This window comes from Falco cherrug, chromosome 4, assembly GCF_023634085.1.
Source record: "Falco cherrug isolate bFalChe1 chromosome 4, bFalChe1.pri, whole genome shotgun sequence".
Lineage (NCBI taxonomy): Eukaryota > Metazoa > Chordata > Aves > Falconiformes > Falconidae > Falco > Falco cherrug.
Genome location: NC_073700.1, coordinates 46,715,018 through 46,853,049, shown reverse-complemented (window position 1 = coordinate 46,853,049; position 138,032 = coordinate 46,715,018). Strand labels below are relative to the sequence as shown.

At 54.8% G+C, this 138,032-nt stretch overlaps 6 protein-coding genes across 14 annotated transcripts; 3 read left to right on the top strand and 3 right to left on the bottom strand.

Moving 5' to 3' along the window:
• The first annotated feature begins 20,055 nt into the window (after positions 1-20,055).
• On the top strand, positions 20,056-29,163 carry ANGPTL4 (angiopoietin like 4). The gene is made up of 7 exons (XM_055709556.1): positions 20,056-20,598; positions 21,205-21,315; positions 21,796-21,925; positions 26,216-26,329; positions 26,418-26,513; positions 26,791-27,066; positions 27,633-29,163. The coding sequence occupies exons 1-7, from the start codon at positions 20,059-20,061 to the stop codon at positions 27,812-27,814; spliced, it is 1,449 nt and encodes a 482-aa protein (XP_055565531.1). The 5' UTR covers positions 20,056-20,058; the 3' UTR covers positions 27,815-29,163.
• A 3,469-nt stretch (positions 29,164-32,632) lies between these two features.
• CNN2 (calponin 2) lies at positions 32,633-38,057 on the bottom strand. Of its 2 annotated transcripts, XM_005433941.3 has the most exons (7): positions 37,855-38,013; positions 34,550-34,671; positions 34,107-34,173; positions 33,860-33,997; positions 33,590-33,706; positions 33,136-33,282; positions 32,633-33,058 (listed from the first exon to the last, which is right to left on the bottom strand). In XM_005433941.3, exons 1-7 carry the CDS (start codon positions 37,915-37,917, stop codon positions 32,795-32,797), a joined length of 918 nt encoding a protein of 305 aa, XP_005433998.3. In that variant the 5' UTR covers positions 37,918-38,013; the 3' UTR covers positions 32,633-32,794. The 2 variants fall into 2 exon arrangements, with proteins under 2 accessions (XP_005433998.3, XP_055565739.1); XM_055709764.1 differs by lacking the exons at positions 32,633-33,058; positions 33,136-33,282; positions 33,590-33,706; ... (1 more) ...; positions 34,107-34,173; positions 34,550-34,671 and adding an exon at positions 34,678-37,390 and having other exon boundaries at positions 37,855-38,057.
• A 1,143-nt stretch (positions 38,058-39,200) lies between these two features.
• On the top strand, positions 39,201-59,748 carry ARHGAP45 (Rho GTPase activating protein 45). Of its 2 annotated transcripts, none has more exons than XM_055708090.1 (23): positions 39,201-39,433; positions 41,601-41,931; positions 43,566-43,709; positions 44,782-44,866; positions 45,273-45,345; positions 45,833-45,911; positions 46,298-46,435; positions 46,672-46,736; positions 47,257-47,367; positions 47,970-48,050; positions 48,257-48,436; positions 48,654-48,791; positions 49,048-49,238; positions 49,558-49,718; positions 50,138-50,215; positions 50,627-50,728; positions 51,297-51,460; positions 51,977-52,165; positions 52,542-52,679; positions 54,847-55,085; positions 55,368-55,629; positions 56,070-56,172; positions 57,025-59,748. In XM_055708090.1, the coding sequence occupies exons 1-23, from the start codon at positions 39,344-39,346 to the stop codon at positions 57,384-57,386; spliced, it is 3,504 nt and encodes a 1,167-aa protein (XP_055564065.1). In that variant the 5' UTR covers positions 39,201-39,343; the 3' UTR covers positions 57,387-59,748. The 2 variants fall into 2 exon arrangements, with proteins under 2 accessions (XP_055564065.1, XP_014142708.2); XM_014287233.3 differs by lacking the exon at positions 39,201-39,433 and adding an exon at positions 39,932-40,229.
• A 440-nt stretch (positions 59,749-60,188) lies between these two features.
• POLR2E (RNA polymerase II, I and III subunit E) lies at positions 60,189-62,889 on the bottom strand. 2 transcript variants are annotated; one of them, XM_055708097.1, is made up of 7 exons: positions 62,588-62,889; positions 62,363-62,478; positions 61,860-61,940; positions 61,588-61,646; positions 61,337-61,415; positions 60,831-60,909; positions 60,189-60,347 (listed from the first exon to the last, which is right to left on the bottom strand). In XM_055708097.1, the coding sequence occupies exons 1-6, from the start codon at positions 62,817-62,819 to the stop codon at positions 60,844-60,846; spliced, it is 633 nt and encodes a 210-aa protein (XP_055564072.1). In that variant the 5' UTR covers positions 62,820-62,889; the 3' UTR covers positions 60,189-60,347; positions 60,831-60,843. The 2 variants fall into 2 exon arrangements, with proteins under 2 accessions (XP_055564072.1, XP_055564071.1); XM_055708096.1 differs by having other exon boundaries at positions 60,189-60,504; positions 62,588-62,887.
• A 385-nt stretch (positions 62,890-63,274) lies between these two features.
• Positions 63,275-65,571, top strand: GPX4 (glutathione peroxidase 4). Its single transcript, XM_055708098.1, has 7 exons — positions 63,275-63,417; positions 63,666-63,760; positions 63,897-64,041; positions 64,118-64,269; positions 64,457-64,481; positions 64,880-64,939; positions 65,289-65,571. Exons 1-7 carry the CDS (start codon positions 63,343-63,345, stop codon positions 65,319-65,321), a joined length of 585 nt encoding a protein of 194 aa, XP_055564073.1. The 5' UTR covers positions 63,275-63,342; the 3' UTR covers positions 65,322-65,571.
• Positions 65,572-66,948: 1,377 nt separating this feature from the next.
• On the bottom strand, positions 66,949-132,932 carry SBNO2 (strawberry notch homolog 2). 6 transcript variants are annotated; one of them, XM_055708088.1, is made up of 33 exons: positions 131,917-132,932; positions 118,711-118,934; positions 117,500-117,579; positions 110,490-110,613; positions 93,041-93,202; positions 87,136-87,228; positions 86,464-86,560; positions 85,942-86,102; positions 85,360-85,493; positions 84,749-84,839; positions 83,246-83,389; positions 82,610-82,727; positions 82,078-82,183; positions 81,723-81,876; positions 81,134-81,310; positions 80,473-80,570; positions 77,891-77,973; positions 76,651-76,851; positions 75,917-76,092; positions 75,591-75,722; positions 75,169-75,304; positions 74,386-74,498; positions 73,807-73,878; positions 73,289-73,397; positions 72,905-72,979; positions 72,405-72,548; positions 72,109-72,203; positions 71,779-71,871; positions 71,429-71,560; positions 71,126-71,202; positions 70,776-70,966; positions 70,105-70,383; positions 66,949-69,939 (listed from the first exon to the last, which is right to left on the bottom strand). In XM_055708088.1, the coding sequence occupies exons 2-33, from the start codon at positions 118,834-118,836 to the stop codon at positions 69,767-69,769; spliced, it is 4,146 nt and encodes a 1,381-aa protein (XP_055564063.1). In that variant the 5' UTR covers positions 118,837-118,934; positions 131,917-132,932; the 3' UTR covers positions 66,949-69,766. The 6 variants fall into 6 exon arrangements, with proteins under 6 accessions (XP_055564063.1, XP_055564061.1, XP_005433985.2 ...); XM_055708089.1 differs by having other exon boundaries at positions 69,837-70,034; positions 131,917-132,931; XM_055708086.1 differs by having other exon boundaries at positions 66,949-70,383; positions 131,917-132,931.
• Positions 132,933-138,032: the final 5,100 nt, after the last annotated feature.

Sequence of the window (138,032 nt, the reverse complement as noted above, 5' to 3'; positions counted from 1 at the left end):
ATGCAGAGCTGGGAAAGACAGTGCACAAATGGGTCAAAAACGAAACTTTTTTGTGGCGCAACAGCTGGGACACTGGTGCCTTGTGCACTAGTGCTGGTTCACTTGTTTGCTGTTTTTCAGGGACAGGGATAGGAGCTTGTGTAAGCCACAAAGAGCTGGTCTCGCCTGTGTTTTTTCTTTCCGTGTGTTCCCCATGTGCGGGGGGGCTGGTGCTTGGTTGGCACGGCACAGCACGAAGCAGAGCCATGAACATCTGGAACACTTTTTAGATAGAAGAACCTAATGTGCCTGGCCTGGTTTTTTGGCTGCTAGCTCATTGGTGAGCCCAGGCTTCAGCTCCTGAGGGATTTCCATTCCCGGCATTGCCACGGGATGCTGCCTTAGCAAACAGCCGGTGCAGTTGCCTCTTGTCTCTCTGCTGATGGTCCCCTCCGGCATGCGGCTCCAGGTCAGCTCCAAGCACACTGCAGCTGGTCCCAATCTGGCAGTTCATTTATACATGTGCTTGATGCAAACTAAAGCTCTGATGTCCGTGCAGGGCTTGAACTGCCCTGTCTTGGGCCCTACATGCCCCATTTTCCTTTAGGAAATGCATGCTTTTCAAATGCGTGCTTGTCTGGAGTTGCCTATTTTCAAGACCAAATCTAAGTCAGCCCCTGCCTTTTCTTCCCAGGGGGCAGAGGAGGGGTTTTGCCTGGTTTGAGGTGCCTGTAGGAGTTTATCGCTGTTAATGTGAAGTCTGGCGTGCTTCACCGTGGCCACTGGCACAGAAAATCCGCTCCCCCCCCCCCCCCCAGCGGGTGCATGCTTGCTCTCCGCTCACTTGGCTCTGCTCCACACCAGCCCACCGTCATCTTGCTCGGTCACTGGCCACTCCACATCATGCGAAAGACCTGTCAAATCATTTAGTTGCTGCTACTGTTACGAAATCCCATGGAGTTGCCACAGGGGAGGCTCGGCAGGGGCTGCAGACAGGCTGTCAGCAGTGATGGTGATGGGGGGGATGCAGACACAGCAAAAAACAGCCCACTAGCACAGTGTGCAGCCCATTTTCCTCGCCCTCCCCAAGCCAGGCTTTGCTTCACGAGTGGTTGTGGAGAGATCAAAACAGCAGGAACCTCCTTCACGCCAGGGGAGCACCGAGATGCTGTGGGATACGGGGGCAGCCAGGAGCGATGGGAGCTGCTGGTCCAGGATGATGCCAGGACATGTGAGCAGGACCAAGTGGTCAGGGTCTCATGCAGGATTTTGTAGGGACCAGCAGCAAACTCTGGGCTAAAGAGGGATCTGTGCTGAGACTGGGAATGTGAGGAGGGGGAGGGGAAAGCAAAGCAGCTGCCACCCTGGGGGTGGGCAGCGGGATTAGTGATGCCAGGGAGGCAGGAGGGCTGTGGTTTGAAGACATGGCTGGTTTTCCCCAATGCCTGTGGCTGCTCACAGTGATGGGGAGCTCAGCTGGAGCTGAGGGGCCCGGGGGACCCCTGTGCTGCACCCCGAGGAGCACAGCCTCCAGCCTCGTGGCCCCAGCACGCTGGAGCCCAGCCACGGGGGCTACCTGGCACGGCAGCCACTCCGCAGCGTGGCTTCTAGAGCTCCATCGCTACTGACATGGGTACTAATGGAGCTGGGATGCTAACGAGGTTCCTGGCTGCTTGCTCACCCTCTTCTTGCCAGGACTCAGTGGAGACGCCACGGTGCAGCCTCCCAAATGTCCCAAAGCCCTTGGGAAGAGGAGCCCCCAGTGTCCCAGGGCGCCCTGGCCGGGTGAGGGTAGGTTGGGTTTGCACGAGCTGGGGCCATCTGCCTCCTCTCTGCCCTTGCACTGACAGGGTGATGCCGATGGCACGAGGAGCATTGTCTCACCAGGGGACAGAGGGACACCGCACCCCACCCCCTGTGCTCCACCTGCCACATGACCAGAGCACAGCCAAGGGGGACACCCCCAAATTCACACCTTTCTCCCCCAGATCTCCTAGCTGGGGAGAGGATCTGAGGGAGAGGATCCTGGAGGGGGGATGGATGCATCCATGGTGCAGAGCCCTGTCCCAGGGCAGGGGGTGAGGGATGCCCCAGGGACTCAGCTCCCCTCGCTTGGGGGCCACACTCGCTCCTAGCCCCCTGCCGAGGCCAAGCCCCAGGGCTGAGGGTCCTCCAGGTAGGAAGCCCCACCAGCTGCCTCCTGCCGGATTTCTGCTCCCTGCTGGGGCAGCGGAGGTAGCTGCAAAGCCTCCTGCATGCTGCAAGCAGCCTTCAGGTGGAACCAGCACACCCGCAGTCTTGCCCTCCACTCAAACCGGGAAGCCAGCCTTCCTTCTTGGGTTGATTGCTCTTGACGTCAAGCTCTTGAAGCTGTCCCTTGCCTTCCAGCAAGTTCCACTCATATTAAACCAGGACAGATGTGTGTCCGGGTGAAGCTGGAAGAAAGGCAACATGCAGAACCCAAAATACAGTGGGAAATAGCCTAAAAATTCCTGGTAATTAAGCAGGGAAGTGGTGTTGGCCTGGTTTATTGGACCTTCTTGCAGTGGAGGCATTGCACTTGCCCCACTGCCCTGGGGAGTGTCTGATGCTGGGGACAACAGCCTTAAACCTCTGTTTCTGTGGGGTTCGTATGCCGCAGCGGGGCAGAGGCTGAGCCCTGTGCTAGGGGAGGGTAACCCCGGGGGCACAGCTGAACCCAAGGTGTTTGATACCCCCTTAAACAAAGCCCATGTTGGTCTTGGATGGTAAAAGCCCTTCCCAGTGTTCTGGCCACAGCCCCAACAGATGCTCTGTGCTTGGAGTAGGGATGGAGCTGGGCAGCAAAGACCCCCCGGCCAGGCTGCTTTTGGCCTTTCCCCCTTAAGGTGGGCAGAGCTGTGCCTTTATTCCCCGCCCTGCCCCCGGGCAAGTGGCTCCTGGGTGATGTGATGATGGTGCCCAGGACCCTGCTGGTGTGGGGGTTTTGCAGGCACTGTCCATGCTGGAGCAGGGCTCGGCCGGGGGTCTCTGCAGCAAGGGGAGCAAAGGATGGGGCTGCAAAAGCTGCTTAAGGGATTTGAATTCTTAATCCCCATTAGAAATTAATGTCCAAATCCCTGGAATGGTGGCAAATCCCACTCCAGAAGTTCATTTTTCTTCAAAGCAAAAAGAAACACAAGCTGCAGCGTGCGGTACTGGCAGCCCGGGAGTGGGGCTGGCCAGAGCAGCTTGGGGCCACCTGCTGCAGGGCACCCATGGGTGCCATTTGGGGACAGCCACCCTCATTTCCCCTTGGACCCTGGGACATTTCCTCCCAAACTGGCTGAGTATTTCAAAGCCTGGGGACATGTCTCAGGATCTCATCCCAGTGACCGCTCTCCCCTCCGCAGCCCAGCCATCAGTGAGTCCCCATCACCCTCCTCCCTTATTTTAGGAAATATTTTCCTCTTCTGCAAAACAGAAGGGTGGAAAATGGCTGAGCTCTGGGGAATCCGTGCAGGTTGTATCACTTCGAAAGCAATTCCCATCTGACTTAGCAAAGGGCTAAGCTAATTTTACACATGACTGACTTTCACACCTTTAACAAGAAGCAGTTTCTTTCTCAAGGAGCAATGCATATGGCACTTAAATTGATTGTTCATTGAACACACACAGCACAAACTGTGGTGGACACCCAAGGCATTGGAAAAGGGCTACAGAAACACATGGAAAAGTGGGTTTTCACCCCATGGAAATATGTGAATAGATCCAGACATGCTGAGGCTCACTGACAAGGACCACAGCTTGTGCTAAAGCTAGTGAAAAAATCAAGGTATAAATCAATCAGTTTTAACATCTGGCTCTAGCTGGCCTTTTCCTGGCATTTCTGCCCCTCGAAAGCTTCAGCAGCAGTGTTTCATCCACCAGCGTGTCTGCAGCCGTGGTGACGTGCTGCATGGGTGCTGGCCCAGGGAGCACCTGGCTGCAGGCTGAGCAGCACTGGGATGAACCCTGGGCAGAATCCTGGATCTGGGATGGCGCTTTGCCTTTTCCTCTTTTCGCCTCCGATCAACAACCCCCCCATGGGCCATGGGGACTTATATTAACACCCTCCTAACGCTGCTCCTGGGCTGGGGGGGCCTGCAGGGGCTCCTGCTTGGAGGAGGATGAGCTGCAGGACCTTTGCGTGCTGCAGGACCTTCTGCCTTTTGGTCACTAATAGGTGCAAAAAACTCAGCGCAGCGTTTGAGGCAGACCCTGCCACGCTAGTCGTCATCGTCTCCCTCTGTACGGTAAGGATGTCTGTGCACTTCCACCCACCTCTAAGAAAAGCCGCACCTGGGGCAGGAGACAGCGAGCGGTGGGAGAAGGAAGGGTTTGTCACAGCCCCACAAGCCCAGGGGCCACGGGATGTCTCTGCCCATCAGAGCAGGGCCAGCCCCAGCACCAGGTCAGGGTGGCTACAGCATTGGGTAATTTTTGGGCAACCACAAGCCAAAAAAATTGGGCAACCACAGGCAAGGAGGGAGGCAGCCCACGGCTCTGGCAACCCATCCCAGGGCTGCATCTCCTCTGGGGAAGGAGCTTTCTGGTGGGTCCCACCCAAACCCCACGAACAGCAGCTGCTGCTGCTGGGAGCTTGTCCCCAAGGGTGGACAGCGACTAAATCCCCCCCAGCGAAGCCCCCTGCTCCCAGAGGCTCGAGGGTTTTTTGCATCTGCCCCTGCTTCCAGCGAGCTGCATGGGAATGGGCTCTTCACCGTTATCCCAGCCCCATCCCAGGGCCGAGGCTCCTGCTGGCAGAGCACCCCCGGACCTTGGCAGCACCAGAATTTTGCTGTCATTTCCTTGCACAGGCAGTAATCGTAATTAACATCCTCACGGGAGCACAGAGGGAGCCAGGCACTGTCAATTTGAATGATGTTTTAATTCAGGTTAATTAAAGGGTTCAGGCAAGAACAAACAAGCAGACAGTCTCCTCGAAGCAGGCAACAGGAGATCTGAACCCAAGCTGACAGCCGCCCACGGGAGACGGCCGGTCCCTGGGTGCTGAAGGGGGGAACGAGCTGCTTGCAGCTGCACGGGGCACAAACCCAGCTTCTCCCAGGCAGGTATCCAGGGCATCACCCCAAGACCCCAAACCACCTCGCAGCAGGAAGGGAAAGGTCCCAGGTCAGCCCAGGACCTGGCAGGGGCCCAAACCACTGAGTCAGGGAGGTGTTTCTTCAGGTCTCTGCAGGGTATCCCCCAGCCACTGGGTGCTGTGTGGGTGCCCCCCACCTCCACTGCATCATGTCTGGGGTGGGTGCCTGGGATGAACCCCACATTTTTAGTGAGGCAGGATGTAGATTTGCTCTGACAGGCCAGCAGCTGGAGCTTAGGACCAGAAGAGCTTTCCAAGCTGAGCCAACCTCCGTGGAGGTTGGCTTTCCGTGTGCTCGGCTCCCAGCATCTGCCTCGACAGGGATGGCTTGTGCCAACCTGCCTGTTGGCACGCCTTCATCTAAAGCTGAAGTTGACAAACCCTAAAGTATTGTCCTAAATTTTAGGAGGAGGCAGGATCAAGCACTTGTGCAGGGTTTTCTGGTGCACAGCACAGGGGACAGGCTGTGGTGGAGGATGCCTGGGGCCATGCGTCATCTACGTGGGCTCTGTGCCTGGAGCGTGAATTATTTCTTCTTTTCACTGTAAAAATGTGCTTCTCAGGGACGTGTTCATGAAATATAAATGTGAGGCTTGCTTTAAGCGGGCAGAGACCAGAGATGAATGGCGGGTCTGTGCAGGCAGCAGCACGCAGACTTTCACTTCCCAGCTGCAATTAATAATTTATGATTTTCATAACATAAGCTGTAATCTGGGAGCCTGAAATGCCCTGGGGGCTGGCAGAGGTCCCCCACAGCATGCTGCCACCGGCACTTCACCCACACTGACAGGCACTGTCCCCATAGCTACCCTCACAGCCCTGTGCAGGATCCAGCCACAGCTCACCATCCCTGCGGGGAACTGGGTCCCCAGTGAGGGTGGGTGGTCACGGGTTAGTGGTGGGCTGGTGGATGGTGACGGTTGGTGATGAACTGGTGGTGGGTGGTGAGGGATTAGTGATGGGTGGGTGGTGGGTGGCAATGGATCAGCAGATGGGTTGGGGATGGGTGGCAGCTGGTGGTGAGGGGTTGAGGATGGGGGGCAATAGGCTGGTGTTGGCTCCTGATGGTACCATAAAACTTCCCAGTTTGGGGACAGAAGGGTCAAGAAGAGGGGTGATAGCCTGCTGGAGGGTTGGGTAAATCCGGATGAAAACTTCTTTTCATCACCATCCCTGGGTGAGAACCTGAGTCTCTGCTACACCCGGGTCTTCCATGAGGAAAATGACCCAGAACAGTTCGTTTTGAGTGAGCTGACGCTAAGCCCAGGCCCAGGACATGCCAGGTGCTGGGCCAAGGTTCAGAGGGTTGGGGACCCGATTGTGCCCGTGCAAGGGACAGCACCGAGCCAAGTTAGAGCCAGATCAGGGATGTACAACTGGGATTGTAACACAAGTGTGACCCCCGAGACACAGCTCCAGGCAAGTTGCCCAAAAAGGCTGAGCAGGGGTACAGTCAGGGTGCTGTCCTACAGGCATCCCCATCGTTTCCGCACCAGAGCCCTGCAGCCCAGTTAAGCATCCTTCACTGCCCTTGAGACGAGGGTGATGCCAGAGCCACCATCACCCACCGTGAGTGGGGACACTGCCCTGGGCACATGTCCCCAGGCAGAGGCTGGCTCTAGGGCAGGGGGAGGGTCCCCAGCGGGTGTGGGGTGGCACTGGGGCTGGGTGAGGTGTCCCAGCTCCCACCTGCCTCTGTCTGGGCTGAACTTCCCCCTGCCAGCTTCAGCTCTGTTTTCAGCACAGATAGAAAACAAACCCTTTGGGGCTGTTGGTTTTTTCTTCCTTTCCTAATTTAGATGGTCCCAAGGCCCCACAGGCAGATAAAGGCAAGTTTATTCCTTCCCCGTGTTTATGACGCTGCTGGAACATGCTGCTCCCACAAATGTTACACCAAGAGAGCATGGGGAAGGCTCAGCTTCCCCAGCACGGCTTAACTTTCACCGACAGCTGCCCATCGCTGCTCCCCACCTCCTCCCGCGCCCCAGCATCACACCCCAGCATCGCACCCCAGCATCGCACCCCAGCCATGACACTACTGCCTCTGGCTTGGCTTGGCAGTGGGGGCTCTGGCTGTGCCAGTCCCTGCATCACCCCTCCCGGAGCAGCTGGTGCCCTCAGCTCCTGCTCCGAATCGTGCTGGTGCCTCAGCTCATCCCATGGGCCAGGAGAGTCCCAGCGCTGCATGAACCCATGGCTTCACGTCAGCCTCAGCCCCTCCTGTGTCCCCACGTGTGAGCACAGGGGCAGCACAGAAATGCCCATGGAGGACCAACTAATGCCCCCCTGTGTCCCCAGCAGCCCTGCTGTGCCATGGGGGGCAGAGGAGGCAACAGGGCAGAGTGAATGCAGAGCTGGGCAAGGATGCAGAGGCACCATGGCACCCTGGCTGGGCTTGACACGGGGCTCCTGCCACACTAGTAGGGATAGGGGCTGTTTGGGATGCAGGTCCCTTGCATCCTGGGCTGCATCAGGAGAGTTGGGAGAGCTCAGCCCTCCTTTGTCCGTCTTGGTGGCTGCCCCCAACCCTGCCAGGAAGGGTCTCAGGGGGATGCCAGGGCAGCTCTTGCAGCAGAGCAGCTGCCACCGTGGAGCCCTGGCTGCTGAGGATGCAGGCATGGGCTGTGTCTGGCTGTGAGTGCCGGGCTGTGCAGGCTGTCACAACGCTACACGAGGCACCGAGCTGTGTTTGCTTGGCTGGGACAGCATGTCACCACCGGCAGAGTCCGGGTTGCATCACGTCAACAGAGAGGGGAGAGCAGTGCCCAGCCTCCATCTGTGGCCCTGGCCAGGGGCAGCCACTGGCTTGCAGGGGACAGGGGCAGGGGGCGGGCAGGGAAGGGGAGAGGATGGCTGCAGGAGTGGTGGCAGGGACAGCAGAGAAGACAGAGGGCTCGTTGCCTGGGGGGAAGAAGCTGAGGGTGAGGAGCACCCGGAGGTGCCGGAGGGAAGAGCTCAGGGCTGGGGGCTGGTGTTAGTGGCTGCTCATTAATACAGCAGTAGTGGGTGAGGGGTGCCAGTGAGACCACCCCCCAGCCACAAAAGCCCGGAGGAAATGCCACTGGGGATGCCAGCGTCTTCCACATGAGCCCCAGACCCTGCACTGTGAGCATCCCTCCTGGGCTGCTCTGGGATGCTTCCAGTGTCCCGCCTATTCCTAGGGTTCGGCAGAAAAATGAACTCAGAAATCCCCCTTGTGGGACAGTCAGACAGCCGGAGGTCTCCAGGGGGATGCTGTTGACGGGGACCATTCCCTCTCTGCTGAGATCCCAAGAGGTGGAGGCTGCAGTGTGAAGCTGGTGGAGCTGGTTCCCCTGTGGTGGCTGGCACCCGGCGCACACCCTGCTGCTCACCACCGAGGTCCAACTGCAACGCAAACACCAACTCGCCTGGCCCAGCTTCCCAAAGCTGTCCCAAACCCCAGGCCAAGGGCTTGCCACCTCCTCCCGGCCAAGGGTGAGCCACCAGCCCAGTGCTGCCTTCAGTGAGCCATGGTGGTGATGCTGGGCACAGCACTGACCCCAACCTGTGCCTGGTGGCCAGTGACAGGGTGCTGGGGTGAACTTGGGGTTGTCCATCACCACTGGTGGGGAGAGGGAGCTCCGTCCCCACCGATGCCCTGGCTTTGTGGGAAGGGACATCACCATCCTCTGAAATCAGCCCGGAGGTTGGGGAACGAGCCGATCCCTGGGCAGCAGTGGGGTCAGGGATACCTGGAGGGGAGCTGGACCTTGGGGAGGAGTAGGGTGAGGACAGTGAAGGAAATCAGAGATAGGGGCAGGAAATAACAAATGTGAGTCAGCCAAGAAGCACGTGGGCAAGGACAGTTTGTTATCTGCAGGAGATAACGCTGGCAGGATGGAGGAGCCTCGGAGACGGGTTTGTAGAAAGGGAAAATCAAGGCACAGAGGTGTCTGAAACTCCAGCAGCCAACGCAGTCCTTTGTGTCACACTCAGCTATGGCACCCCTGGGTGCTGAGGGGACTGTGTGGCTCAGCACCCAGCCTTGGGTGCTCTGGACAGCATGTACATACACTTTGGGATGCATTTCATAGCCTCCAAAGGTTTCCCTGAAATCCTGCACCGGGTGTTTATCCCCTGGCAGACAGGACTAGCTGCAGCGCAGCCTGTCTGCTTTTAGTCTGGTGGAGATTAAGCTCTCCAGGGCCTAATGGCAATTCTTTTGGCAAGCGTTCAGCGGGCTTTAATCCATCTTATCTCCACTCTGAAAGGATGAATTAGGCGCCTCTCCAAGCGCTCAATGGGGAGCAGGAGCGGCGGGAGCTCTGGCAGCACACAAGCTGCTGTGGGCGCCCCGGGGATGCCCTACATACGGCAACGAGCCCAGGAGCCAGAGGCATGCTTCCCTCTGCACAGCGGGACCCTCTCCCCCTTCTCCCCCTGAGCACCCAGGTGTTGGGATCACCAGGAGTCTTGGCCTGAGTAACGAAGGTCCCAGTTCCCTTGGGATTTGCCTGGGCATGAGCCAAGGACGGCTTCTTGGCTTGCAGGGGAAGACTAAGGACACCGCTGCCCCGCTCATCCCGGTGCAAAGGCTCCCGTGCCAGCACCATCCAGTCCATCCAACCCACCTGGTACCCAGGGATGTCCCTGCTCCCATGGTGCGGATGCAGTCAGGACCCCCAAGTAACACAGAGGACATCCCGGTCATGTGGGATGGTCCCATCGTCCCACTCGCTGCCCTGAGGTCAGGCGCAGGGACTCTGAACTCGCCTTTTGCAAACCTGTCCTGACGTCTCTAATGATAACTGTGTTTGTTAATTAGGGAGTTCTCCCAGCCCTGCATGATTTGTTTGGTCAGTTGTGAGGGATATTGTCAGGGTAATGTAAATGAGGGGTGGCATTCACCTCCCCAGCAGCTGTCTGGAGTGCTGGAGTCATGTCTGAGACCTGAGGCACTCGTTGCACACCAGGGAGACCCGGTCGGTGCAGGTGCCACAGGCAAGGACGCCGCTTGGCTCAGCCACACATAGGTATTTGGCCCCAGGAACCGTGGCTCAGGTACCTGCCCAGCACGGTGGCTGCTCGCGCTCATCCCCCCCGCAGGCACCCAAAGACTGTGTCCCAGCCAGGCTGTCTTTTAGATGAGTGCCCATCACCATGGCATCCTGCCTTCTCCAAGGGTCTTCCATGTGAGATCAGAGAGGAAAGCAAACCTGTCTGTGGGCTTTGCAGAGCCTGACGTTTCCCACTTTCCTGCATCAAAGCCCTGCTGGCGGTGGGCGGCTGGGGGCTTAATTTCTTTTCGGCTGTGGTATCCCTTGGGTGACAGATGGCCCGGTGGCTCACTGGCTCACCCGCCCACCCAGCGGGGGTCAGGGCCATGGTGTGGCACCGGCACAGGGTCTCCCTGCATCTGCCGGAGGGGACCGGGTTGACCTGAGATCAGTCAGGGCCAATTTGCAGGGCAGTGGCAGAGCCCCCCGAGGCACCAGCCGGTGCAAACCCCCCTCAGCTGGGAAACACCTTTAGGGGGGAGGCTTCCTGCTTTGCCATGGCACAGCAGAGGCGGTGATGGGCTCACTGCAGGGATGCTGCCAGCCAGCACCCATGGGTGCTGCCGAGGGGCCCGTCGCTGTCAGATTGCCCTCCTGGGGGGAGGCGAGGTGTGGGTGGTTCCATGGCTCAGCATCGCTGCTGTCCTTGCTCCTGGCCTCAGGCCTGTTTGCTCTGTGCCAAGCCATGCCACCCGTGAGTCAGCATCTGGGGGGTGGCCAAAAGGCTTGTGGAAACTCTGGGTGCTGGGTGACACCCTGGCCAGTGAACCTGTCCCACCACACTGGCCCCCAGCCCACCCCCGTGTTGCATCACGGTGGCTCTGGGGGGACCCCAGACACCCCTCCTTAGCTGGTGAATCTTTGCTGGAAGGTTTAAGCTGTGTCTTGCTTCTCTCCTTGGTCCCCAATGCTCCTTTTCCCCCTTTGGAAGAAGAAAAGAATTAACTAAGCAAGAATTAATCAAGAAGCAGAAAACAAAGCTGCCGATTTGCAAATGAGACATCAAGTATTGCAGGACCTGCCCATGTCTTTCTGCTCGACGTGTGTACTTTGGTCCCAACCCAGGCTCGTCCGGCTCCGGCCACCGGCCGCCCGGGTGTCTATTCCTGGTCCGAAAGCCCCGCACTGGCAGAAACCCTCTCTCCACGTTGCATCACCAGCTGAACTCCAGTGCATGCTGTCTCCAAAGCAACAAGCAGCTAAAAATGGTAGCAAGTTTGATCTGAGCCTGAGCCAAGCTTAATTTTTAATTGCTTCTAATTTCACTCTCTGGGCTGGGTTTACCAAGCCGGCCAGAAAGGTCGTGGGGCAGGTGCAGGCTCGGTTACCCGCAGGCACCAGCACCCTGCGGTGCCCCCGGCCCTGCTGGCTGCCTCGCTTCCCTCCCTCAGCTCCCCTGGGGGCCCCGTTTGTCCCCTCTGTGGCAGAAGGGACTGAGCACCTTGCTGAAGCCCCTGAAGGCAGGGGGCCAATTTTTAAGCTCTTGGGTTTGTGCGTTCAAAAGGCCAGCATGGTGTGAGGATTTGCCGGTAAATCCCAAACACATTGTGGCATTCCTGAGTCCATTCCCACCCCTGTGGCCTTCACTTTCCCAGCCCATGCATACAGCCTCCCTTTTCCCATGATGTTCCAGCCCAGCCCAGCCCAGCCCACCCTGCAACCTCCACCATCCCAGCCCAGCCAATCTCAGGCCATCCTGTCCCATCCCATCCTGTCCCATCCCATCCTGTCCCTTCCCATCCCATCCCTGCAGCATATCCATTCCCTTCCTTTCCCATCCCATCCCATCCCATCCCATCCCATCCCATCCCATCCCATCCTTGCAGCATATCCATTCCCTTCCTTTCCCATGCCATCCCATTCCTTCAGCCTCCTTCTTCCCATCCCATGGTCAGGGCAACAAGTCAGCGGAGTGTTTCTGGCAGGGAGACACATGGGGAAGACAGCACTCCACACTCCCTAGAAGTATCTCCTCTCCCGAATCTCTCCCGGAGCAGGGATTAGGAGGCCACATTCCTGGTGCGGTTCACGGCTGCCAGCAGAGAGTGAAAACTGGCCCTGGCTCAGAGCCGCTGGAACCTTCCACAAAATCCCCAAACACACTGTGCTTGCGCTGACAAAGCAAACAGTTATTCAAATGACAAAGGTCACCTCTCCCCTTTCTGACGGCTATTTTTGCACTGCATACTGAAGTCCAAGGGTAAAGAAACTGCAGAGCCAGGCATGGCTCCATCCTTTGCACCAGCTTAGGGTGTTAAAAGGATTTGGGAAATATGAAGAAACCATCCCCGGGGCAGAAGCTGGGAAGACAGGGTCCCTCCCACCTGGTTTTCCCACTGATGTCCCCCAAAATCATCCCAACGAGCTCCAAGCAGGGGTTGCAAACATTTGCAGGATGTGGTTGCTTAGGGGTTGTGCAAACGAGCATCTCCCCAGGTGTCACCAAAGCCCCGAGGCTGCAGTGATGGGCTTCCCCAGAAAGCATGGGGCATGGCCATGAGCATCCCAGTGAGACTCAGCACCGTCGGGAAAGCAGCAAGTAAGTGCCAGCTCCATCCTTGCCCAGGGGTGCGGGTGCCTGCAAGGCTGGGACCCCCTCACTGCTTCCCTCTGCACCCTGGCCGGGATCAGAGGGTTGCCTGGCTGACCGTATTGATTGGGGTGGTTTTGGGAAATGATCTGTTAGCAGGAGCAAACCCCAAAGCTGCTATTTTAAAATGATATTTGCCCACACAAACCCTAGTTTGCAGCTGCAATAGAGGAGTCGCAGTGCCTGGGGAGTCACCACCAGCCGCGATGCTCATGGTGCCCTCAGCCACTTTGTTTGATGGGAAACATCCATTTTGGATTCCTGTTTTTGAGGTGGGGGGATTTTCTCAGATCGTGTTCAGGATTTACCTTTACTCGGCACTTTGCAATGGGGAAGCAATTTGTAGGCATCCCTGAGCTGCTCAGACGGGTTCTTGGCAGTGGGATTTTTTTCTCTAGGTATCTGCTTTTCCTTGTGGTGGGAGGATTCCCAGAGGCCAAATCTGAGCAGCTCCAAGGGCACACGCTCAGCACCAGGTGGATGAGGTGGTCTGATGTGAGCATCTGAACTCAAAGCTCAGATGCAGAATTGGACCCGCTTCAGCTTTGCTATCGTCTGCCGAACAAAGTCCCACAAATCGAAACATCCGCCTGCACTGGGTAAAATCCCCACAACATTTGTTTTTTGAAGAGATTTAAACTACACAGAGGTTGCTCTGTCCCAGCCCTGCCTGAGCAGAACCACTTCACACCCACATGCTCCTTCTCTGGGCTGTGCAAGAGGACGTAAGGCAAAGCTGGGTGCGGGATGCTCCAGGCGAGGGACCTGCGGGTGCTGGGTGGTGGGGATAGGATGCCCCAGGCAAGGGACCTGGGGGTGCTGGGCAGCTCCCACTTGGGAGACCAAACCACAGCAGAGCTGGGGCTGCTGTGTGCTGGGGAGAGCATGGATCCACCCCACAGGCAGTGAAATTCTCAGTTTACAGCTAAGGAAACCAAGAAGCAGTCGCTTCTTTTTGGCCTACAGGTGTTGGAAGCCAGCAGGTCTCTTCCCAGGGGGAAAAGCAGCTATGGCCCCCTGGGGGTGCAGGGACCAGCAGGAACCCCGAGGAGCCCTTGACTACAGTGGCTACCGCTGACCATGGGTGCAGCACAGCTGAGCCCAGCAGCAGCATCACCCCAGCCCTGGGGCCAGCCCGGTGCTGCCAGCCCGGCTCCAAGCAGTGCACGGTGCCCCTCACTGCAGGGGTGTCCTGATGGGATGGGGACCTGCCCCCCACCAAAGGAGAAGGAAACAGTGGGAAACAACCCCATGAGCAAAGTGAGAGATGAACACAGCATGTGGCAGAGCTCAGGAAGCCAAGCGGCACTTCCCCAGCACTCACCCAGCAAGGTGTCAGGCAGGAGTGCAAGCCCCCGAGGGCCAGTGTGGCCACCCATCCTGCGCATCCTGGTGTGCCAAAAAACCTTCCTGGGCAGCAGGAGTGACCCTGAGGTTTATCACACAGCACAGCCGAAAGAGCCACTTGTGCTGCATCAGGAGATCCAGCCTGCGAGGAGTTGTGCCAGCGGGATGGGGGGGTCATGGCCACCAGCAGATGCCAGCTGGTAAGTGCTGAGTGGTACCAGAACTGCCTCCATCCTCATCGCAGAGGAGGGGACGGGTGGCTAAGAGTGACGACAGGACCATGGATGCGCTCGCGGTGGGCTCCCTCCTTCCAGTGGCTGTGGGCATCTCCTTCCAGAAACGGTGAAGGAAATGAAAGACTGTTCAGAAAACATCTGGAGAAATCCCCCGTCACCCCTGTGCCCACGAAAGGCTGTTCCAAAGCCACCGTCTGTCACTAGCTGGAGGGTGCTAATAAAAGGGAAGCCACCGTTGTCTTGTTGGGAAAGGAGAGCCCAGCCCTGGTTTCGGTGGCCTGGTCTTTCCCATCTGAGCTCGGGAGCCAACGGAGCGTGCCAAGGGGCAACCTCATCCCCTGGGGACCTGGAGCTCCCTGCACCGATGAGCTGCAAGGGCCAGCCAGCCAGAGCCCCTAATTCGAAACACATGTTGTTTAAATCAAGAGATGACTGTAAAAATAAGGGTCGGATTTCTCTAGCTGCCAAGTCTCCCATGTTAACCCAAGCCTTGCTGTTTCCTGCCTTCTGGCATGTTTGACCTTTCGCATAGTAACCCTGACGCTTTCCACGGAGCCCCGGGATGGCAGGAAGAAGAATAAAGGGTAGTGAGTGAAGACTTGCGTAACCTTCATCCATCCCTAACAGTAAAATAAGGCTGCTTGGACTGAGTGTCACGGACCTTTTATGTCGGCTCTTTAAGGTTTCCCTGCTCTGGGCTAATGATGCCTGAGATCCTCCCTGGGCCAGAGGAACCCCAGAGTGGCTCCAACCCTCGCCCCGTCCTCTGGATCCCGTAGGGGACATTGCAGCCCGCGTACCAACATCTTCTCCCCTCCTGGGCTGCCAGCAGTTTACCCAGGGCTACCCTGGAAAGCTGTTGGAGAGAGGATGGGAATGGAGCCTGGGCAGCATGGCTGAGCTCCTGGCAGCTGGTCCTCGTTGGGGGTGGACGGCTGCAACTGATTTTCCATGTTTCTGACTCACGCTGCTTGGAAATTCGTCTCTGCTCAAGAAGCAGCACCGTCAAGAGCTTTTGTGAACTTGCTGACGGTGGCGGGGGGGTGTCCCTGGCCCTGGGGAAGGACGAGGCTGGTGCTCGGGCAGCCTGTGCCACCACACTGTCACCAGTCCCCTTGGGATGGTGGGGGACAGGGTACAACCCAGGTGGCCACCGAGCAGGTCTGGGCAAGCTGAAGGAGCCGGGCTGGTCCCTCGCTGCCGTGTGCTGAGGCCAGGAGCCACGCAGCCCCTCTCTGGAGCAGGGATCTGGTCCGGCAAAGCTCGTGCTGGGGAAGAGGGGCAGTAAGAGACCCCAGTGCGGGAGGGTTTAGCAGGCAGAACTGTTTCGCTAGCAGGGCTGAGCCCCACGGATGTGTGACAGATAAATCATTGCCAGGACCAGGTTTGAGCAGAGACCAAGGCAGATGGGGTGCCTGCTCCAGCCGGGAATGCTGCCAGCGCCTGTCTGGGTGAGACGTGCTGCTGTGCTTAGCCAGGGGCCGGTAGGAAATCCCTGTTGGATGTCTCCGACCTTCGCTGAATCAGAATAACTGTTCCTCTGGAAAATCTAAATTTATCCCTGAAGCAGTGACGGCGTAATTCACATATGCCCTATTCCCCTCTCGTTGGAGTCTCCTTTAAATTTGTCATTTTCAACAATAAAGCAACACTGTGAGCAACCTTCCTATAAATCAGCATCTTTCCCGTCCCTCCTGGTGACGTGAGCCCAGGGCTGAGCAGCTGCAGGAATTCAGGCAAGTTCAGACCGGGCTGAACTTTTGCACAGTGACCCGCAGGGTCAGCACGGGTAGGAGTGGAATGGGGAAAGGCAGAGAACAAAGACTCCCATCGCAGCCCGCCTGCTCACAGCCTGCTGTGCACAGGGCAGCAGGATGGGGACGGGGACGGGATGGGGACAGGGATGGGGATGGGCTGCCAGGTGCATGGGGGCTGTTTGGAGGAGCTACTTGCTGTGAGTGCAGGATATAATGCCTTTCCTGGTCGGCTGAGGTGGGAGAATTACATGGAAGAGGAGATGGGGAAGGCAACGGGGATGGGGCTGGTGATGAGGATGGCGATGAGGAATGCGCATGGTGACTGGGATAAGGATAGGAATGGGGATGGGAGTGACCCCTCTTCCCACAGAGAGACCTTCACAAAAAATAACTTCTTCTGGAGTCTGCTGTTCCCTCCCCAGGGGGTGACCCCAGCTGGGGGGACCCCGATGAAGCACGCAGAGAGCCAGGGCGCAGCCCTGAGGGCCACGGTACCCTGCTGCTCCCTGGGCTGCTCCAGAGTCTCAAAGGCCACCAGATCTGCTAGGCAGGGGCAGGGTCCTTGTGGGGTCCCCCCTGGGGGTATGCTCTGCTGTGCAGGACAGAAGGTCCCTCATCCCCCTGGGAGCAAACCTCGGCCCCTCCCCAGCCCCAAACCCAGCTGGGCGGTTGGGACCCCACAGGGATTTTGGCCACAGCTCTTCTCCATGCAGGACAGACCAGGGCTCCCTCCTGGCATGGAGAAATGCCCGGAGAGACCAGTCCCTGCTGGCCAGGCCAGCTGAAGCTTTATTTAAACCTGAGTGCATCCAGCACCTTCCCAGTGACCTGTGGTCACTCGCAGCCCAGGGTAGGTCAGGCCCTCAGGGAACTTCTTGCTCGTGGATGTGAAAAATTTCTATTTCTCAGGGCAAATTGGAGCTGTCCCAACAGGAAAATACAGCTAAAGCAAAATGCATAAATCATGTGGCTCCTCAACAAGCTTCAGCTTCTTACATCACCTCTCTCCTGCCTCAGCACAAACACTGCAAATGCAGAAAATAACCAGTGGGAACACGTCGGCTTCGACACCCGGCATAACCCCGTCATTTCCCAGGACAAGCTCCGGGGTTGGGTAACGGCAGGGCAGGGAGCAGAGCCGTACACAGGATTCATTTCGCCTGATGTCATTAACCCAGAGCAATAGTCAACACATGAAACTGTGCTTCCCAGTTTGCCCCAGTGACTGGGGGGGAGTTGGTGATTCCCAGTCCGGAGGGCTCACAGGAGCTGGGTGCTCCAGCTTCAGGCTCAGCAGGCACAGACGCTGCCAGCTCACTCTCTCCTGGCGTGCCAAAATCCAGCAGGACCAAGATGAAAAGAAGAATTTTCATGGGTTTTTTTGGGGGGACAACCCCATCTGGGAATTTTTGGTGGAGCTGTGGCTGTCTGCATTCAGGGTGGTGGGTATGGGCAGAACTGCTCCTCGCCGGGGGGGGGGGGGCACAGATGTACAACATCTGGCATGATCTGGGTGTGCAAGGGGCACAGGCCAGCCAGGTGCACCCCAAGGTGCCACGCAGGGGCCCCAGGCCCTGCAGAGAAGCCTGATGCTCTTTCTTTGCCAGGGGTGACCCCTCCCCATGACGCCCCCCCACCATGTCCCCAGCTCCTCTTCAGCAACTGCAGCAGGGCGAGCACAGAGGGGCCCCCAAACCTCAAATGTTTGGACAAAGCAACAAACATGCTTCACATTTTTTGTTGTTTCTTTTTCTCCTGCAGTGTTTCCTAGCTCGTTTGGGTTTTTTTCTCCTTCTTTTCCTTTTTCCTCCTTTGAAAAATTCCTTCTGACCATGAAATAAGTGAGAAAGCCCCCACTGGCGGAGGGGGCTGGGAGCTCTCTGGACTCTGCTGAAATTTCCCAAATTCCTCCTTCCCCAGCTCCTACCTCTGTGATTTCTCCTTGTGCTGTGCTGCTATTGCTTGCCCTGAGGCTATTGCTCACCCTTTCCCTTTACGCTTGGAGCCAAGCCCAGGGCCAGAATGAGAACAAGAAACAGGGATGACCAAAGGAAAAAAAGTGAAATCCTGAATATTAATCGGGCACGGGAAAAGAAGTTTGGCCGATGGAAGCAGCGGGCGCACACACATCATCGCTTTGATTTGACAAGGCTGAGTGGCGTGAGAGAGGCTGGGCTTCAAAATCAGCTCTGCAAAATGGAGTGGCAGATCTCAAATGCAGGCTCTTGGCAAAAAATCCTCAGGGAAAAGCTGTGCAGGGTGGGAAAGCCGCCCCCAATGGCCACTGCCCTTGGGAAGCTCCCGTGCCACCATGCTGCTTGCACCCCTGGGTGACACGGGGGCTCCCAAGTGGGTAAAACCTGCTGCCAGGTGGTTTGGGACAAGAGGAAAATTAGCTTCTCCCACCCCCCCAGGGACCGACGGGCCATGCCCAAGCTGCAGGCTGGGAGCAGCAGTGGTGGGATGGAGACAGAACTGCTGGGGGCTTCTGTGGGGCCGAGGGGAGGCGAGCAGGGACCCCCCTGGTCCCACGGGGGCTCCGCCAGCCAGGCACCCAGGCAGGGCCCAGCAGGCGGTGGCAAGGGGGTATTCAGCCCCTAAAGGTGGTGCGGGTGGGAAGGCAGCTCCCTGCTCTAGGATGCGCGTTGCAGAGGAGGGACTGAGCGCTGGGGTGGCAGGAGGAGATGCTCGATGGAGCGGGAGCAGAAGGCCTCCATCTGCTCCGATCCGAAAAGAGCTGAGGGTGGCTCCACCACAGTGTGTGAATTCCATCGTGGGGAGAAAACAGAGTGAAAATCCCTTTAAACTGGCAGAAAAAGGCAGGACAAGAGGGAAGAACTGGTAACCAGAGTCTCAAGGATAATTGCAAATAAGATGCACATTTTCCACAGGGTGATGACTGGAGCCATAGAGGGGGGTGGAATTCATCCTTGGCACTCTCGGAGCCCATGAGCGTTTAGAGGAGCAAACACCTTGCTCCCCCCAGGTGTGCTGAGGAGCTGACCCCAAGCGTGCACCTTCCCCAGGGCTGGCAGCACCCTGCGAGGCATCAGCGGGGAGCCCTACACCTGCACCGTGCACCCGTACCGGGGCCAGGGCCACCCTGCACCCACAGTGGGCACCCAGCCCAGGACCACAGCACCCATTCGGGCATGGCCTGGGAGCCCTGTCCCTGCAGCGTACGCCCACTCCAAGGCCAGCAGCTCCCAGCGGGGCATGTCCAGGGGACGGGCACAGGTGCAGGCACATGGTGGGGCAGCACCCATGGCTGGGGGGCTCTGCGGAGGGGAGACCAAGTGGCAGCGACATGGATCCCCAGTGCAGGATGAGGGGCAGGACAGTTGGCAGGATGGGATGGGAGTGGGGATGGGGGTAGTATTGGGATGGGAATGGAGACAGAGATTGGGATGGGGATGGGGGTGGGATTGGGATGGGGGTGGGGGTGGGATCGGGAATCGGGAATCGGGACAGGGATTGGGATGGGAATCGAGACAGAGATTGGGATGGGGATGGGGATGGGGGTGGGATTGGGATGGGGACAGAGATTGGGATGGGGATGGGAGTCGGGACAGAGATTGGGATGGGGATGGGGGTGGGATTGGGATGGGGATGGGGACAGAGATTGGGATCAGAATGGGGATGGGGATTGGGATGGGGACAGAGATTGGGATTGGGGATGGGGGTGGGATTGGGATGGAAACGGGGACAGAGATTGGGTTGGGGATGGGGATTGGGATGGGGGTAGGCTTGGGAGGGGTATGGGGGCAGGCATGGGAATGGGGACAGGGAGGGGGATGGGACTGGGGACAGGGATGAGACAGGATCCGAGGGCAGGCGCGGGCAGGGCTCAGCGGCAGGGACCGAGGCTCCCCCGGGCGCGGCGGCCGGAGCCCGGGGCCGGCGGGGGCGGGCGAACAAAGCGGCGGGGCCGGGCGGCGGGGCGGGGCCTGGGCGGGTCCCTCCCCCCGCGGTGCGATATAAGCGGGGGCGCGGCGGCGGGGCGCGCACTGGGAGCGGCCGGGCAGCCATGCAGCTCGCCGGGGCAGCGCTGGTGCTGTGCGCCGCCGCCGCGGGGGTGGCCGCGGCTCCGGGACCGGCGGCGGGGCAGGGACCGGCACCGGGGCGGGCGGGGGCCGAGCGGCGGGCGGCGGCGGGCAGCAAGGAGCGGCGGGCGCAGTTCGCCTCCTGGGACGAGGTGAACGTGATCGCGCACGGGCTCCTGCAGCTGGGCCACGGGCTCAAGGAGCACGTGGACCGCACCAAGGGGCAGATGCGGGAGCTGGGCAGCCGCCTGAGCGCCCACAACAGCTCCATGGGGCGGCTGCTGCGGCAGGCGCGGGAGGCGCAGGAGCGGGGCGAGCGGCTGCGGGCCAGCGTGCGGGAGCTGGAGGGCCGCGGCCGGCAGCTCCTCAACCTCTCCGAGGCCCTGCGGCAGCGCCTGGAGGAGGTGGCGGCCGACAAAGCCGCCATCCAGGGCCGGCTGGAGCAGCTGGAGGGGCGCGTCCGGCAGGCGCTGCAGGCGCGGCCGCCCGGCAACCAGAGCGCCAAGGACCTGGGAGCGCTGCAGGTGAGGGGGAGCGGGGGTCCCGCATCCCCGCGGGGAGAGCGACGGGAGCGGCTGGGAGGGGGAGAGAGCTTGCGGCACCCGGAGGGGTGGGTGGGGGTCGGCTTCAGGAAAGCGCTGCAGGGACCCGGTGGTCCAGGGGGCGCCGGGCGCACTCGCTGCCCCGGTCCCGCATCCCCGCAGCGGCCGCGGGGAGAGCGACGGAGGTCCCGACCGTCCCGGGGCGACGGGAGGGGGCGAGAGCTTGCGGCACCCGGAGGGGTGCGTGGGGGTCGGCCTCAGGAAGGCGGTGGAGGGACCCGGTGGTTCGGGGGGCGCCCTCGCTGCCCCAGCCCCGCCGAGGGTCCCGCAGCGGCTGCGGGGAGAACGAGGCGGGTCCCGACCGTCCTGGGGCGACGGGAGCGGCTGGGGGGCGGTGGACACCTGGAGGGATAGGGGGACACTCGGAGCAGTGGGTGGGGGTCGGCCTTGGGAAGGCGCTGGAGGGACCCGGTGGTTCGGGGGGCTTTGGGAGCACTCACTGCCCCAGCCCCGCCGAGGGTCCCGGTCCCCCCGGCTCTGCCCACTGCAGCGAGGTTCACCGGGCTCCCCCCCCCTCCCCGCCCGCAGTCCCTGATGGATGCACAGAACCTGAGGATCGAGGAGCTCCTGCAGAAGATCAAGCAGCAGCAGTACAAGCTGGACAAGCAGAATCTGCAGATCAAAAGCCTGCAGAGCAAGGTGAGCTCTCCTCCTGCCCTGTGGCTGGGAGGCACAGCCCGGTCCCCCGTGCTGTGGGGACCCCAGTGTGAACCTTCCCGCAGCCCAGCACTCTGGTGACAGAAGTGGCTTTGCTGCTGCTGCTTGGCCTTGGGGACCCTATGGAGCCCATGGCCCCGGTCCCTGTGCTGCAGCATTGGTGTGAGGGTAGCAAATGGCAAAGCTTCCCAAAGATTTGCACAGAGGAGTAAGAACTGGTGTGTGGGAGCAGAGCCTCCCTGGCTCTTTCCTTTGAGTTTATCTGCAGACTAAACTCGTTAGCATGGGTGTGAAAAGCCGCAATCACTTCTGGCTTTGCCAGCCTCACATATTTCCTGCTCCTCGAGGTTTCGGGGGAAGTTCAGCCCCAGCTCTGGTCATGGGGGAGCGAGCAGCAGCTTGGCTGACCAGCTCCCCTCGTAACAGCACTGAAAATGAGCCAAGATAAAACTGTTCTTTCAGGTCAATCTACTGATCCCCTTGCACCTGAAGGACAACAAAACACAGTCTCCAAAGTGGAAGATAAACCTGAAGAGTCACAGCCTCACCAACCAGAGTCGGAATGCTAGCGGGGAACCTGTGTCGATGCAGAGTGAGTATCAAGCCGTGCTGCCCCATGCCTCTGTGCCAGAGCAAACCTGTAGCAGCTGCAAGTGCTTGAAAACAAAAGATACAGTTGTCCTGAGTCAGGATGTGAGATTTGCTTGCAGAACTGGAGCTTAGGAGTTTGGCCAGACTGAGGGTATCTGGAGCACGGGTGGGATACTCAGCAGGAATTCAAGGATTTAAGAAGAATTTTTCTGCCTGACATTAAGAATGCAGTCAGGAGCGGACAAACACTGCTGACAGGTATTAGTCAAAGAGGATTGGCAAGTGGGGGGGTGAATCCAGGCAGGAAAGGAGGATCTGTGCTCCTCGGAGTTACTCTGTTCACCTGCTCTCGCTTCACCAGTCAGGGTCTGCTGTCTGCTGGTGGAGGGGAGGGTTAGGGAGCCCTGGATCATGAGAGGAGAGCTGGATCCTTGTGCATCCATCTCCCTTGGCTCATATTTAAGGCTCTTACATGAAAGACAAGTGCCTCAGCTCATGCTATCCTTAGCAGAAGGTGCTGAGCTGCACGAATGCCTGGGCAGCAGAGGCACCGGGCACTCACAGCCCTGGGAAATGTGCACTGGAGTGGGTGAGTGGACCCTGCATCTGGAGCTCCTGGCTCTGCCTGGAGCATCCTCTCTGCTGGCAAGGGGGCTGGAGGAGCTCCTGCAGAGCGAAGGGCAGCAGAGCAGGGGTCCCCAGCTGTGCTGCATCATGCAGCCTCCCTCCTCAACAGGAACTGGTGTCCCAGCAGGATTTGCTGGCTGGGAGCAGCTGCTCTCATGTCAACTGAATTGTGGTGCTGGCTCTGTCTGTGCAGCTGTCTGAGGATGTCTGCTGTGAGCCAAACAGAAACCAGGCAGGGTGAGGATGCATGGGGGAATCCTGCCCAGGGCTTAATGCAGGGATAGCTGTAGGAAAACACATGGTAATTTGTATGTGGAGCCTGGAAGCTGTCACTGGTGTGCCTGAAAGCTGGGTGGGCAGAACAAAGAGCTGCAGAAATTGGTGTGGACAAGGAGAGAGATGGGATGCAGGGCTCTAAACTACCCTTCTTGTGCACTGGTCAGCCCACAGTGGGGCTACGTGAAGTCTCCCTTGGTCAGAGCAGCACTAGCCAGCCAGAAAACTCTTGGAATCTTTCCCCCACGTTTTTTCCCAGCTCTTTGTGACTTGCCCTCAGCAGTGTGTTATAGAATCTTAGAATCATTTGGGTCGGAAGGGACCTTCAAAGGTCCTCTAGTCCAAGGCCCCTGCTTAGCTCTCGGGCTGTGCTGAAACTGGAGTGCAGGGTTCAGGTCTCTGCTACTTACTGGTGGCAGAGGTAGGGTGTGCTGTTGGCTCTCTGCTGGCTGATGAGTGCTGGGTGCAGCAACCCTTGTGAAGCACGGTGGGAGGCAACAAGGGCCCACAGCCCCTGGCATGCTGTGATGTAGGGTGTGTGAGAGCTCAGCACCTTCTTGTGCCATGCTGTCCCTGATGGAGAGACCCTGAGCATCCCTGGCATCCTGACTCCCTCCCACCTGGCTGAGCCATGAGCCCCCCCTTCTCTTGCCTGATCCCTGATGTTGATATCACTGACAGAAAACAAATTGGCTTCCTCTCATTAGCAAGTCGAGTGAGTTTTCTGGCAAATCTTAACAGCATGTTGTAGCTGGTGGGCCAGCCCTGTGCCCTCTGCCTGGGGAGGCTTGTGGCTGCTTCCGAGCGCGGGGAAGGCTTGTGCCGGCGGCTCCCTGTGTATTGTCGGGCAGAGCCAGAGTGCTGGCACAGCCCCAGGGAAGAGCTATGAACTCCACCAGCAGCCCTTTCAGAAAGACCCTTTTATTTGCATCCAGTGAACACAAGTGGGGTTTTTTTTTTAAGGCTGGAGATGGCACGAGGCCAAGCATGTGAAAGTTGAAGGCTTGAAGCAGCCTGGAGAGTGAAAGGTTTAATCGCTTGCAGAAAGAGGATCACGTCTTTAGGCAGAGCCTGTGCTTTCTGGCAGCTGGCCGAGTAGGGGAAAGGTAGAGCCCTGCTTGCTCTCTCCCTGTAGCGCTGGGACTCCAAAATAATTGGGTTGGGGAGGGTGAGGGGGAGGCGATGCAAACAGCTCCAGGCATGCCCTGCTCTCTGCAGGGAAGGGTGTTTATCCCAGGTTGGTGACCTACCCTCATGCCTGGAGATCCTGTTGGGTAAATACGATGCCATGCCCGGGGCAGCTCCAGCCAGCCTTGTTGATTCTTCTGTCTTGTTTGGCTAAATAAAGGGGGAGGGAAAGAAAAACATCCAGAACAGCCAGGAGGTCTTGTTGTTCTGGTGCCATACGGATGTGCAACATTAACTGGAACTAACAAGCCTGTTCCTCAAAGACAAAGATTGAGCTGAGGCTGTTCAAGCAGCTGCATCTCATCCAGCTGCTTGAAAGTCCCTGTTGCACCAGGGAAAACAGAAGAGATCTGGGTGCAATGAGTGTGGCCAGGGCCCAGAAAAAAACAAAACAAAAAACAAAAACAAAAGCAAAAAAGACAGGGATGGGGTTGACTTGTGCACACTGGGGCCACTGGGCATCTCCCTATGCTGATGCTGGGAGATAGTGGGAGAGGAGGTGGGGGGCTCTGCCGGGTCAGGCAAGCCCAGCAGCCTGTGGCACCTCCGGGGGGCTGGTGCTGGGGCTTTTCCTTCCCCTGAGCCCCATTTGGCTTCCCTGGCTGTGTTCACCTAGGAAGTGGGGATATCAGGGATACACTTGACCTCCCCGCCACGCTGGGCGGCTTTGTGTGCTTCTGATGGTGGGGCTGTCCCACTGCAGGCAGTGGGGGAGAGGCTGCCTGTGCTGAGGAGGGGGAGCAGGTGAAAGGTGGTGGCAGGTGTCACTTTGCCATCCTCTCGGTCTCCCTATGCTGACCTTTCCTCCAGTTGTGGCTCTGCTCTGCCCTAACACAGCATCGGGGCTATCCAGGCACCCAGCAAGGATGGGGACAATGCCCCGTGGGGGCTGCTCTTGCCCTCAGCAGCTCAAAAGCCCCATTTTCCCCCTCCTGTCCCAACATGAAGTCCCGTGGCTGTGGGGGAGGCCCCTCTCCCCGCTGCCACCCCGGATCATGGTGCCAGCCCTGACCCTGGGGATGGCTATGGCAGGGGTGACCCCATGGGGGGCTGCATGGGCAGCCAGCACCCCAGCACAGCCTGGGGCTTGTCTTCAGGTTTCTTTTCCTGTCTGTCTTGGGGTCATGCTGGCAGCAGCTGTGAGCCACCAAAATCCATCCCACCCTCGTGTGGGGAGAACAGACCCTCTTTGTCTGGGGGTGACGGGGGCACCTGTCCTGGCTGACAAAGAGCCCCTTGACTGTGCCGACAGCCTGGGGGCTGCAGTCCCTGCACATCCCCCTGCAGCCTTTTGACTTGGGTTTTGTAACAGGTTCCCCCCTGCCACCCCCCCCCCCACCCCACCCAGTCTCTTCTTGGCTGCTGCGGGTGGTGGTTCCTGGATGGACTTTTATCAGCGCTGTTGAAATGGTGCTTTGCTGGCAGCTCCGGGCAAAGTCCTTGCAGGGGCAGAAGGAGAGGTGGGAGCCTGGCCAGCATGGGGATGGAGGGGGACAAGCTGGGGGGGCGGCCTCACCCCTGGCAATCCACTTGTGCAATGAGCTGAGTCTCCCTGGGGTCCACCCACCCCTTCCCTGCCCCGGTTGGTGCACCTTGGGCAAAAGGGTCACCCCAGGCTGGCCCAGTGCCTGCTGGTGGCAGGTTGCCCAGCAGGCTGGTGTCTGGCTGGGGCCACCACAGTTGCCAGGAGCAGGAGTAGTGTGCTGGATGCTCAGGCATCTTTCTGACATTGGGACCTGGGGGGGTTCTTTCTGCCCGTGAGAGGCCCTTTGAGGCTGCTTCAGCCTCGGGGTGGGGTGGGGATGCTTCGCCCTGCCTTGCCTCTGGCGTTATCCCACACCAAACGGGCTGCTCCTGCCTGCTGTGGACATGGAGTGAGCTAGGAACTCCCTGGGTCTCCTCAATGAGGAGCCATGCTCTCCAGCCTAGGTCATCCCAGCCTGGCCCAGCGCCTGGCTTCTGCCTTGGATGGAAGCCCAAGGAGCTGTGTTTGGATAAATGGGAAGATACGGGGTCACAGTGTTTAAAGATGCTGAAGTTGGAGGCTGTCATCTCTAGCGTGTGGCCAGAGCCACGGCCACTGCTGTGCACAGCTGGCTGGGCTTGTGGCCAGGGCTGCAAGTGCTGTGGTAGGAGCAACCTGCCGAGAAAGTGGGACTCGGGGCCATCCTCAATCCAGCGCTGTTTCCTTCCCCTGCAGAGCTCCCAGAGGATTGCCACCAGCTCTTCCTGGCCGGGCAGCAAAGCAGTGGCGTTTTCCAGGTGCAGCCTGTGGGGTCTCGGCCCTTCAAAGTCTACTGTGACATGACGGCAGGTAAAGCAGTGGAGATGTCCTGCAGCACTTTGCGTGGTGGTCTTGCAGATGGTAATTCCCCCATAACTGTGTTTTTCCCTGCCCGCAGAAGGTGGCTGGACAGTGATCCAGAGGCGCATGGATGGCTCTGTGGACTTTGACCAGCTTTGGGATGCTTACAGGGATGGCTTTGGAGACCTTAGAGGTAGGTGGATGACAGTGTCTATCTTATCATGGGGTAAGTGATACCTTTGCATAAGTTATTCCACCTTGCTGGCTCCTGGAGGCCTCTGCTGAGGGGAGGGGGGGGCATTCCTTGCAGAGGAAGAGTCCTTGTTCTTCCTGACTTGTCCCGCAGGTGCCAGTGATCCAAATGCAGTGGTGTCCTGGGTTGTCCCTGTTTGTCTCTGGAGCCTGTTCACATGTTTGTTTTGCACAGCGTGTTTGTGTCCCTGCAGCCAAAGCAATGTGTCCTGTTTCAGGTGACTTCTGGCTGGGCCTGGACAAGATACATCACCTCGTCCAAGAGGGAAGATACAACCTCCTGATTGAGCTGGAAGACTGGGAGGGAAATTCCCAGGTGGTTCAGTTTGTCTTCAGCCTTGGCGGTGAGAGCACAGCCTACACGCTCAACCTGCTGGGACCCCTGTCCGGAGAGCTGGAAAATGCCATCGGGGATTTCAGGCAGCTGCCCTTCTCCACTCGGGATCGTGACCACGATCTCAAAGCTGACACAAACTGTGCCAAACACCTCTCAGGTTGGTATGAGCTCTTCCTTCCCAGTGGCGTGCACTCTCCATTCAGGCTTCTGCTCTCCGGTGATGGGCGTGAGCGGGATGCTGACCCTGTGGGATTAGACCCCTGTGGTCTTTAGCCTGGCTTGTCCTCTGCTTTCCTGGGAAAGGTGAGTCCTTGGGAGGAGTGGTGTGGGGGATGGGAAGCTGAAAGCAGGAGGGGCTCATGATTCAGGTCTTTGCCCCAAACATCTGTCTTTCTAACAGCTTTGCTGGCTGCCACCTTGCTTGGAAACCTTTCCAGCAAAGCAGAGGCTGGTCCCCAGGCCTGGGATGGGGCTGCTGAAGGGTTTAGGGGGTTTTGAACACAAGAAAGCAGCAGGGATTTGCAGATGCATCTTGAAGTCAGATGGGATCTGTGCCAAGGTTTCCCAGTGCGTGGGACCCCTCGGGTGTGTATGAGGTGGTCTTGTAAGGTGCCAAAGCCCTGGAAGACTGGGGGAAATGAGGGGCAGCAGCTGCCTTGAACCTGGGTTTGTTTTCTGTTGGGAAGTGCTGTGGGCTAACCCTGCCTCTCATTGCCTTGCTAGGTGGCTGGTGGTTCAGCACCTGTGGCCATGCCAACCTCAATGGGAAGTACTTTCGCTCTATCCCCCGGCAGAGGCACGAGCGCAAGCAGGGCATCTTCTGGAAGACATGGAAAGGCAGGTATTACCCGCTGAAGTCAACCACCATGAAAATTCAACCCGCAGCACTGGAAGCAGAGCCCTAAAGCTTCCACTTGAGACTTGACCTTCTCTGTGGAGTGCAGACCTGAGCTCCCTCAATTTGTGTTTACAGAAAAAACAAACCCACCCTCCCTGGGAAGTCCCTGGAGGAGAGTTTCCCTTGGTTAGCAGCCCTTTAGTGGCATGACACAGCTCTTCCCTATAAGTAAAAACAGCTCCTTATTGCTGAAACCCTTGGATGGGGAGCTCCTGAACCAGAAGAGGAGCCACCACCAGGGAGATCTAGCTCCCGAGCATGCACAAGGGTCTTCCAACCTGCCACGTGCTGCTGTGGCAAGTTCAAGTTGTCTGGTGCTTTCTGTCCTGTCTGAACACTTCTGTGCTGGTTTTGATGGGCTGGGGGGGGAAGGGGAGCCTTGCTGTATCCTGTCTTTCACTGTTCCCAAATGATGTCCTGTGTACCCTTCCCCTGCTGGGGCTGTGGAGCAGCGAGCCTCGGGCAGCTCCATCTGTGCAGCCCCTGCTCTGGTGACTTCAACCCACTGAGAACGGAGGTTTTGGTGGGAAAGCTGAAGGACACCCTGTGCAGGCGGGGACCTCGGACTTACTTGGCTTCCCTGGCCCCCACGGCTTCGAAGCCCTTCCTGGCTGTACTGGAATTTGCCAGGAGCTGGGGAAACCACTGCCAGCTCCAGGAGATGATGGGTGGGTGGGATCCTGCAGGGTGGCACAAGGGCCAGATCCTGGAGGGCTGCTGGGTCTCAAGCTCCACCTGGAGCCTACCAGGGTGGTTGGGATGAGCACTAGGACAGCACAGGTACAGAGCAGTGACTGTCCCTGGGCAGGACCAGCCCTGCTATAAATCCCCCTCCGGCCTGGGGGCTGCCGCCTTCCAGCAGACTCCACATACTTGGCAGTGGGAATGGTACCATCCTGCACATTTGCCCCAAAACTTGCTCTGAAGGGCCAGGGGACAACAGGGTTTCTCTGCCAGAGCCACACCGCCTTGTCAGGTACATACCCCGATGTACAGCATTGCCTCTGCCTTTGGGGTGGGTGGCTGGGGAAAGGTGGGCAAAGCAGGTCCCCAAAAACTGTTACGGGCCAAGCTGCCGTCTTGGGGCTTCCCAAGCATCCTGCCCTATTGAAGTCATATTGACTACTGTGCTAAATATTGTAAATAGTCATTTGTAGGATGTTGGATCTTGTCAGTGAATTTTCTGGTTTAATTTGTTCCCATATTTAAATGCAGTGTTAATAACAATGTGGTGTAATTTATAAATGTTGATGCTGGAAAAAAAAAGCAACTGTAGTTTGTGTATTTTAAACTTTTTTTTGTACTAAAATATCTTTTCTGAAGAAGTCTTTTAATAAAAACAAGCCTGTAACTGTCCTGCCTGGATTATTTGCCTGATGGTTTACCAGTAAATGTGTGGGAAATGTGTGAGGACTATGGATTCAGAAGCTTCACTTGTTGGGAGTTGGACCTGAGCACGCTGCTTCCTTCTGTCCTCAGTTTTCAACTGCAGTCTTACAGAGCTCTCTGGGATAAATCCCTGCTATAGCCCCCAGCAGTAGTTTTTAGTCTGAAATTTATGTACCTCCAAATTTGTTTTCCCTCTGGCAATAAGGCCCTGGGGCAGCAAGTTTCCAAGTGCTGATGAGCTGGCTTTTCTTGCTCCCTGACAGCAAACCTTTACACCAGGGAGGTGTTCCTTGTAGCTGGCTGGAAAACCTGGTGCCGATGCCTTGAACAAAGGCTGAGGTCTGAATTATTGGGGTGGATTAAAGTCAGACCCACTCAGGGCAAGCCCTTTTACCTGCTCATACCATACATGCACAGCTATCTCCCAAAAGCATTTATTGTGACTTCTGGGGATTAATTGAATTAAACTGGGGATGGAGCAGGAGCCTTGAAGATGAGGAGGGGTAAACTCCAGCTGTGCTCATGATTAGAGACATGTGGCCTGGTACCGGAGGTGAGAAAAAGAGGAAGTGCTAAGAGCTTCTTCAGCTGGTCAAGGAAAGGGGACAAAATTGCTCATTGCAGAAAGATGAGACTGCCCTAGTCCCCTAGAGTAGCTGTATAAATACCTGATGCACCTGACTAGCCCTGGCTCCTGCATCTTCCCTGTGGAAAAGCCTGGGGTCAGCCCATTATACCCGTCTCTGAGCTATCTGTCCGCTCACCCTTGTGTTCAGAAATACATTTTTAATGTTCCATTTGATTAATTCAAAGCTTGATTAGTCCCTGGGTGTGCCAGCAGTTGCTGGAGTGCCATGTTTTGGTCGATGCTGAGGTGATCCAAGTGGATGTTGTGCCTCGGAAAGCAGCCGGTGAAGGAACTGTGGCCCCAGCACCTCCAGGGTGCCCGGTGGGCGCCCAGCACCGGCCGGGGGTGTGCTGGAGCCCTGGACCCGGACCCTACCCCGGACATGGACCTGGAGCCAGCCCCGGACCCTGGCCGGGACCCCTGCCCCGGACCTCTGCCCTGGATCTGGACCCTGCCCGGGACCCCGGACCCGGACACTGCCCCGGACCTCTGCCCTGGACCCGGACCCCGCCCGGGACCCCTGCCCTGGACCCAGACCCTGCCCCGGACCCCTGCCCTGGACCCTGCCCCTGCCCCGGACCCTGCCCGGGACCCCTGCCCCGGATCCGGACCCTGCCCCGGCCCCGCGGCTGCAGCCGCCGCTTCCCCCGGTAGCTCGGTCCTGCCGTGCAGGTCCCCGCGTCCCAGCAGCGCCAACGCCACCCCGTGTCCCCCAACCACAGGTCCCACTCCGGGGCCCCTGCGAGGTCCCCTCTGCAGTCGCCGGTCCTGGGTCCCTGTTTCCACCTGGAATTCCCTCGGGATCCTCCAGCTCCCTCACCCGCAGCAGCACTGGGAACACCTGGGCGCGGTGGCGTAGGGCGCAGCGCCCCCCAGCGACAGCAACAGAAACGGCATCGCGGGGGGGCGCGGAGCCACGCTCCCACCAACGGACCCGGGGGGGTATGGGGGCTGCCCGCGGCGACATGGGTGCAGCCCGGGGGGATGCTGGGGGAAGCCCCGGGGGGATGTTGGGGACATGGGGACAGTCCCGGGGCGGGTACTGACAGCCCCGGGGTGGTGATGGGGACACGGGGACAGCCCTGGGGGGTGATGAGGACAGTGGGGGGGGGGCACACGGGCAGCGCTGGGAGAACGCAGCCGGTGGTACAGCTCCCCCACCCGCAGCAGCCCCCGGCCCGGGACCCCCCTTACCTGCTCACGCTGCCACCGAGCGGCCCCTTTAAGAGGTCCCGCCCTCCCCGCGCTACAAAGTAGCCACGGGCGTGACGTCATGGGAAACGGCTGTTAAAGGAGGGGGCAAGGGGTGTGCGAGGGGTAGGGGTCCATCCTCGTCGTCCCCGTTCCCCCCCGAGCCCTTGGGGTGGGCGCCCCACGGGGCAGCGGGAGCCCCCCCATAGGCGCTGCAATCTGGCGGGGGGGGGCGCTGAGACCCCCTGGGGGGACGGGTCCACCCGGGGCAGGGGGCGCACCCACCCTGCGTCTCCCCTCGCCTGACCCCCGAGGGACAGACCCTTCCCCATCAGGGTCCCCGGGGCTGTGGCAGCCTCGAGGTGGGGGACACCGGGGTGGCACCGCGGGGCTGGGGGGCAGAGCTGGCCCCAGGAGGGTCCCGAGGGCTGAGACCACCGAGCCACTGTGGGCAGCACCCAGGGCCACCGCTGGGCACGGTCCTGGGGGCTCCCGGGGGACCCACTGCGGTTTGGGTCCTGCAGGTCCCTCGGCCGCGCTCAGGGCGATGGGGGGTCCTGAGCTCACGCCAGCAGGGTCTGGCTGCCCCGTGTTTAACGGCAGCGCCCAGCCCTGTGTCGCGGGATGGCACATCCTTCGGGAACCTTCTATCGCCCACGCTTGGGACCAGCACACGGTGGCACCGTGAACCCCACAGCTGGGTCCCGGCTCTGGCTTGGCCCCGCAGGGACACGCAGCGACTCTGCCCCATGGATCGCAGCACCAACACGAGGAGCTTGCACCAGAAACCATCTCCTGCTTAAGTTAAAAAGGTATTTTTAAAAAAACAACAACAAAAAAAGGTTTCAATATAAGAGCATCTGCATTAAACGCCCCCCAGGAGGACAAGCAGCCAAGGGGCACAGCAATGGGCTGCACCATGCACCGGCGCTGCCCTGGCAGCTGCCCACACCGGGGCATCGCCCTGCGGCGCAGGATGCGGCCCTTGGAGCCAGCCTTGGCTCCAGCCTGCCCAGCGAGTGGATTACTGTGGCTTTGGGAGCTGTAGCCGGGTGTGCCAGTTCCCAGCCCAGCCCTGTGACCACCACCAGGGCCTTGGAAACTTGGTCCCTACAATTTCTGGGGGGGGGGAAAAAAAAAACCAAAAAAAACCACCCCCAAACACATTTTCAGCTTTGCTTTTAGGGAACATGTAAGAGTGCAAGGCTGCTGGTGGTGCACACACATGCACACACTCGCATGCACACTACCCATCCCCAGGCCAAGGCCCCACAGTGCCCTGGGTTACCCCCTGGGCTCCCCCTGTGCCTGGGGGTCTCTCCCAGCCATGCTCCCACCAACCTGACCCCCCCTTTCCTCTGCAGGGCTGAGCCAGGTCCTGCCAGCACAGGGACGAGAAGCAGCTGCCCCCGACTCCTTGCTGAGGGATCCAGGCACTGCCACAGCAGAGCATCACAGGGATGGGGTGGTGGGCGCCGGGTGGGAACGCATCTGCGTGGCTGTGCAAGAGGAGATGCTGCTCCTCGGTGCTGGACCATCTGCTACCTTCGTGCTGCAAACACTAGGGCTGTGCCAGGGCCTCAGGGCTCCCATGGGCTGTGGGAATTGGGCAGTCTCTTCTCTAGAAATGAGGTCTTTATTTCCTTGCTCAGAAAAATAGATTCATTTCATAATTAAAAAAAAAAAAAGTTTAAAAAGAAGGAATGATGACAGTAGAGGCTGGAATGTCGCTGGGTCTGTACATGAGATGCTGTGAGACGGGGCTGGGCAATGTCCCGCTCAGTAGCTCTCCTCCTCACAGTAGTAGTGATACCCTGGGGGGTCCCCACTCTGGTCACACGTGGCATTGGCCACCTCGCCCTGGCTGCCCTGCGGGCAGTACTTGGGGTCATAGATCTGGCGACCGAGGCCGAAGACCTGACCGCTCTGGTTGGCACCCTGGTTGGAGCCCATCTGCAGTGACATGGAGGAGTTGTCGCACTTCTCTGTCCCCATCTTGGCATCGTAGATGTGTCTCCTGGTGCCCGGAGCTGTCATGCCCACCTGGAAGGACAGGATGGAGCAGAGCTCGGCCATGGTACCCTGTACCATCCCTCCCCACCACAGCCACAGAGGCTCACCTGGCTGGCACACTTGTTGGTGCCCATCTGGAGGCTGATGGTGGAGTGGTCCATGGGTGGCAGGATCTGGTTTTTGGGGTCATAGAGGTGCCTCCTGGTGCCATAGGCAGTCATGCCGGACTGGCTGGCACACTTGTTCGTGCCCATCTGACAAAGGGTTCTGGTGAGGACCATGTGCTTCCCTACACGTGCCCCTTCCCCTCCCTCCCCATCTCACCAGAGGCACAGCCAGTGCTCCCCTACCCAGCCCGGGTGCAGCCTCTCCAGACTCCTGGCCATTGAGTGCCAGACATGGAACTGAGATGGTCCCAGATCCTGAGGACATCTGAGGCACCTTGAGCCTCGGGGCCTCCCAGCCCTGCTTGGGGCTGTGACGGGAGCTGGGGTTTTGATAAAAGTGGGGCTGCCCTCACCCAGCACCCTGGCCCCTGGGGGCACACGCAGGGCAGCCCACCTGCAGCCCAATCACGCACTGCCCAGCCTTCATCTTGGCCTCGTCAAAGTTCCTCTGCTGCTTCTCTGAGTACTTCACACCGATGTCCACGCCGCTTTGCATCCCCTTTGTCTTGGCCTGCCGGGGAGGAACAGTGAGGAAAGATGGGGGTCCCAGACCTCCCACCCTCTCCCTGGGCAGGCGGGGGGGGGGGGGGGGGGGCTGTGGGGTCCCACAGGCACCACCCCAAGCTGGGGAGCCCTCCCAAGCTGCTCACCCCTGCACGCTCACCATGCCCGCCAGTGCCAGCAGCGACACCTGCACCTGTGTCAGGTTCCCGCTCTCAAAGAGGTCGTTGGCTTCAAAGAGGTCCACGGGGTTCATGCCATAGCTGGCCATGGCCTTGATGAAGTTGGAGAGGTTCTCAAGCTGGGGGCAGGGGGAGAGGGTTAAGACCCCGGTGGGTGATGGCGGAGGAGCTGAGGTGGAGCCGGGGCTCCGCAGCAGCTGGCTCGCAGGCAGGGCTGCCCCCACCTACCTGGTGCCAGTTCTGAGCTGAGCGGTTGATCTTCCTCACCGAGTTGGGCTGCAGCTTGTTCATGAGCCTGGGGGGAGGCAGGGGGGAGCGGGGGCTATGGCAGGGCAGAGACCCCTGGTGCGGTGGGGCACGGGCCCCTTTCAGGAAGGTTCAGCCCAGGTCTCCCCTGCAAGCGTGAGGTGATCCCCCCCACCCCCAGGTCCCGGCTGATCCCCAGGGCTCCCCCCAGGCACAGGCACTTTGGGGGTGACTCCAGCCAAGCAGCACCACAGAGAAAACCTCTGACTGCCATTAGCTGGGGGGGTCCCACCAGCACGGGCATGGCCGGCCCCAGCCCACTCTTCCCACCCCAAGGGCTGGCGGGGGTCCCCGGGAAGGCAGGTGCCCTCCTTCCCCATCTGAACAGGGACAAGGGGCTGTACTTGGCATTGCCTGGGACTCACTCGCAGAGGATCACTCCATCTTTCAGCCCCTTCTGGAAATCGGGCCCGATCTGCTGCCCCGTGACGCTCTCGATCCATGTCCGCAGCTCAGCCTCCTTCTGCGGGTCGTACTTCTGGGCGAGCTGGGGGAGACGGCACGGGGGCAGCTCAGGCACGGCCCCAGCAGACACCCCAAAACCCTTAAGAGGGACAGCTCCCCCACCACCACACACAGACCCACAGTGAGGTCTGGGGACAGCAGCCCTGTCACAAGCACCGTCCCTGGGAAGCCTTGGGGACGCTGGCAGTGCCAGGCTGGTCCCCAGGCTCTGCAGGGTGGTGGAGTGAACCCCCAGCCCCAGAGAACGGGGTGGTGAGGTGGGTGCAACAGGCCAGGCAGGCACGGCGGGCGGCGTGGATGGCCCCCTATTCGTTCAACCACAATTTTCTGGTGCACGGGGACCCCTCCGGGGGCGGCAGGTGACAAGAGCCATGGCTAGGAGTAAAGCCACAGTGTGACTCCATCACGGGGGAGGACATATACCCCCACCTCCAGGCTCCCACATCCCCATCCATCAGCTGGTTTTAGCCTGTCTATACATACAATCTGGGGAGCAAGAGCAACTGGGATGCCCCTGCCCATGCCCCTGCCTGTGCCCCTGCCCGTGCCCCTGCCTGTGCCCCTGCCCGTGCCGCTGCCTGCACCCCTTGCACGGGAATGGGGCCAGGAGCATGAGCACGATGCTGCCATCAGACACAGGTGCTGGTGTGGCCGGATCCAGCGCGAGCCCACAGAACCCAGTGCCCCTCACACGTGGCAGCTTCTGAACCTTCGCAGGAGGATGAGGAGGAACTGTCCACGGGGGCTGGGGGGAAATGCACCCTGCAAGGGCCTGTTCATCCCAGTCCCCTGGAGCCCATGGGAGCCCAGCACTGAGCCCTGGGGGTCCCAGCCAGTGATGCTCTCCCCTCGGTGGGGCCAAACACACGCTGCAGATTCCTTGGCCGCAGATTCCTTGGTCACCACGGCTATGCCAGGAATGTGGACGCCTCCTCCCAAATGGAGACCAGCTGCCCACGCCAGCAGCATCACCGCCAGCAGCATCACTGGCAGCGTCGTCTCATCCCTGACCTATGAGGGAAGGAAAAGGCACCCCAGCCTGGGGCAGGAAAGAAGGGGCTGTGCAGGAAGCCCCCGCAAGCCCCAAGTGCTGTCCTGCCCCAGACTGGCCCCTCCTGCGCTCAGCTGGCACCCGGAGATGGCCACAAGGCAGCCACCGACCACTAGCCCATCCTGTCCCTTCCTGGTCCTGGTGCATGCTGGGGCTGTGAGTCCCCAGGGTCCTGGACGTGGGGAGACCCCGGGATGGGCATGGGCTTGCCCCGCTGCGTGGTGGGGAAATGCCAGCCATGCCTGTGGGCTGTGCAGAGCTGTGGTCCTGCAGCCCCGGCCCCAGAGGGCAAGCTTGGCTGGTGTGGGACGCAGGGATGGTCCAGCTGAGCAGGGTCACGCTCACCACACCATGTGAGTCCCAGCCGGGGCTTCCCACTGTCCTGCCAGCTGATTTTCTGGAGCGTGGGCTGTCAGCACCAGTTCCTTTTTCCACCCCACGGCAAGCACCGGGGTTTCTCAGGGGCAGAGGGGACCAGCCCAAGAGCAAAACCCACCACAGCCCAGTCTGCAAGGACTTGCATGGACTGGGAGAGTGCCACTGGTTTAACTGGTTCCCAGTCGGTGATGTCAGCCTCCAGCAGACACAACAGGGCAGTTAAACTGGCTTAAGTCTTGCTGAATCAAGCTGAAGCACCCAAGAGCACCCAGCAGCGAGGCTCCAGCACGTGTCCACCTGCTCGGCGCTGGTGCAGCCCAGCCCAGGTGCAAGCAGGGGCCCGTCTTTGCCCGGTGATGAAATGCAAATCCCCAGCGAGGCTGAGCAAGGGGAGCTCAGCCCCAGCCACGGCTGCAACATCCCCGCAGCCACGCGTGGCCGAGTCCTGGCAGCGGTGCGGGCAGTGGCTCATCACCCCTTCTCCTCCCTGCCCCAGTCCCGTCCCCATCCCAGCAGCTCCCATGTCACCGGGCAGGGCACAGCCACGCAGGGCCACCGGCCAGCTGCCCCAGGGCCAGCAGTGACCACAGCTCAAGCTCTGCTCGCCCAGGGCCGGGCACAGCCCAGCGCTGTGGCTGCTGCCCGGGGTGGCAGCGGTCCCTGGAGCCCAGCCCCAACCACAGCCCCGGGCTGCACAGCCAAGGGAAGGGGTTGCTGCGCCCGCTCTGCTGCCCCCAGCCCGGCGGGACCCCTGTGCCCATAGTGCCACAGCCCCCCGCCACAGCAGCACAGCCCCCTGCAAGGGGCACAGCAAAGGCAGCGATGGTGGCACCTCGAGCACCCAGCGCTGCCCGCCAGCACCCAGCCCCCTCCGGCACTGTGGGGGAGGGGAGGGCTGAGCTGCCCGGGCAGGGGGTGCCGGCAGCCAGGGCAGCTGCCTGCTGGCCGGGGGGCCAACACGGTTCCCCTTTCCCCTTCCGGCCCCGCGGCGGCTCGGTGGCAGCTCGGCGGGCGAGTGGCTCGGGTGTGCGAGGCCTGGGTGGCCAAGGGTGCCCCGCGGGTGCCCGGCCGGGGGTATCCGAGGGGCAGCTGTGGGCTGGGGGCTGCTCCGGCCCGAGTCCCACCGGGGCCACCAGCCCCCTCCCCAGCGAGGCCGGGCCGGAGCAACCTGCCCGAAGACGCGGAGCTGCGGGAAGCGGAAAGCAGAGAAGCTCCGGGGAGCCGCAGCGAAAGGTGTCCGGAGCCGCGGGGGGTCGGGGCCATCGCCCCCAGCCCCGGGTGCAGCCGGACGGGAACGGTGCCCCGGGGTTTGCTGGGGGCGGGGGCGACAGCAGTCACTGAACCGGGGTGGGCCAGGCAGCCGGCGCCCGGGACCCCTCCCAGCCCGGCATCCCCGGCTCCCCATCCTCCCGGGATGCCCTGTTCCGCATCCTCCCGGCTCCCTCTCTTCCCACAGCCCCCCGGTTCTCTGCCCTCCCGGCACCCCGGGCTCTCTGCTCGCTGGTGGCACCGGGACCCCCCGATCTGTATCACTGGGACTTCTCTACTGTCCGCCCGGTGGCACCGGGACTCCTCCGGCTCCACATGCCCGGAGTGCACCGGGACTCCCCGACTCTCCAGGACCCCAGGATGCAACCGAGACTCCCCAGAGGCACCGGGATGCCGGGTCTCCAAGGCCACCGGGAGCACCGGGAGCCGCAGCGCCCGGTGGCCCCGTTCCCCCCCGATCCCCGACTCTCCCTCGCCCGGTGGCACCGGACCCCCGCTGCGGCTCACCCTGTTCTTGACCTCGGCGGAGAGACCGTAGGACGGTCCCTTGTTGAACTGGGAGCTGCTCATGGCGGGGAGCGGGGAACGGAACCGGTACCGGAGCGGGGCGCGGGGCGCGGGGCGCGGCGGGGCGGGCGGGGCGGGCGGGGCGGGACCGGGCCCCGGCCCCCCCGCGCTGATTGGACGGGACGAAATGCCCAAATAAGGGCAGGAGCGGCCGGAGCGCCGGCGCGGGGGGGGGGGGGGGGGGGGGGGGGGGGGGGGGAAGGATTGACGCGGCGACACTGGGGACCGGGTCCCGTCCCGTCCCGTCCCGTCCCGGGCACGCACTTATAGACAGACACACACACACACACACACCCCCACCCCTACACCCCCCCCACCCCTTACACCCTCCCCCCCCCCACCCCTACACCCCCCCCACCCCTACACCCCCCCCCCACCGCCATAGGCAGGCACACGGGCGAGCATCACCCCATACACACGCATACACAGATGCGCGCACCCCGGCCCGCACTCCCACCCACGGGCGCCGCCGGCCACGCGCACCCGCGGCCACGCGCACAGGCGGGGCACACGGAGGCGCACACCTCCCCCCCCCAACCCAGTACACCCCCCCCCGCTCCCCTCGCCCCGACCCCCGGAACCCTCCGCAGCCGGGCCCGGGCCGGCCACCCCCAGCCCCGCTGCCGGCAGGTGGCCCGCTAGACGCGGCCCCGCCGTGGGGTCCCGGGCAGCCCGGGGGGCAGCGGCAGGGGGTCCGCACGCTGCGGGAATGGCACCCCCGCGGCCGAGCCGCTCCCGGGGTTTATCCAGGTGCTCTGGGCGGTGGAGGGGCTGCGTTACCCCACGGGTGGGTGTCACGGGTGGGGGGCCAGGGGCAGCGCAAGGACCCCAGGGGGGCAGCTAGGGCCGGCCCATCCTGGCAGTGCCACGGAGCCCACGGGAGACAGAGCTGGGAGCACCCCGCGGGTGGGGGCCCAGGGCCCTGCAGCCCACCCCCCCCTCACACCCCCCTCTGGCAGTGCCCTGTGGGAGGGGGCTCGTCCTCCCTGGACTGTTGGACACCCCCAAACAGGAGTGAACCCCACAGAGGCCTGGGGTCCCGCAGGTGTCAGCCCTGCTCCCACAGAGCAGGGCTCTCTGACCACCCCCTACCCCCCCCATGCAGCCCAGGGGTGCAGCACTGAACCCCCACCCTTGCAAACAGCCCCCAAGAGCTCCAGCATCTTCTCTGCAAGGCTGGGAACAGGCCCGAGCCCCGGGGGGGCAGCCGGGGTCCCCCTTCCCCCCGGCTTGGGTGAATATTTGGCTTTTTCCTGTTTCAGGTTCGGCAGCGAAGCCGATGAGGAAATAAGGCGGCGTCACACGCGCCCTCCTGACAGTTGGCCCCGGCGAATGTGGCCGACGCGGTGACTCGTGTGCTGGAAGCCAGACACCGGCCACGCCAAGCGAGGGGCCACCGAGGCCAGGGGCTCGGCCGCCCCCCAGAACCATGTTCTCCCGGAAGAAGCGGGAGTTGATGAAAACCCCCTCCATCTCCAAAAAGAGCCGAGCAGGAAGCCCCGTCCCACAGACGCTGCCGGTGAGTGCCCACCATCCCCCCCCCCCCCCCCCCCAAGTGGGGTGGGGGGCGCAGCACCCATGGAGCTGCTGGGGAGAGTTGTGGGGTGGGAAGGGGGATCTGGGTACAGCCAGGGGGTCTGCGAGGAGGAGGAGGGAGCTGAGGAAGCACCCTGCTCGCTGGGCCTGGGGGGGAGGATTTTTCCCCAGGTGAAGGGGAGGGGGCAGCTGCCTGGGGAGGCGGGAGGGCAAGGAGGGCTGGGGGCAAAAAGGGGGCTGTGGCAAAGAGTAGGGAAGCCTGGTCGTGGGTGGCTGCGGCCGAGTGTTTGGGGAGGGCAGAGAAACCCCCAAACCTCCCCGGGGAGAGGGGCAGGAGCGGGGGGATGCCTGTGATGGGGCAGCCCTGGTACCAGGGCTCTGCCATTTCTCTGTGTACTTGTGGGCACCCCCGCCTCACTGTGGGGGTGGCCGGCAGCCGGGGCCCCCCTGCGCACCCCAGCGCTGCCCGTCCTGCGCCTGCGCTGCGCCCGCGCCCCAGCCCACAGAGCATGGGGAGAGCCATGGCCGGCGGGGCAGGGGCGACGGGGCCTGAGAGCCCACCCGCCGCTCCTTAGCTGGGGGCACCCATCCCCTTCCCCACCCTTCTCCCCGACCCCCTGGGGGAGGGCCTATGGGTGGCAGACGGAGGGATGCTCGGCCGGGCGGCTGGGAGGAAGAGCTACAGCCCCTATCTGGCGGGGCGCCGCAGGACGGGTAAAGCCAACTCGCCCAAACGCTCCCTGGACTCGCTGCCCCACGCGCCCGCCGTGTGGCTGACGGTACGGCCGGGTGCACCCATGGGTGCTGGATGGGGGGCACTGGGGTCTCCAGGGCCACTGCACCCCGGGGTGGGACAAAGACAGGCTTTTAAGGGCTGGGTTGGCCCCAGCCATTTTGGGGCGGGGGCCTTGGGCAGCCCCCTTGCTGCCCCACAGTGATCTGGCCAGCCCCGGGGGCAGAGCGGTGCTGAGTTGCCCCAGTTCGCTCTCCCCCATGGCAGCCTCGTGCTCTCAGCCAGCTCGGTGTCTGCCCCACCAGTACCAACGGTGACTTCCAGCAGCACCCGGCTGGGGATGCTGAGACCCAGCACACTCGTGTCATATCTGGGTGCCTGGGGGTTGCTGATGGGAGCTGCTGGAGGGGTGAGGATGGGGCCCCCTCCCCGTGCCACAAAGACACTTGCTAGATGCATGGCCCCCACTAGATACACGGCCCTGGAAAGCGCCATTAGTGCCGGTACCAGCCCCTCCCTCCAGGCAATGTTACCCCTAGAAACTGGGGGCTCCCTCCAGCTGTAAACATCTCCAGAGAGTGGCCTGGGAGGGGACCCTGGGAGGTGACCCCATTCCTGCCCCATCCCTGGCCGAGCAGGGGCTGTGCCCGACCTGGGGATGGGACAGGCAGAAAGAGGAAGGGGTGTGCGGGGCCAGATCCTACTGTGCCAGGGTCCCCAGGACCCCTGGAGATGGGGAGCTTTGGCATGGTGTGTGCTGGTGGGGACAAGGCAGTGTCACCCAGATGGTCATTGTGTGACCCCCAGGACAAATCTAGAGCCACAGGGGCTGGGGGGTGGGGGTGGTCAGTGGGGGCTGTGGGGTGCTCCTGTGGTCTGGTTTTGGAGCTGATGCTCCTTGCAAAACCCCTGGGCTGGGGGTGGTTAATCCACTGGGAGCCGGGAGCGCTGGGCAATGCCAGGGCTGCCTTCGATGTGGTGGAGGGGATGGTGGGGATGGTGGGGATGGTGGATGCGGCCAGGCGAGTGCCCAAACCCTGCCAGCTGCTGTCCCACCCTTGTTCCCTTGAAGGTAGAGCCACTGCCTTCACCCTGTGGGGTCCTGAGGCTGTGCCCGCCAGCCCCCACCCCAAATCCCCAAAGGGCTGGAAACACTGGAGAGGGCTGTGCCTCGTCCCCGTGCCGCAGCAGGGCAGGATGGCTCTCAGTCTCTGCTAGGGTATCTAACTGGGGAAACTGAGGCACAGCACAGCTGCAGGACCTGGCACCAGCCCCTCAGACACCAGCCCATCCCTCCAGGCTGGTGGAGTGGGGGGTCCCGGGGTGCTGTCCTCTCCCTGCCCAAGCTGGGGTCCCAGCCGTGCCCCGCAGCACTGGCTGTGCGTGCTGGGACCTCACGCTCATCCCTGCTCCCCAGGACCTCTCCCGCAAGGATTGCCTGGAGGCACCCGGCACCGGCCCTGGGGAGCTGCCCCCTGCCAGCTCCAAGCTCAGCACCAGCCCCAGCACCGCCGGTACCCTCAAGCGCCCCACCAGCCTCAGCCGCCATGCCAGCGCTGCCGGCTTCCCCCTCACCACGGCGGGCCCCAGGCCCATGGCCAAGGGCCACAAGACCCCCACATCCTACAGCCCCATGGACGGCACGGAGGGCCCCTTCATCGACACAGAGGACATCTCCCAGCTGCTGACGGATGTGGCCCGCTTTGCCGATGCCCTGGAGAAACTGCGGGATGTGGTGCTGCGGGACGGTGAGTGCAGGGATGCTCCCAGCTCCTGCCAAGGCAGCACCAAACCGCCTGCCTCCCCGGGGACAGTCCGGACCCACGGGTGGGGGGTCTCTGCTTGGGTGGGGGGTCTCTGCTTGGGTGGGAGGGGACTGGGACCCCCAAGGGGTCGTGCTGAGCTGCGGGAGCCGCGGGTAAGAAGGTGGTGGGTGGCTGCCGGGAGCTCAGAGCCAGGATAATGTGGCTTCCTGCCTGCAAGCTATTTTCATCCGCCCGTTTTCCTGTTTACAGCACAGTGGTGCCAGCTGCCTGCCAGAGCCCCCGGAGCCCCAGGGGGTGCGGGCATGGCCCCCCAACCCCACCGGGCCAGCCTCACCAGGGCAGCCGGTGGGATGGGGTCAATGCGCCAGCATGGGGCCGAGTGGGCTGCACGGCCATGGGTGGGTGTTCATGGCCACCCACCCAGGAGGGAAAGGGGATGGTGACGATCTCGTGGTCCTTGTGGCGAGGTGGGGCTGGGGGGGGGTCACATGACACTGTGTTTTCGGCACTGGCTTTGCAAACATGTTGACGCATCCCCACTCACCATGGAAAATGGCAGCACCCAGCCTGGGGCACCGCTGCCCACGGTCCCAGCGGCCGGATCCACGGTGCGGCTGGGGTCTGTGCTGCTGGGGGGACCTTGGGATGGCAGCTGGCAGGGTGATGCCCCCCAAAGTCCCTGCAAAGGTTTGGGCATTACAGGGCAGGGAGGAAACAGCCCTGAGCTGGACGGGAACCGTCCCGCTGCTGTCCCCACTCGGGGTCTGCGGTGATTGCTGGACCCCATGTGGGACAGCCGGAACGGTGCCATCCCCAAGCTGGCAAAGAGACAGGGAGAGGTTGGGGCTGACCTGCAGGATGCAACCATGGTTTTGGGGGCTAAGTCTCCCCTGCACCCATCCATCCTCATTCCCAGCCCCACTGGTGTCCCCACTTTCTACTCTGGAAGGGGCCTGGAAATGGGAAACAGAGGAAACCCCTTCCCAACCCTGAGCAGGGGGCTGGGACAGGGAGCAAGGTTTGCCTATCCAGGCGGTGGGTGCCAGTCTCCCACCCCAGTGCTTCCCTACAGGAGGGTGCTCATCTCCTAACAAGGCTGTCAGCACCCAGCCCCAGCACCATGCTGGCGGGGAGTCGGGTCGGACCCCTGGGCTGGCAGCTGCAAGCCCACGGAGGGGACAGTTCCCTGGGAAGGACCTTGTGGGACTCGGCGAGCCCGGCTGGATGGGGCACAGCGCAGGACAGACCTGCTACATCCCTCCAGTGGCTGGGAGCGCCCGTCCGGCGGGAGGGAAGGGAAGGAAGTGAGGAGGAAATTCCCAAACTGCTTTCAAGGGAAAAAATTACTACTAAGGACAAAATGCCTAAAAGGTCAGGCTGCCCCAGGCCTGCCGCTGCGCCGGGCAGGGGACACACTGGCTGGGGACATACCGGACAAGTGGGAGGTGGCCATGCCAGTCCTGGGAAGCCCCAAAGCCAAGGGGATGGGCTGCATTGTCTGGGAGCCTGGTGGGACCCTGGCTGGGATGTAGCTGGCAGGGGATGGATGGGAGGCTTTGGGGACGGGAACACAGGGCACGGTTTCATCCCCCATCCCCCCCCCCCTTCTCTTGCAGACCCCAAGGAGCCCCAGCGGCCACTGGCCCACGAGTGCCTGGGTGAAACCCTGCGCATCCTGCGCCAGGTCATCAACAAGTACCCGCTGCTCAACACCCTAGAGACCCTGACAGCCGCTGGGACCCTCATCTCCAAAGTCAAGGGTGAGACCATGGGGCTGGGAGCTCTGCCCCCTCCCCTCCTGCCCCGTGCCAGGGTGTGCAGGGCCCGGGGAGCCCAGGGGGAGAGGCAGGGAGGGCGAAAGCATCCTGCTTGCTGTGTTTTAATTTTAAGGATGATGTAGTATCAGAAATGACAGAGCCCAGATCCCTGCCTGCGGGTTTCCAAGCACAGCTGCAGGAAAAACACTTAAATAATCAGATCCTGCTCCTGGCAGCACCTCGTGTTTATAAGAGCGGGGTCTGTGGCACCCAGATCCTTGCCAGGGCACTGCCTCCTGCCCACAGCAGCAGCAGCAGCAGGGAGGGGGACAGCCGCGCTAACCGCAGGCAGAGCACAACATTCTGCGTCACTGCGCTGCTTCCTGGACACCGAACAGCAACCAGCAACCGCGCGGGGACAGGAAACCTCGGGGTGGGTGGCAGGAGGGCTGGTGTGGGGCTGGCCCCACGTGGGCCTGGGATGGAGTCAGTTCAGGCTGTCCACATGCCCGGGCAAAGGGGTGGGAGCGCCCACCTTGTCGGGGTGGGGGGGCTCAGCACCCCGCAGAAGCTGACCTGAAAGGCACCAGGGTCTGCCCAGAAGCCTTGTCTGCCGGCAAAGGCATCACGAGTGTCCCTTGGCTTGGGTGTCTGCCAAGTGCCGTCTGCCACAGCTCCCACTGCCGCTGATGGTTCCTCTTTCAGCCATGGGCGAGAGCCTTCCTGGAGGAAGCCATCCCACCTCGAAGCAGGGGGCTCTGGGGGTGCCAGCAGGCAGTGGGACAGGTCCACAGACAGCAGCGCTTTTCCAGCAGCCCTGGGTAACGGGAGTAAACAGAACCGTGAGCCAAGGGATGCTGGCAGGGAGTCAGTCCTGGGAGCAACGCGGGGTCAGCGGCACTGCGCTGCACTGGAGAAAGTCCATCATCCATAGGGATGATCGTCTCCTCCCCACTGCTCCCTCAGGCTTGGCCCAGCCCCAGCCCCCCAGCAGGGCTGAGCTGGCAGGTCCTGCTGCTGCCTGAGACAGGGATGCGCTCGCAGTGACAGGGCTTCTGCATCTCCTCGTTTCCAGGTTTCCACTACGAATCCAACAATGAGACAGACAAGCGGGAGTTTGAGAAGGCCGTGGAGACCATCGCGGTGTCCTTCAGCAGCACGTAAGGGACTCTTGGCCAGCTGTCACCTAGATGGATCCCATCACCTCCACCCCTCGCCCCATCCCCTCCCCACACACACAGCCCCAGTGACCATTGGTTTGGGGGAGTGGTTTGAGGACCAGAGAGACCCCACGGGGAGGGCAGGTTCACTCCTCCTGGAGGGACCCCCAAAGCCTGCTTGAGCCCACAGGCTCATCGCCCTCTACGGTGCTGGGCTCTGCTCCTCCACCTGGGCTGCCAAGGGCATGGGGAGCTGAGCTGATCCCCGCTGAGAGCAGAACTGCAGCTCTGATACCCCAGCCTCACCCGGTCCCTTGGATGCGGGTCGGGTTCTGCCAGGTGACAGCCCTGCTTGTCACTGCCCATCCTCCCTCTGCTGAGCCCAGCCGTGTTCCTCTTGTCACAGCGTGTCGGAGTTCCTCATGGGGGAGGTGGACAGCAGCACCATCCTCTCCATCCCACCCAGTGACCAGAACCAGGTGAGTGATGCCCGCTCCCATCATGGGGGTCTCGGGATGTGTCGGGGCGCTCAGGCCCGGCCCAGGAAGGGGCTGAGCCCCCAGCCCCAGACGTGGGATCCCCAGCTCACCTCCAAGCCTGGTGGAGCTGGGTGTAGGCTTTGCCTGCTTGCTCCTGCCCTCACCACCATCCCAAGGAGGGGAAAAGCCACCTGGCAGCTTGATCCAAAGGGCAAGGTGGATCGGGAAGGGATGGAGCAGCTCTGTCAAGAGGCGTTAAAGAGGGCTCTGGTCGCTCTCCTTCAATCTGCCCTGGTCTGGTGTGTGCACAGAGCAAATTATTTCTCCAGCGACATTCCCCTTAGCTCCCGGCCACAGGCACAGCAGACTTCCAGCAACAGCAGAAAGGCTCCAGCAGCTCCGGGTTTCTGTCTCCCCTCCATCCACCAGCCCCTCCGACTACTCCCCTTTTGTCTGATCGGTCCCTTTTCTTTCCCAATTCCCACAGAGTATGGAGAGCCTCTATGGGGGCATCCCCGGGCCTGGAGGGGATGCCATGCCTTCGGGCATGGAAAGCTATGACACAGGTAAGCCCACAGACTCTGGGTGCAGGGTTTGGGGTGGTAGGGTACCTGCCTGAGCAGATGGGCTGACAGGAACCAGCATCTTCCCCACCGCTGCCATGGTCCTGAGCTGCACATGGCTTCTTGGCTGAGAAAAGGCAGCAGAGCTGCTGCTGGCAGCGGGGACACCAGCACAGCGCGGTGCTGGCACAGATACGGGGAAGTTGGCACTGAAAGCTCGGGGAGCTTGCAGGGGTGAGCCGGGCTGTCCTGGGGTTTTCCCAGCTGTCCCAGTGCTCCTGGGAACAAAAAGGCACATGGAGGGAGCAGGTCAGTGAGCACAACAGCAGGAGCACATTCAGCATCTCTCTCCTCTTTCTCTCCCCATCTTCCCCTGCATCCCATCACAGGCCGTCCTCCGGCCGAGGAGGTGGATGTGATGCTGCAGCGCTGTGAGGGAGGGGTAGATGCTGCCCTCCAGTATGCCAAAAACATCTCCAAGTACATGAAGGACCTCATTGGATACCTGGAGAAAAGGACCACGCTGGGTGAGACGGGGAGCACGGTGGGTGGGTCCTCTCCAGAGTGGGGCTGAAACCCTCACGGCAGCGTCAGACCACATCGAAGTCCCCTATGATAAGAGAGATGGAGGCAGTCAGACCCTGCAAGGGCAGTGGTGATCTTCAGGACTGAAGTTCCTGATTTATTTTTCAAAAGGAACCCAATCAGCAGGGAAATCCCGGCGTCTCATACGTCTTTTTCCCTTCCCACGTTTTTCTTCCAGAGATGGAGTTTGCCAAAGGGCTTCAGAAGATGGCAAACAGCTGCAAGCAAACCATCAGTCAGGAGGTAAGTCCACATGTCCCTAAAGCCACCAGCATCCAGGCTGGTGGGCTGTGTCAGGAGCAAGCAGCCCTGGAGAGCTCGCTTTGCACGGCCCAGGAGAACAAGCGTGCAGCTCTCCAAAGCTCTCTGCTTGGCCAAATTCATGGGTCCAAACCAGAGCAAGGGATAATGCCGAGACCCTGCAAAAGCTCCTCCATCAGTGGCCAATGCTTCTGCCCTGGACCTGCCAGGTATTCCAGCAGGGAGAGCCCGGGCAGGCTCCCACGCCAGATGTGCCCCAACCCCCGGCTCTCCAGCCCAGGTACTGGGCAGGAGACACCACAGAGCCCTTCCAGCCTCCTCCAAGCAGCCCCTGGGCAGCCCGTGACTGCGCTGTCTTGCCCAGGACAGGGCTTGCACCAGCAGCAGGAAGCCAAGCCGAGCCTCTGGCTCTTCTTCCCTGAACGCCGTGCTGCAGGATGCGTCTCCTTTGGTTCACGCTGCGGTGCTGAGGCTCAGGATGCTGCATTTTCTTGTTCCTCAGACCAACATGCCTTTCCTGTCCATCTACCTGCTGGCCCTGGAGCAGGATATGGAGCACGGGACGTCGGTTCTGCAGGCTGCCATCACCCTGCAGCACCAAACATTCCTCCAGGTGAGAGCACAAAGGCCGTCTCTCCCCGGTGGCTGGGCAGCGAGGGTGGCTGGTGGTCTCCTTAGTCCTTCTGCCACAGGCAGCTCTTCCAGAATTTGGAATCCTGCTGCTGTTCGGCTCAGCCGCAGCTTGGGCTCGGCATTCCCTGGCTTTGCTCCGGCCTCGGCGGATCAAGGAGCCCAAGCTCTCAGCCAGCTGCTGGGTCCTTTGAGGGGTTAGATACAGGGTCTAGGAGAAGCCCCCCCAGTCTGGAAAATCGAAGAGCACCCCCTTACTGATCCCCACCTCATCTGAGGCCTCTCTGCATTGCCACTTCCCCACCTCCACCACCACCAAGCTGCACCATCTCCCAGGGATCTGGTGTCCTGCCAGAGGGTGGATCTTGCTTAGCTCGGGCTGGAGGGAAACTGCGTCTGGCAGCACAGCCCAGGCTGCAGATTTGTGTCCATGGCACGAGCCCTCCCATTAACCGAGCCCAGATGTGCTGGGGAATGGTAACAACGGCCACAGGGAACTTCTCCTTGCAAAGCCTTTTGCAAAGGGAAGAGCGATGAGCATTTAGCTCAGACCACCATGGGGGTTGTTTCTCCCTCCCGATTCAGCCGCTAACGGTAAGACGCCTTGAACATGAGAAACGGAGGAAGGAGATCAAGGAGCAGTGGCACCGGGCACAGAGGAAACTGGTGAGTAACAGCCCCCCTGGCATGGTGGATCCTTTGAGGGTGCTGGACCCCTTGCCCCTCCCCGGTGGTGGTAGATGCTTTGTCCTTGGGTGCTTCTGGTGTGCTGGGGGGTGCTGGAGAAGCGTGGGGGCCCTGGGAGCTTGCAGGAGGTAACCATCCCCTGGCAGAGCTCCGTCCTCACCTTGGGTCACTGTCTTCGCTGGCAGCAAGAGGCAGAGGTGAACCTGCGCAAGGCCAAGCAGATCTACATGCAGCGCAGCGAGGAGCACGACAAGGCCAAGTACATGGCAGTGAAAGCGGAAGAAGAGCAGCAGAACACCACCAGCAGCATCACCACCAAAACCCTAGACAAGAAGAGGCGGCTAGAAGAGGAAGCCAAGAACAAGGTAGGAACATGACGGCTCTGGGCTGGGGCTGAGCATCTGCCTGGCAAGAACCTTCTCCCTCCTCGCTGTCCTAGCACAGGAGCAGCCCTGAGCTCCCCGCAGATCCTCGGACACAGCACGGAAATGCCTAGAGGCATGGGGTCCAAGCGCAAAGAGCAGTTCCCCTTGTCCTCCTTACCCATGAACCGCTTCCATCCCTTCCTCTCCCACCTCTCAGGCAGAAGAGGCAATGGCCACGTATCGGACCTGCATTGCGGACGCGAATACCCAGAAGCAGGAGTTGGAGGATACCAAGGTGAACTCCCTGCGGCAGATCCACGAAGTGATCAAACAGAGTGACCAGGTCATCAAGATGGTGAGTGGGGCTTGCTTGGGATGGCCCCCCAGGTACGGGGATGGCCGTATCCTGCCCAGGAGGGGTTCAGGTGATATCCAGGTGGTGCAGAGCTCTCCTCACTCCCTTGGGCTCTGCAAAGCCAATGCTGAAGGCTGCAGACCAAGCACCGCTCTGTGCTCCTGACTTCTCATCTAACCTGGAGCTCTTTGTCTCTCTCTTCCTTGCACCTCAGCTCACAAAGCTCACGTCTGATTTCCTTCTACATTCTTTTTAGGCTACAATCTCCTTCTATCAGATCATGCACATGCAGACAGCTCCGCTGCCCGTCAACTTCCAGACACTGTGTGAGAGCAGCAAGCTCTACGACCCCGGGCAGCAATACGCCTCTCACGTCAAGCAGCTGCAGCGAGGAGACGAACCTGACACCCAGTACGACTTCGAGCCCTACGTGTCACACAACACCTGGTAGGAAAGGAGAAGGGGAAATCATTCCCGGTTTACATTCATCCTCTCTGTCACTGGCAGCCTTCCCCTGGGCTGGCACTACCTCTGCTGCACAACCAGCATGCTTTCAGCATGCCTGTGGGCGGCTCCTGCTGGGAATACTGGGGCTGGACCAGCTGGGAATTCCCTTCACATCCTCCGATGGATGAGACAGGGTAGCTAGTATTTAAGCGAGGACAGTAAAACCGACGGCAGGACAGCAGCCATGAATAAGGTTTTCAGGTGTCCATCCCTCCCACCCACTCAGACATGACCTTTTCTCCTCCTCGTCGCCCACCAGGTCCCCCTTCACTCGGGCGCGGAAAGGCAGCTTCAATGCCAATGATTTCTCAACAAACACCGGCTCTGACGGGGCCGGGCTGCCCAAGGACGGGACCCCCTCGGAAGGAGGTGCAGGAGCCAAGGAGCAGCAAAGTGGGGCCCCGGCGGCTGAGCGGAGAGGTGAGCCTGGAGCACCCACCCCCACAGCACCGCTTGCAGCAGGCTGCATCCTCCCCACGGTCAGGATCAGACCCCGACCTCCATGGGTACTGAGGGGGGCTTCTCCTTGCAGCAGGAGGACAGGCTTGGAAGCCTTGCAGGCTGAATTTCCTGAAAGATGCAATATCAGTTCTATGGGGTTTATTTGCTGCCCAGTGCTACCAAACAGACCATTCTCCACCTTCCCATCTTTCTTTCTCTTCCTGGGTGTGTTACTGAAGGTATCACAACCGCCCCAGCCCCTCCAGCAGCCTGTCAACAAGAAACCGAGCAGCTTCCTTCAGTAATTTCAGTGTCTCCCGGAGTCCAGGCTGTTCTGCCGTGTTTCTCTCCTGAACACAGAAAACAATCTCAAATAGGCTGTGTGTTTTCCTCTGCAGGTGGTAGGGGACACCAGGTCCATAAATCCTGGCCAACCTCCATCACTGAAGCTGACAGCAGCCTGGATTCCAACACAGGTAGTTACCGAAAACAGCCCAGGGTGGGCAGTCCTTCCCCTTCTCGGATGCTCAGCCGAAACCTGGAGCATCAGAGTTAGGCAGTTATCTGCCGCGTAATAACATCATGGTGTAAATAACTGCTCCAATCCCCATCTTCAGCGGGACGGGATGGGACGGGACGGGATGGGATGATGGGACAAGACAGGGCAGGACAGGAGGAGGAACCACTGGACCTTTGCACTATGCTGGCTGCAGCCCGCTCCCTTGCAGGGCAGCTCCCCGTTTCCCGTTTTCTCCAGAGGCAGCTCCGCCGGCAGTGCCAGGCACACGGCTGCTTGCTGGGGGATTCGGCCGCATGCATCAGAGCGTGCTCAGAAGAGAAGCAACGCTGGCAGTAGCCTCACTGGCTTGTGGGTTTTCTTCTGGCAGGTGAATTCAGCCATAAACTCCAGCGGCTGTCGTCCAACGGCACCATGTCCTCCAGCGAAGAGCTGGGGGAGAAGGACGAGAACACCACCCCCTTTGAGCAGAGTAGGTGACCACGTGGCAGATGACAACATGCCGTGCGCCCACACAACACCCAAAGCTCACTGCGGGTTGGCTTTCCCCAAATTCAGTAGCTCTGGAGGTGAAGTGGACAACTGCCGGGAGGATGCCTGGCAGTGACCCCTGGAGGAGCCCACAGCGTCGCCTTTGCCAGGGGATGAGCTCTGCTCAAGCCAGTGGGAGCAGATGAGCTAGGGCTGTATGCCTCGGCGTACCAGTTAGCTGTGGCACCACTAAACCACAGGATGACAGACCAGTTGGGGTGTGAAGGGACCTCTGGAGACCACCCGGTCCAGCCCCCCCTCCAGCAGCTCTCCCAGAGCAGGCTGAACAGCCAGGCAGGGTTTGAACATCTCCAGAGGAGACACCGCAGCCTCTCTGGGCAGCCTGGCACCCTCAAAGGAAAGAAGTTCTTCCTGATATTCAGGTGGAAGAACTGGTGCATCCAGCTGGTGGTCTCCTCTGTGACAGCGACCCTTCTGCTCAAGCTTTGCTTAACCTTGCCTCCTCAGGAGCCAGGACGCAGATGCATTTATTTTTGTTCTGCTCACAGGCATCAATGGCATCACCCCAGAGATGACGGCTCCAACAGGGCCCTTCCGAAACATTGGCTTGTCCAAGGCTGCCCAGACTCATCGGCTGAGGAAGCTCCGTACCCCTTCCAAGTGTCGGGAGTGCAACAGCTACGTTTATTTCCAGGGAGCAGAATGCGAGGAGGTAAAGCTAGGAGAGGGGGAAGAGAGCTTGGTGCATGGAGCAGATGGACGATATGTCCCATGGAGGGGGTGAGCTCACCGCTGCCTGTGCACGGTGCCGTGATTCGCTGTGTCCCGGATGAGAGCAGCGTGCTGCAGCGCAGCTTTGCACTCCGGCATCAAGGATTCACTGTAGAAATTCAGCCAGGAGCTCTGACACACGCGTTGTCAGAACCATGGATGCAACCACAGCCAGGAGTTGCCAGCTGGCTGTGGAAGCAGAGGTGCCAGCAAGGAGTTTGGGGCAGGACTACCTTAGCCCAGCTCTAACCTGTGTGTAGGAAGACGTTCCTCCCTGGGGAGGGGTCCACGCGCTTTGCATTGGTCCTGCAGTGTCTCCAGGGCATTTTTCCTGGCTGCCACCAAGCTCAAGGAGCTCCTCCATCTCCAAGTGATGCCTGGTGGCTCCTAGCAGCTGCCCTTCCCCCTGCCCCACGGTGCTGTCTCTCATCCCCACGCATCCCCCTGTGTTTTCCAGTGCTACCTGGCCTGCCACAAGAAGTGCCTGGAAACCTTGGCCATCCAGTGCGGCCACAAGAAACTCCAAGGGAAGCTGCAGCTTTTTGGGCAAGACTTCACAAAGGCTTCTCAGAGTAGTGCCGATGGCATCCCCTTCATCATCAAGAAGTGCATTTCCGAGATTGAGAAGCGGGCACTGAAAACCAAGGTGACGCACTCTCTCTTCCCTCTTCTTCAGCTGGGCTGGCTCAGCTCCCTTCTCCTGGGTCCATCTCCTGCCTTGCCATGATCACTGATGGACCCGTTTGCCAGATGACTGGGAGGGCAGGAAGCCCTGGAAAGTCCCAGTGGATAAAATTGCCCCCGATATCTCAAACTCTGACCTTGGAAACTCTCTCCTTTTTCTTCCCAATGAAGGAGGAATGACAGTGATGCATGAGCTGGAAGGGAATGTTCCAAAACGATGCCTGAGGGGCACTTCCAACCCCAAAAGGAGAGGACGGGAGCTAGAAGCTCACTATCTCCTGCAAACACAAAGACAAACATTCCTCCTCATTTCAACTCTGCTTTTCTTGCTTTTACAGGGCATCTACCGAGTTAATGGTGTCAAGACCCGTGTGGAGAAGCTTTGCCAGGCATTTGAGAATGGGAAAGAGCTGGTGGAGCTGTCCCAGGCCTCCCCTCATGATATCAGCAACGTCTTGAAGCTCTACCTGAGACAGGTACGGTGCTGCTGATACCTCCTGCCGGCGGGGAGGTGGCCAGAGGATCTAGCATCCCAAAAACCCCAAACTTGCCTTTCCTGAGCCGTCTCTGGCAGGAGGAAATCTGCACAAACTGGGCTTCATAACCGTGTGGCTGTGGGTGGTGAGAGGGGTCCCTCCCGGCTGGGCGGGGGTCAGCGGTGGAGATGGGAGCATATGCACGAGTGGGGACGAGCAGGCATGCTGCGCTGCCTCCGAGCTGCCGGGTTTCTGCTCTGGGTGACCTTCATACAACTCTCCCACCGGCACTTCGCCCGGCTCCCCCGCCACGGTGGCAGCGGCATGGCCATGGCCACCCACAAAACACCACGTCCCAACTGGGGAACCAGGGACATAACAAGGGAAGGGACCCAGCAAAGGTCTCTCTGCACAACAGAGCCAGGGCTGAGCTCACGTCACCCCGAGCAGGGCTGTGCCCCTGGGGTCACCCTGCGGGGGGCTCAGCCCTGTGCCATGCTCCTGGGGTCACCCTGTGGTGGGCTCAGGGTCACCCTGCGGGGGGCTCAGCCCCATGCCATGCCCCTGGGGTCATGCTGTGGTGGGCTCAGGGTCAATCTGCGGTGGGCTCAGCCCCATGCCGTGCCCCTCAGATCATGCTGCAGTGGGCTCAGGGTCACCCTGCGGTGAGCTCAGCCTCATGCTGTGCCCCTCAGGTCACCCTGCAGTGGGCTCAGGGTCACCCTGTGGTGGGTTCAGCCCCGTGCCGTGCCCTGCCACCCGCAGCAGCTCTGCCCCAGGCACCCTCTGCTCCCGGCGCTGGTACCCAAACTGGCAGTGCAAACAGTGTCACCCACATCCTCCAACAGCCACCACAAGGCAGAAGGAGACAAGCAGCTTCTCCTGCACCCTGCAGCCTTACCACTTAACTCTTTAGTGCTGCTTCTCTCTGAGGGCCAGTGTAGCTCCACAGAAGGGCTCCTGCGTGTTAACTCGGGAATCAGGCCCAGCTCCAGCAAGGAGGCTTGTCCCTGGGTCCCCTGCACTTGAGAAGGGCTATGAATTGCCCCCGTAGTTTTTCCAGAGAAGAAAAGCTGAGTGGGAAAGAGAGGAAGAAATCAGTCCTGAGCCACGATCCAACCTCTCACTGCAGAGAAATGGGTTTAAAGTCCCTCTGTAAACTGCTGGAGTGGAGGGAACTGCTCCGCTGTTCGAGGCAGCTGGTCCCCAAATCCATGTTTAAGCCATTCTGAAAACATCCCCAGCCCTGCAAAACCACCAATTAGTTAAAGTGCTGCTCTGGCTGCTTTATACAAACCTCAAAGCAGGAGTTTCCGCCTAAGCCAGCCCCACCTTTGCTGCAGGCTGTGCCGGTGACATCCTACCTCCCCCAGCCCACAATCCATCCCTGTCCTCCTCCCGCTGCTGCCGTGCCCACCCCGGGCCAGGGCTTTTCTAGGGGGGAAAAAAAGAATCCCTTAACCTTGACCCAGCAGAGAGCACCCACGGGTGGAGCAAACGCTGCTTTTTGCTTGGACCTCCCAGGTACTAATTGAGGAGGGCAAACAAGGCTGGATTGATGCTCTTCAGGAGATGGATAAATAAACATTACCTCCTGGGTAGCAGCATTTGCAAGTGTTGGGGATGTTTCCTTGCTGGTTTTCTCAGCTCAGCAGCGCTGGGCAGGTTGAGTTAAAGAATCAATTAGCAATATTCGAGTGAGCGGAGGTTATCTTTATTCGGCAGCACTGGGTGCATGGGGGATCGCGCCACCAAAGTCATGCACCCCGAGGGGACTTTTCAGTCCCCTCTTTATACAAGCAACTCATACATATTCATTAATTTTTCCAGGAAATCGTTTACATATTCATTACAATTCCAGGAACTCATTTACATATCTCACTAAACTAGTGACCATGATTTAATTCCTTGTCTTTGCCACGTTGTATAAACAACAGGAACTTAGGACCAGATAGCCTTTTTAAAGGTGACAAATCCAAGGACTTAGCAATTAGTCCTGCATGTTAGCAATAAGGGCCCTTGGACGTTTCCCAATTTTTAGATAAACATAATTACATTATCCTATAGATAAGTGGTACATCATTCATCATTCAGGGTCTAGGTCTGGCGGTGGGGTGACCCTCCTGGCACGGCTCTCCAGCACCCATCTCCCTGTTCTCGCTTGCAGCTGCCGGAGCCCATCATGCCCTTCCGTATGTACAACGAGCTGATGGGCCTGGCCAAGGAGAGCTTACAGGGCGGCGAGGCCAAGGGCAAGAGCGGGAAAGGGGGTCCCGAGCTGGTGGACAAAGGAGCAGACACCGACAAGGTGGTGGTGAACCTGGTGCTGAAGCTGAAGGAGCTGGTGAAGGAGCTTCCCTGGGAGAACATGGCCACGCTGCAGTACCTCCTGCAGCACTTGAGGAGGTGAGGAGGGCAGGTCCAGAGCCCATGTGGGTGCTGGGGCACCTTCCCTTTCTTCCCAAGAGTGCTGCCGTGGGGACAGCCCAGCTGTCCTGGGAGCAGGGAGGTAGATCCGTGGCTGCAGCTACTTCTGTGCCACTCACAGAGCTCGCGTGTGCCACAAGAGAGGACTCTGTGCTGCCAGCCCAGCATCTCCTCCAGCCTGGATGCACCAGGGTGAGCCCTGCCCGTCCACCCATCCCTTCTCCCTGCTTGCTCTCACAAGTTCCTCCTCCTCCTCCTCAGGATTGTGGAAGTGGAACAGGACAACAAGATGACCTCGAGCAACCTGGGCATCGTCTTTGGGCCAACACTGATGCGCCCGAGGCCCACGGATGCCACTATTTCCTTGTCCTCACTGGTGGATTATCCCCACCAAGCTCGCATCATTGAGGCGCTCATCATCTTCTATTCGACCATCTTTGAGAACAAGGAGCCCACGGTGCTGGCCGACCCCAGCAAATACGTCCCAGATACCAAGGAGGAGGCAGCCAGCTGCTCCGACCTGGTAGGAGTCCCTGGGGAAAAGGGAGCACCTTTAGGGGATGTGGAGCTGGCCCGCAGCCCTAACACCCCCCGCCCCCCACACCCCTCTCCTGAGCAGGGTCCCAGCCTCATGCTCTGCCCTGTGGCTGGCACCGGTGATGTTCCCCATCCCTGACGTGCCAGGGTCCAGCCAACACCGTTGCCTTTCTCTTACAAAACTTGCCTTGCTTCGTCACATCCCCGCGGGCATCCCACTCCACCTGCAAGCAATTTGCTGCCCCAAAAGTCCTGTCTCAGTAGGTGAGACAGGCGGGGTGTGTGTGGGAGAATGGAGCCTATGCGCTTTTACACAGGGATAAAAAAATGGCATTTTGCCAGTGAACGTTTTCTGGAAGCACATCTCGGTGAATGAGAACGTTTTCTTCCCCTCCATGCCCTCACCGCTGTACCCCTTCCTTCCAGGGCAAGGCAGGCTCCCAGCCCACCACTCTGCCCGGCAGCCTCCCCTATCTAGAGCTGCCTTTGGAGAAGGGGAATTTGCGGTACGGCGCTGACTCATTCACAGGTAAGTGAAAGGCACCCAGCATCTCCTCCAAAGTGGGCACCGATCCCTCGGGAGGTGCAAGACACGTCCCTGGTGGGCACAAAGCCCTTCCCCTGTCCTGAAGACCCCACATTTACATGTCCCTGGTGGGCACAAAGCCCTTCCCCTGTCCTGAAGACCCCACATTTACATGTCCCTGGTGGACACAAAGCCCTTCCCCTGTCCTGAAGACCCCAAATTTGCATGTCCCTGGTGGACACAAAGCCCTTCCCCTGTCCTGAAGACCCCAAATTTGCATGTCCCTGGTGGGCGCAAAGCCCTTCCCCTGTCCTGAAGACCCCAAATTTGCATGTCCCTGGTGGGCGCAAAGCCCTTCCCCTGTCCTGAAGACCCCAAATTTGCATGTCCCTGGTGGGCGCAAAGCCCTTCCCCTGTCCTGAAGACCCCAAATTTGCATGTCCCTGGTGGGCGCAAAGCCCTTCCCCTGTCCTGAAGACCCCAAATTTGCATGTCCCTGGTGGGCGCAAAGCCCTTCCCCTGTCCTGAAGACCCCAAATTTGCATGTCCCTGGTGGGCGCAAAGCCCTTCCCCTGTCCTGAAGACCCCAAATTTGCATGTCCCTGGTGGGCGCAAAGCCCTTCCCCTGTCCTGAAGACCCCAAATTTGCATGTCCCTGGTGGGCGCAAAGCCCTTCCCCTGTCCTGAAGACCCCGCATTTGCATGTCCCTGGTGGGCGCAAAGCCCTTCCCCTGTCCTGAAGACCCCGCATTTGCATGTCCCTGGTGGACACAAAGCCCTTCCCCTGTCCTGAAGACCCCAAGTTTGCTGAGCAAAGCTCCTGCTGATGCCGTGGTGGTGATCTCTGTCCCACAGAGTCTGGTGACCGCTCTGTTGACTCTGACTCCGAGCTGGAGGACAGTGGGGAGCTGCTGGCCGCTGCGGACGGGACCCCCCGAACCCAGCTAACGAAGCAGGGCAGCGAGACCAGCACAGACGAAGCTCAGTTCTGTGATGAAGGGAGCGAGGGACAGCGGAGCCGGAGCTGCAGCATGGGCCAGTCGGATGCGGAGGGCACTGCTCCCCGCTGCTGCAGCCCCCCGGGAGAAGAGCAAAGCGATGCAGAGGAATACCCCGAGAGCCGCCTCGCCGCTGCTGACACGGACTACAACACAAACCAGTCCAACAATGCAGCCAGGTGCCACAGTGGCCACCAGCAGCAGCCCTGGTTTATCTGAGCCACAGAATAGAAATCCCGTGGACCCTGGGATGGGACAAAGGGACAAAGCCCAGGAACTCCCCAGGCGTAGCGATGTGGGACGCTGCAGTGCTGAGGGGTGGGGAGGGAGGGTGCGGAGCCACAGGCAGCTCAGGGGGCTTTGGTGTGTCAGCTGCAGGCAGGTCCTGGCTGGTTCGTGGCTGGAGCTTTCACATGAAACCCCTGAGCCCTCCAGCTCCCGACGGGGAGAATCGGGTCGGTCTGCTGCGACTGCCGACGGAACCCACCTCCTGGAGCAGGGCAGATCCTACTTGTTTGGGGCTGGGCAGGAACCCAGGGCTTTGCTGTGCCCGTGCCAGGTCATGGGCTTAATTCTTGCTGCGCTCCTTAATCCCGCGCCTCTACTGCAGAAATGGAGACAAGATGAGTCAAAGGATCGGATCATCCTCGCTGGCTGCAGCCGGGAGGTGACGCAGGGAGAGTTGCCCCGTGGCTGGCAGGGGGCAGGGGACATGGCCAGGCACGGGCACCACACGGACACAGGGACACCTGGCTCTGCCACCTGGGGGGCAGCACCCCGGGCAGGGGACACAGCCGGAGGGGCACCAGGTTCGGTGCAGCCCAGTAAAAGCCACCGCACCATCTCTCACAGAGCCAGCCTTGGCTCCAGGGCTGTGGCTGCACCATCTGCCAGCCCCTGCAAGGTACACCCATCACTTCTAACTGTCTGTACCAGGCAGCCAAAGGCCAGCAATGAACCTACTGCCTCAGCACCTCCAGCCAACACAGGACTCAAGTGGCCACGTGCCTTTGCCGGCTCGGCTGACGAGGTTTGCGTTGCTGCTCATATTTATGGTCATTTTTCTACTCGGCAGGAGCTGCACAAAAGGCAACCCACAGGCTGTGAGCAAGCTCAGGGGACGGGATTTCCTGGCTGCAGGGTCCGGAGCATTGCCTGATCTCTCAGGGTTTGGGTTTTTTTGACAGATGTTTGACCTTAAAAAAAAAAAAAAATCTAAGCTGCCAGTCCAGGACTACATGTCTACTCTTCCAGTGGGTCTTGAGATGGAGCTGGGCAGAGAGCAGGTCATCCAGGGGCGATGCCTCCTGCTCAGGACCACCATGGCCTGAATCGAGTCACAGCCCCTGCCAGTGTAAGAGGCTTCTTTTTTTAGTTGTTTTTGGTTTGGTTTTGGTGGGTTTTCTTGTAAATTGATGACCTTTCAACATGAATCCACTACCTCTGCTGGCAAAGGAACTTAAAAGGGTTAAACAAGACCAGCCAAAGTTTTTTTTTTTCTCTTTAAAGTTATGAGACTTTTCTGCACTGAAGCATAGAGAAACAAGTAGATATTCTAGCTTACAAAGAGCTGAAAGCTGTTTCCTTCTATTACCCTGTTTGTTTTGTACCTGGGCTGCGCTCCTGCCTCTGCCATTAGAGCCTCAGCCCCGGAGGGCACGTGGCGAGGGAAGACCAAGAGCTCGGGACAGACACCCAAGGGCACCTGGCACACCAGCAACTCCCAGCCCACATCTCCTAAGAAATTGCACAAATCCAAAGCTGTTTTCTAATAATTAGCCAAACCCTTCGTGATGAAGATCATCATGAGATGCTGGGCTCCAGACCGTCCCTCGCTCTGCTCACGCGCCCAGACCTCCCTGCTCCGGGTGTGAAGAGACAGCGAGGGGGAAGGCAGAGCCGGACCTCGGGCCGAGGAAGCCCAGTGAGCGAAGCAGCAGCGATGTTCTGGCTGAAGAGCAGTGCTGGGGGCACTGTGCACCTCACTCCTGGGTGACCAGCCAGACGTTTGGCCCCGTAGAAGGTCGGTCTCCAGCAGAGGGGAGAGCCTGGGTTAAGGGCTGGACTTGGTGAACTTGAAGGTCTTTTCCAACCTGAATGATTCCATGGTTCTACCATTACAGTTGCCAGAGCTCTCAAAGACTAATCGGAAACACAGCTCAGCATAGTAGGTCAAAGGTACACAAAGCCAAAGTTAATTTACAGCTGAATGGTTTATAACTGAGCCAAAGAAGAGCTGGAGATATCTGCTAGACATTTTTCCAGCAGGTCATTTCCATGGTAGCAAGAGTAAGGAGGTCGGCTGCCCCCTCTTGCTACCAGCACTGCTACAGGCGGTACCGTGTGTGTTTGCGAGGATGGATGGTGGTTGAATGCGAGTGAGGGAAGGGACAAAAGCGATGCTTGAGCTTCACATGGTAACAGCCACCCTTCTCTTGGTATATAAATTCAGCATGGGAAAAGTCAAGCGTGTTTGTTATGACATGCCTGTACTGCTGTATGAAGCTGCGTGACATGTTTTGCTGCGTTCAGATTGACATGCTTCCGAAAAAAATAAATAAAATCAGTGTGTTCAAACCCATTTGTCCCAGAGATCAGATCCTTCCAGACTCACACACCCATGGCCGCAGGAGGCTAAGCACTGTAAGGAAATACTCCCACGTATTTCTAGCAAGTAAACTGAAGTTTAAACACCCTCAGAGACCTGGAACAGATTAAAATGAAAATGACTGGGGGGTGATATGCAACTTTCCACGGCAATATCTGAGCACCAAGGTCTCAAAACAAGGTTAAGCTAAGGTAAGAACATTGAACACCTGTTCAAAACAAGAACAGATAAGGTAAACAACAAGGGAAGTCTGAACTGCAGCATTGAAACTGCATATGACAGCTGGGCCAGAGCTCCGCAGGGTGGGCGCTTGGCTCAGCCGTGATGGAGAGTCCGTAACACAGGGACTCGCAAAGTCTAGAAGGCTTTGCTACAGCGAGAGGCTGAGAAATACAACAACAGTGAGGAAAAGCCAGAGTACAAATCTTTATTAAAAATAAGTTCCTATAAAATAAAATAGGAAAGCAAAGGTCTTTTTCCACTCGCTTCTACTCTGCACGCTTCTGTTGCTTCAGGTTACTTCCATGGCTTGAGTCCTTAATGACAACTAAGGAGTTACAGCAAAGTCCATGCTGGAAAACAAAGGGATGAGGCCAAGTAACACGACTGCATAAAGGCAACAAGGAAAGAGCATTTTCTTGGCCATCTAGGGAAAGGCAGACATCTCAGAGTGTCTGTGAATCACCAGTGGATGGGAGGATCGGCAGTTGTCACACAACTCTTCCACACCTGGAAGAAACAGAACTCGGGATGTGAATCCCCCGACGCCTCGCTCAGCAGACTGCTCTCAAGGCCAAGCCCCACGAACGGCCTGAACACTGACAGGCACATCCTGCAGGGCAGACACCGAGGCACGTAACCAGGTAAGCCTTGATCTGGTCTGTCCTCTAACCTAGGAGTTAAAGAAGTTCCCTCCATGAACAATTTAAAGCTCTAAGATCGCCTTTTCCTGGAGGCCGTTTGCTTCAAGTCAACCCTGGAAAGCTCCAGCCTAAGTCTCAGGCACTACCGCCCAAAGCTCTCCGCTAGCCACAGGGTTTCGTGCTCTGCCTTACCCAGCGCTCCAGATCACTGCACCAGCCTGTAGGTGATGTACCGGCCTGCAGTTTCACTCGGTCTTATGATCTTCACTACCTAGGAGGCCAACAGAAGGAACTCATGAGGGAGAGAAGCTGGTGGCGAGTCTCCCCTGTGGGGCTCTCTGTCCGACACAGGCAGGCGCTCACACCCGGATGACGTGGCTGCAAAGCCGTGGCACTCGGCAGCCACAGAGATGGCCAGCGCTGAGCTCCCTGCATAGCACGGAAGTGCCAGCCTCCAGCATGAGAGGAGGGGGAGATCACAGAGCATGGGGCTGGCGTCACATCTGCTGCCTGTTACCAGCTGGTTCAGCAGGCAGCCAAGCTTGCTCAGCGTGCATGCATCTGTGTCTGACCCACAACAGCTTTTACATTTGAAAGAGACATCTTTCCTGTCTCCAAGAGTTCTGAAATACTGCGAGGGAGCTCCCCTTCTTGCCCTGCCCACAGGGAACTGTTGCCTGAGTCTATTTCTCTCTTACCTGACCACGTTTTATTCCGAAGTACCGGGCCACAGGATCCCCAGCTTGTATCCTTGGGAGCTGGTTCTCCCTCAGCTTACTGCACAGGGAGTCAAGGAGAAGCTCCTCCAGCAGATGGGCCCAGGTGCCCGTTCATTAGCACAACTCATGGAACAAAGTAATAAACCATCACATGCAGATGTATTCATTTTCAGCCCAAAGCAAGCGTGCATCACACCCAAGCAGGAAGGGAAGGAACAAACAAAGGATACTATCTGGCCAGTAACTCAGTTACTTCTTCCTTTGTCATGACAACATGCTCTGGGACCAACTGTAAACAACAAGGGAGAGAGACTAAGATTAGAAAGCAACTGGCTCTTCACAGCATTGGGAAGAGCAACGCATTTGTAAGAAAGAAACCCAGGACTGTGTCACTTAGCCCGGCCTTCCAACTGAGAGGTCTCGGGAGCTGCCCAAGCCACAGCTCAGCACAAAAGACTGAGCATCCCGCCCTCAGTCCACCGCCCGACACGACACTGCTCACCTCGTGTTCTGTGATGTTGATAAGAAGCTCTTGCTGCAGGAACTGCTCCAGGATGTATTTGGGAGCCATATCCACCAGGGACTGGAAAGGGAGAGGACTGTCAGAGGGCAGCGCCACTCCGGGACAGCCCTGCCTGTGCCCAGATCTGCTCCTCAACAAAACCGTTACTGCAAGCGTGGGATGGCTACGCTTGCGCTCACACAGCTACAGCTATGCAGGCAAAGAGCATACGGAGTTCCTGACTGCTGGCAAATACTCCCTTTTCTCTCAGGCACCTCCTGCTCCCACCTGTTCACTGGAACCAGAACCACCTGTTCCGGCAATACACACCTGGGTGTTAAGCAAGTGCCTGTATCAAGGTACAACAGGCTTTAGCAAGTATCGGGAAGGAAAGTTTAGGCTTTTATCTACCTCAAGCAGCACTGACAGACAGACAGATGGAGCACCTGTGGCCCACAGCAGCCCTGTGGTGCAGGGGCGGCCTCCCCCACGGCCCCGGGTACCTGCTTCGCCGACGGGGTCATGCCCTGCTGCACCACGATCAGCGCCCTGGTGATGTTCTCCTCCTGCATCCTCTGGCAGTACATCTTGATGGTCTTTATTCCCACCTTGGGCTCCTCTGGGAAAGGAGGCGGCCCCGGCGTCACCCAGGGCCCTCCCAGAGCCCCCCACAGCCCACAGCACCCCCCACCCCCCCAGGCCACGGCCCGGCGCCGGGCCCCGCTCACCGGGGAAGAAGACGAACATCTGGTCGGTGGGATCGTCGTTGTGCGCCACCAGCACCGTCAGGTCGGTCCGCCGGGGCCGGCCCTCGCTGGGCTTGTCCCCGAACTGCGCCTTGAACTCCTCCAGCGTCTGGTCCAGCTCGTCCTGGGTCACCAGGTAGCCCCGGTCGTGGCAGAGCTGCATGATGGTCTTACGGATCTTCCACAGCCGGTACGTCTCCTCCTCGTCGTCCATGGCGCCCGCCCGGCCCACACCGCCCCAGGCCCCCGCCGGCCGCCCGCCTCGGGCCTGCGCAGGCGGCCACAGGCGGCGCCGGGGCGGCCGCGGGGGCCTCGGCCGCGGGGGCTCCTGGGAGCTGCAGTCCGCTGCCGGCCGACCCCACCGCCTGCTCGGTGCGGGGGGCAGCGCCTCCCCCTCCCGCAGCCGCGCCGGATCCCCGCCCGCCTGTGCCCCAGCCCGAACAGGCCGCGGCCGCGCACAGACCAGCAGGGCCGCCGCGGCCGCGAGGGAGCCGGTCTGCAGCGCCCGGCGGCCGGCCCCGCCGCTCGGTCCATCCCTACCCCCCCCGCTCCCGTGGTTTCGCCCGCCCCCCCGCGACCTCGCCGCGGCCACCCCGCCCACCTCGCTCTTCCATTGGTCAGCTTCCCATCCATCACCCTGCCGGGCACGCCTCCTTGCGCGTTGACTGGCTGCGCACCGGGAAGGGCGGGGCTCCCGGGGCGCCGATTGGCTGAGGGGCTGGGGGCGGCGGGGCGCCATGGGATGGGCGCGGGCGCTGCGGCGGGCACTGCGCTGGGGGGCAGCGGTGGTGCAGGGCCCGGCCCGGAGCATGGTGAGCGCGGCCCGGTGGGGCGGCCCGGCCCGGGGCGGGCTCCCGTGGGGCGGCCAGGGTGGGCGGCGGGGGCTGAGGCCTCGCTGGGCCGGGGGGTGCGGGGCGGACGGGGGTGCGGGCTCCCCCGGGGCAACCAAGGCCGCGGGGCCGCCAGTGCGGGGCCTGCCCTGGGGCCGGGGGCGGTGGGGGCCGCCCCGGGGCCGTCGGGGCTGCGGGGGTCGCTGACGGCGGCTCCCGGCGCCCCGCAGTGTGCCCAGGCGGAGGATTGGCGCTCGGCCAAGGCCATCTATGACTTCCACGCCCGAGACATCGACGGCACCGACGTGTCCTTGGAGAAGTACCGGTAGGGAGGGGGGCTGGGCGCCGCGGGGCCCGGGGGGAGGGGAACGGCTCGGCAGGCCACGGTGCGGGTCACCGAGCCGCAATGGGCGCAATTGCGTAACCCGGGAGAGCAGCACCCGACTGACCCCCCTCCCCAGGGGCTGCGTCTGCATCATCACCAACGTGGCTTCCAAATGAGGCAAAACCGCTGTAAACTACACTCAGCTTGTTGACCTGCACGCCCGATACGCTGAGAGGGGTTTACGCATCCTGGGTTTTCCCTGCAACCAGTTTGGAAAACAGGTACGTGGGGGAGCGGGGTGAGGGGGCCGCTTGGCTGCGGGGCTGCTCAGGGGGCCCCCTCCGTGGCTTTCACCAGGAACCCGGGGACGACGCTCAGATTAAGGCCTTTGCCGAAGGCTACGGTGTGAAGTTTGACATGTACAGCAAGATCGACGTCAACGGGGACGATGCCCACCCGCTCTGGAAATGGATGAAGGAGCAGCCCAAAGGAAGAGGCACCCTGGGCAAGTGAGTGGGGGATGGGGGAGCCACCAAAAGCCCCAGCCCCATGACAGGCGGGGGGGGGGGGGGGGGGTCAGCTCTGGGCCACTCCAGCTGAGTGGGCGGCTTGGCTGTGGCAAGGGGAAGGGCTTTTTTTTTTCCAGCCAAAATCTCACTTCTGTTTCTTTTTTTTGTTTGTTTGTTTTTCATCTAGTGCAATAAAATGGAACTTCACGAAGGTAGGATACAGCTGCCTTCTCCCAGGCTGCACCTGCTGGGGGGTGCAGGGAGTCCCCAAGATGTTGCAGGGAGGAGGGATCCTCATGCACAGGCTCTGCTCTGTGTGGTTATCCTGCATGTTGGGGGCAGAGCATCTTGAGGGGCTCCTGCGCTGCCCGGGTCTCTGTGACGGGAGACCGCTATGGCCCTCTAGCCTGGTTATCTCGAGCCCTGTCCCAGAGAGGCAGTAACCAGCTGAGGTGGGGAGCAGGTCTGCCAGGGGCTCCAGCTCTGCAGACAGGGTCTACCACAGCCAGACCCCCACCATAACCAGCTCCCTGGGCTGTTCTGCTGCTCGCAGGGCTGCAGAGCCCCATGTTACAGCTGGACTTACCTGGGTGTTGTTTCCCTTCCACAGTTCCTCATTAACCGGGAGGGCCAAGTGGTGAAGAGGTACAGTCCGATGGAGGATCCCTATGTAAGTCTGCCGCTAGCATGGCTGGTGTTACAGCTCTGCCTGACCCACAGAAGCGCACCAGCCGCTCTCTGTGGATCCCATTATTAGTTAAATTATTAGTCAGATTGCATCTGTGGAGAAATGCAGCGGTGCTGGGGCTGAGCACTGCTCCAGGGCAGGCTCCGCTGCTGTGTCTTGGCTCTCTTCCTCCTTTGGCTGGGGGAGAGAAGGCGCTCCTGTGCTCTATGGCTCCAGGGAAGGGCGGGTGCATGGTTCCAAGCGCTCCTTCTGGGGTAGGATGGAAGGGGCTTCGGGTACGTTCTTGGGGCAGTGACGTTCTCATAGCACAGTGCTCCCTTTGTTCTTGCAGGTGATTGAAAAGGACCTGCCTGCCTACTTGTAGATCTGCTCATGTCGCCGCTGCACTGTCCCTTCACCCCAGCACCGGCCCTCCTGCTACCTGTGGAGCCTCCTCATCCAGCCCCAATGACGGTCTGTCTTCAAGCCAGCTTGCTGGTGAGGCAGACCTGACGATCTGGCGTGCACCCGCTGGAAGGTGACTTCTCAGGGCCGGTGGCTGCTGCTGGGCAGCCCTTTTCTACAGGCGTAGAGCAGCACCAGGTGTCCCTTTGCAATAAATGTGTTAGAAGTGACTGGTTGGTTCTGTCCAGGTGTGAAATGGAGTGGTGGATGGGGCTGGGTTTGTTTGTGCTGCTCCCCGTGAGAACACAGAGCTTTGCAGGGGAGCTAAGACCTTACACAACTTCCTGAGCCCTTCCTGAGCCCAGCAGGGATAATCCTTATTAGTGCCGAGGGGCAAATTGCACACAAATCCTGGGTCAGCCGGTGCTCCTGATGGAAAGCCAGAGGAGGGGGAAGGTGTGTATCGCCTCTGGGACTGCAGCTGGGCTCCCTCCTCGCCCTCAACTAACAGGCAGGTGCCTTGCTGAGGCAATTGCGTTGGTTTTCTCTAAACACAGACTGTGGGCAAAGTCTGGGTGCTCAGCAGCACAGCCCTGGCCTGGATAGCCCTGGCAGGGCAGCAAAGGGGATGGTTCCAGCCATGGCGCAAGCCACGGCCAGAAGCAATTGCTGCAAAACACCACCAAGTCGTGTTGGGACACGGCAAGAACCTCATGTAGCTGGAGACATGTCTGACTGCAGCATGTGGGACCACGGGTGCACCAGGTCATCCCTCGTCCTCGGGAAGGCTCAGCTGCAGCTTGTTGGTGCTTGCAAAGGTGCAGCCTTGTCTGGCCGAGGCCACTGTCTCCCGTGGGCAGGGAGAGCTCATGTTTTACACGTGATCTGTGGTGCTGGAGTGCTACCTTGCCTCTTTTCCTCAGGGTCTGGGGGAGCTGCTGGGTCTCCCCTTAACGCCCACAGCCTCCAACCACCCCGGGGAGCCCTGTCCTCGATGCTGGGCCAAGGTGGAGTGGGGAAGATCCCCTGGATCCTTGCTGGGGTCCCCCCACAAGTCTAGTCCCCTACCATGTGCCTGCCAACAGGTCGGCTGGACCCCCCCAGGATCGGTGGGCTGGTCTGGGGAAGCCGGCCCACGCGGTCTTGCCCTGAGCTCCACCAGCAGCACATGCTGCACGGCCACACAAAGCGAGGTACCAATGGCTCCCCCCGCATCCCACCACCCACAGGGACAGAGCGGGGCTGGCAGTGCCTGGGTGAGATGTCCCGGCGCCACAGCAGCTTGGACAAACACGCCTGGACAGTGGCTCCTTTATCTGTTTGCCCAGCAGAGCCGGAGGGAGCCGCCGCACTGAAGGCCAGCGCTGGCTCCAGGGAGGATCCTCTGCGTGACCCCTGCCTGGCTCATCCTTGGGAGAAGGGGATGATGGTTGGGGACAGCAGCCCTCAACTGCCACCGAGCTGCTGGTGACACAGGAGGTGAACTCCAGCTGCCAGTAGGACCCTGGTTCTCAGATTCCTGATCCGAGTCCCAGATGGGATCCTGGGGCAGGTCTGGACAGACGGACAGACAGACAGAGAGCTGGGACTTAAAAAATTCTCGTATGTGGCTTCCTTTCCATTTTTACTGAGCAGAATGAAAAATTATCTTTCTGAGGCAAGTAGAAAATTCAAGAATTATTAGTCAAAGGCACATATTCTAAAAAAATTTCTTTACATATATACATCTCAATTAATTATAAATACACATAGAAAAACAAAGGCAAACAACAAGCGGATTAAAAAGTGCTAACAAAAAGGTGTAAGGGAAGAAAAAAAGGGACTCATTTAAAAATACATACAATCAGTAGGACAAATGCATAATAATTTAGTTAAAAGATATTGTTACATATTATTAACCCTGACAAAAACACAGGATCGGGGCAGGGAAGGGCTTCTTTGAAGGTGCTCTCTGTCTTTCCAGAGATCAAGGAGGGAGAATTGCATATATTTTAAAATTAATGTCAAAGCCACCAGGCAGGGTTCCGGGTGACGGCGGCGAAGTGGCTGGCGGAGCGTGCCTAGCAGGAGAAATCCTCCTGGCTATTCCTGAGTTTAAGCCTCTCTGAAATGGGTTTTTCCTGGCATCTTTTTCTCTCTCCTCGCTGACAATTCAGCGAGCACTGAGCAAACAAACCAGGACGCGAGCGAAGCCAGGGCCTCGCCACGAGTGGTGTGGACTGGGACAGCTTTTAAATAGAGGAGGGTCTGGGGAAGGGGAGAGCCTTGCTCTGTTCCGGACCAGGAAAAAGGCTGTTGCGGCACCCCGAGCAAGCGGCGATCCCTGGGCAAGAAGCAAGCAAAGCTGCAGGAAAAGCAGAAACCTCTCCGGGCAGCAGCACGGGGGTATGCAGGGGCGCCCCATCTTTGGTGTTTACTTTGAGGTAAAGAGGTTTCCTTGCATGCAGTGAAACGCACCCCCGAGCTGCCCTGGCTGCAGGGCTGCCACTGGCCAGGTGGGCTGGTGGGAGGCAGATGCCAGCTGGGGAGGGTGGGGGGTAAGGACAAGCCCCCGAAAGGAAAAGCAGGGACCAGAGCAACCTCAAACACAAGCCCAGACGTGCAGCTCCACGGTCTCCATGTGACAGGGAAGACGGTTCCTGTCTCAGCAGAAGCACAAACGCTGCAGACACCGACCCAAAGCACTTCTCAACAGCAAAGGGGGTGCCTGGCTGGTCCCCAAGCCCTGGCAGGTGGGCATGACGGGGGTCAAGGCGAGGGGACCCCACCAGACACTGTACAGCTCCAGCACCCTCAAGAGTGACCTGCCAGGGCACGGGGGACTCCAGCAAAGGCCTGTCCTCGCTGCACCCCCTGCCCCAGGCCCTCCCTGGAGACGGCCGGGCCAGCCGGGGAAGGCGTCCCATCGTTCCCCTGAGAACATCCTGGTGCCACTTCTAGAAAATGCCTCGATGACTCAAGGCAGAGAAAAGGAACAGAGCAGAGGGGAGGGTGGCAGAGGTGCTGCCAGGCCTGGAGCATCCCTGCCAGCAGGCAGCTGCCTGCCAGACTCCTTAGATTAAAAGAGAGAAAACAAAAGTTTCCCCGGGACGAAGACGCTGCTGGATTTGGGATGGTGGCAGTGGTGGCTGGAGGCCACCTCTGTCCTGGAGAGGAGGCAGCTCGCCCAGCCGCTCCCGGCCAAAGGCTGGTGGGTTGTTTGGGGCAGTGCTTTGCAAAGCGGACCTTTGCTCTTTGGTATCGGAGGTTGGATTTGCAGCATGAGCAGGGACACGGCCCATCCCCAGTGCTCACTGGGGAACTCGTCCCTTCTGGGGCCTGGGAGCAGCTGTCCCCGAGGTCAGTGGTGGGCAGGGCTGGGTCGCCCAGGTCCAGCCACCCAGGGCTGTGTCCGTGGCCCAGCCAAGGACAAGCCCGATGGAGCAGGGCCAGCGAGGCGGCCAGCTGAAAGGACAACATGCAACAGCAACAAGCTGGGCAAAGCACGGCCGGCCACGGCGAGCTGGCAAGGCTAAAGTGCAGGACAGGCTGATGGGACACGCGGCCCTTCTGCTCCGGGGAAACCCCCCCCAGGTCCTCGTGTGGCTGAGTTCTGACAAAGTCCCCAGCTCTGTCACCACACTGACAAACAGGGGGGTGGGTGCAGCCAGCTCCTGCCCTCTCCCGCAGAGCTTGGGCAGCCCCAGAAGTGTCCTCCCCAGGAAGGGCAGAGCAGGCACAGCCAGTTTTGCTTTGCTCAGCCCCGCACAGAGGGATACACCAGCTCCGTGGCTCCCAGCTCCTCTGGGACAGCACCCCCCTTCACCCCTTCCTTCAAAGCCAGCCCTCCAGAGCAGCCTCGAGGTCCGCAGCAGGGCCGGGGCATCCCAAGGGAAAGCTGGCAGCAGCCGATGCGGATACAGTTTGGTCAGCCAGCTCTCGGGGGAACCGGGCTGTCACCCTTCAGTAACAGACCAGGTCACTCTAGAGACCAGCCGTGCCCCCTGCCCAGCTCGGGGGGCAGCAGCTGCTGGAGGTTGGAGGGCTGGGGAAGGCACGACCCAGCTCGGAAACTCAGTAGTCTGCAGGGGGATGGGCACAGAGGAGGGGGCGTCTCTCCTCAGCCCTACACGGGCACTGACCTTTGAGCAGGACTCCACCACAGCAGAGACCATCGGTCCAGAGCAGCTGAACTTGGCAGCACTCAACTCCCCCCAAGCGCATGTTATATACAAATCTATACGTGCCTGACTGTATATTATATATAAATAAACTTTGCTTTAAGGAACTATAGGTTGTTGGGTTTTGTTTTTTTTTTCTTCCCTCAAAAACAGAAAAGGATCAGTCCAAACCAGTAGAAAAGCCGGGGCTCCCCAGCTCTCACCTCTGCACCAAAGGATATGGATCCACAGTGGGCAAGCATCACCCGGTGTGCCCAGCTGACTTTCAGAAGTCTGGGAAAGGCCCACTGAACTGGATCACACTCTGGCGCTCCTGGGGGGGCCCATTTAACGTCCTTAGCATGTCCTCCAGGATCTCTCTAAAGTTGATATTCCCATCCTCTTGGGCAAAATCTTCCTGCTGCTGCTGCTGCTGTTGCTGCAGCGCCTGCAGGGGTCCTGGGTGAGACAGAGGCAGGTGTTCATGCAGCGAGGAGCTCAGAGGCACGTTTCCCTCCAGGACAGGGGCCGGGCTCTGGAAGGCAGAAGGGTGACTGAAGCCAAAGGGTAATCTGTGCTGCTGGTGTGGTTGGAGAACGGGCTCCGAGGGGAAGCACAACGCACCGTGCTCTGGGTTCATCGCCACGTCGGGAATGCTGTTGCTGGGAGGGCTGTAGGTCAAGTCCAGGATCTCATCCTGGCACAGGGGGTGCCTGGGCAGGGGGACCCCGGGCCCCATCTGAGTGAGGTCCAGGGGCTGTGGCAGGATGTGCAGCGGCAGGGAGAACTGCGAGCTCTGCTCTTGGGCCTGGAGGAGTCGGCTGTGCTTTCGCTTCACGTTCTCGTCCATCTGCTTCAGCTCCTCCAGCACCTTCTGGACACAGCTCTCGGGGATCTTTATCCCTAGAGAAGGAATGTGCATCAGTTCCCACAGCACTTCGGGAAGGGACGGGGCACTGTGGGGACAGAGGGATGGGCAGCAGCACCAGGGCTCGTTTTGTCAAGCTTGGTCTGCCTCTCAGCCAGGCTGCAGAGCAACCACAGCAAAAGCAGCTCCACCGCAGGCTCGCAGCGGACAGCAGCAGCACCACTTCACACGGGCACAGAGGGGACAGCCCAGTGTGCCCAAACATATCAGGGCATCCCCAGCTCCCCTCCCTTCCCGTGGGGTCACCTAAGCAGTGGGTGCTTCCAGGATAGAACACACCCTTTGAGGAAGGGAATCTTAGCACTGGGTAGTTGGGCCCCTTCCTCCTTCTAAAACATCCTGCTCCCCTTCCCGGCACTTCACCCACCAACTTGTTTCTTCTTCTCCTTGGTCTTGAGGCGGACGATCTGCAGGTAGCTGGTGTTGGTGATGTCTGCCATGATGCTGGCGATCTTGCTCCAGACCCGCAGCAGGGCCCCACACAACATGTAGTAGTGACGCAGGCGCATGCCCTGGAAGCACTCCTTCCCCTCCTGGATCAGCTTACAGCTCCTGTTCCTTCAGTTCCAATGGAAGAAACCCACCCGAATCAGCACGGGCTCCCACGGCAGAGCAGGATTCCCCACCCACAGCCCCCCTGGTGCAGCCAGGGACCCTCTCCCCAGCACCAGCTCTGCCGTGGGGAGGGCAGGACAGCGGGGGCTGCAGGTGCCTTACCAGGCAGCATGGTTACAGTTCTTCAAGGAGAAGCGGTAACTGCTCTCCCAGTGCTCCTTGGCTTCCTCAGGCAGCACCTGCAGAAGAACCACAGAGATTAGAGATTTTCCACCATCTAACATGCAGCTGAGACTTGAAATCCAGGGCTGGTTGTCAGAACACCTGGGTGCTACCACTATCTCTGCCCAAGCCAGGGCTACAAGGAGCCGTGAGGGGGTTACAGTAAATGTCCTTGCAAAGCCAAAGCTGCCCAGAGGAGGCTTTTCCCTCTCCCCACGTTGAAGGGCTGCAGCTCCCACCTACCCGCCGGTACTTCTTCTGCAGACTGTCCAGGCTCTCAGGCTGGCTTTGCTTCCCAATATTTGGCTTGTAGAGGATGAAGTTCTTGCCACGGCTCTGCTCAGCCAGCAGACAGGTGTGTTTGTAGCCTCGCATCTGTCGGGGTAGAGCTGATGGTTACAGTCACAGCCTCTCTCCCAAGCCCGTATTTCCCTGAACTAACCCCCTTTCTTCCAGGATGGAGGTTCTCGGAGGCATCTCCCAGCCTCCAGCAAGAAGTCAGACACAGACCTCTTAAAGCCATGGCAGACCTTCTCCCATTGGAGTCACCCTCCAAGCTGAGGGGGACACCTGGGCAGAGCCCAGGGACCTACCTTGTAGGAGAGGTAGAACCCATCGAAGGATCCTGTGAGTTTGAGTGACTTCTCATAAGCTTCCTCCCACTTTAAGCCTCTGTCAACACTGATCTAAACAGGGACAGACAGAGTGATTCTGTAACTTCAGGGGGCAGGACAAGTGCATCGCTGTCTGTCTCACAAATCCCACCCTCAACACAAACTCCCAGCATCAGGCACCTGCTGATGACCGAGGCAGATGCCACACAAACATGACACAAAGCCACAGGACAGGGGGAAGGACCCACAGCCTGACTGGGAAGCACTGGAGAAGACTGGACTGCAGACACAGCTGTGCAGGCTGCCTACCTTATAAAACACGACCTGCCCATCCTGCGGGTGTCCAGGGGTCAGGAAGACCTCCTTGCTCTCCTCGTAGATCTCATCCACTCCTGGGGCTAAATCTGTAGAAGGAGAAAAGACTGCTGTAAGATACATCTTCCCGTCCCACCTCCCCTCCCTGCAAGAATCTTTAAGATCTGTGCTGTGTGGGGACACCGCAGTGCCTGGGATGGCCGTGGAACTGCCATCAATCAGCACAGGGAGGAACAGGGAACTGCAGGGGTGCGGGAGGGAGAGGTCTGGCCACCTCTTTTTCTCAGTACCTAGAATGCCCATGTCGTATTTGCCCTCCTTCTTGTCCTTTTCAATCAGATAGTCAAAGGTGTCAGAAAAATACTGGAAGAGCATGTTCTGCTTGTCCACCTCCAGACCCAGGATGCGGTTCAGGAACTTGGTGATGGAACAGTCTGCAAAAACGCGGTGGGTCAGGGAACAAGACACAGCTGGGCACGGAAGCCAGCAGCACACTCCCGCAGAGAGCCACCCAGTGTCCCTTCCCCACGGCAGCCCAGCACTCCAGCACAAGGGAGCAGCCCCAGGGCTGTTCCTCCAGGCTGCGGTCAGCTGCCAGGCTGCTGCAGGGAAGCGGGATCTGCACTGCCAGCTAATCCCAGCAAGACCTTCCCCTCAAAGCACACATCCTGCCCCAGCTGCACAGCAGCCCCCTCAGGGCTGTGCTCCCGTGCAGACGACTGGGTGGGCCACCACACCCCCACCTTTCTCATTTCCCCCCTGCTCTGGGCAGGAAAGGCTTGACACATACCCTTCTCCACCGAGACAGTGCCATACTTCATCTGATTGCAGCAGATCCCCACGGAGATGAGACCTTGCTTCATTTCTGGAATGGCAGAAGGCAGCTCGTGCATTTTAGGTTTTTTTTAGCAATTTAGCAGTCCTGCAGGGCTGCTGCCGCTCCAGCTGCGCCCACTATTTTGCAGCTAAGCCTCTCCCAGACTCTTCCACCCCCAACACCTGGCAGCGTGACGTACATCTGGGTGGCCAATTGCCCCACTCACTAATGAGCTGCTAAGCCAGAGGTACCGTTCCCTCTCCCGACCTTCTGCTCGGTTCTTCAGGCACCACCCAACCTGAGACCCACCCGGTCAGCAAGACGCAGCAGAAACCCCAGAGCTGGTGATGTTCTCACCATGGAAAAATGCAGCCTCCCCTCGGTCATAGCTCTTGGGCACAGGAACCCTGTTCTCCATGTGGTTGAGGATCGTGGACAGAACCCTGTCGAGTGCTTTAGCACCATACTGTGAGAGGAGACAAGAGTCACGCACAGGACAAACCTGCACAGGACAAACCTACGCAGCCCAACAGTCGCAAGTCACTTCTGCTGGCACTACAGAGAAAACCATCGCCTCCAGGAAAGCCACTGAGCTGGTGGCTGTGCTCAGGGGGGAGCTGGCAGGGGGATTCTCTGTGCCCAGGGGACCAGAGCAGAGGAACCTGCACCCTACGCCAGCACTGGCGGGCGGGCAGAGGCGCTTAAGGCTGGTTATTAATTCAGTTCTGAGCGCTGCAGGTGCGGGGAGCTGGGTGCTAGGACCGATCCTGCCTGCAGATGCCAGCAATGATCTTCCTGGCTCTGGCTCCCGCTGAAGGCACCGGCTGCTTCAACCCCTCCTTGGCTGAGCCACCCTGAGAGCAGCCCCAAATTACCTTATTCTCAAAGTTGTACTTGCTGAGGTCTCGGGATTCGGTGGCCCGTCGGTCTCCGTGAGTTAAGGCACCCTAAGGAAGGCACACCAAGCAAAATATTCTTACTTTTCACTGTTGCAAAACCACCAGAGAAGGATGGCCAAAGCTGCATCTCAGAAGAGGCCAAGATAAGAACGTGCTGCGGGGAGGCAGTGCTCCTCCGGAATATTGAGGCTTTACCAAAGTATTTGGGGATTTATCAGAAGTGAAGAAAACTTAAACAGAGACAAATTATTTCACTATTTCGTCAGCTTTCTGGAAATAAGACGGGTGTACGCTCCTGTAAAGGTGGGGGAATTCCAGCATCTGGAATTGGGTTCTGCTTCCCTGAAACTCCTCCTGATGCCTTAGTTACATATTTTTCTTCATTTCCTTTCCCAAATCCCAGGGTGCAAAAATCCTTTTGCATTCCACAACAGCAGTTCCTTCAGGCAGGGGTGATGCAGCCCCCCGTACTGTTCACACTGGCCACGCAGAAACGGCAGCTCTTCAGAAAGGTGTGGAACTCACACGTTAATCTCGCTGCTGTGGGGCACTTACTAGGCTCTCCAGACGTTTTGCCACGATGGATGCAAACCTCCTCTCCCCTGCCAGCTCAGAGATAAGGAAGACGTACTCTGGAGCAGAAACCTGGTTCGATCGGTGCGTCCGACCTACGGGGACATGAGCACAGAGGTGAAAGGAGAGGTTGGTACAGCCAGTCTGGTACAAGAAGGGAAGCAGAGTAAGGGGTGAGAGCACCGCAACAATTTTCCATGTCCTGATGGTTTTCAAAGGAGATGGCTCTTTGGGGGAAAAGGACAGAGGCACAGTCGCATTTGGCACCCTGGTGCTGGCAGAGGTGAGTTTGTAGCTTTGACCCTCCGGAGCAGAGGAGTGACCCCGCAGTGTGAGCTAAGATGTGCGTCATGTCTTTTGTGCTCAGGTACTGAGGAACCATCCCTCCCCATCCTACAGAGCCTCCCCCCAGGGTGGAACAGAAATCCCCAGGCACCTCAGCACATTTCATAAGGACACAATGCTAACTCCTATGGGAGGGTTCCCCCCCTTCCCACACGGCAAATCACTCCTGAAGTCAACACAAACCTTCCTCACAAGATAAAAGCAGTCACAACTACTCTGTGTCTGCATTTCCATCCTGGCAAAGCATGGGAGTGCTGTGCTCTGCATGGTGCTGTATCTCAGAAAGCTAAATACACCTGCCCTGGCTGCAGCACAAGCGTGTGGCCACGCACACCTTTCCTTCCCCGGGCTGCCCATGGCTTCGTGCTCTGAACGATGCTCAGGGGAAGGGGACAGTGGCCACCACCCCCCAGCCCTCACCAAACTGCTGTATGGCCCGGTCTGCACTCCAGGGCAACTCCAGCGTCATGTGGACCCGGCGCTTCTGGTTTTTCACCCGTCTGTCTGCTTGGAGAGAGATCCCTGAGCTGGAGGCCTCGGAGATTATTGCTACAAGCTGAGGAAGAGAGAGGACAAGTGAGAAAAAGGAGAGTGAGGTTCCTGGGCATCTGCAACACTGCTTCGAGAGACAGCCAAAAGTGTCACCACAGCCCCAGCCCGCCAAGGGATCCAGTACTCCCTGTCACCTCCCAGCAGGTCAGACAGACAGAAAGCTGCAGAGCCTCGTGGACCTGAGGCTGGCAAGGCACAACCATGCAGTCACCCTGCCTTCTCCTTCCCCTCCCAGCGTACTCACTCCCCTGCAGACGTTTGGAGGTGTCCTCAGCTCGAACCTGACTCACCTTTTCCCCTTTCATGAAACGCTCCTTCTCCTTCAGGTTGACGTGGTCTATAGAGAGGCCTTGCTCCGCACGAGACTCGAACATGACGGAGCCGTCTGGTCTGCAAACCACCCGGCCCTTCCGCCCCGTCATCTGCACACACCACACAGGAGAGAGAGAGGGTGTCAGAGGGGAGACACCTGCACGGCACAGCAAGTCCTTTTAGAAAGTTTTTTCAGCTCGCAAGGAAGGAGAGAAACCTGCCCTTCCAGCAGAAACCTTCTTTGCTGGCCCCTTTTTTCCTGTCACCCAGTGCCACCCGAAATATACTCGATTACGAGGAGTACCTCAGCCACATGCTCTGGGCCCCCAAAGTGATTGATCAGTTCATCCAAGGTATTGAGAGGTAGCTCTTTGCCCAGTGCTTTTACTTTTGCTAGGAGGTCCTTCTTCATCTTCTCCACCTGTTCTACTTCTCTCAAGCCATGCATCTCTTTCTGGGAAGGCAGCATGTGAAAATTACCTGCAACGTAAAATGCAGAAGTTTAGAGTTACCTGGTAATTACAAATGGGGGGGGGGAGTTGTCCCCAGGGGCTTCTGGGGGCACTAGCTGATGAGCAGGCAGACCCCTTGACTTGCAATAAATGCTGCTGAGCATGGAGTGCATTCCCTCTGTGCTTCCCCCTGCTGTGGCAGGGAAAGGAGCACGCACGGCAAATTCTTCCTGCTCACTGATCACAGCAGGTTAACGTGAATCAACCTCACAAGCCCAAGTTTGACCATCACCGGGTAAGACCTAGCCAAAATCATAAGGCTGTCCCAAGCACAGCATTCCAAGCAGATACCAAGAGAGTCTCCTCGCATCCGCTCGTTGACTCCCCAACCCTCTCAGCCAGACCCCCCCAAAAGGGTCATATCTGATCTGTCGCCCTCCGCGCTTGCGGGGCGCTGGGGTGGGTGGCTGCCTCCAGTTGCATTCCCATGCACTGGGTGCCAATGCTGTCCACACCAAAGTGACTCCAGTTCCCAGCTCCCCCCAGCTAACCCCAAGAGCTAACCCCCCGCCGCTGCTCTGCTTACTTCTGTCCTCAGCCGCGAAGCCATTGAAGGTGTGCTCAACAAAGATCACGTCATCTGTCTCAAACACAGACTCCGGGGAGGAGTTGAAGTCACTGTCGAGCCCCATGTCGGAGTCGGTGCTGCTGTCATCGCTGATCTTGATGACACCCACAGGGTCACACATGCCCTTCAGAGCCTTGGCACAGCGGCCCCTCTGCTTCCCTGCAAGGGAGAGCAAGCGGCGTCAAGGGAGAGTCCCCAGCCCCGTGCACCGGTGCAGAACAGCAAGTGCCAGCTCAGAAAAAGGAGGAGAAATCACAAAATAGCTGAGATTGCCCCAAATGAAAGGCTGATCTTGGAAAGACAGAGCCTCTTGGGCGGGGGGGAGGGGCGGCAGTTAGGAAGGAAGGGAGAGAGGAGGAGGGAGGGAGAGAGAAAGAGAAAGGAAGAGAGAGAAAGGAAGAACAAGGCAATCTTTATCAGGGCTGAAGCTAGTTGCACACATCAGGATGAACACGCAGCCGGCTGTAAGCAGCGCTAACTCCTCGGGAAGGAGTCCGCAGGTCTGACTGCCTCCAGAGGAACGTGCAGGACACGGGAAGGTGCCAGTGTTTCGGGACGTTGTTTACTTCCAAGCACAGCAGGACGTGCCCCTGCTACGTGAGAGGGTTCACAAACCAGCTTGCACAGGCTGCTCTGCAACAGCAGCCAGTCAGGGTAACCTCCACGGTCTGCCAGTGCCACTGTCCCCCTTTTCCCCCTTTCCCACATCCCACTGGAGGAGAAATCCCCAAACTCTTCTTACCTGCAGCCGCAGCCAATAATTTGGCAGGGAAGTGATTATTTCGCCCCCCTCCCCCAGGACACCTGCCATGCTATAAAATACGGGGTAGTGCAGAAACCCCTCTTGCTGCAAGAGGGCTTCAGACATGCAGCCAGGACTCTTGTGCAATCTGCCCACCAGTCTAGGCCAGGGAGCGGCTGAGGGAAAGGGGAGAGCTACTGGGCAAGTGGTGGAGGCGAGGACCTACGCTGGGGCAGGGAAGTGAGTTAGAGGGAGGGAAGGGTGAATGACCTAGAGCTGCTGTCCTCCAGACGCGAGAGAGTGATGGCAGATGTGCGGGAGGGCAAACTGAAACCAGGGCAGAGTAGCAAAAAGCATGAAGTAGGGAAAAGGGAAAAAGGAAAAGAAAAAGCTGAGTGGCTGGGGTGAAGCAGCAAGGCAGGAGGTCAGATGCTGGGCAGTGGAGTGTGCTCTTACGTTTTCTTTTAATGCCAGTTCCTTTTTCTCTCTTTCTTTTGGTTGAAGGAAAGTGCTTCTGAATTAGTGATAGAAAGACGCCTCTGAAAGTAAGATGCAAAATTTATTCTAGCTACCAGGAATAGGAACATCTGCCGGTTATCACGTAGCAATGTGCATTTGAGATAGCACCACATTTCGTGAAAAGAGGGGTAAACCCTGCACAGCAACTACCAGCGTGTGCTCAGCCAGCCGCTGGCACAGCGTGGCTCTCCAGGACAGCAGCCACCGGCACTGAGCGCGTCTCACCAAAGGGTTCTGCCGTCGGGGCACGAGCTGCGCCAGCAGATCCTCAGCCTTGAAATGGGCACGCTGAGGGAAGGCAAAGCACTGTCATGCTGAGAAAAACGCTCTCTGCCGTGGCCTCCCTGTTGGCAGAGGCAGCGGGGCTATTCCAGGGAGCCACTGCAACGGCAGCAGCACAGCCCCTGGGCGGTGCACTATCACACGGCACGTCAAAGTTGCAAGACCTTTATATAGCAACTAAGAGGGAGTTTTAAATGGGAAACACTATACTGGGAAGCTGTTACATCGCTACTGAAAAATCCAGTAAGTCCCAGTGTCCTAGCCCCTCTCCATGCTCTGACAGCAGAGATCACAGTCAGGCTGTCTGACAGATGTGCTCCGCCAAGTCCTCTGGTTAACGGGACGTGGGCCTCCTTGCCCACAAAAAAAGTGACAAAACACACATACGTAGTGTTTTTCAGATACAGGTTCAGGTGAACGGAAAAAAATCAGAAGAGGTGGGAAATAAATGTTTCTGTGGGCTGTTCTGCAAATAAAAGAGCAAATGCTTAAATGCTGATCATGTCGGGTGGGGATGAACCCCCAGTGCAATGAGAAGGCAGTGCTGAATGAGCTCTGGTTAAAAAAAAAAAAACAAAACAAAAAAAACAACAAAAACCCAACACCAACAAACGCTGAAAGCGACAGCTGAGAGGTATGGACATGACATCTTGCCCATGTGAGAAAAGGGGAGCCTTGGGAACCAGGGAGGGAGCTCCAAGACCCTTGGTGTGAGGGGCTGAAGGAGGCAGAGATGGTCCCACTCCCTGTGCTGGCTGTTAAGCGACTGCAATGACACTGTGCCAGGACGGGCCCTTTTGTCCTGTGTGCTGCAGTGACCCTGGGCTCAAAATGCCAACGCTCACTCTACTCTCAGGTCTGGAACCTCCCTGCCATGAAATCTGGTTCATTTTCGCACCACTTGCACTCCTGTCTTCCCTGCAAACAAAGGGTTGGGCTGGTATTCACTCACTGACCAACCCACTTATTTTTAACCCCATTTCTCGGCATCGTTTAAACAACTGCTTCTTCCCAGCAGGCTCCCCTCCAGAAATCCCCTGAAGTGCTGTAAAAGCAGGACGCCGCATTTGGAGGCTCAACAGATGCCAGAAGACACTCAGTTATCTGGCCAGCGCTGCTGAACAAAGAGCTCTTGCCTCCAGAAGTGGGGACAGAGTCAAGCAGAATGTGCGCTCAGTGACAGCTGAGCCAGGCCCCAAGGGACCATGCAGTCCTCTAGGCCCAGTTCCTCTGGATTCGGTGACGGGAAAACCAATCCAAGAGACTAAATCAATCCAAGCGGTTGTTTAGACTTGCCTTGCTCACTGTCACCAAACTGGTATTTCTTTTTCAGGAAGGGTCTGGAGAAAGTGGAGTAACACAGACCAACACAAACCCCCCATCAGTAAGGGAGGGAAGCTGGACACGTACCGTCTCTGGTATTTCTCATTGCTTTTACCTGCATTAAAAGTCACTTCAAAAGAAAAGAGGAACAGCCCTGCCACCTGCCTAACAGAGGAAACGCAACTCATCCCCATGTCCCAGGTTTTTGTCACCCACGGGGCAGGAATAGCCACGTTCGCAGGACGGGCTGGTGTTTTGAAAGCTACAGAAATGAGGGGGAGCATAAGCATCATTCCCTGCTGAAAGGGTAGCATGGGTCCTGCTGCTGGCTTCACCTCAGGCACAACCAACTCTCCTTTTAGCCAGAAAGAAGGCATCACAACCAGGACACCGGTCCTGCCTTGTACATGGGCTGAAAGCCAAAACTGGCAAATCTGAACTCCTCGGACCACTCCTTCCTCTCACTGCTCCAGCGATGCTGCCTCACATCATCATCCCAGCCTCTGTCATTACATGAGATTCTCTCACTCATTTCTTCAGAGTCAACAGCCCCATTTTTCCAGAGTCAGACCCACACAAGCTACACCTGAGCTGACATTTCTGGCTCTCCTATGCCTGCTAATTGTTTTACATGTGTTAAGAGTCAAACCAGGCTGTTGTTTGGGCAATGTGGACCACAGGAGACTTCAAAATCCAGGATCTAGCTCATAAAGTCACACCGAAGAAACAGTGCATCAAGGATCCAACTAAGCATCCTCTCTATTTACGGCTTGTACAGCGCAAGTAGTTATAAAACTGCTTTCAAGAAGTGCAGGTGGTAAGTGGCCCCAGGGAAGGGCTTTCCCTAGCAGCCTCCAGGCTCCCATGCATTCCCCACACCCCCCCCCAAAGAAAAAGAGGGATTTTTAACTCACTCTGCAGCAGAGACAAAACAATTTAGATGCCCATCATTTTCATCCAGTACTTCTCTGGTGCGAGCTTCCCCGGTGGACTGCAGGCCGATGACAATACACTGCAGGGAAACACAAGGGATGGCACGGCAAGGTGTCAGGGAGGGTATACAGCAGCCGGCATCGGGGCAAACAGCTACAGGCTCAAGAGATTGTATTTCAGTCCCAGCGGCATTTCCCCTGAACCCTGTCCCAGAGATGTGCTGAGCCTGTGGCAGGGCTCCTGATGAAGAACCATCTCTCCAGTCTTTCAGCATCCAAAACCATACCTCTGCTCAGACCACGAGAGGATGACTCTGATCTGGTACCTCTTCTAGCCTGAACATCACCCAAAATACCCTTCGAGATCAGCTTGCCCACATCTACCATAAACAAACAAGGTGATGCCTTGGAAGATGAGGCATGTTAACTCCCCAGCATCATTTACTGTGAATGTTCTCAGAAACCTGGACACTGCACTTCATTGTGGTTTATCAGGAGAGAAAATCAGCCTTAAAGAGGTTTGAAATTGCTTTCAAGTCAAGCTGAACAATAATTAACTCCCTTTGGTTGCAGACTACAAAAAAATAATTTCTAACATAAGACTGATGGCTGCTGCCACTGCAGCAAGGCTCTGGTACCACACCTTATCCTTTGCCAGCTCTTCCTTGGCAAGCTCAACGAGTCGCCGGACTTTAGCAGCAATGCAGAGATACTTGAAGAAGCGCTGATGAGCTGACCAGAACTGACCCCACAAGGATTTCCGAGATTCCAAACCGATCCAGTCGGCTGCCTGCTGGAACACCACCAAGGCCTCTGCCCACTGCAAACAATACCGAGAAAGGCTGAGTTAATATCTTTGGGTTTATTTGCATTACTGCTGTGCAGGAGGTTATTAGAACAGTCTGGGGTTTGAGAATCTGATTTAACATCAGTATTTATGTTGCTGTGTTAGGCTGAACAAACTGATCATTCTCTCCTTTCTGCATTAGTATGATGTTGCAAGCTCTGGTTTGCAAATATGGAACTTTTAAATAGAAGCAAAAAAAGCCTACAATTTTATTTTTTTTTTTTACATAAGCTGAGCGTGCATATTCTTTTTTTTTTTCCTTATGAACAATCTAAGTTTGTAGTCATGGCCACATCTATGGTCCTCCAGCCCTCCCGTACAGCAGGTGCCCATGCCCAAAGCACGACTAAACATCACTCTCCCCGGTGCTGCAGGACCAGCTCACCAACTTCGCTGCCTTGTCGTAGACAATCTTGTACTGCTGATCCAGGGGGATCTCCTCGATTCTGAAGGTCACTCCAGTGAAACTGAGCTGCCTGGCAATGTACATTCCACTGACCTTCATATCCATTGCCACGATCTCCATTGCACCAACTCCCCTGGGAGAGGAAGACAGCTGTGAAATCCCTGCCTCTGCTACAAGGCAGCACTGGGTAAGTGCCCCTGGAACCACCACCACTCCTGGCTCAAGCTGCCCTCAGACACTGTCCTCAGGCTTTGCACCCATTTCCCAAATGAAAATATTACATGAAGTATGAAATGAAAATATTTACATGAAAAGGGATGTGGACACGACTTACCTCTTTTCAATTGCATGCAGGAACTCATCAAATGCTCTGAAAGGGGTGCCCTCCCCCCAGATCCCCAGGCGGCTCATGTAAATCATGTTTTTTGGCTCAGAGGCACCTGTTTGAACAGAATTCACTGTTAGCAAGACCACAGCAGTTATCAATAGTTCTGACTCAAGTGAACTCTTCAGAGGATGGTCATTTGCCACTGCGCCTTAGGAGACCCAAGGACCTGTCCAGATATTGCCTCCCATACTCTAAGCGGGCAAGCATCACCATACAGCCGAACAGCTGGCCAGGAACAAGTTAAACTGGAGAGAAAGTAGCCTGACTTGCCAAAAAGTCACAGTAACGGTAGTGTGATGGGGCTTGGGGCAGATTTTAGCACCCTAGGCTCCCCTCTGGCACGGCAGCACCATTCACCTCTCCTTGCAGGAAGGTGTACTCCCAGCACATGCCCTCTCATCTCAAGGACATCCTTCAGATCCGAGGTGACCGGCAACTGTTTACGCATGATCCCCACACGGTGCCAAGAGCAGCTCACCTGTGGCACTGGCATAAACAACCCTCGCTCGAGGCAGTTTGTTCTGAAGGTCCAGCACAGCTTTGCCCATTTTAGTAGAGCTGGCGTTTTTGGCTTTGTGGCATTCGTCAAACACAATCTGGGTGAGAATGTCAGTTAAGGAGAAAAGATTTATTTTCATCCCGAGGATGGGAGCAGACAGAAAATGCAACAGCCTCCTCCAACCAGCTGAAAACCAGCCCCAGTATCAACAGGACTGACTCACTCCCCGCACCACATGAAATCTGTTGGGTTTTGCTTAGTCCTTAGAGCCCAAAGTCATTTCCCCCTCCTTCTCCTTTCACTTCCAAGGTACGTCTTGTAATGCTGAGGGAGAAGAATGCTGAAAAGGTTAATTCCAGCTGCATTCTTCCCCTCCTCCTCCCATCACCAGTGCAGCCTGCAGAGGAGGAGAGAAGAGCTGGGGGGATGCATGCCTTACAGCATTTAAATATCTACCGCAGGCACCAGGCTGCTCAGCACAGCTGCTCCCAATGACTTCAGATGGCCACACGCTCTTTGTTCCTTGGTGAAGTACAATCACAAGCATTCCATTCGTTTCTCTCTCCAGTTTTAGTTTTGGTTTTGGTTTGTTAAGTTTTTTTTTTTAAAGGATACAACTCCATCAAAGTTTTCCCTGCACCAGTCCAAAATCTGTTTTAAGCGCGTCCTGTGCTGTCCACCAGCCTGGCTTTCACCAATCAGCGCAGAATAAGTGGCAAAGAGGACTCCTTCTGAGGTAGCTGTGTCACCATATTTAATCTGCAGAAAAAGAAGAGCAGCGCACACACTCACAATGTTTGTTGCCTGTATGTCGCCCCCATCCTTTGCCCACACTCAACACTGTCGATTGTGCTGCGACTGTTCAGGACACACGCTCCTGCCTTCAAGAACAAAACCCAATCTGAGAGCAGGGCAGACAAAAGACTGTTGGTAGCTGACGTCTTTAGCACTTCTATTTGGCACTGAGAGATGGTGATGACAGGGACTTTAAATGCCTGGAGAAGTTCCACTAGCCAATGTGTCAGCACATCTGGATGCATGCAGTGAAATGGGGAGACCACGCTAGGACTTCAATTTTCTGGCCAACTGAAGGCACTTGATTTTTTTTTAAGCAACAGTTTAGAATGTTTAATGGTTTTGAACCCTCCCATCTGTTTTAAATATTTCTAGAAGCTAATTTTCTCTTTGACCAGGTGAGAGTGTTGCCTATCTTACTGTCATAGGTCCCACCTGTAACAAAATAAAAGGTAGCGGAAAAAACCCCCACGGTCCCAATCTGAAGTAAGTTCCATTTAAAGCCTTTTTGGTTTGAAAACAAACACCCCTTTCAGCCTCTTAGTAGAGTGCACTCAGAGGTGTCAAACACATGTGGTTTTCATTGACTTCACGAGGGCTGGTTGTTTGATACCATTAAAAACCAGAGGGAAGTGTTTCAGTGAACTGGCAGACAAGCCTGGACTAGGCTGATGCACTGGACAAGAGACTAAAGCACAGGCTGTGAAGAACCCGTGAATAACCATTACATCACTGCTGGTTTTTTCTTTTGAGAAATGCTTCATCCTCATCACTGAGTAACTGGAAGAAAGTCTGAAAATTCTCCGATTTGCTCAGCTGGGGGGAAATACCACGTGCTCAGCCCCAGCACCAGGTGTCTGCAGCAACCTGCCAGGCACCAATCTGTGCACTTTTATGTGCTCCCTTACTCGCATGCTCTGAAAAGCAGTTCCAAGAAACCAGTGCTGGGAAACATTAGCCCAGGAGAGTAGAGCATGGCCACAGCTAACAGAAGTTGTTCCCTCTGCGGGACTCTTCAGGAATGACGAAAAAGGTTCACGTCCTGCCGTACTTTGCACTTGCCTGATGCCACTTCTCGCTCCCTGCAGGAAAAGAGCTCTGTGCTCACAGTGCAGCTCTGCAGAGTGTATAAAAATAGCAAGAGCCCCGAGTGGGAAGAGCACGCCGAGGGAAGGGAACAGCAAGCAGCTTGCTGTCTGCTACTGCCTGTGCCACCAGCCACACAGAGGCAGAAGCGACTGCTGCTTTACAGGCTAAGGTGGATCCCTCTAACTGGTACTGCAGGCTGATTTTCCAGAACACCATTACAACTTTTCTCCCTACCTTATTCAAAGCATGCACAGGAATGTGGGAGGCTTCAATGTCTTTCAGGTCTCTCTCAGCATCATACTTGAGATCGTTGGAGACGCTGAACCTGCAAAGCAAGACGGCGGGTCTGGTTATCTGCTAAGGAGCTAGTCAGGCCACGCAGAGTGATTAATAGCTCTGACTAAAGCACCAGGAGGTGCGCAGAACTGTCGTATTTCCAACTGCCCACACACCTCAACACAAAATCCTACAGCAGACTCCAGTCTGCCACTTACAACAAGCTGCGTGTGTTCTGCAGTAAAACCCCCCTCCCCAGGGGCCTGAGACTGCACCCGGGAAGTCCACGAACACCCCCAACCCCCCCGCTGACTTCAAAGAGCGCGGGGACAGGCTCGTGGTACATCATCTGCTATTTCACAGTGACTCACTCTCCATCGCCGCTGCAGGGGAAGTCTTCCCGTTTCCCAGACAGCAAACAGGCACGAAGAGGTGGAAACGACTTACCCAAGGCCACAGCATGAGTCAACTATAAAGCCAACATCAGCACTAAGGAATTCCTTACTCCCAGATCCAAACTAACTCCAAGGTCTTACGGGAAAAGAGGAAAGAAAAACCCAACAACTTACCACAGAGCTTTTTTCCTCCCTTTAAGATAATTTTCAAAAATGATGCCCGCAACTGTCCTGCCCTTTCCAACTCCAGCACCGTCCCCAATCAGGAACCCAGCTCGCTGCCCGTTGGGTAATAAAACTTCATGTTGCTGCAAAATCAAGAACAGAACTGGAAATTAAACTAGATTTGCCTTTCCTAACAGCTTTGATGTGAGGTTATAAGAGCACCACTTCACCCTTTCACATATCCCATCAATGCCAGCACGTTTCCTGCTCAGATAAACAATGGCAGGAACAGTCGTGTGTCACGGCCAAGCTCACAAGTGGCAGTTCACAGAAACGGCCCCCAAAATGTAAAGCACTCCCCTCTGCAATAAAAGTCAAGGATTCTTGCCTCATTGGGAAACAGACCCCACAGAAGTCCCCAGCTTCAAATAATCCTTTCAAAAGGCATTTAAAATCCCACATGCCAAATCTTCCGAAGTTTTATCACCTACACGACAGGTTATTGTAAAACACACTTGAACATTTGTTCATACGAAAGGCAGATTCCTTCTGGTGTAAGACATGCAAGCTGGGCAAGCTGGAGCCCTGTACCTGGCAGGCATAAATGATTGCTTCCAGCTGTAGTGCAGAGAGTGACCCTTTGTCGGCAACAGAGCGTGGCAGGGAAAGGCTGTAGGTGATGTCGGGCGGGGGGACGCTGGACAGAGTGCTTGTTTCAACCACAAGGTCAGGGTGGTGCTTCCCAATCTTGGCTAAACAACACAGAAAAAACATAATTCAAGTTCTTCACACCTACAGGGCACCTCCTATGAATAGTCTGTAGCCCCCTGTTCAGGAACAGAAGCGACAAGCCCCACCCCTGCTCTTTACTCTTTTGTTCCATTTAAATTTCAGATTGTCACAATCAAGCCATGCCTCCCCCAAAAGCAAGCAACAGAAAAGTGTTAAGTTAGCGTAGCACCAATAAAGGATCAGTACACTGGTGAAGTTCTAGAAAATCACAAGCCTGCAAACACCACATAAGGCTTGCAGGAAAATAAGGGAGCCGTTAATTAGGTTGGTCCACAATGGAGTTAACAGAACTTCCCACATTCATGCGATGGCAACACTCACACTTCGAAGGTATATATTCTGCATAGGTCTCTGTTTGCCCCAGCTCTTCTGTTTCCTCCTCCTCACCTTCATCCTCCTCCTCTGCAGGAGCCTGAGACTGAAAAGAAACACAGCATTGACCAAATGTGAATGTTCTCATTTTGCTATGGACACAGGCCGTGCTAGAAACTACACCATTTAAGCCATCCCTATGCAAATTCACAAACCCTTCAAATACAATTAATCTATAGACTCCAGCAACACGAGGAACACCATCCATGAGAGCCTGCCCAGGGGGCCCAGCAAGCGCTGTGAAGCTACTTTCAGCGCCTAGTCCCCACCAAATTAGGGAAAAATGTTTACATCACTTTTCAGATGGGCTGTGAGCTTGCATGAATTCTGCCCAGCTGTGCTCTAATCTGGCCCTGAGTAAGGGACCCAGAGCAGCTTTAAACTCAGCACGGCACTCAGCAGCATAAAGCAAAGTCGTGAAAGCACAAATTATTCTTTAACAAAGCCAGGTTCCACCAAAGGAAACATAAGACGCTTCTGGGAAAGGGCAGTGACTTGTAGATGCCTGATTTTCTCGTCCCACTCCCTCTGAAGGGCAAACAGAACTGCTCCCCTCCGCATGGATGTCACCGAGTTAAGAGCCTGGTGTCCAACCCTACCAAAGCCACCCGTTGTTCTCACCTGGTAGCTTATGAGGAGCGGGGTGCTGGGGACAGCAGGAACGTGGTCACTCGAACTGTTCAAGCCAGTGAACGATCTGCTGGGTGAGAAGAGCTGGAACAGAACAGGTGTAGGTGAGAAAGCAGTCTTACCCCTCAGCCCTCCGACCCCAGAAGATACAACAGTAAAAATACTTGGGCTCTGTACTCAGATTTTACATTCTGATGTTGACAGTGGACTTTAATACCGTTTGTGAATGAAAAGCCCTGGGCAATAATTCCAGAAACAAATAAATCTTGCAAATGTCAGCCATGCCTTTGTCAACATACACACAGGGAACAACTGGCCAAGGTAAATACATTCTTGCAAGACGTGAATATTTTGTGTAGAAGCCCACGTGGGTTGAAAGCCTGCACGTCCTCCCACACCCACGGGACAGGAACCTTTCTGCACTGGCTGTAGTTAACTACAGGACATTAAGACGGGTCATCCCGAAATGCCACGTTTTGCCTTGATCCATGAGATCTCGGGCATAAGCCCAATTTTTATACCCCTCCCACTAGCGCTAACAGATTTCTTGTGCAAACGTTGCCACTTTCAAAGGACTCTTACAAGCCAGCAGTCCCCGTCAAGACCCGATTGAAGTTTATTATGGGAACACTGGACTTGCTCTGCACTGGAGCAGTTATGTTAGTTGCTATTTTCCGTTTGCTTCAAAGGGAGCTCTGTACAAAACAGCTCTGCCGTTCCCAACAAGACAGGACCTTGTTAAAAGGAACTGTGTAGATTCCCGTTGCGGGATCATGTGTTATATTCTAAACCAGCAAATCCAGCTGCGAGCTCTGGGTTCTATTGCTAATGGAAGAGAAACAGCATTGCTTTGGGGACCAGAAGGGGAGACGGGAGCACAGCCAAGGCGATCCAAACTGGGGGGGAGCGGGAAAGACTGAGCAAAATTGCAACTAAAAGCCAGCGCTGGGAAAGGACCGAGCATTAAATCAGAACACCGGCACTTTACATCTTCTTACAAACTGCCCTTGAGGCAGGCATTTACTTAATGATTGTGCAAATTTTTTTTTAACATTAAAACCACTGTTCTAAGTAATTACCTAACTGCACCAGAACACAACCCGCGGGCCAGCACCAATTAACAGCTGTCCCAAGGTGAAGATCCACCACCCTTTGCCTGAGACCACAAAAGCCTGCGCGCTTCAGCTGCCCGTCAGGCTCACCAAATTCTTGCAGAAAACAGGACCACCAGTGAGGACCTCCACTACAGAGACCAGCCATGAGGCCTGGGAGCTCAATCCGCACCAAGACCCCCACCCAGCTGGCAATGTGGCGGTCAGGGTGCCACACGGGCCAGCTGGGTCTCTCCAGGCACCAGCTGCTGTGTCAGAGTTAATGATGGCTTTGGACCATCCAGCCTGCTGCACCGCAGCCTGCCAGGAGAGCTCCTGAGACACTCCTAGCTGGGAAGGTACAATCGAGGAGATCCTTCGTGTGCCCCCCCCCCCCCCAATAAAATCACCCTGGAATTTCCCGACAGCGAGCAAGGTCAAGCCAGCAGCTCGTGGCATCCAAAGCAATCAGCAACTCCAGAAGCAGCACGACTGCAAGTTTAGAGCCTGCAAAGAGTGCCAGACTTACAGAGAGACCAGCAGAAGTGAAAGATGGGAAGTTCTTAAGCATAAACATGCCGATTATTTCCTATTTTTAAATTAAAAAAAAAAGAAAGAAAGAAAATTTAAAAAAAAAAAAACCACCCTCCATTACTGGAAGCCTGAGTCAGAATTACCAGAAGGAAGCTGGACGGAAGAGCTATTTTCAGTGCCAACAAATCTGGAGAGCAGGTGAAACATCTCCACCTACAAATCTGAGCTCAGTCTAAGAGTTTCTATTTAGGCAAGAGAAAGGCCCAGATCTGCTGGAACAGCAGGACTTGCTCCTCTCAGTTCCAGCACTGGAAGGTTAATCCAGGTCTGGGTTTGTATCACGCAATCTGCAGAGTACAAACCCCTGCCGTCCCAGTTCAGTGGGGCTCTGGCACACAGCGTTTGACCTCAGGTGTTGCAAAGGAAGTGACAGAAATCCTGGTGGTTGGGAGTACTGGAAAACTAACCACCTGGCCGAGAAATGCTGTGAGGGCTAGTCCAGGTGGGACCAGAGCTGGACTGGAGGATAGGGCATCTTTCCCCAGCCTGAACTTGTACCATTTCTTCCTTTCTCTACTCTCGCTCACCTCCCAGTTTGATTTTTCTCCTTCCTCTATGCTGCGTGTCTAAAAACATTCATAGAAGAGGCATGCAGGGCATATGGAAGAACACTGGGATGTAAGCAGGAGAGACTCATTCAGTAAAGTTGCTGACACATGCACAAAGACTCGGTCTTACTCCATTTTTTTCCTTTCTGCATTATTCTCCATTTTGCCCCACCTTGCCATGAGTTCAGTGGGAAAAGAAACAGCGACATACGGCTGACAAGCCACCTCCCCTCTGCATAAATTCATTCCCTATGTATTGAGCTAGGACAAGGCTGTTCACATTTTTCAAGTGCTGTGGATGAGTTAGAAAAAACAGATCAGCAGCTCACAAAAATTCTAGCTACAGGCTTCAGAGGCAGGGCTTTGCTTCCCCAATCTTAAAAACACTGTAAACTTGTGAGATGGTTGTGAGAAAACACAATGGATTACAGGAACTATTTTTAAAAGGTATTTCACAACTTCATTACAAATGCAGCAAGCATGGGTTTTGTCTGCTAACTCCTGCAAGTATGTAACAGTGGAGTAGCTCTTCCCTCCATGCCCATTCCTGAAACGATAAACACATTACATACGTCTCCGTTCTTTACGGATAAGAGCTCTCCCCACGCCTGCACATGAACGCAGCTCTGTGTCCAGCCATTTCCCCTTCAATCACAAACACTCCACCTAAAGCTTCAGCGCTGGGCACTTGAGATAAGGGTTTCTTAGTGAGCTTGACATGTTCAGCGTTGCGCAGTCTCGCTGTGATGCTTTTAACTGTAATTTTGCTCTGTCCTCCCTTCTGAAAACCCGTTTCCCCAGTGCTGGTGACAGCTGATAGAAACAAGGGGGAAGCTAAAATAGGGATATGGTCTTTCCCATGCCATGTCTTCAAATTGCTACACAGCAGAAGGCAGTTCATTATTTATTTATTTATTTATTTATTTTTTAAAGAGGATGAGGTACGAGGCCGTTCTTGTACCTGGGATCTACACATGGGTCTCGCAGGCAGGACTCACCCAGTTTCACTCACAAGGTATCCCACACATCACAGCTGTGTAAGGATTGCCATTTCCACTCTGCCTGAACCTTGGGAGACTGAAATTCGGGAAAAACTACCACCCTGACAACACCGTGTGAGGCTAGCCATTGCTCCTGGGTAAAGCTGCCTACACAGCTGCCACTGGGATGTCCTGCATCAAAACAGACTGGGCCTGCATCTCCCCAGCTCACGTACGGGGTAACAGGACCGACACGCAGCTCTGTACTGCAGCTTCGTAACTGCTCTGGCTACTCAAAAGCCAAAATTCCTGCAATTTTATGGAAAATTACAGTGATGTAATGATGTGGCGAGGGACAGGGAAGGATTATCTAAATTGCTTGTATATTTGGTGCAGGCTATCAGCAAAGCCTCCATCCTGCACTGAATGTTATAGTAAGGAACCTTATCTTTGGCACTGCCTTCAGATTTCGCAACAGATCGCTTGTTTGCCTCCTTTAAGAACAACAACCACAAAAAAAGCATATTTGAAACTCAGGTAATAAAACAGTTGTCAATCACGATCCAGCCTGACAATCCGTTTACCTTGTGTCCCGTGAGTTATCACCTCCCACAGAAAAATGAAACCGAAATCTCCTGCCTGGGACCTGCTTAACTGAGGCCTCAGGAAATAAAACTCAAACTCAAAAAACCAAACAAAAAAAATCAAACTCAGTGAAATTAAAAACCAATCAAAACCACCCCCAACCACCTCTGTATTCAGAAAACACAGATAAGGCAACGTTTAAAATAGTTAGAGATTCTTTTCTAAAGGAAGTCGTTTATAAATGGAATTCCAAGGAGTTAATTAGCTTTATCTGAACCCAAGCGCTCTGCAGAACAAGGGGCAAGGGGAGGAGGTGAGAGCAGCACACAGCAGAGACCTAGACGGCTGCTCCCCCAGGCCAGAGAAGTTGGTCTCACACGTATTTGTTTCTCACTTGCATTCTTTACGCTGGGTTTGAAACGGCTTTTCCCACTAAGATTTTTGCTGTATACTCCACAGATACAAAACTACAAGCTTTTTTAAGCATCGAGTATCTCGACCAGAGTTCACATGTTTAGAAAAAAGGACACCAAGGAACTATTTCTGTAGTGATTTAGGCTACGACGTAAAAAACACTCAATAATAGGAAACCGGGAGTCATAAGGCATAGGCCTTCTCTCTCGGGGGATGCATCTGCTTTCTAGCTTTTTTCATCCCTGTTTACAAGCTGTGATGTCTTCAGCCTTTTCTTTTGTGCAAATAGCTCAACTCTCCTTCCTGCTGTCTCAAACCGCAAAGGGGTCCAGCCTGTGCGTAGATCGCCTGTGCAGCCCTCACTTGGCAGCGCAGCAGCGTGACCCTTGGTGTCCAACACGATCACCCGCGGGCAGCAGAGCAGCAGTACTCGCTGCCTCCCACTACAGACACGCTGCAGGCCAGGAGGATGCTGCACAGGTCTATGAAGGTGATGCAACCTCAGTGATTTCAGCAAGAGCTCAGGTGTCTATTTGAGGATCTGCATAAATGGCCTGAGATCTCACAGGAAGTTTAAGGCAGGCAGGAGCTTTGATTGCCTGAGTGCCAGGCTAGGACCCTCACCACTAAGCCACGTTCCTTCAGTGCCCGACCTGTCACTGAGCCACACAGCAGCAGCATCTGCCAAGACTCTTACTTCCCAGCTGTGACAACCAGCCAGCTTTCTTCATGGAAATCGGCAGACACACCACTAAGTGAAAATGCAGCCTCTAAACACAACAGAACCTCAAAATACAACAGCGGCTAAAGCACGGCCATGCCAGATTGCCTTCTGGGGCATTCACACTGAATCTTTTTCCCCAGTGTCTTCGTAAGAGAATGACCTACAAAGGAAACCGACTGCACGACTGGGCATTCACCGTGACAGCCGAGATCCAGAGATTCCACAGACACGTATGATATTGGTTCCGCCAACAACCAAACCCGTAGCGACTGATACCAGGTTGTGCAACAGTGAGTAACCAGTCCCAACAGACGAGGGAAAACAGATGGCAGAAAGCTGGTAAAAATGCACAGAACCACATGTTGCTGTGGGACTGTCGGGAGATCACATGCCCAGGGAAACTCAAGAGACGTAAAAGCTTGTAGGGACTTCGACTCACAAAGTAAACACAAATGGTTAGTCTTAAGTTGAGACAGGATTGGGGGTTTAGTCATTGTTACTAAAATATCTGCCATGGAGAATAAACAAATGGTGGCTGCTGCTGAGGGCAGTTAATGATCTACACCACAGTGTTTTTCCTGCAGTCCTTCTCTTCAGCACTCCTGAGCACCCCGTCACAGTCCACTCTGGACCTGCTGAATGTTTTAGGGATAGACCTGACCCATTGTGCACCTACCCACCACTGCCGTCAGAAGAGCTAGTGCCTGCACCACACTCTGAAAGAGTGCAGGTATCCCTTTGAGGATGTCCGGATTCCCTCCTGCTTCCAGGAGACTACAGTTTGTGTCATCATTTCACCCCATCCCTCCTCAAGTGAAGTTGGTAATAGTAAAATAACACCATTGTACCACAAATCCATCCCTGCAGGGAAATGAGTTGTTTAATTCCTTGGTGAAAACACCACAGGATGAAGCCTAAGGTATTTATTGTCAGGGACGATGGAAAAGGAGCAGCCCATACCTCTATTTGGTTCTGCTGTGGTGTGTTTATATCCCATAGTGTTGGCACGTGGTTCAGACCATCGGCAGGCAAGAAGTCCTTAGGATCCGCAATGTCAGAGAGGGAATCCGCAGGGGATGAGAAGAGGGAGTTGTTGGAGAGCTCATCGAGGTATGAAGAATCCTGAAATGGAGAAACAACCACAATTAGAGGAGGCAGGATGAGAAGACCAGAGACCTCCTTTCCCACACCTACTCATCCAGGAATTTTTAATTTCTTGCTATTAAATGAGCAGCTCCTTGACTTCATGCTCCACAAAACTTAGAAATTAACTTTTAAATGAGGACATGCTCTAAGCAGCTGGTTTAAAATCTCAGTTTCTTGAAAAAGTAAGAAAAACATGGACTGGACAGAAGTGCTGGTACATGTTCAGGACTGACTCAGGCTGCGCACAATTCTACATACAGAGTGGGAGAAAGAGGAGCATTCAACAAGTTCTGTCACCTCAGCTTTGTATTTGACCTTGAAGAAGTCTGAGGGGTGAAAAGTCCTCAGCCTAACACTCGGAGGACTCAAGTATTTCATTCATGCACAGAAACCCACAGAGTACTAGCTACACCTAGTAATGACACAGCTGTTTAACTGCAATTTCTAACACAGCGATACCTGGAGGCTTCGGGGAAAAATTAAGTCTCCTCGTGCCAGGTCGTGCACAAAGAAGGCTGCCAGGAGCAGGGGGAAGGAGCACTAGTGTCATCTGGATTTGCATCTAGATGAATCTTGGCAAATCTATTAATCCTTTTCTCAAGGGCGTGCCTCAGTCCGGACAAGAAGAGAACGTGCTTCAGTGATGAGGATCAATCTCTGCCCCCACTCTTTTTCTGCTGCCTGTCCTGAGATGCCTTACAACCGTTTTATTTTGCGCAAACCCGGTGATGATGATGGTTTGAGTCACACGGACTCTAGCTCAGAAAGAGCCTTCAATCCCCATCCTACGATCAAGTCCTTGTCTGTTTTTTCAAATTTCAGGTGGCAAGAACCAACAGCCAAGAAGCACTTCTTACTCTGCATCCTGCAGCACTTTCCCTGACTCCATCACATCATCTCAGTTCTCCTTCCACATCAAATACCACTTTTAAAGTTTTTCAAAGCAGAAAAACCTTGTCTGCTGTTTATTGAAGAGCAACATACTTCCAAATGCCGAGGTCCTGCTGGAGGCAAGCCTCTGTCCCAGGGGGACAGGCAGACAGACCAGCAGGTCCTTCTTGGTGCCTCACAGGACCCTGCCAACACAAACGAGTTTTGTGGTTCCTCACAAGGGTCAGGTCTGTCAGCAGATGGCCAGCTCAAGCTCTCCGCTAGCCCAGATAACCTCATGAGTGCGTTATTACCGCAGCGCGGCTGCCAGGAGAGCCACCGTGTCTGATACTAGGAGAAATCACCGTTCATTTCCAGTTAAGGGCCAATTTCCTACTACAAGGCAGAAAGGCAGCCAAAGATTTTTAAAAGTCACTTAGCCCTGCCTGACATAAAATCATGCACAGCTGAGCCTGCTTGCACTATTCCTAAGGGCTTCAGGCCAAGAGCTGGGTCAGCCTCCCTCTCATGACTGCTATCAAAAGTTACAGGTTTGCAGTATTTAAAACCATCAGACATATTCCCTTCACCTTCTTCCCAGATATGTCTCGTCTGGCACCTGAGGAGACACCCTGTCTGCTCCGAAGCCATAGGTGCAGGTGCTGCAGCTACGCAAGCGCATGGATGTGCTGAAGCAAAGGCAAGCGGTGACAGAGGTCACGGCGCCACGTGTGACGTTTGCATCCTTCAGTTACCGACGGGGGGACCCGAAGGCCTAAAGAGAAAGAGCGGTTCGGTTGTGCCACCAGGGTGGTGCTGTGCAGGACACCCTCCCATGCCACACGTGTCACCGCAGCGGTGCGCCCAGCCGCAGCCCTTGCTCTCCATGCTTCTGTGGCTTGTTTAGGATCACCCAGAAACCAAGGCTTTTCCAAGACTGAAGCAGGCACCGAACTTTATCCTCTAAAAATTACGTGACCCCTGGAAATGGGACTCCATTTCACACCTGACCAAGTAGGAAGGCAGCTGGGTAAGTCTGGCCTTTCTTGGCCAGAGCAAGCGCCTTCTCCATCCTGCAGCAATGTGCCCACCTCCCACAGCCTCAAGTTCCTGATCTGGAGTACCACATGGACAGTACACATAGGATTCAAGCAAACATTGCTCAAGCCACTGAGAATTTTTTTTTTCCCCATTAACTCCCCCCTCCCCAGGTCTGTAGCCTCTCTCAACCTTCCAGTCCCCTGCAGAGACACTCACCGATTACCCTGAACCGCTGTGCTGCTGAAACAAGCCACCATCTCCCCTCACTGTCCTCCCCACCCTTCTGCTTCGTCCTCTGGGCTCACCATCCTAAAAACAAGCGCTGCAGGAGTTCAGCAGCCTCGGGCTATCACCACGATCTACGCTCCTCTGCTACCAACACCTCTTCAGATCCAACCGGGACACGGGTAAAGCAGAGAGCGTTGACATCTGGGCTTACTGTGGAGCTTGGGAAGAGAGTTTATCACCTGATGCTACTCTTCCATATTATGCCTGTTATAAAACGGTTTAGATCCATTTTGTAGCAACTTTTCTGGACATTCCCAGAAAGGAGGAAGAGAGAGAGATGGACAGGCAGATGGACTGCCCCTTCACCCGTCCGCTCCGGTTCCTGATACACCGGGCTTAGGCATAGTCAGAGGACCCAAAGCAGCTGAGAACTCTGCTTGGGGTGTCTTGACAATCTAGATGCTACACAGAGGATAAATACAGACTGATATCAAGAGGCTCATAATAATTGCTTTGAAGATGTTACTTTCAAAGTCCAGCACTAGAAACAACAACAGTTATCTTCTATGAGCACCCACCACAACAGTGGTGGCACAAACAGCTCCTGGAACTACAACTCTCCCACTCAAAAACCATGATGGTCCAAGCAGCTTGTCCACACGCGGTGAACAGCGGCTGGTTATCAAGACACAAGCATGCTGCTTTTCACAGGTGCCTGGGGAGATCCCGAATGCAAACCTAAAAAGAAAAAAAAGCAGCACACCTCATCTCAGGCCTGGCCACCTCGCAGGGGTCGCATGGTTTCTGGTAGATGGGAGGAAGGGCAGAGCCCTCAGAGCTCAGCTCACACGGTGATCTGCAAGAGCTAGTTCCTATTCATAACGATCAAAAAGAGGCATCATCATCCTCAATTTTAAATCTACAAGATTACAGGCATTCTTTACAATCTGCATGCTGAGAGGAGAAGCTTGTTTTTCCTCTCTCAAGGACACCTGGCAGATACTACGCTATGCACAAGAAAGAGCTAAACCAAAAGGCTGGAGTTACAAGGCAAATCCAGCGTTGTTTAGCCAGGGATTTTCTTTTCATTACGAAAAACTTTTGTTACATGGATCCATTTCAGCACTTCCCTGACAGCGTCCCAGTTGAGGGCTCCACCACCCAGGGATGGCGGCACCAGCATCTGAGATCCCCACCTGGTCTCATTGCTGAGCTATGGGGAGACACCTCTGTGCTGGTTTTATTCATTTGCAAATACCCCTGGCAGAAGGCAGTTCAGTAGGAAATGTCTGCAAACACACGGGCACTGCACGGCAGCAAGAAGGCTGTGGAGCAGACTGGAGTGGCCACTGCACATTCAGATTCTGAAGACCAGTAAAGTGCTGGGCTGGAACAGCCACGGGAGATGTGAAAGCACTGCACCACGACTCCAGGTACCCCAGCGGGCATCCCCTGCTTTCCCGAGCCCAGCACCTTCAATCCCCCAGCAAAGGCTCCAGCCCCACCACCGCTCCCTCCGCTCAGGGCACCAGACTGAAATGGGAAAGAGGAAACCAGCCTCCAAGTCCGAGGGAGGATAGCATTAGTCCTGGAAATTACTTCAGTGATCCCATCCTCTTGCAGTATTACTAGGTATTAGTCACAAGCTTCCAGTCTCCCATTTGTCTTAGCTAATTATACTATTCAAAGAGCACTAAAAGTAGTGACGTGCTAGATCCCTGCCCTGAAGAACTTAAGAGTGCAATCTCAGTAAATTAGCCTCGCTCGTACACAAAACACAGTGTAATTGTTTAATGCAAGGCCATACTGATAACTACAACCTGTGTCATTATAAAGCGTGCCTTGACTAATTACTCCACTGGTTTATATGGGGCAAACGGGAGCAGCGAGCTTAGTCTCCTCAAGGGAAAGGAAGGATCATCACCTAAACCGTCAGCTCGTGAAATGACAAAGTGAGCACGAGGACTCCTTTCTGCAGTGGGATAAAGCCACTGTCAGACCCATCGATACCAGTTACAGCTGCTCCCCACCAGGCGAGACCCTCAGCCAAAAGGTGCTGAGCGCTGACACGCAGACAGAAGCAGCTGCAAACAAGATGCCAGCGTTAGGGGTGGAAGAGATGGCCCAAGAAACCACGAGAAGCAAGGAGGTTACAGGTGCAGCAAGCACTGAAAAGGGGCGATGAGCTGAGCAGGGAGTGCAAAGGCAGCTCCCAGACCTGCGACGTGCTACTTCTACTTCTCAAAGAGTCTGACAGGCATGAGAAGCTGCTCAGCGACACCACTCCAGAGAGATCACCCACCTCAGTCATCAGGATTAGAAGCAAGTTATTTTGTCCCTGTTTGATTAATAAGAATTTTTTAATCTTCTCACTGGAAACGAGGGTTTTTTTATAGTAACAACACTTATTTTATGTTTCAGTGGAAGCTGAATATCTGCAACAGACAGATGTTACCCCACAAGGCAGGACCTTTATCTCAAATGCTATTCTGCAGCTATTCTCCACATAAATTTTATTTCTGGAATTAGGCTACTTTGGTTTAGGGGGGTTGGAGGGTTTTTTTCCCTGAGTTTTTTGGAGTTCCCCCCACCCCTAATTTAGCATAGCAGCTAAATCCAGGCAGTACATTGCAGATCATCACTGGTGGGAGAGTTTTCCTGCAGGGGGGCTGGCAGACCTGCTTTGCTTCCATCTCCTCAGCCTGCTTCGTTAAACACTCCTCTGCACTGGGACAGTGAACACCTGGGAGAAGCACCAGCTCGAAGGTCTCAACCCTGAGCCCTGCATCTCCCAGACTTTTCCCAGATTCTCCCGTTAAAAAGACAGACAAAGAGACCTTGAAGTCTGCTGTGAAAACACAGTTCAGAATTAACTGCTCAAGTCAAAGATTAAGTTTAGAGAGGCCCACCATAAAACGGTGAAAGGGCAATTCCCTCACAACAGAGTGACCACTTAACAGAGACTTTTATAAAGGGTCAACAGCCAGCTGATGCAGAGGCTATGCACAGCTCCTGGCTGTTGGTCTTACCAGAGTGTTCTTTTTTCACACTGAGGTTGAAATAACATCAACGTACTAGAACATGAGATGGAGGATCACAAATTGTTGTCTGGTCTTCATATCAGAAGATGCTCTGATGAGTAACTCAGTAAATCAATGCCAATCATTTGATGGGAGATCTAAACTGTGAGTGCAAACCATAGAATAGTTTGGGCTGGAAGGGACCCTTAAAGTTCATCTAGTCCAACCCCCCTGCCACGAGCAGGGACATCTTCAGCCAGAGCAGGTTGCTTAGAGCCCCATCCCACCTGACCTTGAATGTTTCCAGGGATGGCACCTCGACCACCTCTCTGGGCAACCTGTGCCAGCATCTCACCACCCTCATCCTAAAAGATTTCTTCCTTATATCTAGTCTGAATCTACCCTATTTTAGTTTAAAACCATCACCCCTTGTCCTGTGACAACAGGACCTGCGAAAAACTCTGTCCCCATCTTTCTTACAAGCCCCCTCCAAGTACTGGAAGGCTGCTGTAAGCTCTCCCCACAGCCTTCTCTTCTCCAGGCTGCGCAACTCCAAGTCTCTCAGCCTTTTCTCCTAGCAGAGGTGTTCCAGCTCTCTGACAATTTTTGTAGCCTCCTCTGAACCTGCTCCAAGAGGTCCATGTCTCTCCGAGCTGAGGGCTCCAGCACTGCAGCGGGGTCTCACCAGTACGAATTGCCAGTCAGTGCCACAGGGGCACACCAGATTTCTATCATTATCCCACAACAGTTAGCAAACCCAAGAATTTACTTTTTAGAAAAGACAAGAAAAAAATCTGAGCAAAACAACCCAAACACTTAACCTCTTCCTCCCAACCACTGGAAACATCTCAGTTCCTTTAGTCAAAACAAAGTCTTTCTTAAAAATAATGAAAGAACAAGTGAAGTCTAAATACAGGAGTATGCATCCTAAAAATATTTTTGGCCGCCAAGCTATCAATATAAACGGTTTATTTGCTCACAGTCCAGACACAGAGGAAACAAATACTTCTACACAGCAACTACGGATTACTCAGCTACATACCACACAGTTGATAGAGGGTTGGTTTTTTTTACAAAAAAAAAAAAAAAAACAACAACAAAAAAACCCCACCACATAGATAATATACACAGGGACACATAAATAAACATACCCAACAAAGCTACACTGCCAAACAAGAAAGATTTGGTGTCTCAAAAATCACAGATTAAGCAAATTACATTTTAGAAAAGACAAAATCAAGAATTAACAGCTGCAATGTAAGTAGCCGATGACTAAAACAAAATCTTCTAGCTGCCAAAACTCAAAATCTTTCTAAATGTGGGGCAATAAACTTGCAGTCTTAAGAGTTCAGTTCTCTGGCTGGGATGGCGTTTCCCTTGCTTTTCTGTACCCGGCATCTGGTTTAAAAATAAAATGCCTGAAAGCCATTACAACTACATAAACACACCAATCAATTCTCCACACAGCTCCTTTTCCTCTGAGCTTCACAGCTAGCGACCAAGTTCTGAGAGGAACAGCCTCCAAGTAATGCACATTTCAGCAAAACACAAATCACATCTTCAGCACGGTAAATCCGCTCCCACTGCCTCGCATCGAGTCGTCGCCCCTAAACCTCTGCTGCCATTGCAAAAAAATACGGGGGGGACACAAGCTTGGGGGAGCAGCTGGAGCTGGCTAGCCTCACAAACAAAACACACAAGGAATTCCAAGGAGGAAGGGGGGGGGGGAAGAGGGAAAGAAAAAAAAAAAAAAAGAAAAGAAAAGAAAAATCAGGCATTACCTTGTAGCGAAATGGGAACTTTAGCCAGAACTGCATTTGGGACATTTTAAAACAGCATTCAGTTTGCTGTCGGCAGAGCAGGACGTGGATGAAGCAGTAAAATGAGATTTTTCGGTATATAATGGAGAAAGGTCTTCATTCATGACCGCAACAGCAGCAACAGCCAGGAAGAGAGCTCATCAAGGGTTTTTAAAAATTAACATGCAGAAGAACGGATTGAAAATGGAGGAAAAAAAGACAGCCATCCAGCGCGTCTGTCCTAAGCCTGTGGAAATTTGCATATAGTGTTTAGTCACGAAGGAGAGTGCTTTTACTTCCTCTAAGTACGAGGGCTGACTTTCAGGAAATGATGCCTGCTTGGTAAGTCAGTGAAATTACTGGCAATGCGATGAGAATTACTGTATGTGGTGTAATTCAACCACAGATACACTGTAAACAAAGCCGTGCTGCGCGGCCAGCTGCCGAGCAGGAGGTCAGGCAGGAGCTCCTCGGTCGTCCCTGGAAAACCAGCGTTTCCCCCCCACAGCTTTGGGGCTGGGGGGTTCTCCCCCCCACCCCGATTCCAGACAAAGTGTAAATATCACAGATATATAAACTGAAAAAGATCATGAGAAGGATTCACAACTTGGGGTCCCCAACCCCACCCCAGGTCCATGGGCTTCCTTCTGTCTTCAGTATCTGCCCCACCCTAAATAGTACAATTAAAAAATTGGGAGGGGAAAAAAAAAAAAAGTACAGCCAGTTTCTTAACTTGCTTTTCTAGATCATTATTTCTCAGTGTCCAGAAACATTGCTTTTTCTCCCCAAGGCCTTCCCTTTTAACTTTAACTTGGTAACAGAAATATACAGAATTTCTAGCGGGGAAGAGAAAAAGGCACAAAAAAACGGGACGTCGGAAAGGAAAGAGAAAAAGGCACAAAAAAACGGGACGTCGGAAAGGGAAGAGAAAAAGGCACAAAAAAACGGGACGTCGGAAAGGGAAGAGAAAAAGGCACAAAAAAACGGGACGTCGGAAAGGGAAGAGAAAAAGGCACAAAAAATGGGATATCTGAAAGGGAAGAGAAAAAGGCACAAAAAACGGGATATCTGAAAGGGAAGAGAAAAAGGCACAAAAAACAGGATATCTGAAAGGGAAGAGAAAAAGGCACAAAAAACAGGACGCCGGAAAGGGAAGAGAAAAAGGCACAAAAACCGGGATATCTGAAAAAGAAGAGAAAAAGGCACAAAAAACGGGACATCAGAAAGGGATTTGTTCAGCGTGAGCTTAAGGAACGTCTGCACCACCACAGAGGGTGAAGGAGAAGTGAGTTTGCCAGAACACTCACCGCCCTGCAATAAACCCATGAGAACTACTCTGTTTGCTCCAGGTTCCCATTTTTTCTCCCTCAGCCAGCCAGCAGCACCGGTGCCAGGCTCTGGCCACGGCGTTAGCCCCCCACCAGCTCCCACCAGCGCGGCTACCCCAGCCTGGACCGCAGCTGGAGGTGGCACCGCCGTGTCCAGGAGTGCAGCTCCAGCCAGGCTTGCTGCAGGACACTGGGACAGCTGTGCCAGCTGTGCCATGGCAGGACAGGGAGAGGGGCTCAGCCTGGCCACCAAACCCGGCAGCCAATGAGCCCAGCAGCGTGGGTATGTGTGCTGAGGACGGCGAGAGGAGCGCTGGCTGCAGGTCGCTCCGTCCCTGCTCTGACTCCTTCCACGCAACCATGGCAGGGCTTCACATGAAACGCAGCTCATCACTGCTCCGCGCTAGAGCCGGTGTGCGGTGCCTGCTGTCATTGCTGATGCAAGTGCTCCTGGGGCCTCGTGCTGAGAACTGCTGGAAAAATCCCACGTTGCGAGGCACTTCTCAAAAAAAACCCCAAAACTTTGGAGCAACCAAGGACAGCAAAGCCCCTAACAGACCTGCAAGAGGTGAGAGCAAAAAATGAGGTGCTCTCCCAACCCTTCCAAGAGTCGGGAGACAAACTGGAGGGAAGTAGGTTTTTTTTTAGGACATTGGATGAGGAGGGAGGACTAGCCCCTGCCAGGAAGATGCACTGGGTCCTGGCGTTGGAAAACCACCCGCAGGGCATAAACGTGCAACAGGGCTCCTTCCAAGGAGCACAGCCCAGCCCACCGCAGCACAGCAGTTCCACAGGGATTCATACATTAATCGCCCTTAATAACGAGGATCCACGTTCCATCATGCAGAATACTTAGTCCAAAAAAGTTTTTTCAATAAGCAAATGGGAAAGCCAAATGCCTTTCCCCAGGCACTCAGCCTGCAGCCAGGGATGCTGGTGCCACGCTCACAGCAAGCGAGGAAAAGGCAGCACCAGCAGCCCTGGCCCCGGGAGGAGCTGGAGCATCGCTGCCGCGTTCCTCCCATTAATAGAGCACATTTCACCTCCGGTGAAGGCTGCAAGCAGCGGTTACGCAGGCGCTGCGATGGCAGAGGCGTTCTGCAGGAACTGTGGTAAAAACGAAGCGTTTGGTTTCTGTGGGCAGCTGGTTTGGGGTGGAAAATGGCAATGGGTTTTCACTGCTGCTTTTATTTCAATTTGATTGTTTTAATTAGCTGGTAGTGCCCTGGAGCTTGGGATAGGTGTTTTAATGATGTGCTTGAAGAGACCAAATACATTTTTGAAATGGCTTAATTAGTGACTTGCTGGTGACTGCCTTGCTGTGTGACCTTGATTAAACCACCAAGCCTAGCCTGACACTACTGGGGTCTTGCTGTTTATACAACCTTTTAAAAAGCAGGTGGTTTATTTCCTCTTCCTTTTCTGTTAGTGGACAAATAGGGCAAAACGTAGGCAACAAAACTGGATCACCAAAAGGAAGCAAGATGTATGACATCGTTATAGACAACCAGGACTGCTAAACTGATTTTGCAAGACCACAGTAATATAATCACATAAGATAAGATAACCCACTGAGAAACCATCACCTGGAATTTTAACCTGTCCTACGGAAGAAGGCATGCCACAGAATTTCTACTCTCCACAATTAATTCATGAGCACATGCTGACAGACAGGAAGAGCAAAGCAGAATTATTCTGTCATCTTCCAGCAAAAACTGGAATATCCAACCCAGTTACATTGTTGGGTAACCTTTAAGCATCCTCTACCACCTCCTAACCAGTGCCCTGCAGGACAGCTTCCTGAACACGCTGATGGTTTCTTGAAAGCACGTGCTGAGCTTCTAGGAAAGCCCAGATACAAATCAATCTAGAATAACACACCTGTACACAAGACCTGCCAGCTCATCACCCTCGTGCAACCAAAAAGTTCAGGTTTAAATTTCCCGAAACACAGGCGTTTCAGACATGTCCAAGGACACTCCAGGCTCTGCTTCCTGACCTGGTGAGACACTCGTGGAAAAAGCCATCAGGCCGCTGCAGGTCTCTGCAAGCCAAGCTGCTGGGCACCATCCCATGCAAACAGACAGCTGCACAGGCAGGAGGGATACCTGAGCAATGAGTAGGCTATACTATCAGATCGCAGCAATATGTCTTGAAAAAAGAAGTCTAAAAGTAGCTAAAGGGCGGCAGAGTACTGAATATCTGAACACTGCCGTTTGTGCGAGCAGGGTTGGGGTTTTTTTTCAGAGGGATGAAAGAAGGGAGAGTATGTATTGTACAGACCATGCCTTGCTTCTCCTGTTCCCATGACACAACCGGTTTCACCCAGCTGGGTGTAAGGCTTTGCTTTGCATTTTGGCTGTTTTAAGAACCAGGGGCCATTCCTGCCCTGCACAGGGCAGCCTCTGCTCTAGTTTCAAAAGTGAGTGAGATGCAGCAAGGTGCATGGAGAGCAACTGCACTGAGAGGCTTTGACAAGTTGAGACCACAAATGGTTTATTTTTAAAAGACATTAAGAGCAAGCATAACAAACCAGCTGGTAGGTATTTTATAACCAGAGCTGAAATTCAGTGTATGTGAGGGGGGTGTCTGGATCACAGCAAGCCCTACCAGCACACCGCTCCCTCGAGGACTGGAAATTTGGAAGGCAACCACTGCTTCTGCAGGACCGGGGAGAGGAGCAGGGGACAGCCAAGCAAGCCCAGAGGGGAACTCCCAGGCTGGTGTTCCTCCTTAAAATGAGGAGAAATCAGGAAAACTCACGAAGCATAAAGGAAAACCAGCGAGAGAGTAAACTCTTGCAGGGGATCCCGAAAGCTGGAGGAAAGCGGTGCACAGCAGCAGGCAGCGAGATGGTGCGACTGGGGGAATAACACACACGTGAGGCCAGGAAAAGGAAAATGACTGAAGGCAGCAGTCATGTTGCAGGCAGTATTTCTTGTGGTGACTGCTGTGACAGCACCACTGGTGTTTTGAGCACATTATGGATCAGGACACACTGTGACAGCCAGCAGAACCGGAGATGGGGAATCTCACTTGATCACACTGACCCAGACCGATTCTGCTTTGAATTAACAGGTCTATTTTATAACATCTCCCAGTGGTCAGCTATTAAATTATATTACCGGCATTTTTTTAAGAGCACTCTGTGTTTCAGACCCGTTCCTTTTCCCACTTTTGTTAGCTTTATGAAGAGAAGGCAGAGAACGGTGCTTGCCAAGAATTTCAGCAGGCAGTTCTCCATCGCCTCCTGTGCCTTCTCTCCTGCCCAGAGGTGGACATGGCTCTTTGAATGTAGCAATACAGATGAAAACTAAGGCTGAAACGAGGGAGATGTCTGAGCCTTCCAGCCTCTTGTACCCCCTCCCAGGGCCACAGGCATCCTGGCCGGCTCCTGCAATCCACAGCCAAGCACAACTGACAAATTATGTCTCAAAAGCAGAATTATTCTCACTGAACCACAGGTATCTCCACCTGAGATGGTCCCAAGAGCTCTTTTTACACATCGAAGGGAAAGATTTATTCCTAAAGCACAGTTCATCCAAACAAAAGGAGACATTGCTTTAGAATAACGTCAGCTGCATCCCAGATGTGTCCTCTCCTCCTTGATCACCAGCTCAGGGTGGCTAAATCAGATGATCAGAGACTGAGCACTTGCTAGGTGAATTTTACGCTGATGCCCAAGCCCTGCAGTTCAGGAAAACGCTGCAGCACCCACACAGACCTGCCTGGTCTGGCTCTTGGCTGTGAACCGCACACACAGGCACGACCAGCTACCGGTGTGCCTGGCTCCAGCACAGCTCACCATCAAAGCAGCCAAACCCTCTACACGAGCCAACAGCCTGGGCTGATGCCACTGCCTCCTCGTGCACCCATGGCCATACTCGCCCAGCTCTAAGCTGGGAGCTCAGGGGGGTGCATGGCCGTGCCGTCTGGTAGATCATCTCCAAGTGCATTATCCGAGGCATCCTGACCCAGGCACGCACCCTACATGCGGTGGATGACCCCACGGCAAGGCAGGAAACCACGGTGAGAGCAGGGCCACAGCAGACACGCAAACATCGCGGTCACAGCCATCCTGCTGGGAGTACATGCCATCATCACCAACACGATCTCACCATGCTTACTGTAACAGGGTCAGGTGAGCCGCTATAATCACAGCCTTTATTTTTCTAAACCAAGGCCTGAAGTAAGTGTTAGGCATCTCACCGAAAGTGTTTATAAAGTATAATTAAGCCAGCCAAAACTCCAACCCTGAAGTGCAAAAACAAAAGACATGAGCATGTAAAGCAACTTGTTCATAAAGTGCTTCAAAGGCACCAGAGCCAGTTAACTGTCTTCAAATTGATTTTAATATCTCTGTTCCCTGTAGACATTAACTCCAGGACAGCAATAGGAAGTTCCAGGATGTTTCTTATTCCAGGAAACTCTTCATTTTAGTCAGAACCAAGTCCTTCATATAATTTAATAACTGTTACATTGATTTCTCTTAAATCACCACAGCTCTGTGCACTGAAGCACTTTTAAAAATTAATACTTTTTTTTTAAGAGTAGGTTAATTTCTCCCCTTAATAACAGAGATTAATAGGAGATTGCAAGGGGCTGGTAGTGAAAAGAGGGCTGGTTTATGATTAACACTCATGGTCGAGAGCCCCCATACACCACGAGCAGATCAAACAAAGCGGTAACTGCATCTTTACAGCATTACTGCAAATGACTCTACCCAAGAGTAGCCAATTCCTCCCTGCCCCCACAAGCTAAATCGATCCGGACTGACCTCCTTCCTCCAATCCAAGCACAACTCCAATTTTACAAAGCGTACCCGAGTTTACTGCCAAAGTGTTTCTGCGTAGAGCTGCTCCGCCAAGGAGAACAGGAAGGAGTTTGTGCAAAGCCCCCTTGCACACCCACCGTGCCCACACCTTCCACACTCGACAGATGCTGCTCACCCTCGCCACAAAAAGACCAAGTTTATTTTTCAGCGTAACTTATGGCAAATGAAGTCGGAAGAAGAGGCTTTTGGGCGTTCAGAAAGTCCTGATCCGGAGAGCCACAAGGAGCAAGTCAAATGAAGTTAAGCAAAGGTATATATAGCTTGACTATTAGAAAACAGGCAGGATCATCTTAAATTACAAAAGGCTCAGAGGAAATGGGCAGAATCGTGTGGTTTAAGTCATTCTAAACAGGACAGAAACAGTGAAGGTTAAAGAAAAATCTGTGGTGGCTAAAAGCAGCGAGTATTTACATGATAGGTATGCTTTTCTAGAACAGGCTGCTCTGCTTTTATAATAAGGCTCTGGGGACAGACTACAGCTCAACACACCTGCAAAGGGACAGCAGATGCCAAAGCAGAAGTTAAAGCCTCCTGCACTGTGTGTTTTGTCGTGGCAATTAACAGCTCTTACCATCAAGATAGCACTGATACAATAAAAATGCCTTTGCAGCAAAATTACTGCCCACAAGTACTGGATTCCAATTCACCAGCACCTGATACTGGAGGAATAAACAGCAGAAGGGGAAGGAAGCAATGGAAACCAAAAGCAGCTTCTCTTCAGGACTTTGATTTCCCCAGACGTGTGTGCAGTCAGTAGACTTCTTCCATAAGGAGATGACACCACAGGGCTGGGGCACGACTTTGGCTTAAGACAACAGTTGCCAAGATGAAGAAGTGCCATCAGACCCCAATATGGCCTCATATAACTGTTTTCTAAACCTTAGTTTAAGCCACTTGTTTATATAAAGAATGGCAACAGACCGGCAAGGGTGCATCACTCAAAAGCAACCCAAAAAACAAAAATATTGTGGAGGGAACAAGTTCAAGTTGACACTAGGCTGTTCTGACCATGCAAATGAAGCACCTTGTCCCATGTGCATATTGCACTGAGCAAGGCTGCTGTGATACACACAGAAATCACTCTTCACCAGACCTAATGGCAGCAGTGAACGATCCAATTACACAGAAACTCCCAGAGCAATTAAGAAATGTGGCAGCTCCCACTCATGGCATCCTCAGGCCAGCAAAGGCTTTACACTCTGAAGGTGCAACTGAGGACCTCCAAAACAAAATACGGAGAGAAGACAGCAGGGAGCAAATGCCAGCGCTGGAGGAAGATGCGTCAGCCTTCCCACTCTCCAAACCCTCGAGTCCCCCAAACCCCAGGGCACACGAACAATCCTCCAATCACTGCCACCTTTACTATGCAAATACCTCAAAATCATTAGTCATTTGCTCTTTAGACCTTTTAAATCCTTTTTCCTTGAAAACTCTGTAAGAAGCCAAGCTGCCTAGAGGCCACGCAATCTGAGAGGAGGCTGGGGTCCTGCTGCAGCCCAGAATGGTTCCAGGTATGTTTTGGGGAGGTGGCGTTCACCGGCTTGCTGTCAGGTCGCACACAGGCATCACAAACACCACTCCAGATCAGAGATGACACTGATTTCCAGCCCTTCCTCTGCCCCTCGGGACAGCATGCAGAAGCCAAGGACTGGCAGGCTGCTGAGATACACAGAGAGGCATGTCACCCAAGGGGTGACATCAAGCTCTCCTGCACCACTGAACAGGCTGGATTTTGGTACCTCAGCAAAAGAACAGTCTGTGTTCATGTACGAAGGCAGCACAAGTTCTCACATAACCCAATCTACCTGCCTGCCCAGCGACCACACATTTAATCAAGCATCTCTTACCAAAGCATGCAGCAAACTCCTCATGTTCTCTCTTTGGTTTTGCTCCTCTGTCTGGCATGGTCGTAACAGCACAAAGTTTAACAGGACTTGCCACTCCTACCACTGCACCGGGCAAGGATGGAAAAGACAGGTACTTTCCTATACAGTCACCTGGAAAGATGTAACCACCCAAGCTGCTCCCACACCTTCTGAACGGCATGTTTCAGCTTTCCAGGCAGACTGTTAATATTTAACAGTTTGGCATCTGGGACAGCAAAAAATCAGTAAAGTGGAAGATATTGCTGAATCAAGGGATGGAAAAGCTCCAGGACACTCCCAGATGACTCCAAACTGATGCCACTGCCTCCAGTTAAGTGCCTGCTGCTCTACCGGATCCAGGCTCCAGCGCCGGCTCCTGTGAAAAAACCATCAGCTCTTCTTTGGATGAGCAACGATGAGCAGCTCAGAAAGCCCTAGGTTTTATCAATGGATTTCCACACTGGTGCTCATGGCATTCTAACACGTGAGAGCACTAGCAGCAAACAATGTAGAAAGCTCTGAAGTCAAAAGGCAAGTGTTGAGGAAGACCGATCTGGCTCCGTACCTCAGCAGAATATGCCATTTGAGCTGGAGGATGACTAAAGAGTGAAACACCTCTTCAAGAGCAGTAGAGCACGCCACTACTATTATTTCAGATTAACGGGCACTGTCACACTAGACACCTGGTGAGTGCTGCCAGTCTGCCCTGCGGCAGCTCGAGACAGACACCATCCCTCTGAGGTATGAACTCCATCAGATCAGTTTCAGATTGGAAAACAAAGCTCTAACAAAGGTCCTGCTCAGTTTCAGAGCACACAAGGTGAAACATCACTGCCTTGGGTTATCTGTGGGAATCTCCAGAGAGCCCTAAGCAGTAATGTTCAGTGCACAGACCTACAGACAACCAGCAAACTGGAGAGAAAAGCACCCATAAAAATGCTCTGTTCTTTGGGGGAATGTACGTGGCACCTGCTATTACATGGCACAATGCTCAAGTGAAAGAACCACCTTGGCTGATTCATAGAAGGATGCTTTATTGTTTCTATACTTAAAGCAGAATACTTCAAAGCACATTGTAATAGGTGCAGTCTCACAACAGGTGGCTTCAAAAGAAAGAGTCCAGGCAAAGTGTAACTGCCTACAATCACCTTGCTCCCATCTGTCACTTCCTCTCCACAAGGAAGAGAGTGGCACAAGAAGTATTTCTTGTTCTGGAAATCATTTGAGGTCATTTATGGCTGGTTTGTCTCAGAGCCCTCCTGCTCTTTTGTCACCTAGCCGACACAAAGCATCATCTCCTTTTCACAAAGGATCTCAAAAAATCTGCTCTTCCAAGCTGGTCAAGATCAATTTCTGTGATGCAGCAGGGGAAGGAAGCTGATCGACCACTTGGGTACTAGAAAATACATAAGTTAAAGAAATAATTAAGCCCTTTCCCGTCAAACCCATCAGCCAAACTACACCAGACCTGCAAGCTGAGACCTCTGTAGAGGACCCCTCTCCCTCTTCCCATTGCAGCCTGTTAAATGGCTTCCACAAGTTCATGAGATCACATTTCTGTCTCATTCCTCCCGCAATTAATTCTGCAGGGGGCAAAGATCAATGCTATTACAATTCATTTACTTATCTGGTTTTATCCAGTCAGAAGATACTGGTCAACAGCTACTGGTGATGACCAGACCCGCTGTGCCAGGTGACTCACTAATGTGAGGCTTTGCTCAGGGAGCTGGATTTGGACTACCACACCAGTGGCCCACCTCACAAGGCACAAACCATTTTCTCCCACACTTCAGCTCTGCAAAAAAATGAACTGGCTCCAATCTCGGCTTGCTAGGCACTGAGCTGATGCAATCCCTAAATATTTACTATTCAGGAATCCACCACTTGTAATCGGTGAGAAGCACAGGCAACGTACGCGAGTGAAGGGTGTTTCAGGATGCAAATGATTTAACTGTCTGAAGCACGTTCAAATTCACACTTACCTATATCCTCCTGCAAGTGGGATTCTCCTGTGCACTTTCAGTGTTTATGTTAAACACCACTTTAAAAGACAGAAGCAATTTCACCACAGATAAGCTCCTACCAAGCCAGCAGATAGCTTCTGAATTGCCGTTGTCAGAGAATCTATCCCAATTGCACGCAATTCCTATCAGGCGCTAGACAAATTTAAGAAATTGCCCGTCTCTTCCTTTCCCCTCAGTAAGGCAATACTGAAAAATAAAACCCATCACTGCAAAGTACCATTCTCCCCCAAAGCCATCAGTAGCTATGTACTTACCTGAGGAAAATCACCATTTTTTGGTAAGAAGTCAGTGGGGTCCACAGATGCATAGTTTGTATCCAAGAAATGTGGTCTGCTGATGGAATTCATATAAAAATCGCGAGGGGAATTAAAATATTGCCTGTAAGGAAATGGGAAAAGCAGTTATTTCCTGTCAGTCCTGAGTATTTCTCAGGTTGCTTCAGACTCCATCATCAGCGGTGAAGCTGCAACTATGGGATGACACGTAAAGGAGATTGGTACTAAAGAAAAGCTGTGTTTATCCAGAAGAGATATCTAGGCAACTTAATACATCTATACCAGTTATATCCTACTTCCCATACTCCGTAGCGTAAGAGTCTGGAGAGCTGATTAAGAGTTCAATTCTCAGCAATTTGTGTAAACTGGGAAGCATTTAATAGATAAAAATGGTCTGAAGGGCTAAATAATATTGCAGTTCTGACAACAAAGCAAAATTAAGCCTCAGTAATGTGCCCGGGTGCGACAGAACCTGACAATCACACTCCGTAAGGACAAGCATCAAGTTTCACAGGAATGTCACACCCCAGCGCTAGTTTGGGCCATAAAATTGAGACAGCCCTGCAAACCAGCACAGGCAGGGAAAGAGAGCACCCCCTTCGCACCCCCTTGATGGCGAGGTTTATTGCTCCCAGGTCTTAAAGGCAGATAAAAATGGAAGGGTGAGGGACAGGCAGCTCTAGGCAGAACTGTGCACCCAGAGCTGAATGATGGACCTAACCAAACCCACCTAGTGACAAAGCACGATCCCTGCCGAAGGAACTAGTGAAAAAAAGCAAAGGTCTATGCCAGCACTTCTCCTGCCTCCTTCCCCCAGCAGCCCCCCACCCCACACCCCCCCCCGAGCAGAGAGAAGGTAAAAACTGCAACCGAGCAGACAACTCCCTTCCTCCCACCCAACCCAGGAGCAGCCTCTGGCCCAAGTTAAAGCACCGTCTTCTGGTTTTACTATTACACAGGCAAAGCCCTTTCCCTCTCCTGCAGGAGCAAGGAATGTGCTTCGTAATCTTTCCCGTAAGGGCTGCGCACTGGTTGCTTGGGCAATCGCCACCCAACACGCTCGCAGGCTGGAACCACTGGAACGTTTCACCCCATCTGACTGGTTTCCTCTTGTGGCAAAAGTTGTACGCTCTTCGCAACGCCAGAGTTACAGAACCCACAAGCAATAAACTTTAACAAGGCACTGGGGGGGGTGGGGGGGTGGGGGTGGGGAGGGAAGAAACAAAATTTAAAAAGAAATCCTACCCAGGAGCAGAGCAGGGAATGACTGCACTGCCAAAGTACTATTAAGCAATTAAAATGCCATGTGCGGCTAGCAGCTCATTAATACGCCATGCTTAACATTTACATATGTATTTATGTGCAAACACAGTTATCTCACTCTGCTAAATACATTTTTCCTGCTCTTTTTTCATCATTAAAAAGAATTTCCTCCCAAAGGAACAGCTCCCTCCCGCTCTGTTCCTTGTTCTCCCCTTATTTTTAGTGCTGCCAGTTTCACCCCGTGCAAGCACGGAGGTGTGAATTTAGCACACCTGACAGATCCTCTGACAATCCAGCACCGACTCACGGCTCCTCCTCATCTATTCAGGCAAATTAAAATTCTGGGAATGACTGTATTTACACACAGGGAAAGGCTTGTTTAAACTGCTTTCAAGCTGTGGTCTCACTGTCTCTCTTGCACGAGGACAGAGCTTGGCCAGTGTTAACTAGCTAACCAGGGAAGGGGAAAACTATTTTTACCGGAAAAGTGAACGCAGCCTCCAATTTCACCAGCACCTCGTGGTCTGGACAAGAGTCAGTTAAGGTAATGGGAAGGAGACCAAAGCAGCCACAGTGTCCCTGGCCTGAACTGCTGTGGAATGACCAGCCCTGGTATGTTATTTTGCTTCCCTTCTTAACCTTGGTTTTCAAATCTGTGAACACAAGACGCATTTTTTTCTTGCCATCTGAAATAAGAGCCGATAGCAAAACTCAGTGCACTGCTTCAAGATCCTCTTAGGAAAGCCGCTGAGTATGCAGCATTTGTCAAACTCCAGATTTCAGTACCTTTGGTGCTGTGCTTTACCCTTCTTTGAATAGGACCTTAAAGATCTTCTCTCTCATTTGAAGAGCTGGCGTAAAGACACTGACAAGTTACCTTGAATTAAACTGGGGGGGAGGGTGTAATAGTAAGTGTTAACTGGAAGAATCAAGTACATGAACCTTGCTGTACTGCCAAAGCAAAGATGTGAAAACAGCCTTGTAGCAAGATGGCCCTGTATGTACCTGCTTACATTCTCCAGATTTAGTTACTGGTGAACTGCTCCATGGAAGCTACTCTGGGTCAACCGCCTCCCCTCAGAGGCAGAGGATGTTCACTGGGTAAGTCATCATCATTTTAGAAAGGAAACTGATACTGGCTTTAATCACACTGGATTTACTGCCCATTCACACTCCTATCATAAGATCTGACTTTGAGCTGCAGCACTAAAGGAGGAACCTGGTGTCCTGGGCAATAGAAAACACCACCTGCATTTGTCAGCTCCGACACTGCGAGCCGTGTCCTGTCATGGAGACACTCAACTTGCCCACAAAGAGCCAGACTACAGCTAACCTGGCCCATCCCAGAGCCAAAATCCCTCTGATTAAACTTGGAGGACAGTCAGGGACATGCACAACCAAGGTCCATCCGATGACTACGGGCAAACGCTACACCAGCTCCTTTCAGGACAGGATCACTCTCCCCATTGAGGTTGGCTCCTGAAGCAATTGAGGCCCTACATCAATCACTAACCTCTAATAACACATACACTTATTATTTAGTCAGGGAAACTCATCTCTTCGGTGCCAAGACCAGCGTCTAGGCTAGGGAACAAATGCTAGGGAGTTTGGAGTTATCTCATTTTACTTTTCGGCTGCAGAAAACCCAGTGCTGATCTTGCTGAATAAAACCAGACTTTTTTTAACCCCAACAACTAAATGCATTTAGTTGTAAGTTCTTAAAGACACTGTTCTGCACAAGGTAAAGCTGATTCCAGAGAAGCACTGTGCTCTTCAGGCAGAAGAGGCTGCACTGGCACCAGCCAGCCCCCCCAAAGAGGAATGCTCCCCGAATCCTGCCACCACCAGCACCACCTTGCCTTGTGGAAAGGTAGTCACTCCCAGTGAAACCACACGGACAAAAGGGAAGGAACGCTGGTCTCCCACTTGTGTTTGAACTCTTGTCTCAAAAAAGGGAAGGAGGGGATCTGGCTGAAGAGCGTGGTCTGAAGAAATCAGCTTTTTGCTGCGTGAAGAGGAGGTTGCATGTCCTGACCCAGTACAGTCCTTCAACAGGTACCGGTGAAGAAAAATAAGCACCTGCTCCCTGCCCCACAAGCAAAACAAACCAATAAAGCCCAGCCCAAAAATTCAGCTATAAAAAAAAAAAAAAAAAAGAATATTTAGAAATCTAACTAGCCCATGAAGGTGTGCAACATTCAGAACCCAACAAGCACCAACAGTTTTACCACAGAGAGGTTTTCTACCCTTCTTTAAGGAATAAAGCAGCTGGCCCACAGAAATTCTTTCACCCCCAGCTCCTCGGGGTGGGGACACACACGATATGAGCTGGGTGGGGAACACCTTTGGGTTACATCAAGCTTGGAAAATTCCTCTGAGGAGCAAGACTGTGTCTCTTGCTGCCACCCACTCTAAAGGGCAGCAGTGGAACAGCTTGGCACAAGGCAAACCTGAGCCGACAGCTGATGACCCAAACCATTTGATGTCAATCCAGCCGGAGGGTCCCAGGGTAGGATATTTCACAAACTCCCAAAGAATCTTGGGGGGGGGGGGGGGGGGGGGGGCGGGATTTTTTTTGTTGGGTTGTTTTCATTTGGGTTTTTTCTTTTGTCAAGAAATTGATCATTGCCTTCAGTTTTTCCTGAAGCTCAAGACTTTCAACAGCAGGACCCAGAGGAACACACTGTGGCTGGGCTCTTCCAGGAATCTACAGCTCAGAGGTGAGCGCATCCCTCCCAGGAGAAGGGTCAGCATACTTTGTCAGTTCAAGCTTGCTAGGCTACTGTGATATTGTGCCTACCTCGCACGCTTCATACCAGCTGGCTCATCCATGCACCTGAAGCCCTTCTGGGGCCACGCTGCAACTTCACTGGGGTCCTCCCATGTGTATTTTGGCCAAGCTTTATGCTCTGTTACATCCATTCAGAGATGCAAATTCCACATCTCAGGCTGGCAGATGTGCAGAGATGAGCTGCCAAGGTCACAGGCTGCCTCAGGATCAGCCGGGTACTCTTCTTCCCTATCACTAGACCAATTCATGTTTTTCAAAGCCTGTTTTACTGTTTTAGCAAGCAATACTCCATACATAGGTGGCAAAGTGGGAAAGAGCCTAAAAACAGCAAGAAAAGGGGGTTGTGTGTTTTGGAAACTGGGGGAAAAAAGCTTTGCTCCAGGTTTTGAGAAATACTTTTTTGCAGATATGTGACATCACTTCCAACAACACAACTGGACTGACCCAGATTTCCCCGGAGCAAGGAACGTGTTGAGCCTACAGCTGCAAAGGAAGCCCAGCTCCTCAGGGATAATTGCCTTAGAAATGAACTGAGCTGCAACTCTTCCCTACAGGGGACCTGAATCTTATTTGTTCTTTCAGCAAGGTTTAATACACTGTTTACATTTTTCAGGTTAAGAGAATCTGAAACAAAGAGGCAAGCTTGGGTATCTTTTAAAGAAATTCTCTGGCATGAAAGTTAACTACTGAAAAGAAAAGAAACGGGAAAAACCTGCTTCAGGACAAAGCTGTTGCTATGAGAATAAGCCACAGATACTTGCAAATGAGATTTCTTCTGCAATGGTTTTGAAAAGGAACTTGTCCTAACTCTAACGCCACCTGCATTTTTCTATTTTACAACATGGGCTATAATTACAACACCCTTTAAAATCCCATTTTTTCAAGGTTTCCATCCTTTCCAGGATTCCTACCTAGAACACCGTAAATCCACCTAAAAAAGATTCAGCTGTAGTTTTCAAATAAAAAAGGACAGATTTTTTTTTTTTAAATACACATGCAAGTTGCACCTGAAAGGTAATTTTTACGGTTATCAGGATATGAAAAACAGGATGCTAAAGGTGCAGCCTTGGCTACATCATTCTCTAGCAAATAATTACAACAATGAGCCTCATTTCCAAAAGTAACTATAGCAAAGTCAACAAGTTTACATTTGTAAATGCAGGCATGTCTTTGCAGGATCAAGGCTGTAACGCTTCCAGCAGAGTTGACATGAGCAGCATTAAGCAGGAAGAAAGTGAGGGGCAAAACCAGAACAAATGGTCAAAGAAAAAACACCCAACACAACAGATAAACACAATCTAATCTTGTGGTTCAATACAGCAAAACAGAAATTCTGTTATAGCTCTCTTGAGGATTCACAAAGTGTAATTTACAGGAATCATGCTCAAAAAGTACACCCTCTTCCAATCACAGACAGGCTAGCTAAGAGCAAAGATACTGAACTTGTCTGATAACTCCTCTCAAATTCTCACTTTGGGGAGTAACTAGCAAGGCAGAGCTCCATTCAGCACCTGTGGGACAGCTTCTTGGTAATCTTACATCAAGAACTGCCCTATTCCATGCACCCCATCATCACCAGCTGGCTCACTCTGCAGGCTGAGGTGGACCAGGCTCACCAGAAGCAAGGAGAACTAATACAGAAACAACATGTGTCTCATCCCTCCAAAGAGAGGAGCCGATTCTCAGGCTGGAACTTAAAGACACTCATGAGGATGGATCTCTGCTTTTCCACGAAGGTGCAAAAATCCCTTTAGGAAGGAGGTTAAACTAAATCCCCAAGCACCGGGAACTCAGTTATTAGCTCATGCTATCACGTTCCGTTTCTTTTATTTCTCTTTCCCCCCCCCACCTCTGACCTAAATAAAAAAACATCCTGTATATCTGTGCCACTCCCTGTATTCACAGAGACCAAAGCAGCTGTCGAGCAGCCTTCACACCTTCTTCCCAACAATCAGCATCTCCCAGTCCCAACAGTACCAACCCAAGTCACTCAGTGGTGGCACAAGGCCACTTTATGTTGTCCCAAACATCTCCTGTCACATTCTACCTTCGGACCCAGGATGGAGGTTCATCATAAAAGGGAGGAGGAAGAACAGTGTTTACTGTTATGCAAAGATCCCCAAAAAATGCTATTTTGAGCATGTAATCTAGGAAAGTTTTTGCACTGATTCTAGAAAGCACATGGCTGATGTCTTCCCCATCAGACGGGGCCACTGCTGCTACGCGAATGTTTCTGAAACCCATCACAGCTACACTTCACGACACTAAACTGTGCTGTGCACTAGACAGCTTTGAATTTCCTCACACAAGCTCATACTCATCACCTCACACCTTGTGGGACAAGGTTATCAGTGAAGAACATCAGCTACAACCAGAGGAAAACATCATGACTCTTGATGACCTCTGGGTTGCAGTCAGGGGCTGTTTTTTCAATATAGACGTGAGCTGGTAATATTTAGTCAGCTTCCAGTCACCTACATGGCAAAAGATTTTAACCTCACCCTCTGCCACCTGGTACCAGTAATACCTTCTCCCTTGTCTGCACCGTCTGTATAAAGCTAGAGATTGCATGACGCATTTGCTCAGCTAGACTGTGCTAATGGGGGTGTTTTTAAGAACTCCATTAGCATAAAAAACCCAGGTTAAAACAAGGCTGTTCCTCGTAGCAGCCTCCAGGTTTACCAGAAATCAAAGTTTTTTCTCATATTTAAAAAAAAAGAAAAAAAAGAGGGGAAAAAAAGAAAAAAAAAAAAGCTGTTTGCCCCTTTTTCCAAGATGTAGCAGTTTATGAAATGCCACAAGATCAGTGCATGATGCAATTATTTCCCCATCAGTTAGTGAAATAAATAAACAAGGAAAGCAGTAGAGAAAAACGGTTGAATCACAAGGGTGTGCAAGAGCAGAGGGGAATTATACAAAGGAGAACAGCACTCACTGGTTTTCACTTGGGAAGGATGAGGTTGGGAAAGAGGCAGGGTAGCAGCTACTCCATGAGTCGGCAACCAGCATGGAATTCTGAAAGGAGAAACCAGAACAGTTACAGCAGCCGAGGTCTGGCACAATTACCTGCAGCTGCAGATCTGAGGCCAGGCGCATGATTTCTCTCCCTTGGTGCTTTCCGTAAGCAGAGGTGGATCTTCATCTCTCATAGCAGGAAAAATCAAGTGCTACACTCCAGTTTCAGCTTTTGAACCTACTTTCCTGTTACCATCCCCAGAAGGGCAATAGGGTCAGTCCCCTTTCTGAGCCCTTTAACCTCAGTCTCTGCAGAAAGCGAGCACCAACCCACTAACTTGAAATTGGGTTGCATAGTTAAACACCCCAAAACACTCTCTTCTTTTCGCCTTCCTACCTCCTAAACAGTCTCCCAGCATTAACAGGAAGCTTTCAGCTCAGCACGTACCAATACAATCATGGAAAGAATACGGTATCTCATTACTCAGCTACAGATCAGTCTTTCATCTGTCCTTTTTTTGTGTTCAGAGGAATGATACTTCATGCTTGAAGCAACAGGCACTTGGGGGAAACAGGCCTCTTTTTAAACTCTCGTTTCCTATATGTGACAAAACTCAAACAAGTTATAAATAGAAAACTGCAGGAACACGCTATGTTAGGATAGAGGTTTGCTTTTTGCCCTGTTGAGAACAAATGCATCGAGTACTTGGTCTTGTTTTAGCAGCTGTATCAGGACAAATACAACCAATGAATACATCTCTGCCACTCTCAAAAAAGGCACAGCTGGACCCAGCAACAGATTAAGCTTGGCTCGGGGAGACAACCTGGGTAGGAAGAGAGTCTGCAGTTCTGCGTAAACTCTTTAGCCCCTTCCCAAGGAGCCTGGCACCTACCAGCTTTCAGAGAGGCATTGTTTTAATCACAGCCTTGTTTTTCTCTTCCCACTTCAAAGGCAGCAGACAGCTGGCACCTCAGCCCTCCAGCGTTCCCAATCAATATTTCATGTCCCTGGACAGCTGCCTAGCAAGTCTGGTAAATAGCTCCCGTAAACGTGCACAAGGGCTCCCAGGACCCAACAGGCTGGACTGCTCTGCTCAGACCCCTTCTGGTCTCCAACCAGACCTTCAGCCCCCTTCACCCTCCAAACAGCTCCTCCCTCCCCCTCGCCGAGAAGCTGCTGGGGCCCCTCACCTCCACGGCTGGCAAGGTGAGCTGGGAGCGGAGGCCAGGGATGCTGTACAGCGTATTGCCCGACTGCTGGTGCTCGTGCTGTGGATAGTTCTGCCCCCCATCCATGGCAGGGTGTGCTGAGGGCATCAGCCTGCGTCCTGCCGCATCAAGTCCTCCGGGCAGGTGGAACAGGCTGCGGAGTGGTGGAAGGTTCTTTATCTGTGCTCTTCACCCTGCACCATGTCCTAGCATGGAAAAGAAACGCATGTTTAAATTTTATGAAAGGAGAAGAAAAAAAATAAACCCCCACATTTCTAAGACCAAACGTAGCTAAGAGATCAGCAAACAGACGTCAGCCTGTGAAGTGCCTGCTGCCTCTTTATGAGAGAGAGGATTTTACTGGGGAACAGGTCTCAGATTCACCCAGACCTGTGAACTCCCAGCACACCTCTCCTGCCTCACTGCAAGCACACTGCGGAAGGCTGGCAGATCACACCATTGTCTGCGATTTCTGCAGTAGACACACACAGCTGCTTTTTAGCTTGAGGAATTTTCTTGCCTAATATACAAAAAGATTCTGCACTTCTGTGCAAACTCATGACAAGCAATTCCCCCCAAATAGCTTGTTTTCATGAAAATATGCTACGTAGGTGGAACATCATTCCACAGAGTACCAATGGTCGTGCTGAGCAACGAGTGAATCACTTCACAGGGTCAGTGCGCTGTATCTTCCACCTCACTGTACTTTGATATCTCCCCAACTTCACAGCAGATGTTCAGTGTGCACTAATACTTTTCACCACTGCTATGCACAAAGGCCAAACCAGACAGTAGACTTCTAGCATTAATGTTATTAATCTAACAAATATAAGAATTTATCAGCTATCTTGCGTTTTCCCTGTTGCTAGCAAGATGAGATTTCAGAATCATGCTTGCTAAAGCAAGAGTATTGTTCCGGCAGGGATCAACCTCACGGTAACTTCTTCAGTGTAACTTCTTGCCTTCAGTGTAACTTCTCAGTCAAAACCTCCAAAGTAAGTTCTGATCCCCCCAAGCCCCCAGATTCTCCATAATCCCAAAGGACACCCATTTCCAATTGGATTTAATGGATTTAAAAAAAAAAAAAAAAAAAGATAGTAAAAGCAACCTATACAACCAGAGGAACAAGAGAAAAGCATCTGTGACATCTTTACACCCACTGCATCTTTCTTTGCCCCTCTTCTGCCTCCCATGACCCTGTCTGCCACCAGAAGCCTGTAGCACGACAGCCAAGTAAATGAAACTGGCCAATATATTCTCATCAAGCAAGCCAGCCAAGCAGAAAAACTAAGTAGCAGAAACTGAAGCTGCAATTTAAAATATGCCATCTTTGATCACTTGGAAAGATACTATTGGCTCCACGTAGTATTTCTGAAAAGATGTTTCTGAGTCAGAGCCCCTTTAAAAATAAGTGACCTTTCTGTGGACTAAATTATTTCTGCATTTGTAATGGAAAGTGAAATTAAAGTGGCTCTTTCTTTCTCTGGTGGCAGCAGCCATGCCAGGATCCCTCTCCAAGGGGGGCTTGTGTGTGCAGGCTGCAGAATCTGCAGGGGATCAATGAGATCCCTGCCAAACCCGTGGTGGAGGAGCTGACACTAATCCCTTGGTGAAAAACGACCAGGTAAAGCCCTGGTTCAGGGGAGTTTCTGGGTGAAGAGCAAGGACCGAGGACCCCGCTGCCTCTGCTCCTCTAACACACTGCGGGTGCACAAATGCCTTCACAAGACACAGACTTCCAGAGTGAATCAGATCATTTGCCAGAGGCTAAGCACTCTGCGGTTTGAAAAAGTATTCCCCTTTTTATTTTAGCTGAAGAGGTAGTCATGCTGGGATGCACACGCTTGACGTATGCTCACAAGCCCGCTGGACGAAAGCTGCTGCTTGGGGGGGGGGGGGGGGGGGGGGTGCTGCAGAGCAGAAGGAAACTTTTGCAGGAGCAGGCTGGCCGGCAGTGGGTTTAAACAGACTGCAGTTCCTACAACGTTGCTAATCCAATCTTTGCCTCTTCCCACAGCCTGACAAATCATAAAGGGGAAAAAAAAAAAAAGAGACACTAAGTGACCAAGACACCACGGTGCAAACTTTTTCCCTAGGAACAACACACAATGAAACATCCCCACCAGAAAACCAAGTTTATACACCAGCACAACTAACACCAGGCTACCTGAAAAGATCATTAAACTACAAAAATCTGAGATCATTTTAACTGATCACTAACAGAATAAATTCTTTTTACAAAGGCCCAGAATCACCTAGATCCTTTTCACTGGCTTTATTTCACCAGAGATTTATTGCAGTCTCATTCTTTTACAAGCAGAAGTGTTTCTTTTTACTACACTATAAAATCCACACTCAAGGCTTTACAGTCCATAAGCCCAGGAGCAAAAAATAGCTAAAACCACTTAGCTAGCACCCCAGCATCCTAATTAATATTGTTCTACTGGCCTCAAGCCTCTTGATTTATTAGCCAAATGTTAGCACCAGGGTTCCCAAAACACAGCCTGTCGAAAAGTTGTAGTCTTGAAGCCTCATTAGAAGCTGCTTAATCACAGCCTTCTTGACAAAAGTCAGCTCACCAGCCCGGCTGCAGAAGCAGCAGCATTAGTAGCGGGTGCTCTGGCCCCATTCACGCAAGACCTAAGTGTGTTGATGCTAAAGTTCTATCATTTAAGCAAAAACCTGCTTTATGTTACATGTCCTGAAAACAAAGCACTGCAGATTAATTTCCTTAGGCAGCCCAGCCTCCACATCCCACCTCTCAAAGTAGCTCCACACACAAAAGACTGCAAAGACGACATTAAAATATTCAAGGACTTCTTTCTCCCAAGTGACATGACTCACTGCAGCAGAACTCACGAACAGGGATGCATAAACGCAGACTTTGACCCCAAGCCCATTGTGAAGAAATGCAGTAAAAAGCTTCAGCAGCGAGAAATGAAACCACCTATGTTTCAAGCGTGAAGGCTGCCCAGTCATCCCAGGGGATGCTTTCCTCTCTGCACTTCAGGGCTGATTGCTTCTTTTCCTTCCAATTGTTCTCTGATGCCACTGGTGCTCCACAAGAGATCCTACAAAATTTTAAGTTACATCTAAGGAAGAAAGTAGTAAGAGACAAGAGAAACTGTTATCATGATGCCACTTATCTCCAGTGCACAAAACAGATTAAACTGAAGGGTTTGCTTAGAAAATAGCCCAGCCTCATGCCTTCTTCCTGTCATAAAATTCACAGCTTTTCTTCTTGTCTTAGTGGATTTGACAAGAGGACCTAGATTAGAAATTAAGCCTGTGCTACAACATCCCAATCCCCCAGTGAAGCAGTGGGGAGCAGAGACCTACAGCAAGGTTTGTTTTCCACTTCCATCAAGCCTTCCAACTCAAGAGAGACATCAGTGGTACAAGGCTGTATGGAAAACAACAGGAAAAACTTTACAAGGCTCTTTTCAAATGCTTTATAGAGCTACAAATGGCACTGTTTTGGGGTTTTCTGAGGGGGGAAGTGTCCCTTTAAAAAAAAAACAACAACAACAAACAAACAAAAAAATCCCTACCTTTAAATACTGTTCAGCTGTTCCTGAACAGAAGTGGTGAGGTTTGCTGATCTAAGCATCAGCGTTACAGACTGCTTTAGAAATATCGATATCCTCGAGTAACTTTAAAATACCGTGTCTGTTCTTTTCACCAGAGTTCAGGTTTTTTGCTGCCTTTTTTTTTTCCCCCTATTTGTAACAGCTTTTGATAGGAAATCAGAAGCAGTTATTCCCGTAACAGCTGTAGCAAATATACAGCTTTACTTACACATCCGAAGTAACTTATGAAGGCTAAAATCAATATCAGAATTTCTCCCTGCCTGCTGTACATTATCTTGTGTCTTGACAACACCAGATTTCACTGGCCAGATTCTCTGCAGAGCAGTGCCTTCCTTTACAACAGCATTAGTTCTCCGAGAAAACTTTTGTACCATAGATCATACCCAATTAACAAAACGAAGGAAAACAGCTTAAGGAACTGTAAACCTCTATGCTTGAGCAATGGTCAGATGGTAGAAGATGCCTTATAGATGGGCAATCCGAATACTAGAGATCTTTTGTTCACAGATGCCAAGAAAACCAGTAACACAGCTAACAATGAAACAAACCTAGACGTCGTTGAGACGAGATGAATCCCCTCGACATTATCTAGTTAACCCAGAAAACACAGCACGCTGAAGAACCATTACCATAAAGCACAAGTGTCACCCAACAACTAATAGCCATCACAAGGCTGCTGTGAACTGCCCACCCATGTGAGCTTCTTCCTAGTCTGATAAAGGCAATCACGCCCTGTCAGCATTTACTTATACAGAACGAACCGCTAAAACAAGCTGAGCACAAACGTGGCAATAAGCAAGCTGGAAGCCTTGGTTTATGCGGGGGGGGGGGGGCAGGGGAAGCTCTCTAGCTACTGTGTATTCCAGAATACATCCAAGCATCAACAACAGTGGGAAGCAAGAAGCAGCAAGGATTCCATCCCACACCCTTCCATCCGTTGCCTTGATGCCAGAGGATGCTGAAGGTGCTTCTTGTCCGACCAGGAGAATGGCATCAGCGATGCAGCAGCAGAGCACGTGCTGGATATCACCAAACCCAACCTTCTCCTCCCTGCCAAAGCTTCAGTACTGCAAAATAATCTATTTGCCACGCAGGAAGACTGGCTACATCAAGTTCCTGGGACGATTAATGTGGAGTTTGCAATAGCTCTCACTATAAACTCAAGCACCTATAAGAAAGGGCTGCTGTCTGCCTTACACAAATTCCAAGAAAAAAACTCACTAAAGCCAGTTTCAAGGATCTACAAGAGCCCAAGGGCTGCAGGACAATACCTGTCCCAAGAACAGAAGTGGAAACAACCTTCAGTATGCGCATGTCCTACCATCCTCCTCCAGGCAACCTCGTCATGGAAAACGATGAAAATCAGCAAGTTCCTTGCAAGCCAAAGCAGGCTCATTTCCACATCCCATCCTGTCCTCTTAACAATAAGAGCTGATAAACACAGAGGCCCTCAGTTTGCAAGTGAACCCTTACAGCAAACTTTTTCTGAAGCATTCTTTCCACTTCTTCTCTTACCAAATACACTCCAACAAAGCAACAGTTCCCACCATCGAGGCAAATCAGAGCTCACCAGTTTAAGATCATTTCCATGACAGAAGGATGCAAGTGGTCCACCAGGATTTTTTAATTTCATTTTTTTTAATATACTAGGGTGCCACCAGTGATCAGTTTGACTTGGGAGTATTACAAACTCCAAGGCCAGCAGCGAACAAAACTTAATTACTGATACCAATTTTTTTTATCTTTCCAGTCAAAAAAGGTTCTAATTACATTGACTAATACTTATTTCTTCTAAAGTTTGAGAGTAACCTCTACTACCATCTAAGATTCAAACCACAGAGTTAAAGCTCTTTCATGAGTCATAGATGAAAAACACTTTTGAAACCCTCTCCTTTGCCCTGTTAGCCTTTGAGAACCAGACTTGGGATGCTTGATGATTATTCACTTTTAAAATTTCTACTTAGGGAAAAAAAAAAAAAAACCAAACACACCAAGGAGAGTGCTACTAGAAAATTCAAGAATCGAGATTTGACTCAAGTTTTTCACAGCACTAGAAAATAAAGAATGCAGAATCACAGAAAACAGTGGCCTTGAACTCAATGACAAAAGTCACACCAGGACATCATACTGAAACAAACCCCCGTGCGTGGCACTCGTCACATCCATCCCCGGGAGCACAGGAAAAGGTCGTTAGTGCCAGGAGGTACCCAATGCTAACAAGGAATTTCAAAAAAGCTTCCCAAGTGGATTATGCTTCAAAATGTAACTGCAAAGTAATTAGACTAATTTTACAGATGGGCTATTTGTCATATAGAATTAGTTGAAGCACTCCAGTGCCACAATAACTGTTCAGGGAGCAATACAACAACCAAAAAACCCAAACCCATAAAAACAAAACAAACAAAAAAAGAAAAACCACAAACAGTGCAAGGATAAATCCACTGAAGAAAAATAAAACAAAATCACTAGAATGGATTTTTTTCATTTCCCTGACACAAAACCTATACGATTATCAAAAGTTATCTCAAAGCACCATCTGTAAAGCTGCTTGCTTATAACCAAGCAGAGGAGTTTTCTGGAATCACCAAAGACGAGGCTCCCGGTCACGTTAAAGGTGGCAAAAAGGGTAAGGGCTGGGAGAGGAGAACGCCAGCTCTGCAGACCAGCCTGTGGTACAAGTGGTAGCTGGGACAGAACGTAAGGGAACCCCGACAACACAAAGATAAAGTTCCTAACAGCAAGAATTTCCTTCTGCGAGCATCACTCAAACAGCGATGTCCCGCATTCGGAGCGATGGCATAAAGCAATGATTACACGACCCTGAAAAGACCAGAGGACTTGCTCCTTTGAGGCTGAGCCACCTGTGTTTAATAATGAAACTGGTTCCCTGCATAGCATGATAAAGCCTGGTGAGCAATTTGATTATATCACAAGTTCTTCCGATTAAGCTATAGGAACAGTTTCAGTATTAGTAACAGTTGGCTTAAAGGTTTGCTGTTCAGCCCAGATGGTAAGGGGGAACTTCAGCCTGGAATTCCTGTGGAATTCAGCATGCCTAGAGGTTACAGAGCACAAATTTCAAATTTTAACAGCTTGAGCTTTTTAGGAATTTATCAGACCAGCACCACAGCAGACAATCTCCAATTTGAAAGGCATAATGAACTGCTCTGCAATAATCAGGATGAATAAAGCTGCAGGTAAGAGCTCAGCTCACGGATACCTGCAATCAGGAGAGGTGAAAACAACCCATTGTCCACGCAGTAAATGCGAACACTTCCTCCTGTTGTGTTTCAGTCTTTGTTAAGTGTATTTTAAATTGTCTCCATTAAAGGCAGATAGCTGGGCAACCACAGGTATGCAGGGCACAGTCAGAGCTAGACCTGCTGATCCTGAACTACCCTGCACTCGACAAAAAGACCTCAGAAATCTGATCTAATTCCTTCTCCTGCTTGCAGATTAATTCCCCTCCCGCCTGCCCACACACCCGTGGAGCAGAAAGGGAGCCCCCCAAGCCTTGTGCCCCCTCCCCACTCCACCCACCCTTTCCACCAACACACTGCCACTGCTGAACCATCGACACGGGCACCCGCAGGAGCTGCAGCTGGAAGCAATTCCTCAGAATAAAATTAGTACATAACGGCCCAAAGAAATGGGAACTTACTACTACAGAACTCTTAAAAGGCATTTTTATATCTCAAGCACCAAGCTAGCTTCAAGTTCCTCTTTACTGTTTCTCCTTGCCACATTTTTTGATGGTTGAGACCAATCAACATTTTGCCTGGAGGGATGAGAAGGGAAGCCTTTGAGTCAGAGCCCCAGTCTCACTCTCAAGAAACAGGAAAACCAAGGGAGAGAAGCTAGGATCTCCCCTTCTGACACAGTCATGGTCCCCTCACAGAGCTACCATGAGGCTCCATCATATTTAGCGTAGGGACTATCAGATAAAAGATAGTATCAGAGTACAAAAGTTCAACACAAACGGAAGTATCTGATCTTTTCCCTGTGGTTAAGTCAAAATATGACTGGAAATTTTTTCATTCTCTTTGCTATTTGCAACATCGCCCTTTTTCATTAGGCAAATCTGGCTCTTTGCAGAGCAAAATTAAATACAGTACGGCTTGTTTATGTATCTGAAACTGTGTTGGAAAAGGGATTTCAAGTTAATTTACAAAGAAGGCAGAAGTTAACGCAGAAACAGAAAATACGGTGGATGACTCACTCCAGCTCTCTACTAATCTTAAGCAAAAGACTGGTGAATTTATATATGCAAGCCAAAGAATCTGACGTTTGTTCCTCACCAGGAGCAGTCTCAGAAGAGGGACCTGAACTGATTGCATGTATGAAAACACAGAAAGGAAGAACACATCTCTGACCTTCACAACATGGAAAAAAGTGAGCCTGCTGCAGACAACTTCCAAGTAACGTTAGAAGGAGTTACAGAAAAGAGGGGAGAAAAATCTAACCTCAGGCAGACATGTGGCTCAGTCCAGTTACAAATGCCAAGGACAACACCCATCTAGAAGATTTATTATCTGTGATGAAAACCAAATCACTTTAGGGCATCCCAGCCGCAGCCCCTCTCGCCACCCTGACCCCCCGAATGCTTCCTGCAAGGCGGAATGGGCGCAGTACTTGTGCCACCGGAGCTGCACGGCTGCAGGCACAGCACGGCTGGGCTGGCAAGTAGCACCCAAGAGGAGACCGGACAAACCGTGTTACTAACCCAGGTGCTGCAAGCCAACACAGAATTGCAGCGTGGAGCAATCTGACAGATCAGTCTGTAAGCAAAGGGAAGAAGAACTCAGATTATTCCAAAGCTTCTTGCCAGACCTATGCAAGATACATGGTGGTGCAGGCAGAAGAGCAAACTTGTCCTCCAAAGACAGTAGTGTTTCGAGAATGAAAAGGAAGAACTTTACTCCTCAAGCAGTGCTACCTCCTCTTCATTTGAAGCTCAGATCATACAGGGAGAAAAAATAATTAAAAAACCAAAGACAGCTTTTTGGAGGGGAAAAGTCCTCTTTACAAGAAAACAACAGCTGTCCCAAACAGGTAGACTTACTTTAAGTCAGACAGGTTAAAATTAGTATATAACAGACTTAATAATTAAAGTGCCAGGAAAAAAAAAAGTTGACAAACACATTTGGAGACAGGTCAGGTTGCAAGGATTGTAAAGGCAGAGGCAAGAACAACGAACAGAACAAGGAACTGCAGCTGACAAAGTCAGGCCAAAATCTGACTTATTGGGGAAGAGCACAGTGGCTATATTTACACTATACAGGTTCACCATGGTAACAGCCATACCATTAGTGAGGAAGTGCTGTACAGCGCGGGCAAGTGCATCCACATATGGAGACGGACTGCACAGACAGCGACTGCCACCCCATCCCATGGGAATGAGTTCAGGCCCTGGAGCCAGTACAGCTAGTAGGGAAAGGAGGTTCACCTCCCCATCATCCTTCCACCCCTACCAAACACCAACAGGGTCATCCTCCTCCCCATGAGAGGGATCAATGCTGGTATAAAGCACCTTTGCAACAACCAAGGCTGGTGCTGTACCCAGAATCACACTGCCCATCACCGGGATGCCCCTTGGTGCTGTTTAGATACCTGTGAGAGTCACAGTGGCTTTAATCCTTGCACAGAAATGGAAAACTAAATAATGAGGGGGGAAAAAAGCTTAACCTGGAGTCTTGTTGCTGGCATCTGCCCCAGTGTGCCGTTCTCTGAATTTCCAGGGATTACTATTAGGCAATTAAGTGGCCCAGCAGCTTTAGCAACAACAGAAAGGTTCATTAATCTATATCCAGTGACATAAATCGTCTTAGATCTTCCACAGATACTTTTGTTTCAAGGCTGCACAATTAAAGTTAATTACTGATGCTACACCTGCAATGCTGACCTCAGTTCTCATTCACTCAGCTCACTGTGACTCCAGGACATCACACACACCCCCGCCCCCTGACACTACACTGTCTCTCCACCAGCTTCACCGTTTCATGTTTCGCATTACCTCCCCACCATGTAAAGCAGACAGCCGTTCCCTCGACTCACAGGCTGCCCTAATGCTCTGTCTCCAGATTCAAAAGATCTGCTTTGAGCAACAAAACGCTGCTCCAAGAGGGACCCAGAGAGACTCGACGTAGAGCTTGCTTGCAGGGCAGAGACAGATTCCATCTGTCCCTCCTCTTCCACCTGGGAGAACAGACATGACTATTTCTGGACAGAGCAAAAATGCCTCCCCATACACTACACGCGCCGCTGCCAAGAAACACTCAGCACATTTTTGTGCAAATCTATACAGCGCTACCCTCACACAACCATGCACTGAAACCTCCGCAGCATAAACACACCAGCCCTGTACGGCAGAGCTCGGGCGTCGGCAGTCCAGCGCCTCAGACAGCAAACGCACAGAACAGTTCCCAGCAGCAGGAACCCGAACACCCCCCCGCAGTGGGGCAGACCGCCGGGGCTGCTCCCCTTCTCACGTTTGTTGCAAACACGGTCCTGGAAGGACACAGACCACGGCAGGACTGGGGCGGGTGCTGGCTTCCCGCTAAGCCGGCCGCCCCGGTGCTCGGCACAGCCAAGGTCCAGCAGCAGCACAGCACACCTGGGCAGCACTGAAACACAAGCCCAACACAAACACTAATGAAGGCAACCTCAGAAGCACACCTGCAAGGTAGAAGCGCGTTATTACACTACTTAATTAAAGGGAATGAGAAGAGCACAAAGAACTTAGCTGACTAAGGTCAGAAGCCAAGAAAACACAGGCCCTTGCTTCTCTACATTTTGCTGTACCCCCAGTTTCAATCACGGGAGACGCATTGGAAGAAACACTCTCCTCTGGCGCTGAGCAGGTCTTGGTGTTCTGTTTCACATGCAGCCTTTCACGGCGGAAAAAATACTCCAGGACATCAAAGCCTGCTGCTTCCCTATTGATAATAAGCACATAAACACCACCTCAAGCCAGCCAAGCTTCAGGCATGCTCAACGTACGCTTTCTCTGTGAGAGAGGCATATATTCACCTCTTTCATAACTACATGTTTACAGACCTTGATCATGTTACCAAAATAGACTGCAGAGTTTTAAGTTTTAAGCTGAAAAAAATGTTTCAGGAGAATATAAAACTCCTAATTAAGCCTAGAAGGCTTTCCTGAGAGATCCAGGCTCTCACAATTATAAAGCACAGTGCAGTACTCAGTGACTACACAGTTAGCTCTTTATTACAGTGTCACTATTCAAAAAGCTTTAAACCTGCGTCAGCATTTTTATTATAGACCTTCCATTTCAGGGATCTATAACTTAACGATGAAAAAGGCCTATTCAGTCAGGAAACACAAGCCTCAAACACACCATATGCTCACTACTTTAAACAAAAAATAAAAATTTTTAAAAATTCCTGCCCGTGTATACTTTAGCATTAATAAAAACCTGCGATGAAAGTAGCTGTAGCTTTTCAATGAGCATCCGGTCTGGCAGACGCAGCCTGTCCCATGTCTGGCACATGACGAAACATGACGCTTGGTCCTGCTGTTGTTCCAAAGTCGGGGGAAGGGGGGGGGGGGGGGGGGGCGGGATTAGTGGGGGGATCCACTGCATGGAGAGCTCCACAAGCACAAAACAAAACATCGACACTCAACAGTGAGCAACCAGGCAGCTAAAGGGAGGACAAATGATTTTCTAGAAGTCTGCTCCCGTTTGAGGACGAGGATGTAAGACCCTGAAAAAAGCAAACTATGGGAGGAAACTACATTTCACAAAACACTAAAAATTTCTAGGGTTTTGGTTAGTTGGGGTTTTTTTAAAGGTGTGAGTTCATACACAAGAAAAAAATCCACACACGGGACTCGGCAAAATCTTTCAGAACCCTTTTAAAAGAACCAACCTTGAGATCTAATCATTAAAGAAAAATAAAGTTGCAAAACGCACTGGCCATGCCATCTTCTGCTAAGTTCCCTGGGTTTACCGTTAAATTCTCCTTTATAAAGAAAAAATATCTTGCTGGTCTGAAAGCCCAGCAAAAGCACGAGTACAATTCCAAGAACAGAAAAAAACACTATCGAAGGAAGACAGTGGGGGAAGCATACCTTTCTTTTTCAACTTTAGTCAGCCATCCTAGCTACTACATGAAACAGCCCCAGATAGAAAATGACACTGTTAAATTAGACAAAGATCCTCTAATGCCCATCACAGTTCTGTTAACTTCAGCATCTGATACTGGGCAAGCTGGCAAACAGAATTCAGGGATTTCAGGCACTCCAGGATAATGCCAGCTTTGCACTACACCAGGGCTAAGCACCAAGATTTCAGATGGCTTTAGGTTGCTGCTTTGGCAATGACTGAAACCGTACTTTAGACGATTCAAACAGTCTTCCTTTAAAGAGTACTCACACTAGTGTTTGAACGAGACCTCGTTCTGTTTTGCTGCTAAAGGTACAGGCTTATTTTAGGAAAACGAGGGTGCAGACATCAAGCAAACAGACCCCCATCAAAAAAAAAAGCAAGCGGCAGAGACACAAACAGAATTCAGGCTTCCAAAGGCTCCAGCTGGCATCCTACCATAGGAACCCTGCAAAAACTTTTTTGCTGCTTTATGAGATGCTCAAAGTTCCCCGAACTCACAGCAGAGGGGAAATACATTCCCATCGCCAGCCGCTCTTCAGCTCAGCCGTACCCACGAAGGTCGGAGATGGCTCAGCACTTCAGGCGACACACGGACCATCCGCAGAAGACAACAGCACCGCGCAGCAGGCAGGGCCAACAGCTCCCCGCCGGCGGAGCTCAGCGTGGGACTGCGGGAACCAGAACCCCCTCACGGGCCTCTGGATCCCCCACGGAACCTGCCCTTGGAAAGGTTTTATTTTAATGGTAAATCGCGCAGGGTAATTCGAAGTCACAGCCTCACACCGACCTGTACGGCTGGGACGGCGCTTTCCTCAGTCTCCCCTGAGTGTTTAACCGTGTTAGAGCCGCGCATGGCGGTGACCGGCGGCAGCCCGGGCCGGGGCCGTAAGGGCCCGCACCGGGGCCGGGCCGGGCCGTGAGGAGCCGGGCCGGGCCGTGAGGAGCCGGGCCGGGGCCGGGCCCGCCGCGCAGCCCCGGGCGCGTTTCAGGGCAGCGGCCCCGCCAGGAGGGCACCGGCGAGCCGGGGGAGGCCGGGGGGGCGCAGCGGCACCAGGTGAGACGGCCCCGGCGCACGGAGACCCCCGCGCCGCGCCCGGCGGGACCGGGCCTGGCGGCCGCACCCCACAACCGGTGACCGGCCCACGGCAGCGACCCTGGCCCCAGCCACGGGGCCGACACGCGTGGCCCGGAGGCTTCGCGGTCCGAGCCCCGGTCAGCCCGAGAGCCCCGCCGCGGCACGGGGCGCTCCTCAGGCGGCCCCGGGCGGGGCAGCGGCAGGCCGGGGCGGGTGAGTGCGTTCCCCACTGCCCCAGGACCCCTCGGCCTGACCTGGCCGCAGGGGCAGGCCCTGGGCTCTCCGCCCGCGGAGGGAACCGGGCCGGGGCGCGGCGGCAGCCCGGCCGGGCCGAGCCCTCAGCCCTGGGGCAGTACCTCCGGAGGAAGCCAGCGCGGGGCGCGGGCGGCCCTTACCTGCGTCCCGGGGGGGTCAGGCTCCCGCCCGGCAGCCACCGCCTCTCCGCGCTTCCGGGTTCCGCGGGGCCATCTTGGACACGGACTTCCGGGCCGGAAGTGGGCGGCGGGCGGGACCGGGCCGGGGGAGCTGGGAACGCGGCCTGGCCGGGGGAAGGGGCACGGGGCCCAGGCAGGCGGCTGCCCCGGGGGAACGGCAGGCCCTGGGCCGGGAGGAAGCAGGACAGGGACCGCGGGCCCCTGCTTGGTGTAGGGGCAGCGGCAGCGAGGGCCAGGCAGGGCCCGGGGCTGAGGGACCCCCCGCGGCCTGTGTCACCGCCGCCGGCCCGGTGCCCTGCTGGCCCGTCCGGAAGGCGGCACTGCCGTCTGGGCTCTTCCGACCTGGGGGGCTTCTGGCAGGCCCGGCCCTGCCACCCCGCCGGCGGCACGGCCGGGGAGCGCTCGGCGGCCTGCCTCCCGCCATCGGTTCCTCGGGGCACCCCGGGGCCTTGGAGCTTCCTGGGCCGCCCACAGCCAGAGCGGGCCCTGGCAAGTTGTTTTCCTTGCCAAAGGAAAGGAAATTCCTCCGTTTCCCTACCTGCAGAGCAGTGCAGTAGCTATCTGCCCGCAGAGAAAGTGGGAGAGCTGGAAAAGGAAACACTTAGCATCCTGACCAGCTTCCAAGGAATCTCTGCCCGCTGCCATCCCACAAGAGCCTTGCTCTAAGAATTAACAGCAAATCAGCTGAAGTGCTGAATCATGGAGCTGAAAAATAAACTGCTCTGGCAAACCATCCCATGCTCCTTGCTTGCTTCTCCCTCCCTCCAGTTCTTGTAACATTATTTATCTTTAATTTCCTATTGCTTACGTTGGATCTGTGCCTCTTTTTAAGTCTCAGGATAAGACCAAAAGCTGGATGGGGTCATATAAAAAAGCACACCAGATATGTCTGGTTTTATGTTGTCATCCCCAGCACAGCAGTGGCAGGAGGATGTCTTGGGTTGGATTTATCCTCAAGAAGGAAAGCACCAGCAGACCAGAACCACCACCATCTGTTCTGCCTTTTGAAACACCACGCTCTTGCCAGAGGCACCGGTGGGCAGGAGGGGGGGACCTCGACCGGGGAGGTCTGTGACACCATGGCCAGAGCAGGAATGGGCAGACTCACCTATCTGGCTCACCAAGAAGCTTGGCCATCAGCAGCAGCTGCGTGAGGTGCTCTGGTTTAACCTCCAGCCTGTCTGTTCCGGTGTAGGGATGATCCTGTTGATAACGGGGAAGCCAGCCAGCTAACGGGAAGCACCAGGAGCCCTGTGCCTGCAGCAAAGCCCCAGACAAGCAGCTGCAGCGAGGCGTGGATTTAGGGATGTGCAGGAGCCCTTGTCTGATGAGGTGTGCTGGTTCTGGCTGGGGTGGAGTTAATTGTCTTCACAGTAGCTGGTATGGGGCTAGGTTTGGGATTTGTGATGGAAACAGCATTGATAATTCAGGAATGTTTTCGTTATAGCCAAGCAGTGCCTACACAGAGCCAGGGCCTTTTCTTCTGCCCCTCACCCCACCAGCAAGGAGCTGGGGGGCACAGGGAGCTGGGAGGGGACACAGCCAGGACAGCTGACCCCAACTGACCCATGGAACATCCCATACCATAGGGCATCATGCTCAGCATGGAAAGCTGGTGGAATAAGGAGGAAAGGGGGGATGCTTGGAATGATGGCATTTGTCTTCCCAAGTCACTGTCACATGTGATGGAGCCTTGCTGTCCTGGCGATGGCTGAACGCCTGCCTGCCCATCAGAAGCGGTGAATGAGTTCCTCGTTTTGCTTCGCTGGCGTGCACAGCTTTTGCTTTACCTATTAAATCAGCTTTATCTCAACCCGCGAGTTTTCTCACTTTTACTCTCCCAATTCTCCCCCCCATCCCAACCAGGGGGAGTGGGTGAGTAGCTGAGCAGGGGCTTAGTTGCCGGCCGAGGTTAAACCACGACATGAGGCTGGGAGGATAAAAGGCTCCTTGAGGAGCTGGGTGGTCCCAAGCCCTGCTCCCACCAGGGGAGTGGCTGCAGGACCCTCCAAAGGCTTTCAAGGAGTCAGGGACCCTGGCCCTGCCAGGGTTTGCATGGGAACCCCAGCAGCATAAGCCCAGCCAGCAGCTGGCGAGAGCAGCATCGCAGCCATCAAAGGAGCTGTCTTCAAAGGAGGCGATGAGGACAAAAGGTTTGGAGTTTACTCACAGTAGCTCTGAAGGAAAGCAGCCTGCCTCCCGCTCAGCGTGGGACCCTCAGGCGGGCACTTGGCTGGGCACAGACACATTCAGCTGGTGTCGTTCCCTCTTCCAGGAGCTGGAAACCTCATCTCGGGTTGCTTCAGAGCCAACAGCAGCAAAACCTCAGCCTCCTGGGCTCCTTCACCTCTCCCATGGCCGGCTGCCATTAGCAGACAGCTTGCGTGACCCCAAACCCCAGCCCCCTAAACCAGCTGAGGACCCTTACAAAGGTAGAGGGGAATGCAGCCCACCACCACCACCCAATGGCCACAACATATGTGGCGCAGCTGGAGCACCCCAAACCAGGACCCCCATCCCACAGGCTCTGCTGTGGGGAAGGGCATTGCTGCCTCTGGTGACATCCCCTGCCAGCCCCAAGGGGAAGGTTCCCTTTCTCCTGCTCAGACCCAAGCACAGCATTTTATCACGTTTGGGCTTTTAATCCCGTCAATGAGCACTGCTCTCAGAAGATTTGATTCATTTGCACGCATTAATTAATCAAAGCAATTGTGTCATGGTTTCTGAAATATCCTTTCTCCAGAGCTTAACACCACAGCCCTGTAATAAATCACCCTGCGCTGACTCTTGCTCCACACATGGCCACGGGCACACAGGAGGTGTGAGTAGCATCGCTGAGGGCCAGGTAGGACTGTCCTCATCCCCTCCAGGCTACCAGCCATCTTATCCGAGAGCAATCACTGGAGTCTAGCTAACCATAGGTTTTAAGGGTCTAAAATCCCCTAGAGGTATTTATTTAGTGTGGTGTAAATCTGACTAAGTAGATATGCTAGAACACACACTGATCCATTCAGCAATGAACCAGTCTTCTCCTGTAACCACCACCGCCTCTGCAGCTGGTGCCACAACCTCTTATGTCATTTACCACGATTGCCACCTCCTCCCTGTCCCAGCCCGGTTCCCATTTTAGATGTGAACCCACTGGCCACGCTGCCCCAGCCCACGGGCCCTGGGGCCACTGCTGAGGAAGCCCAACAGCCCTGAGGAGCAGGATGTGCCCCGATGCACACACCCCCCATGGAGGGCACAGCCTGCAGGGTGCTGCCACGCTTCAGACGTGTGGGTACCCTGCCCCACAGAGCCCCCCACACTCTGGCTGCACCATGAGATGGTCTCAGGAAGGTGCTCCAAAGGCAGCTGGTGCCTTGCGTGCTGCTGGGTATGCCCAAACCCACCCTGCAGCTCTCTTGCAACAGCACAGCTCCCTGGGCAGGGATATAGATAAAGCCTCTGCCCTAATTGCCACCCCTTAATAAGCAAGGGGAGGTCTTGCAGGTGCTTCTACAGGAGCATCCCTGGGCTCTGCTGGTAGCGGGCTCTGGGTGGGCAAGTATAGGGGTGGGTGCTGGTGGGGAACACCTTCCTCCTATGCATGACACCACTGCTCTAGCAGTGCAAGGAGAGGGCAGCATCCTGGAGGGGACCCCAGCACAACCTTTCTTGTTGAACCTGTTGCTGCTGTGACACAAGACAGGAATTTCCCAAACACTCGGAGCCATGAGGCTGCAATGCAGCCGTTGCTGCAGGCAGGGCTGTAACCACTGGCTGCTTCCAGCTTCAGCCCCTGGAGCTGGGGAGCTGGCAGGGGTGCTCCTGGCGTGGCATGCCCTGGTATCCCCCCTACCTGTGTGGGGTGTCACTCTGGTGGTGGTTCTGCACCTCCCTGCCCCAGAGCTGTGATGTGCTGGAGAGGAAACCCCCAAGGAGGGGATGAAGCAGAAGGGATGCTGGTCTGGGGTGGTGGGATGGGGGCACTGGGGCTGCCTTGCTGGGGGTGTGAGGAGGAGAAACAGTGTTGGGGGTGTGACTGAGCTGTGTGCTGGTGCTTTGGCCTGTGGAGGGGAACAAAGTCCCTGGGAAATGGCCTGGTTTCCCCAGAAAAACTCCTCCTGGGCAGCTGGGTCCCTGGGGGCACCCGGACTTGGGGAAACGGGGTCAAAGATGGCAGTTTTAGGGCCCTGATGCTGCAGGCTTTGTTCTTGTGCATGCTGTGGAGCGGCTCCAGCTGCGTCGGGGTGAGCCTGGATGCTGTCACATGCAGCTGGTTCCTGTTTTTTCCCGCAGCCTGGAAATCCCCTGACTTTCCACCGGGGTGAGGAGCAAGGATCCCTGCACCCAGCTGGCCCTACACCTCCCCGCAGCTTCGGGAAGAGGTGGCGGTGGGGACAGACTGGCAGCCCCCAGGGAACTGGGCTGCCTTGGTGCCAGGGTCCCATCTGTGCCAGTGGCGGGGCTTGGAGCCACGCAGGGAGGCAGGGACGGGACCTGGCAGGGACCATCCCAGGCTGGGAGAGTCCTGCAAAACCATCTCATGTTTCGGCATCCTTTCCTTGCCCCTGGAGCTGGGGGCTCTGGGCTTTGCCCCATCCAGTGGAGGGGATGAGGGAACAGCAGTGGCATATGTGCAATGAGCTTTGTAGGTCTCAGCCTGATTGATCCGTCCCAGGAGCCAAGGGGACCTCCCAGTTGGAGGTGAGGATGCTGGTGCAGATGTTCTGGAAAGCTGATGCGGCTGCAAGCCCCTGATGAGTGACGGTGCTGGAGCATTCAAGGCTGCTCCGGGACACCCCACGTGTGCTGGGGGGGGCTTGAAGTGACACCTCAGCTTGTCTCGCTCTAGCTGCCCATTCCTGGAGGGACAGGCAGGTTTCCAGCTCTGGGGGAGCCTGTTTTCCTGCCACCCTGGTGGGGCAGGCCGCAGGACCAGCAGATCCGGAGCTGCAGCTGAAGCAATGGGAGCTGCCTCCTGCCTGGGTTTCTTTGACCTGGATGGTTTCCAATCGGTCCTGCCCTCCTGCTGCTGCTGGGAACCCATCCCTCTCGGGAAGGGGAAGCATAGCACTTACCAGAATTTGGGTGATCGCTTTCCAGCACTCTAGACTTGGTGCCAAGATCGAAGTAAATCACATGTGGCTGGGCGCTATCATGAGAAAAGCCTGCGAGGGAGCAGGGGGGGAGATGCAGTGCTGGCAGGAGCCTGGGGGGCTCGGCGGGCCACTCTGCCCCTGTTGCACCCCCTCTTCTGCACTCTGGAGACGCTCAGCAGCCCTTGGAGCCTCCCCTACCCCCACCCACTGTTATGGGGTCAGACACCCCAGACAAACCAGCAACAGAGCACTGCTGTGCTCTGACCCCTGTCCCCGGGACCTGCTGAGCCTTTGGGGGTGCTGGGGGTGGAGATGTGCTGTGACACCACTCAGGCCCCCAAAAACAGGCTCAGTGCTTTGTGATCCTGTGCAGTGCCAGTAGCTCCCACGAAAAGGCAGAACTTGCGGATTTGTCCTGTCCTACCTCAAAATAACATCTCAGCCCTCGGAGCCGGTAGCCCACACGCGATGCCCAGTTCCATGCCTTTGCTAAGGGGTTTTTTAGCCTCTGGTGCAGCGGGGCCTGCAAGGAAGCTGCAGCTACGAACATCTTGGTTCCTCCGTGTGTTTGGAAGTCAGTGTGCAGCTGGTAATTGCACAAGCCAAGTGTGCCGGCACCTGCAGCCAGCTGCTCCCTGGTGGGAGCTGGCACTGCACAGGCTGTGCCAGCAGCCTCCATGGTGGAGCCAGCTGTCATAATGCAAACCCTCACCCCGGCAGCTTGGCAGGACATGTGTCCCTGTGCCAGCTGGGCTGGGAAGGGGGCTGCAGCATGCTCTGATGTGTCCCGTGAAACCCTTTCCTCTCAGGAGACCTTCTAATGTGGATGGGGAGAAGCAGTGGTGTGAAGCCCAACCTTTATTAGACAGTGGAGAATCCCCACAGAAGCATCTCTGCTGTCCTGGGCAGGTGGCGGTGCCAGCACCGGTGCTGAGAACAGCCTGTTCCCCATGGGATGTGCTGGAGTTTCTGGCAGGGGTGATGGAGCTG

Coding starts and splice junctions, on each gene's coding strand:
- POLR2E (XM_055708097.1), bottom strand. CDS start 62,819: ATGGACGACGAGGAGGAGACGTACCGGCTGTGGAAGATCCGTAAGACC. Junction 61,941..62,362: donor TGACCCCGTCGGCGAAGCAG/GTACCCGGGGCC, acceptor CTCCCTTTCCAG/TCCCTGGTGGATATGGCTCC. Junction 61,647..61,859: donor TCAACATCACAGAACACGAG/GTGAGCAGTGTC, acceptor TGTTGTTTACAG/TTGGTCCCAGAGCATGTTGT.
- SBNO2 (XM_055708086.1), bottom strand. CDS start 118,836: ATGCCCTCAGCACACCCTGCCATGGATGGGGGGCAGAACTATCCACAG. Junction 85,494..85,941: donor CAATCATTTATGCCTGCCAG/GTACAGGGCTCC, acceptor TTGATTTTGCAG/CAACATGAAGTTTTATTACC. Junction 70,967..71,125: donor AACTGTAACCATGCTGCCTG/GTAAGGCACCTG, acceptor TTGGAACTGAAG/GAACAGGAGCTGTAAGCTGA.
- ANGPTL4 (XM_055709556.1), top strand. CDS start 20,059: ATGCAGCTCGCCGGGGCAGCGCTGGTGCTGTGCGCCGCCGCCGCGGGG. Junction 21,926..26,215: donor GGAACCTGTGTCGATGCAGA/GTGAGTATCAAG, acceptor CTTCCCCTGCAG/AGCTCCCAGAGGATTGCCAC. Junction 27,067..27,632: donor CTGTGCCAAACACCTCTCAG/GTTGGTATGAGC, acceptor TTGCCTTGCTAG/GTGGCTGGTGGTTCAGCACC.
- ARHGAP45 (XM_014287233.3), top strand. CDS start 40,101: ATGCTCGGCCGGGCGGCTGGGAGGAAGAGCTACAGCCCCTATCTGGCG. Junction 48,792..49,047: donor GTGACCAGGTCATCAAGATG/GTGAGTGGGGCT, acceptor CATTCTTTTTAG/GCTACAATCTCCTTCTATCA. Junction 50,729..51,296: donor CACCACCCCCTTTGAGCAGA/GTAGGTGACCAC, acceptor TTCTGCTCACAG/GCATCAATGGCATCACCCCA.
- CNN2 (XM_055709764.1), bottom strand. CDS start 37,917: ATGAGCAGCTCCCAGTTCAACAAGGGACCGTCCTACGGTCTCTCCGCC. Junction 37,391..37,854: donor CCGCCGAGGTCAAGAACAGG/GTGAGCCGCAGC, acceptor CCCCGCCCCCAG/CAAACCCCGGGGCACCGTTC.